The sequence below is a fragment of the Notamacropus eugenii genome, chromosome 6 (genome assembly GCF_028372415.1).
Source record: "Notamacropus eugenii isolate mMacEug1 chromosome 6, mMacEug1.pri_v2, whole genome shotgun sequence".
NCBI lineage: Eukaryota > Metazoa > Chordata > Mammalia > Diprotodontia > Macropodidae > Notamacropus > Notamacropus eugenii.
Window position 1 is genome coordinate 49,997,703 of NC_092877.1, and position 144,179 is coordinate 50,141,881.

The following is a 144,179-nucleotide window of genomic DNA, read 5'->3' on the forward strand; positions in this document are numbered from 1 at the left end:
CCTGTTCTCTTCTGAGCCTCTGCTCACTTCTGTTTTGTTTCATTCACGGATTTTTTTAGAGACATTTCTTAAGGCAAACTGACAGGACATCTCAAGCAAAGGTAACAGTATGAGGCAGAGATACAGAGATGGGGTGCTCGAGGAATAAGTAGTTCAATTTAGCTGGAAAATAGCATACCTGAAGGAGATTAGTGGGACATAAGGCTGGACAGACTGGAGCAGATCATGGAGGAGCTAGCTTATGTGAGTTTGGCCTTTATCCTTTGAGCAGCAATAGAGCCTCTGAGGAATCTGAACAATGATATGGTCTGTGTCTTAGGAAGATTATTTAGATAATGGCCACTATGGAAATGTTTTGCCACTTTTTCTTGGGAGGGTAAATATTAATAAAAAAAACCCTTCAGTCATCTTTGATCTTTTGCTATTCCGTGCCTTCTGTATTTAGTCAGCTCTTCTACATCTGAGAACTCTCTGCTTGTCTCCTATCCTCATTCACATCTGCCCATAACTTACTGTTCCAGGTTTATCTCATTACTTACATCCACATAACCTGTACTCCAGCTAATTGTACTACTCACCACTTACTGAGCATGTGCCTCTATGTTCTTGGTCATATTATTCCTTCCATAGACACTGGTCCAACTCCTCAGTTCTGCAGATGGATAAACTAAGGCCCAGAAAACCTAAGTAACCGAAGCAGCATGATACAGTGGAAAGAGCGCTGGCAACGGAGACAACAGGGGTTCAAATCCCCTTTCTGCTGTTTACTACCTGGGTGACCTTGGGCAAGTAACAGCCCTGTGGGGCTATTTAGATGACTAGATAGTCTTCCAGCCCCAGAGCCCAAAGTCAGATAACACAAGCAGATTTTAGGTCTCATCCATCCTACACAAATATTCCTAGCATCTCCATTCCTTACTATGTGGTACATTACTACTATCATCCTACTTAGGATGCATTCAGTATTACTTTATTCTTCCTCTCCAAGGTCTAGCAAAACTGTATGACTACTCTGCTTCTGAACATTGGTTCTGTTTTTATTTCCTTTTATCTATTTTAAGTTTCATGATAAGGTGACTTAGCTCATCAAATTTTTGCACCTGGCAAACTGGGAATAATTGTATAAACTCAGCCATTTTCTTTGACCATTTTTGTTCTGTTAAAAGTTATAAATATCTAGCTAAGGTGTCAGAAAGATGTGCAAATGTCTTATTTGTAACAAAAGAAAACAAAAAAGTCCACCAGAATATTCTTGTAAATTTAAGGGCAAATCCCAGTCATAAACTTAGCCACAAAAAGGTCTTCACTCTGCTAAAATGAATTGTGACCCTCATGGAAACACCACCTTCAAAAAATCATTTCCTATACACAAACACACATGTACTCCCTTAAACAGAAGGTAAGCTCCTTGAGGATGGGGACCATTTCACATTTCATCTCTGTATTCCTAGTGTCTTAGCAGTACTTGGTCCATCATTTAGTGGAAAACAGAAATTGCCCACACTTTTAGGTTTGGTCCTCAACGGTCTAAGCGGGGGCCTAGCAACACCAACAATGTCTTTAACCACACTAATAATTGCTCTCAATTTTTTTGTTGGGTTCTGTCCTTTTTTGTCATTTTATTAGTGTCATCCAAAAACTGGAACAAAAGATTTGGAGTAATGCAGCCTTCCCTTCAACTGGCTAATAACCTCACTCTAATTTTTTCAACTTGTCCTCAAAGATTCTCCTTACCTATTGACCTGCCCCAGTTCAACAACAACCTTCCTAAGATGTGGCATTTAGAAATTAATGCAAAATAAAAATAAAAATAAATTAACACAACAATACTTCAGCTATAGTCTGACTAGGGGAGTCAAATCACATTTCTAAAATTAAAATTTTTTTTTAACAGTTGTGCAAACCAGGAAACATTTACTACAAAACAACCAAAAGGTTTTTACTAGAAGATTAAAGCAACTAAATCCTAGCAATGAAGTCTAGACAAGGCTCACTAAGAATAAGAAATAATTCAAAAATAATACATCATTTGCACTAATTGGCATTTTACTAAAATTCAAGTTTTGAACAATTTTCATTCATTCAATATGTATATTGAGTACCTATAAATTTCAAGCTACCAACGTACAATAATAAATTTACAGTATCTGTACCCTCCCATCTATAGCATATATTCACCTTTTTAATGAAAAAAAAAGTGAAGGTATAAAGACATACTAGATAGCTCTTTCTATTATTCTGAAAGGCATATGAATTCTGAAAATGAATGCACAAGAAACTCATAGAGAAGCAGAGTAACAAAATTCACATCTATCTGACAACCCAATAAATCTGATACACCATATTCTTTTCCTTTTATTTTTTGCAAGAACATTCCATACAAAAGCAATTAAAACATTAACTGTATTAAGTTTACAATTGAATATTTGAACAGAAAATCTGTACAATGTTATCATTTACAATTTTACATGGCTTATTAATTGGTTGTATTTTTAAAAGGTTTTACCCTACATACTTTGCATTCCTTTAACTCTTCTTCAAATATCACAAGAAGAGCTATCTATCACCGACTATTTACAAGTACCAAACTAAGGACACAGCAATTTTCAAGCTCAGTATTCATATAATTCACCATATCTATGGTGACTTTCCAGTGCTCTGGATAAAATGAAAAGTTTAATACACTTGACACCTTGAAGAGATGCCAAGAATTTAGTATGTAAAAAAAATGAAGTCACATTCAACTCAAAGTATACTGGCAAAACACAAAGAAATGTTGGCCCCTTATTTTAGTTCTATGATAAAACTAGGAGACCAATGTGGCATTTTATACACCTGGAAAAAAAAACATTTGTCAGCCAAGTTAACTTGAAGAGAAACCTATGGAACAATTAAATTGTTTCAATGTCATTTTTCTAGGGTTGTTACAATTTATAATTTAACACTTGCAAACCCAACCAATATACAAAAAATTACGTAAACATAAGAAAAAAAATATCATGAAACAACAAACTATGAATGGGAGGGAAACATCCAGTTATCAATGCACAACATAGTTTGGCCAACATTTCACCAGAATTATTTTCACCTAAACAATGTCCTTTTAGAATAGCATTCATTTCCTCAAAACAGCCTCCAGGTGGCACCCTTAGCTCACAGATGGGAATCCTTTCAGTGGTTCAGTCAAACAAGCCTCCAAGTCAAATTCATCTCCTGCTTGATAATCAACATGTCTAACTTTTGTGGGCGTGCCAGAATACATATCCTACAAAACAAAAATGTGAGTCACACAAAATTAAGAGATGTAGGCAAGCAATTATTATTCCCATGGTAAGTTTTATTCTTTTAAAGAAAGGCTTCTTTGGTGTTTCTAAATTTACTTTGCACATCTTTGCACTTACTTTGCACATCAATACAGACAAGGATATTGGTAGATATATTCACATACTATTAGTCAAGTAATTCAAATGCACAGGAAAAGAAAATCTCACTTAGCTAAAATTTTTTTTTCTCTAACAGACATTTCCCCAAAACTACACCTGAATTTGCTAATCCCTTTGTTAATGGAGGAAGAATATCATATCCTAAAAATCTTAACTTAAATAACTGAGTCATATATAGCACCACTTTGTGTGATCTTATGGTCTCCAGCTTAGCAACTCTATCACTTTAGTATACTGACAGAAAAAATCCAAACATACTCTTAGTTTAGTACAAGCTTCTGGCTTAATATCTTAACAACTAAATCACAGCAATATACATCTTACGGATGCTACTTTCATAATTCAAATATTAGGTTAATTTCCAAAGTAAGACTTTTGAACTGGGTACAAAAGTGCTTTTAAATGGCATTTCTAAATAAACTATAAAAACAAATTAAAACTCTTAGTTTTACTTCATATATTGCAAACTGCCAAAGATGCAAAAGTTGTAACAAGGGACTACAGAAAGATTAATCTGCCATAGGAAGGGCATTAAGTTAGTCTAACTCATCCAGGTGTCAGTCTGGAATTAGGCAAGTAAAGGGACTTCTCTGCAATGTCCCAAAACTTGACGTCACCCTCTATTCTTTCCTCTTTGGTTCCAGTCTGGTGAAAAGGCTGCTCTTCTGGTCAGTGTCAACTTTTTTTCCCATCTCTTTCCTCAAACACTCTCCCTCCCCCCACTACTATCTTGCCTCCTTCTAATCTTCAGATACTCTTTATCTAGGCTCCTTATTTGATGCCTACAAACATGTCATGGCATTCTCCATTCTTCAAATAACAAAAACTCTGCTTGATTCCCCCATCCCCTGCGGTCCTGTACCTCTCATTCTCTTCATGGCCCAACTGCCATAAGGAGCTCTCTAGTCTCACTCAGCACTCCCTCCTCTCACTCTTCAATCCCTTGCAGAAATGGGCTTCCAACTTTACAAGTGAATTTGATCTTTCTGAAATTCACAATAATTTCATTTTGCCAAACTTAAGGGCCTTTTCCTCAGTCCTCATCCTTCTTGACCTCTGCAGTACTGTTCACCATATTCTCTTGGATATTATATTCTCTTCCCTCTCAACTTTCATGACAAGGCTCTTTTCTCTTGGTTCCTCTCCTTTCTGGCCATTCCACCTCAGTCTCCTTTGCTGGACAATTATTCATATTCCTTCCCTAAACCATAGATGTACACCAAGGCTCTGTACTGAGCTCTCTCCAATCCTCTTCTCTACACATGACCTGATTTTTTTGGGGTGGTGGTGGAGGTTAATCATCCATCATTCTATGCAGATGACTCCCAGATCAATGTCTACATATATCCAGCTCCAGCACCTGCTGAGCTCCTGGTCTTTTCCCATGGAATACCTCTTAGACATCCCAAACAAAATTCATTTTACTCCCCCCCCCCCCCCCCCGCCCCAGAAGCTATCCTCCCCCTGCCTATTTATGGTGAAGATATCATCAACTTTCCAGCCACCAAGATTCAAAACCACAAGTCACACGGTCTGGTTCTAGACTTCATCACCTCTTGTCTGAGCTGTAGTAATAGCCTTCCAATTGGTCTCCCTGCCCAGTCTCCATAATCTCCAATCCAGTTTCTAGCCCAAATTCACCACTGGCAAAACTACTACAGCCCAAAGCAAATTAAAACATAACTGGGAAATGTCCTAACAAAATTAAAGATATGAAATGCCTTAACAAAATTAAAACTATATAACACCGATAATGTTAATTTATGGTTTTCTAGGTCAATATATGGGTCACAGGGATCCATTTCTATTTAAGCTTGACACTATTGCTTGAGATAACCACTAACACGCTATTCCTGAAGTACAGACAGGTCTGACTACATCCTCCCCTGTTCAAAAATCACCACTGGCTCTCTACTGCCCTTATTACCAAATATGAACTCCTAAAGTTTGGCATTTTAAAGTTCCTCATAATCTGGTGCCAGCTTGTATTTCCCAGACTTACTACTCATTACTTTCCTTCTACTCATATTTCTGGGACTTTGGTAGCAACTGTCCACCATACCTGGAACATCCTCCCCTCCTTCCCTCTGGCCTTTTAGGAATCATACCTTCTTTCAAAGTTCAAAGTTCAATTCAAAACGTGTTTCAAGAAACATGGGAAGGTTTGTATGAACAGAATCTAAACAAAACCAAAATATATACGACTACAAGATAAATGAAAACATCTACAAGGAATTTAACGCTGACTAACTAAAAATCCAACTATGGTCCCAGAGGATAAATTACGAGAGGATAAACTAAACATTATTGCCCACATCTTGGCAGAGGGACTTGTCACCCCTCTGGCAGAATGCTGCATAAACTGTAAACAGCGGCCACTATCAGGTGTTTTTGTTTTTTTCTTTGTTACATGAATGGGATCAATTCTGACTAAGAAGTGTTTCCAAAAATGAGTAACATAAAAACAAAAATACTCCTTTGTCAAACCTACTTAAAACAGACTTAGCTGTCGTAGCTAAAGTATTCATCAACCTGCAGGCAACCCAACAGTAAACCTCTCCCAATGTGGCTAGTTCTCCAGAGATTGGACAATTCATCACGTGATCCAAATGGGAAACCTTTTCAAGATGGCACAACCTTCCAACATGGAACATCTTTCTAAAGCAGTGACTCTGGAGTCAAAGGACCTTAGGTTTACTTACCATCTCTAGGCCTCAATTTCCTCATCTGTAAAATGAGGTGGGACTGATTAGATGACTTCAAAGGTACCTTCCAGCTCTAGAGCTTTAAGAACCCCCAAGGTCAACTCCATGCCACAAGAAGCAGTATTTCATTGTGAAATAGATTAATAAAAGCTACAAATAAGGGCCAGAGAGGTCATAGGGGGAGCCCTTCTATTCAGCCCTACTGCTAACATAGCTTTGAAGATCTCTTTAAGCAACCCCATGGAAAGCTAGCAATGGAACAGTACAAGCCGTGAAGATGTGCAATGTATAAGTTCTGGGGTAGTTCAATTAGGAAGCTAGGCTATCAGACCCTACACATCTCTTATTATAGGACTAGGTCAGGTCAGAAAAGGTGCAAAAAAGGACAAACCAGGGCTCCATAGAAACAAGCAGCCTTACAATAACCAAGGGGAAAAGAAAAGCCTGAAGTGCCAGTCTCAGTCCTAAGGAGACAATGCTCCAGACACGGAAGGACAACCAGGGAGAAGGTGGAGACTAGAGATGTAGTGCCAAATGTGAGGAACAAAAAGCCTGGGAGAGTAGTTACATTAATGCAGTTGGAAAGTTGAAGTTAGACTGTCGAGGGCTTTAAAAGCCACTTAGCATAGCTGCTTCAGTGACGTTGGAGGAAACAAATAAGTTCTCACAAAAATAACAGACAGAAGGCTCATTTTGGGGAATCCCAAGAGACTCAATTAAAATGTTTTTTTTTACAGGGAAAATGTCACCTATCCCTAACAAACTCTTTTTCCCTTGTAACATAGGAAAAAACATAAGCAAAGACAACTTTGTACTTCACAGTATATGCAACACTCCAACTCTGAATGCCTTGGAGTATATCTCCAGTTAACAGTTACTATACTATGTTGATTTACAGAATTCCAAAAAATTTTCCAAAACGGTTGAATGAATTCACAGTTTGCCTGTCTTCCCCACAGTCCCTCTAACATCAGCTATGTCTTAAAGCTTATGATCTTTACAAATTTTATTGGTTTGTAAAGTGAAACTAACTTGTGGTTCTATTAGTGACTTTTCACAAGAGCTATTCATAGTTCTTTATATTTCTATAATTATTGACGGTTACTTCTTTTGCAAACTGTTTATATCCTCTTACCACTTATCTATCAGATTTTAACCAGCAACTGGAGATAAACTGGATTGAATTCCAGGTTTGGAGGGACTTTTGTAGAATAGAGAGTTCTCCCAAGTATTTTATGTTCTTGGGCTTATCAAACACTGGGATACTGTGTCCAACTGCTTCTCTAAGTTTGGACTTCATTATTACTGTTGACACACACTTTTCTAAAAAAATTTAATATTTTCCCCCCAATTACATATAAAAACTATTTTAGCATCCTTTTTAAAAATTTTGAGTTCCAAATTCTCTCCCCTCTCTAGCCCACATTGAGAAGGCAAGCAATTTGACATAGATCATACATGTGTTGACTTAATCATTATTTTGAATAAAGTAACCCATTGGCAGTTTGACTAAAAGGGAAGTGAGAATAACATTTAGTCCAACAGCATATCTTTTGTAAGAAAAATGAGCCTGAGGAAGTTCAATGACTTGCTAAAGTTCACAATGGTGGTAAAATGGGACTAAAACAAAAGTTTAAGTGTTCTCTTCACTGTCTACACTGCCTCCTCCATCTATAAATCAGTCAGTAGAAGTTGCATTACTTGTATCAGTGAAGGCCACACATGAACTGCCAGGATTTTTGGTAGAACCTTGTTGAGTAGTGCTGGGGAAAGAGGACATCCTATTTCATCCAATACAATCTGCTAGACAAAGTTTCCCATGTTACTCCCCTGCAAACAATGCTAATAGTTGGCTTTAGAGATAAGATTTCTCGCATCGAGGGGCCTTTTCGTTCCCATGTTTTAGAACTCATAACAAAAATGTTTTTAAAATATGATAAACTCTCTAAAATGAATCATAATTTTTAAGATGCAGCAAATTGAAACAGGAAGAAGTTCAAGTCCTAACTCTGAAAACAAATAGTCTGGGGAAAATACTTAACCTCTCTCCTACCTCAGGAAACTCCTCAGGATTTATCTATTAATTCAGGTTGGCAGAGGGAAGGTGGCTATAACACAGCTTTATAAATTGTTTTTATCCTTGAATTGCTGGCATTCATTCAATATAATCAAAGTGAACAGTTTTCTAAACTTTAAGCAAGTGGACCATATTTACTTCACAGACATGTTTGTAGAATGTCTTTGTTCTGTATTACTGAAAATGATTTTTGTAGCACAAGTATTACCTATTCTGGAAACATTTCCTAAAACTTCACTTACAAATGTGTCTAGATCAGTGTTATCTCTTATTTATGACAATCAATTTCTTTATCTGTTTTTAGGCTAAGATTTCTATTTGTTTTGTTCATGTGGTTTACTTCATATTAATTACTTAAATTCCGTTTGATGGCATTTCTGACAATTCCTTTTATTTCCTGCTGTGAATTCTTTTGTTTCATTTTGGTAACTGTATTTTCTTCTCATATGATTAGCTAATGATTTCTCATTTAGTCTTCAAAACTCTAGTTCTTAATTCGATCATTTCTAGTCTTCATTTTCAATTCTACCTATTTGCAGTTCAATACTTTCCACCATTCCTTTACAGATGTGAGGGAAGGGTCCACAGATGTGGATATATTGTCAGATTTTTTTCACTATATCGCTCATTTGTGCCTATGTTTTTTCTTTTTAAATTTTAATTCTTTGTTATAAGTGATGGTTCCCAGGGTGAGGGGGAGAGTTGAAAGGATATAGAGGGAAATTTGGACAATATAAAAAGCAAAATATATCAACAATATTTTTTTAAAAAACATGTTCTTTGGCTTAGTCATTTGGGAAGTTACTCACTTTTCATTTAGATCTGTTGTACAGTTGCTTCAATAGTATTCGACTCTTTGTGATCCCATTTGCATTTTTCTTGGCAGAAATATTTGGTGTGGTTTGCCATTTCCTTCTCTAGTTCATTTTTCAGATGAAGAAACTGAGGCAACTAGGGTTAGATGATTTGCCTGGGATCACACTGTTATAAAGTGTCTAAGGCTGGGTTTGAATTCAGGAAGATGAATCTTCCTGACTAAAAGCCCAGCACTCTAACCGCTGTGCCACCTGCCCCATGATCTACATCATGATTAATATAACTATATAACTATTTTAGCCTAGTTATGCACCGAAAAGGATGTTTAATATGAATAATCAATATTCTCTTTCAAAAGATGCCTTAATCTTTCAAATCAGTTTTTTCCAAGTCTCTACATGTCGAATACTTTTCTTTTTTTTATCATTCCTAAGTTCATCCTGAAAACTGAGAGGAATATTAAAATCTCTTATAATTCTTGTCCTGTTATTATTTGTCTTTTAACAAATAGACTAGTTTTCCCTTTCTGATCTTACATACTATGCATTTGTTACACACATACTTAATATTGTTATTCCTTCATGGTCTACACTGACAGCACAATAGTATATTTTTCTCGACATTTAATGTTTCCTTTTCTGATATAATTTTAGTTTATGCTTATAAAAAATATCTTGATGCAGAGAAAGTTTTGTTCTAGCTCCTCATTTTCATCTGTGACTATTTCAAAGAATGTTTCTTATATACATAAATTGTTGGGGTTTGATTTCTTATTCATTCACGCTTAAGTTTATTAACTGTTATGTTTTTATTTTCCTATTTAATTCTCTTTCCCCCTCTTCTTAAGTCAACACTTAATCCCTGCAACTAAGTTTTGTTTACAATAACTTAAGCCTCTCTTTCAACTCTTCTTCCAAGACTCAGTCCCCACTTTTTTGTCCTATTGTTCCTTGAGTTTACTAAAATTATCCTTTTATTTTTACTGTTTCCAATCACAAAAAATGCCTGCACACTGTACAAATTGTTGGACCCACTGAATCAAAGCTGAACTTTGTATTTGCTAATAACTTGGCATTCATAGTATAGACTCAGTGTTCAGGTCACCTAGTTTAAAACTCTATTTTTCAGATGGGGAAACAGAGACTGAGAGGTTACAAGGCTTTGACAAGTCACTTAAAATAGCCAGCCACAGAACTAAGATTAGAACCAACATCCTCTTTTTATTGTGCCCCATATTCTGTAGTAATACTGCCACAGAATGTAATTTAGACATGTAGTAAAAAGTTATGAAAATGTAGTAAATTTATAGATGTAGTAAAAAACGTTATAGAACACTTAAAAGTATGACTAGCCAGACTGACACGGTTACTCAATTATTCACTGCATTATTTTCCTTTATAATATCTCTTTAACATGTATGTCAAAATTATTATCAGTAAACAAGAGTATTGAGCTTCAAGTTTTACTAATGGATATACTGAAGTCCTTACTTTCCAGTGCCAAGCTCAAACCAAGCATTTTACATTACTGATTAAAATAAGCCAAACTGCCAAGAGCTAAGTAGAAGGAATTAGAAAACTTAAAGGTAGAAAAGAAAAACAACACCTCAGTACTTACAAAGTTATCCTGACAGCTTGTTTGCGATTCAGAACTACTTTCAGCAGATTCAGTCTCCATTTCACTAATGTCTACTGGGGTGCTGTCAAATTACAAAGCAACATACAAATGACATCAATGACTTGCTGAACAGAGCTGAAAGAAATCTGACTCTGGGAAAGTCTCTTGCTGGTTGTTGAGTGTCTCCAGCGAAAAACCCCCTGTCTCTGTAAGATTTCTCCAGCCCAGTATTATTCAAAAGAACTTTGAAAAGTTGCATGCCCTAAGTTTCCTCATTTGCAAAACGAGGATAATGCTTGTACTCCCTAACTTGCAGAGCTGATTCGTAAATCTCAAAGTACATTGTAAATGTGTTGGGGTAGCAGTGATAAAAAGTTTAAAAAGTTTTAAAGGCAGTCCAGTGTTATTTTTCATGCCAATATTTATCTAGAAGATTGTCATTTTCTCACTGGCTGATCAAGTTACAAATAACAGAATTATTGTGCATCATTTAAAAACCTGGACTGGTTGTTTTCTAATGCTTGAAATGAATTTTAGTACATTTAATTTAATACCATTTTAATATAGGGAAGCTTTCACAAGTAACATGCATAGTGGGACAAAAAAATTGAACATTAAAACAGTCCTTTAATGTTAGGTGATATTCCTACTTTGGGAAACATGTTTTAAGGGAAGCATATGTGACATGAGAATACAGGCTTTAGATGTTAATGCAAACATAATGTATTCGGCTCAAGCAGAATCCTTCCTAGTTACATTACAGGGGGGTGAGGGGAGAAAAAATACAACCCATGACTAACTTCACTAGCAAATTCTCTGATTCCACCAAGCTAGTATGTTCTGCCTACTTATTAGAGGCAACTTTTATGTGCAACCCTTAGGTAAGGGTTTGTTGTTGTTACTTTACATTGCTCCCAGGGAGAAGAAAACCTGCTACATGCCCTGTATATTAAGACAATAAGTACTCACTGAATTGTTCTTTTGGGAAGACCTGAAGAGCATATTACGGGTCACAGAACTGCATATACCAATGTTCTACTTACAGAACACATGCTTATATAATATGGAGAAAAAAGTCCTAACTCATACATACATTTCTTGTAAGTTACAGTCTTCCTCAGCTGGAGGATCCCAAAAATGTAAAGCAACCTTCCACAGTTTGATCTGCTGGTCCCATGATCGTCTACTATACTTCTTAAATTTGTTTGGAGTCTTGGGATGAATTCCAGGTTGTCTAAGATGCCTACATTAGGAAGAGCACACCCATTAGTCGAAGGAATTCTACCTATGTTTCCATATGATTCTCGCTACTAATTATGAAATCTAAGATTTTAATGAGACTGAGTTTTCAAAAACGGAGATTTTGCTTAATTTATTAAAAAAGCTGTCATCCGATGTTAATATTTAAAAATTAAGTTGGACATTCTTTGGATTATATTAGGCACCTAAATTCTTTGGCAATCTATTAAAAACAACAAATCCTAATATATCAAATCATAGAATGACATTCCCTATTATCAAAAAACAAAATTACGTTTTTCTAACAGTGAAGCCAGCTGGTTCAACAGGGGCTGGTATACTTCTAAAAACCACAACAAACCAAACAGTTCTAAGCAAAGGTCCTTTTTTGGAGTGAAAACTACTGATCATCATCAGAGGACCACCCCATGACACATGTGCAATACTTCTTTCCTCTATTATTATGAAGATTCCTGTAACAATCTCTAAATCACTATGTACTTACTCGTGGCAATAAACTGTACAAACTGTACTTATATAATAGTTCTCTGAAAGTTTAATATGTTCCAAAGACATAAGCTTTATTTTTTTCTCTTACAAAGAAATATTTAATTGATGGGATAGGAGATGTACATTCAGAAATAAGTGGTATAAATGAATTTTTTTTTAACTAAGTGAAGTTACCTAATGATATTTCACTTAAAGGCCTATCATTCACACAAATGAAAATCTACCTTGGAACTTCTTTAATATATCGATCATAGGCAATGGTATTCTTTCCATAATTTATCTGTTTTTGTCTCCTCATCAGAACATTTTCATCTGTTTCTAGTTCTGCTGGTGCTGCAGATGTCGATTCTTTTGAATCAGAACTAAACAAAATAAAAAGATTATATTTTCAGAGATGTCAAAGGTTATTAAAAAAAAATCTGATTTTATTCAGCAATTACAAATGGTAATCAAAGAGCCATAGAAGAGCCAAATAACTTTGTTTTGAAAATATTTATATTTATATAAATGAACTTCAACATATAAAATTTCAGCTTATCAAGTCACTCCCATTAGGTATCCATCAACTTTCTCAGTTTGTTCCATTCATTCCCACTGACTTTTCCATAACAGAGTTTGTGAATGTGATGTACCTTCTTGGTTAAACTTTCCCTTTGCATAATATTCCTAATGGTCACCCTAGATTTCTTGACAGTAATTCACACTTGATTTTTCATGAGTATCTTTAATAGACATATAAAATTAAAAGTATTAAATGTCACTCACCTTCCAGAAGATGACTTTCTTTCTCTTCCAAATTCATTTATGAGAAGTTTTCTTTTATATCTGTAAAAGAAATCAATATTATACTTACTATTCAAACAATACTAAAAATAATTCAGCCTTTATGAATCTAATTTCATTTCTGGAGCTACAACAGACTTTACAGATAAGGCCCAGAGAGGCTTAATAGCTCAAGTTACAGAACTAAACCAGGTTAGAAATCTAGTTTTCCTGACTTCAAGGCAGGATCACTTTCTTTTATATTAAAGATGCAAAGTGTAATCTAACAAGCAAAACAAAATGTTTCTATTTATACTGCATCTGTCCAATATGGTGAGCTCTTAACACATAAATGAATACATATTAATAACCATAAACAAGTTCTTCTGAGGAGTCTCTACTTACACCTTCATCAATTTAGGAATAGCTTCTGCTAAAAGCATCAAACCTTCTGCATCTCAAAGAACTACCTAACATTCTATGTTCTAGCCAGGAATATTATCAATGCATTACGTTTTCAAGTTAAACTACATACGTAGTTTATAGCCTAGAATAATCTAAAGAAAAAAAAGAATAGCTTAAAGAATGTAGACAATCAAATTACCAAGCAAAGAGCTAAAAGTCAATATAATTAAGTACCTTGCAATTTCTTTATTCACTTTGGTTCTCATTTCATCCTCTTCAACTACACTTCCCCAATCTGTACATCTTGAATGAGGTTTGGGGCCTTCTGGTGTGGTAAAGCTGCAAAAAAAAAAACAAACAACAACAACACACAAAAAAAAACAATGAAAAAAGTAAACTGACAAAGTTCATACATTTAGAGATAACTTCAGTTTACTTTTCAAGACTAATTCAGAAAAATTCAAATTTACAGTTCAGATAAAATGAATTTTGAAATTTTGTAGCAATTTGTGAGTTTACATATAGGTAACTGATGGGTGCGAACAGGATGCAATACATTCTTAACAAAGAACCATGAAAGAGAGGTGGTATAAAGGAGGGTACAAATGCTTTAAAAACATGGGCTGGCAGAAATCCCATTGCTATACATATATCCCAAGGACAAGACAAAAAGTCTCAAAATCACCTAAATTTTGTAGAAGCACTTTTAAGGTACAAAAAACCTAAAAACAAAGGCAAGGAACAGCTAGAGTATTACATGAATGTCATGGAGTAACAGGGTGCTGTAAGAAACGATTATCTTGAATTAAAGCATTTTCTGATCTTTTTCAGTGATAAATTTGGTCATTAATCACAGAATTCAGTTTAGGTATTTTTCCATTGTATAGTATTAGTCACTGTATTATTTTTCTGGTTCTGCTCTCTTCTCTCTACACTGATTCATATAAACACTATTATTTCTCTCTGAAGAATTCAGAGAACTAGCCAAGGTCTTATGCTCTCAATTCCCCACCATTCTCCAACAGATTACCCCCCCCCCATACACTCTCCCAATTTGCAATATATTTCCCTGTTCCTGTCTGTAAAGCCTCTAAATATGTCCAGATGTCTTCCATCCTTAAAAGTCCTTCAATCCCACTTTTACCCCCAAGCTATTAATGTCTTCTTTACTAATCTTTCCAAACTCCTGAAAAAAGCTGCCTAAATTCATTGCCTCCACTTTCTTTCCTCTTATACCTCAAGACTTTGAAATTTGCCTTCCAACCTCCTGACTCAACTGAAACAGCTTTCCAAGTTACCAATGATCTCTTAATGGACAAATCTTGCTATTTCTCAGGCAACATCTTTGCCTACTCATCTGTCACATTTAATGCTGTTGCCTACATTAGGGTTTCTTTTTACATTTTCATAACACCAACCTTCTTTGTGGAAGTGGGAGACTAATGTATATATTGTAAGTTGATATGTTTTGCTGAGTTATTTTTCTTATTCTTTATCAAGAGGGAAGGATCTCTGGAGGTAGAGGAAAAGATATATTTGGAAAATAAAGGGATATAGGTCCAACAATGTTACTACCTTACTCAAAATCCAGAGGCGCCTTATTATCTCCAGGATTCAAATGAGATCCTTTTTAGCATTTAAAGCTCTTCACAATCTGACTTTTTATCTTTCTTGTCCTTTAACATAATACTTCCCTCTACACACTTGTGTACTTGCAGCTATATGTCCCTTCTCTTGGCTTCAAACTATCTCCCTTGCCTGGAAAGCTCTCCCCTCCTACCCCTTTGCCTTGTAAACCTCTGGCTTCCTTTAAAATTCAGCTCCCTTTGCCAAGAGTCTTCCCTGGTTCCCCAAGGTGCTAGTGCCTTCCCCTCTAACATTACCATCCATTCACTCTATATTTATCTTGTGGGTATCAATTATGTTTGTCTCCTTGATTACAATGTAAGCTCTTTGAAGGAAGGGACCAGTTGTTTGTTTTTTCTTTTTATCTTTAGCCCTTACATATTACCAGACACAAAGCAAGATTTAATAAATGCAGAGGTAGGAGACACAGAGGTGTCCTGCAAAGCAATTATTTTCAGACTTTTCCCACCCTGATGTATTGATTGGCTTTGCTGACTTTTTTCCTTTTCCTTTAAAAATACTATTTGTGATATGGAATGGCTCTCTGGTAGGGAGAAGAGGAAGAGATACAGGGGGGTGATGTAAAAACAAAAAAGTCAATAAAATTATATTTTCTTAAAGACAAAATAAAGATCTATGCAAATGAGCTGGGTGTTTGAGACTATTCTGACATTTACTAATTTTTGTTTAGAAGTGTCATCAGTTGGGTTGTGATATTGAGGAGCTTCAATTCTGAATAAACAAATGTAGGCAAAATAAAGGAAGAGGTTAGCCATGAAAAAAGAAGTCTTCTTTAGCATCTTTTATCTTAACCACGAGGCTGATCACTACAAATAAAATGATTTTCAACACCTTTCAAAAAGTTTCCTATAAGGTGATTATCATAGAAACAGGTACCAGTTTTAAATTCGTTAAATTTCCCCTAGAGCTTCTATTTTTTATATGATATATATTCACTTTTTATGTAATTAGGAGGTAACTTTATGTAGAAATAATGTAGAGTTTCCATTTTATAGCATAATATTTCTATTTCAAACTTTAGAAATTTGTAGTTACATTTTACAACACTGTCTAATGAAAGAATATTTCTTATGGGGGAAGGTCTACTTTGATAGTTCTTAGGAATACAGCCCAAAGAAAAATAAAGACTGTCTGCATATTTCAGTGTAAGACTCTGCAACCATGTTTTGTTTTTGGCAATGGAGCACAGTGGACAATGGTGGAGTCAGGAAAATACAAGTCTGAAGCCTGTCCCAAACACAGCTCTGTGACCCTGAGCAGTTAACTTCTGAGCCTCAGTTTCCTCACTTGTTACAATGGAGCTAATAACAGAACCTACTCTATAGTTAGTCAAGTGAGATAATCAAGTACTGTTTTAAAGTAGTTATTACTAATGACTAAAAATATTTTCACTAATTCTGCCTACAAAGAGAAACAATACACAGGTTAAATCAAACAGTAAAAGTATTCAATTTTGCCTTTTAAGGTCTCATTCAAATGAAAAATCATCCTACTCTATTTCAAACACAAGTCACAACTACCAGATTGTTCCATATAAGGATTAAGAAATATTATGGATCAAATTATTTGAAAAGTCACTTAGAAAATCATTTAAGATACTGTTCATTCATTCTTTAAAAAATTAGCCCAATAATTGTTGGTCATATAAAATGTAAAAACAAAACAAAAGGGTAAATTTAATTATTCAGTCCATTTCTACCAATTTACGCAATGCCTAAAAAATGACCCTATCACAACTAGTATGACCCTCTTCTCTACATCAAAAAGAATATAAAAAAAATTTGTTTCTGTTAATAATTTCTCATAGCCCTCTACAATGTCAGTTTATTACAATGTTAACACAATACTGAGTGTTTAACAGTGCCTAATAAATTTTTGTTTGTTGAAAGTGAGTTAGTACAAGTTCAAAGGGCAGCTAGGTGGAAGAAGTGGGTAGAAGGTGAGATCATGGAGTCAGGAGGAACACTCGAGTTCAAATGTGTTCCCAGACCCTTAATTACTTTACTAGTTAGCTAGGTAACCCTGGGCAAGTCACAATCTCAATCTGCCCCAGTTTCCTCATCAGTAAAATGGAGATAACATCTATCTCCCAGGGTAATTCTGAGGATCAAATGAAATGAATTACATTTGCAAAGTATGTTGCAAATCTTAAAGCACAAATAAAAGCTCGCTATTGTTATCAAACTGGCTAACAGCATTCAGTCTCCTCGAAATATTGAGACTCAATCCTGGAGAAACAAATGTTCACATCTTCTAAAAAGCTAACCGAAAGCCAAACCACAGACACAAACATAAATCCCACAGTTTTATCAACTTATCTTATCAATGGTCTCATTGTCTACAGTATGCTCTTAATAGGCAATCCTGGGTTTAGCAATACAAATTAATTAGCCTCAAATATATGAACAAAAAGTTCAATCATTTTAAAACCTGGAGAATTCTGTACCCATTTTCTTAACTGTTAAATTTCCAAATGCTTTTTGTTAAAACTTACATTAGGTAGTAAAATTTTTAATCAACTAAAGCATAACCCACAGATAGCAAGATAATTTTTCACACCTAATTTAAGTGACTAGACATTTTCCTGCAACAATTTGAATTTTAGGGTTTTAAAAAAAATTTGTCCAAAATATATTTTTGGAAATGCTAAAAGGTCCTAATATAGACTAAGCTTATGGAAAGACCTGGACAGAAGCTGCACAGAAAGGGCAGATTGAGATGTGATGCAGTAAGTGCTGCTGTTGGCAGGAACACCCACATCCATGATATTACAGATCCACTGGATACAAAAACACATGACATAATATAGTGTATTACTTCTTTAGGTCAATGATATTTAAGAATGACACGGGCACCAGGGAACATGGATTCTATAATGGGTTCATGTCAGAATGACCCTTGCTGGGTCCAGTCTCACTAGTGTTCCCACAGTGGTAAATTCAACCCAGCCTCTCCAGGTTTCTATGAATTGGGATCATATACTTCTAACCAAGTTTAAATCCTAACTCTCCATATATTTGTCAGAGTATGCAAACATGGATAAAGGTTGAGATGTGTTCAAGTACATCTCCCAAATTAAGCACTACCTTTTCCCCAAGTAGAAAGCAAATACTCTAGGAAATGGAAACCAATAATAAGGTTTGTTTCGAATATGCCAACTAAATAAACCACACAACTTTTTCATAAAATGAAGACCAATTAGTAAAAATAGAAGTATGACGTTTCCCTTCAAATTTTCCCATGGCCTAGATAGATACCTCCTCTTTTCAGCTATCACATTTTGGGTCTCATTTCTCCCAAATGGGATCAAATAATAAATAATTTGATCTGACTACATAATTTTCACAAAACCCTCATGACTGCCAGTCACAACTTGCACAAAGAAAACAGACCCCCATGGCAAAGTATGTTTCTCGCACCTTTCAAGCCTGTTGTCTGAATTTCGACATTCCTTTTCTTCTGCATGTCTAGATTTGGACTCATCTTCAACAAACAGAGATGACTCAACATTTTCTGGTTTTCTGTGCCTTCCATCCAATCGTCTTTTGCGTCCAAGAGACCACCGGGATGGGGATGGAGAAAGTGTGCTAGGAAAGAGAAAAAGTTAGACTTACTAGCTGATCTCTTCTAAATTAGGAGGTGCTCTGGAGATTAGATAAAAGTAAAAGTACTAGCCTAGGAAACAGAAGAACCAGGTTCTAAACTTGGCTCCCTGTGACTTTCGATTAGTCAATTCAGGGCTCTGGGTTTCAGTTTGTTTCCTCATCTAAGATAAAGCATCAATGTAGACTATAGTAGTATCCCTTTCAGCCCTAAAATTTCCATGAGGTTGGGTTTTTGGCCTAATAACTTAATTTGGGGCACACATGGAAGGGCATCCTTTGGATAGAAGCGCACCTCTTGGTTTGCGTGTTCACCCCCCCCCCCCCTTTCAACCTCAGGGCCAACATCCAGTTGGTGAAGCAGCAAGAACGTTCAGCTGCTTCCTCGGGGACATTATTTCTCCCACATTTTTTCATTTGTAAAATGGCAGATTACAAAAACCCTCCCCCCTTTATGGGGGTGGTGCAAATGAGAGCAGCAGACTGGCGCAATGGAAGGCACATTTTCAAGCACACAGGATTCTAATTCCAGCTATGCCAATTAATCCAAATTATTCATTTTAAAAATGACTGAAACGATGTAAAATTGATTTTCAGGAGCACAGGATTCCAATTCCAGTTCTGCCAAATTAATCTGATTTAACAAATTAAAGAAATTCTAATTTGGACCTGGAAAAGTGACTTCGCTAGTAAGAAAGCCCAGGTTCTCTAAATAAAATCCTTTTTTGGGGGAGAAGCGGGTGTATTACAGAGAACACGACACTCCCCGACACTCGTACGCAACACTCAGAGTACCCCTCCCCCCCACATCTCAATGGCTCAGTACCGGCAATTTTGAAACAGGATAAGATGATTTTAAGGAGGTTGGGGTCCCGGGGCCCGCCCCTCCCCCCCTGCGCGCCTCGGTTCCTTCTTCACCAAGGCCGGCCCCGGCGGGCCCCTCGGGAACGTGGGCTACAAAGAGGGCCTCGGGAAGCTCCCACTCAGACATCGATGGCCAAATTCCTCATCCCAAGCTCCCCCCCCCCCCCCCCCAGGCCCTTCCTAACACGCATCCTTCCCGGCGTGAAGGCGTCTTTTCCCGCCACCCGCATCCCGGGGAGCAAGAAGGTGGAGCCGGGGCCGCCGCGCAGGCGCACTAAGGCCCGGGCCCGCCGCTAGCCCAGACTAGACGGCGAAGGCGTCCGCCCGTCGTCGCCCGACTTACCCGCTGTCGCCGCCCCAGCAGCCATGCCCTGGGCTCGTCCCGGCACTGCGAGGACTCGGCTGCCGGCAATCCATGATCAGGTGTGCGGCTGGGTGGGGGACGAGCTCTGGCGAGAGTAGAAGTCCCGTCTGGACGTTCCCTTCCTTAACGTCGAGCAGAGGAGCTGCTCCAAAGCCGCTGCACCGGCGCAGACTGATTTCGCGCGCGAGTGGCGACTTCCTCCAACGGCTTTTTATAAGCCTTCTGCCCCACCCCTCCCCCACCCCCTCCACCGCCTCTCGCGAGCCTGGGACGAACCATCGAAGCGTGGTCAGGAGGAGGCGGGGAGTCTGGAAAAGAGGGCACTAAGTTTCGATCCGGTAAAAAGGACGAGGGAATTTCCAATTAACGTCGGGGCAAAAACGTAATAGGAAAAAGGGCACGCAGATGTATAGGAGGATAAACGAGCCCCCACAGGTGGGTTTGGGAAAGGCGCAAGCAAAATCTCCCCCTAATTCCGAATTAGTTCGACCCAGAAGAAGTCCGGGCGGCAGATCAGCGCGCCGCAGGCTCTCATTGGCTCCTTCTGCGCGGGCTGGGGAGGGGTGTTGGCGGGAAATTCTGAAGCCGAGAGCGAAGATTAAGGCGGGGAGGAGGAGGGGGCGGGGAAATGGGGAAATGAGGGCTCATGCTCATGGCTGATTGGGCCGAATCAATTCCGTCATCTCAGGGCGGGGACGCAGAAAAAGACCGATCTTTGGAAGCTCTGGGCCGGGAGGAGAGATGGAGAGAACCCAATTCACTTCAGCTCCGTTCCATTCCAAGCCCAGTGACCTCCTGACTGTATCCCGCTTAGAGAGGTCCAGATCATAGCTTACAGACCGTCCAGTCCAGTCTCGTTTAACCCATGGAGAAACTCGTGCCGAGAGAGATGACTTGTCCAAGGTCACTCAGTCAATCCAGGTGCCCCGAGCCTTCGGGCCCCTGGCCTAGCTCGGACAGGAAGCACCCCCCCACACACACACATCTTGACCACTAGATCAATCCACAATCAATCAATGACCAATCAACATCTATTAAGTACCTACTGTGTGCCAGACACTGGGATTGGTGCTTCCAGCCCAGGGCAGCGTCCAAGGGTCCAAAACCATTAAAGAAGCCATCACCCCCTGCTGTGATAAGGCGGGGCCCTTTCCTTCCGGCGTGCCGCTGAAACCTTGGCCTCAGCCTTTGAAGGTGAGCGAGCTCTTCGAGGTCGGGCCGGCGTCTGTCTGTGTGTTGCACACAGTAAGCCCTTAATAAGGGCACAATGCCCCCTGGGCGCCGAACGAGCAGCGGCTGCTGCTTGGCCTCCCCGCTCCCTGAGTCAGCAGGGCCACCAGCCGCCCAAAGAGCGGAGGCTTCCTGGAGGGGCCGGAGCTGGGACCCCTCCCCGGCCGGTGGGCCGTGGTGCCCGGTGGTGCCCACCCTCTTGCCCCGAAGCCTCTCCCAGGGACGGCCAGTGCCAGCCCCGTTGGCCGGAGGTGGCCGGGCACGTGCATGGGCCTCGCCTGTGACCGGGGCACGCGAAGCCGGCCGCTCTGCACCGCCCAAGCTGGTGTGAAAGCGGGCCGTGGGGCCAGAGCTGACTTTATACACCCCGGGTCAACAGCCCACTCAGCCTGTCATCTGCCCGTCACTGTGATGGGCACAGAGGACAAGGAGAAGTGCGAGCACCCCCCCAAACCCCCCAGTAACCGCAGTCTTCTAGAACCTCCGAGGATGAGGAAGACAACAGCGCACAGCTGCGCGCGCATGCGCTGCAGGCGCTCTGCCGTGCGCGTGCGCCGCGCCACCACCAGGGGCTTTGGCTGACACTGAGTACTCTCTTGTACAACGATGTTCGCGCTTTCACAAAATCGTCTCAGGTGAATGGTTTTATTTGTCTTTTGTTGAGGTGAGGAGGTGATCGCGGTTTCACCGCACGCACATCTAAAGCACAGATAACTGGACAGTCATTTATTCACCCGCAGACAGGTAGCGCCCGTAACGCACGAAGATGCTGGCCGCCACAGCGTCTCGGCGGGAGGCCTCGTTCCGCGCCAAGCCTCCTCGCGGGCCGCGCTGCTGGGGATTCCGTTGTCAGGCCTTTCAAAGCGGAGCGTTTGTCTTTCCCGCAGCCGCAGTAGGAGCCCACGTTGCCTACCAATCAGCCTGAGTGGCGGCTTTGTCTGACGGAACGGAAAGATCTTTATCCAGCTGGAGCCAAAACCCCAAACAGTCTAAATCTAAATGTTTGTTTCGACATATCGATTAGCCGTGCTCGTTCTGGTGAAGTCAGAGCAAAGGTATCGTGTTTGTTCATGGCGGATGAGATCCTTATGCCTTCACATTCGGAAGTGTCTACATCTTTAAAATAAAATGACCATTGCGCACGTATACCCTGTGTCAGATTGTTTACTGTGTTACAGAAGGGGGAGGAGAGAGGAAAGAACAGGAGAAAATGTGAAACCTCAAAGGGATGCTAAACATTCTCTCTACGTGTAATTGGGAAATATGCAATATTATTTTAAAATTTTAAAAAATGAGAATAGAGTCAAATGGCGAGCAAACATAGCTTTACTTCCTTCTATTTTATGTGTGAGGTATGTAGTTCCTAACATGAGAAACATATCAAAAATGTCATTTTGCCAACTTAATAACCAGAGGTTTCACTTCTTCATAAATTTAGTCACTTAACCATTTTAGATCAGAGTATAAATTTGAGGAAAGACCTTGCATTGATTTAGTTAGAGCGCTAAGTTTTTTCAAAAATTATTCATCAGATATTCAAGTTTCAGGAGACATGAGGAAGCCATATGATTCACCTCCCACCATGGGCAACACCAACATTTTCCCTTTGTAATGAGGGAATACTTTTATATCTAACCATTCTGTAAGCAACCGTTTAAGAGGCAAATGTTTCTTTGCATCTTACAGACAAGGCTTTCGAAAAAGGCTGCTCATCAGAAGTGTCAGATTTTCTCTTCTTTGCATGTGTCCTGGGTATTTAAACTGTCTTTAATCCACTTGAATTGTAGTAGTTCAGCTGCTCCATTGGATTTCCTCTTGTATCCATTAAGGAAGGATATTATTTCACTTTTTAAAAAAATTACAGATGATGAAATATTTAATGGAATTAAACTTAAATGTCATTGTTGACCATTTCAGAGGATTACCCATTCTCGCTCCTAAGTTAATTCAATTTTTAAAAATTGTGAGTTTTCTTTGAAACCAACTTATACTGTTTGCTCAAATGAATGACATTGTGAAATATAACAAATATTATGGTCCTCTTAACTTCCAGGAACCCTGAGGGTCTTCTCCACCCAGTTTGATTTTTTTTTTTTTTATTAAAGAGGTCATCCCTTGAGTAACTACTTAAAGAAGCCTATTCATTGAATGGGTGTATCTCACTCAAAGTGAGAATGTGATAAGACTTAGCCAGAAAGGGCCAGGGTCTCACATTGCATCCTGGGCCATCTCCAGCCATCCTGAGGAATTTCAGGCCACTGCACCCAGATGGCTCAGGAGAAGAAAGTGAGGTTGGTGACCTTGCACAGCCCTCCCTCCCTCAAATCAGTCAACTGCAAGTCATGTCATCACCTTGATGTCATGATCCTCTTTGAGAATGAAGGGCAAACACACAAAAAAACCCCAAGAAGAGCGCTTAACTTTGCCTTGGCTCTCTTCACAAATTCGGACCTCTGTGTCATAGGCTTCTGTGAACAGTGGTAGATCACCCTGCCTGTCAGGTCGATCAGTCAGTCAACAAACATTTATGAAGTGCCTACTATGTGCTTGGTACTGTTCTAAGCAGGCAAACAAACAGGAAAAAAAGTAGACAGTCTCTGCCCTCAAGGAGGGGAAGAAAACACACAAAAGGAAGTTGAAAAGAGTGTAGGGGTGGAAAAGTAAAGGAAAAGAAAAGGGGGGAGAAAATAGGGAAGGAGGGAGCAAGTGATGGAGAAATCCCCTGACTAAAATTTGACTTCATTTGTGTAATATACATATACATATATGTATATATTAGTGTATGATATATATTATAATATATGACATGTGTGCATGTGTGTATCCTTATGTATAGGTATACACCTTTATTGCATTCATTGTTAGTAGGATCAAATTTATTGTGATCGGATTGCTTCGGTTGGTTGTTTCAACTTTGTCTTCATTTTAAAAAAAGATCTATTTTCTGCAGAAGTTGTATTCTCAAATATTTAGTAATGTTCACCTTTGCTTATTGGTTTGTTTCTTTTTGCTGTTATTTAATTTTTACATTCATGTGTTCTTTTTAAAATGAATTAAAAAAAAAACCCAAGCATTTATTTTCTCCCACAACATTCCCCAATCCCCAGCAGAGGGAAAAGAAAAAGAAACCTTTATAACAAATATGCATAAACAAATCCCCAGTTTTGCTGGCCATTGTTTTGTGATACACTGACAGTCTCCTCCTGGGCTTCCCTATGGTCTGGAGGTAAACTCGAGTTCTCTAAGGTTATGATAACCGAGGAGAAGTTCTGGCAGGTTCTTGGGGATGTCTGGTATGCCTAACATCTGGAAGCTAACCTAGCTAAGTTGGGAGGCATTTATCACATTGACTGAATTTTTCTGGCTTCTCCTGAAACTAAGGTGTGAAAGAGCCATGTTCATTTTGATGGAGTGAAGTGAACATCCCATGAATAAAAATCATGGAAGCTTGATGTATTGGGGTGTAATGGCAGGACTGGCCAGTGGGAACCCAGTCTTTCGAGCCTGCATGATGTCAACCAACCTAGAGATTTGGTCAGCCTATTTTTGTAAGTGTGTAATGGAGCTGCCCTTCCCTGCTCTACTTCGTTGCATATGCAAGTATCCTATGGGTCATGTTGGTTTACTGCATGGCGACAGAAAGTCTTTTAAATAGCTGCTGATCTGGAGCTGAAGGTCTGGACTGACAGACCTGATTTCTCTTCCACCGGGGTTTTCAAGTGAAGAGGAACAAAGAATGGTGGATGCCATGGGGTTGTGGGGAGAGATAGCAGTAGTAGGAGATGCCCGCTAGATGTGAATGCATGTGATGCCTCTGTTTCTGTTTCTGTTGTGTTCATCCTTTTCTGATCTTAAATGGATGGATGTCAGAGATGGAAAGCTACAGCCTTGTGATCTTTGAGAAGTCATAAGAGCCACCAGAGTTCTGGCAGAATCCGTGCTGGCCAGAGCAGTCAAGGCTTTAAGGAACCAGCCCTGAGAGCAACCTGTTTGACCTAGAGCAGCAGTGAATGGACTTATTAGTCAATAAACATTTATTTCTTAATCCCCTAGCTGTGTGTCAGGTATTGTGCTAAGCACTGGGAATATCAGAGACAAAAGACAGTCCGTGCCTTGAAGGAGCTTACAATCTAATGGGGGAGACAACCCACAAACAACATGACTAAAACCACTCAACCAGAGGTGATATGGGTTTGCACCAGAGTGGTGACTGTGTCAGAGTAGAGAAGCCCACGCATTCTGGAGATAACTGCAAAGGTGAAATCAGCAGATCCTTAGCAATAACTTGGATATGGAGACTAAGAGTTAATGAAGAATCCAGGATGACTCCTAGGTTGGGGAGCCTGTGGAACTGGGAGAATGGTATTACCCTCTGCTGTAATAGAGAAGGGGAGAAAGGTGTGGGAATAGGGTTTGAGGGAAAGATAATGAGTTCTGTTTTGGACATACTGAATTTCAGGTGGCTACTAGACATCTAGTTTTAGATGTCTGAAAGGAAACTGGAGGTCAACGGAGAGATTGGGGCAGAAAAGGTAGATTTGGAAATCCTTGAGGTGGTAATTAAATCCAGGGGAGCTCATGAGATCACCAAGTGAAGTAGTAAAGAGGGTTCAGGACAGACCTTGAGGGACACCAAGGTTTAGAGGGTGTGATCTGGAGGAGGATCCAGCAAAGGAGAACCAAGAATGAGTGGTCAGAGAGGTAGGAGAAGAAACCAGAGAGAATGGTGTCCCAAAAAACTAGAGAGAAGAGCACATCAAGGAGGAGACAGTGATCAACATTGTCACAAGCAACAGAGAAATCAAGGACCATAAGGACTGAGAAAAAGGTCATTGGATTTCTCAACCAAGATATCACTGGTAAGAGCAGTTTTGGTGGAATGATAAGATTGGAATCTGGATTGTAAGGGGTTAAGAAGACAGTGAGAGGAGAGAAAGTGGAGACACCAGTCTACAAGCACCAAAGAGAGTCACCTCTCAGTTATGTCATATTCCAAGTGAACTTTGTGGACAGACTACTGGTAGTAACTACTTGGGGATTGAACCTACTCTCCCCGAGAGCTGTGGTGGTAAAGGAGAGTGTGCTCTCTGTTTGGAGACTGTTGTACCTTTTTAATAAATAATTGCCTAAAAGCTAACTGATGTTAATTGGCTAACTGATATGGAGGAGATATTTACTGATTTATTGATATTGGAAGTAACACACTGGACAAGGGCATTAGAAATACCACCTCCCAACCCTGGCAGTTACCCCCAGGACTTGGAGGGAAGGTATGACATATTAGCTATGTCAAATAGCTAATTCAAAACTATGGGTTTTCTAAAGATAATAAAAAGAGCAGCCACAGCAGAATAAATAGGCCAGCTTTAATGTGTCTTACATTCCTGGCCTGCAAAGCAGAAGTCCTATCTCCCTTCAGTGCAGGTGGGGAGAGTGAGGCCAGAGTGTACGTTCCACAGGAATATCACGGGTCTAATGGACACAGATGTGTCTAGGACATGATTTGATTCTCCTTCCCTTCTAATAAAAGTGTGTGAGAGGACTATACTTACAAATTCTATCTTCAAGATATATCTACTGACTATTTTAATGCTCTTCTAAATTATACATGTATTGATTTCTTTGAAAAAAAATATTTCTCTTTCTACTTAGCCTAGCTATAGAATGTGGGACTCATCAGATGGCCTAGCCCCTAGCCATGGATTTATATAGAGATAAGGTTTTCTTTCATTTCTGCATCTTCCCCTCACCCAGACAATGGATCTTGCCAGTGATAGATCTTCATAAGTGTCTGCTGAATTGAATTGAATCTTTCTCCCAGAATAGTTTATCTTAGGTAGCCACCAGCAAGAAAGGCCAGAGCATTGGCTTTGTAGGGGAGACAGGACATCTGCTTTGCTGGCCAGGAGTGTAAGACATTATTATGCTGGCTGATTTATTCTACTGTGGCTGCTCTTTTTATTACCTTTAGAAAACCCATGGCTTTGAAATAGATATGTGACCTACTCTGCAATATTGGGATAGATTCGATGGGAAGAGGCATGGTGTCTAGGAAACTTAGTGACTGGGTTGCCTTGGTCAAGTAATTTCCTTTCTTTGAAACTCATCTTTAAAATGGGAAATAACAATACTTGCACTACCTTTTAGGGTTGTTATGTGGAAATAATAATCCATAAACCTAGGGCAACTAGGTAGGTAGCCCAACAGTTAAACATGCTGAGTCTGGAGTCAGGAAGACTGAGTTCAAATCCAACCTCAGACACTTCAATAGTTGGGCGACCCTGGGCAAGTCACTTCACCCTGCTTGCCTCAGTTTCCTCATCTGTCAGAAAAGCTGGAGAAGGAAAGGGCAAACGAGTCCAGTATCTTTGCCAAGAAAGCCCCAAATGAGGACTCAGACACCACTGAACAACACCAGAACCAGAGGTGTTGCTACTGCTAGTACAGCATTAGTGTTTATTATTTGACTTCTTGCTTTGCTGCACTCAGGAACAGAAAGCATCTGAGCATTGCTCATTCCCCCATTCTGTCTTTCCAGATGCCTTTGCACTGCAAGGACGGTATGTAAGCCCTTAGATAGGGAAGACCATAGAACGGAGGCCCGGAAGGAACTTGGCAATGCTCCAGTCTGATCCCATTATGGTGAAGTGGAAAAGAGCACTAAGCAGGGGTCAGAGTTGGATCTGACTCATACCTGAAATGGGTTCGACAATCCCTGTACAGTCAGCCTTGTGGGTTGGTGAATGGAAAGTGCTTTGTAAAAGTCACTATGGAAATGCCCATTATAACCACCTCAGAGACTATGAGCAAAACAATGTTTGCTACATGAGGTTTCCTAAGATCAAAATTTTAAAATGTTGGAAAATTATTTTCCCTACTCCTTGTAAAAATGTAACTTGAGGGAATAGGAAAAAGCAGACTTTTTTCAGTCTGTGATATTTAGAAAAAGTGCAGAGACAGACATAGATAAAATATTTTTGCAATTATTTGTTTATGCAAAGTGATTCCATCCTTAAAAGCACCGAAATTCACTTTTGGTCAAGTTCCTGCTCCTCTGTGTTTTCCCTCCGGTGAAATGAAAGGGTTGGATCAGGATGTCTCCTAGGCCCCCTGCCAGCTCTGATATGCTGTGTTTGTATAGTTTGGACTTCCTTTCCACACTCAACATTCTGTGGTCTGTGACTTTTCATTGCCCATTTCCGATATTCTGTGATTCTGGCTAATTTCCAGCCTCTTGTTAGTTTTGTAACAGACTAGGGATGGGAAGCCATTTGTTTGTCAGGGACTGCGTTGAGTGAGACAGGGCTTTTGACCAGGGGTCCCTCCCTCTCTTCATGCTTGCTTGAAGGAGGGGTATAGTTTTCGCAACATATTGCTGTATCCTCTGTCTTCGTGAAAGAGAACCATTTTTGTTGAACTATTTGCCTGAAATAACAGCCTCAAGTCCTTGCGAGATCCCTTGTTGTTTCAACATGTCACCTTGTTTCTTTTTCCACGTCCTTGTTGAGAGGCAGTGTAATGGAATGGAAAGTTAGGTAGGCTTGGAGCCAGGAAAGTCTTGGGTTCAGATTCTGGCTTTGACCCTCACTCTGGACAAAGTCACTTCACCTGGATGAACCTCAGTTTCCTCATCTTTGAAATGGAAATAATTCTATAAAAAATGAATATCAATCTTGACAGGCAGTGTAAATGGGAGCTGTTTTTATGACTTCTTACACACAAGTCAATATTATTAACAATGTAGCCTGCATCTTTCTGTAACCTTTTGGGTTATTTGAAGTGAGGCTTCTTGAGATCATGGTATGGCATGATTTTAGCCAAATAGAAACACCAAGAAAAGAGTGAGGGTACTGAACTGGCATATATTAATTATTAAAAGAAATAGAGGAAGGTCTCCAGAGTATTGGACAGATCTTCTCTGGGAAGACACGAGTGAGAATTGCTCAGGATGAGGACACCCTGTGGTCTACCCACAGTTTGGAGTAGCCACACCGATGAGATCCTAGATCCCATGAGTGGAGTTGAGCGTTTCTTCAACATATCCCCAGGGCCTGGAACATAGTAGGTGTTTAATAAATGAGTGTTGATCAGTTGCTCTTTCCCATGCCATCCTCACCCTAAGCACAACCAAGTCTTCTCTGCATCTATTTGCTGCTTCTGTTTCCGTCACTGATGGACTATTCTCCATGACTTATTTCTAAAGTCCAAAGTCCGATGTTTACCAGGTCATTTCCATGGAGTGACCCAGATTAAAAAACAAAACTGAGGTCATTATCAGGGGCCAGGTTTTTACCCAAGTCCAGAAAATCAGACAGTGAATAAGACAGTAGAAATTCATAATTCCTGGTGCTTCTTAAATGTCCACAATCCTGAGTAGTACTGCCTTTCCACTAGTCTGCACAAAAGTGGAACGTGATACCCTCCAGAGGTAATAATTCCCTCTTCTTTGTCTCTAAGTGTTCAATAAATGACCACTTGCTAGGGATGTTATAGGGGGAGCTCCAATTTTGGTATAGATTGAACTAAATGGCTTCTGAGGTCACCTCCCAAATCTAGGTAGCTAGATGGTACAGCAGATCAAGCCCTGGAGATCTGGGTTCAAAACGAGGCTCAGATACTCTAGCTATGTGACCCTGGGCAAGTCACCTAACCCTCTACAGCCTCAGTTTCCTCATCTGTAAAATGGGAATAATAATGGCACCTAACTCCCAGGGTTGTTGTGAGGCTGAGATATTTGTAAAGTGCTTAAGCAAACTTTAAAGATTTATGTAAATACTGGCTATTATTATCTGAGACTCTGTGAATCCACTACAGGTTTCTGTCCGCACCCACCACAATGGCCAGACTCTGATCATACCTTCACACCATGATTCTCAGGATCCTTTGCCATACAGTATTCCCAGTGAGAACGAGACCTACTCAATCTGTGATCTGCCGTTGCCACTTTTGTGCCACCAGGTGACCCTCAATAATTCTCCAGGTGTCTGCAAGCCTGGAACCTATTGTAGACATACCATCTGCCTCTTCTAAGCAGTTTGCACCAATCAGTGCCGGGCTTAACCTTCGTCCTGCCCTTTGTATTTTAATGAGGACAGTATTGAAGACGAACACTACATAGGTGGGAGACGGGGTTAAAATGAAATGGTCTGGTACAGCTATTCTCCCCAGTACAGCCTGGAAATACAGCTGACCCTGGGAGGGTTAAGCCAACATATGGCAGGTGGCAGGAATGCTTCATAGCAATGCCTTCCTTTTCTCCACTCCCTGCAGACATGTTGTCAATGACACTGATTCGTTCTGATTAGGGCCCCATTAGTCACACTGGCACATACAGAGAGATTACAAGAGCAGTCTCTCCAAGGGTCACGTTTGTCTACTCCCCCACCTACCCATCTCTAACCAGGAGCCTATAAATAATACTGAAAGTGAGAGCTGTGTGGGATTGGGTGTAAACACACAGGTAACCAAGTTTGGCATCAGGGGCCTGAGTTCAAATCCCAGCTTTTTTGCTTGCCAGCTGGGTGATCCCAGACAAGTCACAGAACCTCTCTCTAGGGATCATGAGTCACATTGAGTTGGCTAGACTAGATGGTCTCTAGGGTCCCCTTGAGTTTCAAGTCCATGATTCCATGACCTGGGTTTGTATCTGGGTTCCGTCACTACTGATATAGCATGGGAGATTTAGAGCTGGGAGAAATCTAGAACTTCATCTAGTCCAAACTTCTTGTTTTACAGATGAGGAAACTGAGGCCCAGTGAGGAAAGTGACTTGTCTGAGGTCACCCAGTCAGTGAGTGACAGAGCTGGAATCTGACTCCAAATCTGAGGTTCTTGATATTACCAAGGCCTCCCTTCTGTGTGATTGCTGACAAATCACTTTTTCCTGAGCCTGTGTGTAAAATGAAGGGGGGTCAGAGGAAGAGATGCAAAAGGTCATTCCTGGTTCTGGAGCCTAGGACCTCATGAGGACAAGAGTACATTTCTTCCTCTTTGTTTCCTATCGAAAAGTTAATCTGAAGTTCATAAACTGCATTTTAAAAATTAATAAGTTTTGATTTTGTGTCTTATGAAATTTAAAACATCAAAGTCTAAATTTAATTAGTCACTTCAGATCCTGGTCAGACCAGGTGGGTCATAAGACCCAAGTTCTCAAACAAAACAAACAAATCTAAACTATTTATCAGATCCTCAGTTTTTTCATATGTAAAAGAAGTTGAACCAGATGACTTAGTCTTACCCTTCCAGGGCTGAGATAAGAGTCTATTTCCTTCTTGATCTATCTATCTACCTACCTATTTATGTCTATCTATTTATCCATCCACCCATTCACCCATCCATCCTCTGCATTAACCCTCAGCCTAGGTCAGTGGGGGGCAGCTAGGTGGTGTGCTGGATAGAGCACCAGTGCAGGAGTCAGGAGGACCTGAATTCAAATCTCTCCTCAGACTCTTGACACTCACTAGCTGTGTGACCTTAGGTAAGTCACTTAACCGCAATTGCCTCATCCTGGGTCATCTCCAGTCATCCTGATGAATATCTGGTCACTGGATTCAGATGGCTCTGGAGGAGAAGTGAGGCTGGTGACCTGCACAGCCCTCCCTCACTCAAATCAAAGTCAAGTACAAGTCATGCCATTATTTCTCTGATGGCATGGTCTTCTTCAGCAATGAAGGATGAACACACAGTTCAGTGGGGAAGAAAGTAAACACATAAAGCCACATGATTCCTACTCTTTATTGGAATGATAGTATTCATACCTCTTATACTAAGGGATCCTCTTTCAATTGCCCAGTGTGGTAAACAGTAGGAAACAGGTCTAACAATCAAATGGATCCAACATGACTAGAAATATTGTACCCCCTGCAAAGAATGGAAGAGTTTTCTTTGTATTTACACAATGAAATTGATTGTTTTTGTCCCAAAGTTGTAGGTTTTTTTAATCTTAGATGATTCTAGTCTTGTCCTTTAAAATACCTTTAAGAAAAAAGATAAAATGAAATACCTTTATGGTATGGATTTTTGTATTGTAGATAATTAAGGTGCTTGCTCTTGTCCCTAACAGTTGTGCTGAGAAGCGACTTTAAACACTGTGGTCAACCCAAAGCACTGAGCTATAGGGCTGGAGTTTGAGGATGATGTGGAGGAAACGGTGGCATTTAAAACTATAGTTATTAAAGCTGTGGAAACTGTATCTTGCTACCGCAGGACTTCGCCCTCTTTTCTGCAACCTATGGTGGATTATCTAGTACAAAACACATGGATGGGAGGGACTACAAGAATGGGAGAGATAGGAAGAAAGAGGCAAGAAGAAGGGGAGGTGCAAGGGTGAAGTGGGACTGAAAGAGATCAAAACCAGAAACCAGAATTAAACTTCTCACTGACATGATACCAATTAGATAAGCACAGGCCCAGAAACCATGCCTTCTCTAAACATGTGTGTGGACAGCTACAGGCCCAAAATGTGCTTGAGGAAGTCCTGGAAAATCGTATGCACTTGTGCAAAAATCATAAAGAATGAACTTTTAAAAACAGCTTCAGTAAAAGAAAGCTCAGGTCCTGTCAGGGACAGCATCTGCCTTGTTACTTAAAAAACAAATAGCCCTTTGCTAGTCTAGTCACACAGAGGATGAGGGGCAAGTGCCCTGGAATCCTTCACTATATATGAAGTGTGGACAGAGAAAGAGGGTGAGGTAGAGGCATCATCTCTTCCATCCAAAGTCTGGAAGTTAGAGCCTCGTGCTGCCTTTCCTCCCTCCCCTTATCTGGGAACAAGGTGAAATAAGCAGCCTCCAGAGAAGGGCTGGTATTTGGAGGGAAAGGACAGGCCTGAGGAGCTTAGAAGGGAAATGCTGAGGCCTGCCAAGTTTCCCAAACAGAAGAAGGTGGAATAGAGTTACCGAGATGGGCCTTTGCCTTAGACACAAAGAGCCTGAGAACAGCTCCCCTACCCAAGGCCACTCGAGTCAACCCCAGGAGCACATCCCTGCTCTAGGAAGGTCAGTGGATGATGCAAATGTCCAGGATGCAAAATTTGGCCCTGCAGGTGGGGCAAGGCACTTGGCTGGAGAGCCAGGTCTCCGGGTGCTGCTGGTCCTGGCGGCTGGCAAACCATTTCCCCATGCACGTCAGACACCACATGGGGCGGCAGTAACACTGCTGGCACTCGCCCTCATCCGACTCCTGGCAGTTCTTCACCAGCTTAATGTTGGCACTTGTCTGCATGCAGCCAATGCAGGGCTCCAGCTCCTTCCAGGGTGTTGGGAAACCGGGAGGGGATGAGGAGAAAAAAAAGCAAAAACTTAACTTCTTTTTTGGCTCTTTTTAGAAGACCTGTATAGTTCAAGGTTTTTTTGTTGTTTTTTTTTTCTAATTTAATGCAAAGCAAGGCAATCCAGTAAACAAGAATGAATTAATTCCCAAGTCTGTGCAGAGCCCGAGGCTCCACCTAAGGGCTCACACAATTCAGGTAAGAACAACTACACTAACTCATTTCCACAGTGTATGAAGGCTTTCCAAGGTTTCGGGCTGGAGGCAGTAAAATGATTGCCATCCTGATTATATGGATGAACAGACGAGCTTAGAAAGGGAAGTTAAGTGGCCCAAGTCCTGGACCTAGTAACTGCCAGCAATGGGATGACCTGGGCCCTTGAGAGTTCACAGCTATCAAATGGTGATACACAATAGTGCATCCATGTGAAGGCACTATTGACAAGGGTCATGAGGAGGAAGGATTTGATTTGGGCTTTAAAGGCCAGGTAAAAATTTACCAAGAAGAGGGGGCATTGTAGAACATGGAAAGGAGCAGAGGTGGGAAAGTTCAGGGGGCTCAGGGCAGAAAGGCAGGCTGGAGAGGTCTGGGGAGAGACACCTGTGAGTGACCAGCAGGGAGATTCAGCTTTAGTTGGCAGCTAACAGGGTACCCCTAAAAATGCTCTCAAGACTGACTGGCCCAGATCTTTACCATCTATTCTGCTGAATGGAAAAGAAAGAAGGAAACGGGGTGAGGAAAGCTGTAATTACAAAAACTCAGTTCCTAGTCAGCTGTGATTCTGCCCCCTTTCCTCTCTGCTCAGCACCTAAGGCAGCCTTTAAGGAACCATTTCTCAATGAGGGCAGTGGGCTGCCTCAAGGGGCTTCCTGCCCACCCAGCCTTTGTGTGGGTGCCTAACAATGCACCAAAGACAAGGCCAACAGCTTTCAGGCTGGTCTCACCCTCCTGGAAAGTCTCCTTGGAAGTCTAGGAACCACGGAATTCAACGGGGATATTCCCAATCAGGCCTTTGCTCGGCTCTGCCTGGTCCTTCCCACCCCACTCTAGGGCTCTCTGAATCGTCCCAGGCCCCCATGGTCCACTCACATCTATGCTGTCCAGTCTGGCCTGTCTTCCCGATGAGAGCCCAAGTTCCCCAAGGCCAAGGGCACTGTCTTGCATTTATCTTTGTGCTCTCCTCCCTTAGCACCATTTACTTCCTAGCTGTAGTAGGAGCTCAATAAATACTCACTGAATTGAATTTAATTAAATCTGTTTTTTCCAACCAATTTATCACTTGGTTCCTTGTATCCACCCTCCCCGACTAAGACAAACATAAGATCACAAAAGGGACCTTATGGTGCAAAAGAAGTAACACATGATCCAGGCTGTCTCAGAGCCAATTAAAGGGGAGGCATATATTATCTCCTGCCGGGCATCGATTTAAACTCAAATGAAACACTCTACTTGCTTTATCCATCTGGACACAAAGATGCACACACATGCAGGCAAGGCTAGATTTTTAAAGCTCATTTTGGTGAATACCAAAGTGACAAAGTTTATAATAAAGAGGGTCAGGAAGCCTGTTAATCTAAAACACTCAACTTAATGCACCGCAATATTTATTAAGCTCCTACTGCATGAAGAGCCCTGTGCTGGCTACAAGGGGAGATGAGACACAGGTGACTGCAGTAGGTGACAGTACCTGGTGAAGGCCCTGAGCAGAGTGGGAACAGTGCAGTGGGAGGCCATGGCATCTGTACTGGAGTCTGTGAAGGGAGAGGTGGAGTGGGGGAGGGGGTTATGCTAGGCAGGGAGTGGGGGGAAGGATGGCAGGGTGAAGCTAGTGTGGTTTTACTCTGGTATACAGAGCTCAAGGTGCAGCATGTGCCACAGTAGGGCTCAGCTGGCTGACTGCAGGGCGTGAAATGTCTCGCCTAAGCTTTCCTCCTGACTTTGGACTGGAGAGGGGAGACACAGGGATAGGGGAAGGGAGGGTCACATAGGCATTACATGTCAGAGGCTCGATTTGAACCCAGAACCTGTGCTTGCTAATTCCATGTTAGAAGGCAGCGACATTTGTCTAGGCTGGGGACAGAGGGCTGATACTAGGGATGGCAGCTCTTAAATCTGGGTGTTTGCTGGTAGGGAGGAGCTGGCTGCACCAGGGAAGTCAAGAGCATGCAATTCCGTGGCTGGACAGTCCACTGCTGGGTTGGAGGGGCTGTGGGGGAGTATGGAGGAATAGGGTGAAAATGCCAACCAGCCTAGGCCCTATGTGGGAAGCCCAAGCTCAGTGGCAATTAGCAGCAAAAAGAAGATGAGAAGGGCCTGATGATGAGGTCTGGAATGAAAGATGGCCACACAGCATGAGACGTGGCCTCAGGCCTTCCTACTATTTACCTATGAGGCTCCACTGTGAGGAAGTTGCTTCCTTTGGATATGGAAGACCTTCGAAGACTGAGCTGAGAGCAGAAGCAAGTCTTTGAACCTCTCTGTGCCTCAGTTTCCTCCTAGATAACAGGGAGATGGGTCCTGATAGCTGCACTTCTAGCTTCACAGAGGTGCTGTGAAACACTGAAGAGATAGGAAGTATCACAGTTTTTCATGAAATGCTGAAGAAAAGAAGTCTTTGGTGACCTGGAAGAGGAAGTTCCCTTCCCTGAGGAGCTGACGGGAGCAATGCCCCTGAGGGCAGCTATGAAGGAGACAAAATACAGCCTCATGCACTGAAGGGGTGCCAAGTCCAGGGAGAGGTTTTTAGGAGGAGATATAGGCATGTTTGCAGGCAGCAGGGAGAAGAGTAAAGCCTAGCCAGGCAGGAATGATTGTGGGCAGTCTGCTGGAGAAGATGGGGGATGGGATCAGGGGACATGGTGAGGGACTGACCTGGAGTAAAGGAAGAGAGTGGGGATCCAGAGGTTCTGCAATGCAGAGATAGGGAGAAGAGAGAGTTCATGGCCAGTAGTATGAGGCGAGTTCCTTAGCTAAGAGGCTAAAAGGCCATAGGAGGCTTGAGGTAGGAAGGGAAGGCTGGGAAGAGCCTCATTGGAGGGTGGGACAGAGGACCCATGAGGAGCGAAAGGACTGTCTTGCTGCTGTGAGGGCCCAGGCGCCATTCTATAATATAAATGTGCAGGAGGTCCAGTACAGTCTGGGAGTATGACTTCCACAGCCATGGAGGGTGTGAGAGACTTTAGAAGAGAAAAGGGTGTGGAAAGCCCTCGGTGAGGTCTGGGACAGAGGGATAGTTAGGGAGGGGGAATGGAGAACAGACACAGTTATAATTAAGATATGAGAATCACTGGAGACCTATCAGGAAAGCGTGAGGGTGTTCTCAAGCTGAGTCAAGTGGGAAAAGTAATTTAGCAACAAGGCTTAGGGAACATAATAAGGTGTGGCTGATGAAATGTATATCTTTTGGCACTCACAGAGAGTATCATGTCATTTCACATCTAATAAATAAAATCGAGGAGTTAAAAAAAAGTGACATATTTATTGCTGTCTCCTAAAAGAGAAGACACTTAAAATAATTTTCCTTCTCTTACTGGCTTTGGAATCATTTGTTCCTGTACGTAGGTGTAACTAAGAGATCCGTACCCTCAGAGGCTCCTGAAGGGTGCAGGGCTTTCAGGAAGCTGACAGGTTTCAGGAGTTCAGAGACCACCCCTCCCTCCCAAATCATCATCTCAGACACTGTCTCTACTTCTCTTAGACAGACTGCAAAAAACGACAGCTTTTCATTTTATTAGCACTTAAAAGTTTACAAAAGTGCCTTCCCCACAACAACTCTGAAAGGGAGGGCAATACAAGGCTTTTATTATTCCCATTTTACAGAGGAGAAAACTGAGAGAGAGAAAAGTAGCCTGGCTACACCCAAACATCTAGGATGTATCTGGGGCAAGGATTCAAACCTGATTCCAATTCCAACACGCTGGTACTATGCTGACTCTCAAGTTTACAAAAATTCTCATTATATTCTGATAAATATAACTGAGTCTGAATCATCTTTAAGTTTAAAGGTGGTTGGGGTGTAGTATAAGAAGTCTGGGACTATTCAAACCACAGAAATACAGATACTACCCACTTATTAAGTGTTTACTGGGTACCATGCACTAAACCTCATGTTTGCCATTAGCTTTCCAAATGTCCCCTACCTAAGGTGAACAATCATCAATGTTTTCTGTTCAAGAGTTCTGCTTTCTCTTCCTGATCCTGCCCCCTTTTATCCCATCGGACAAGTCCCCAAGAGGATCAGGCCTCTTTCATCTTGTTTAAAACACATCCCTGTTCAGCATCTCCAGGGACACTTACTAATATAGCACTAATAAAGCTGCTTCCAGAAGGAGGTACAGTCAGTAGCAAATGGCTTGACTAATCCAGAATCTAGGAAATCCTCTGCTCCATAACCAAAATTGCAATGGAAATAATATTACTTCATTCTTCCATACTGCTTAAATTTTTCCAAATTGTTTTTTTTTTTTTATGGCCACCCTGGGGGATGGGCAGTGCAAGTATTATTATGTCCAGTTCACAGAGGAGAGAGCTGAGGTTAAGAGGGTGAAATTACTTGCCCAGTCACCCAGCTGGTCAGCAATCAGTTGGCGATAAGCAAAGGGGTCAGGCCTGGGGAGAGAGATGTGGGCGTGTTGGGTCTGCAGAGAGTGGAAGGCCACGGAGTGCCTAAGTTGTAGAGGGGGTTGGGGAGAGAGTGTAGACAGAGGAGAAAAGAAGGCTGAGGTCAGAGCCTTGGGAAATCCACCCCTCACATGGGTTGGGAAAGGGGACAGCCTGGCAAGGCACCAAATGGCTTCTGCTCACGCTTACTCTCTGTCTTTGTCTCTCTCCCAAGGACTTTCTGCACAGAAAGTAATTTTTCTCCCTCTATCTACTGACTCCTTCCCTGCTGCCTCCACACAAGCCCAGCTCTCCCCCCATCCTTTAAAAAAAACAAATACAAAATCCTTCACTTGACACTGCCAGGCCTGCAAGCAATGTCCTACATCTCTTCTCTTCATCATAAAATCTTAGAGCAAGTGTTCTACACTGGTTGTTTCTCCATCCTCATCTCCCACTCACCTGGCACCTCCTGGCAGTCTGGCTTCCCATCCTACCCCTTTCTCCAAGGTTACAGTCCTCTCTTCAATGCTGAATCCAATGGCCTTCTTCAATCCTCTCCTTTCTTACTCTCTGTCTGACCCTCCTCCCCCATCCATCATGGGCGCTCTATCCTGCCTGGGATTCTGACTCCCCTGTCTCAGGGTTTTTCTCCCAGCCTCCTCCATGGAATCGTCATCCACTGAGTCCCAGTGGCTGTGTGTGGGTGTGCTCCAGGCCTCAAACCTGCTCCCTCTTCCCTTCTCTCTCTCTCCTCCTTCCCTTGGTGATCCTGTCAGCTCCCAAGCTTTCAATCATCATCCCAATCTCCACAGCCAGCCCTCCTCTGTTTCTTAAGCTCCAATTTACAATATACTCTAACTTAACTTCTATATCACCACCTACCTGCTAGACATCTCCACTTGACATTCCACAAGTATCCCAAACTCAACCTGCCTAAAGCAGAAGCCATTGTCTTTCCCCTGAACCTCCCCTAACTTCCTTCCCCTGTTTCTGTCAAGGTTCCCCATCCTTCCTGTCACTCCATTTCACATCCCTTCCATGTCCTCACTTTTGTCAGCTCTTCCCCTGTCCCCTTCTCTACCCAGTCTGCTGCCTTCCTAATTCTGCCCCTTATTTCTCTCTCCAGGACAAATGAAATCTCATCCAAACTGACCTCTTTCCTTCCAGTCTCCTTCTCTCCAATTCATCTTCCAAACATGTATCAAACTGAAATTCCTATAAACACAAGCCTGAGCATGTCAATCTCCTCAAGAAGTTTTGATGGCTCCCCATTGCTTCTGGGGCAAATGACAAATTCTTCTCTTTGGTGTTTAAAGCCCCTCACATTCTGCTTCCGCCAGCCTTTCCAGATTCCCTTCACATTACTCCTACTGAAGTACTCTCTGATCCAACAGAGCTATCCCAGGTGCTCTTCCCCTCCATTCCCACCCCACCTCAATGCCTTTCAGATGCTGGGCCACCATCCCTCTTTCTGGAATCCCTAACCTCTTTCAAAGCTCATCAGTTACCTCCTACACAAAATCTTTCCTTACAGGAAGCTGGGTAGTGCAGCAGACCTGGAGTCGGAAAGATCTGAGTTCAAATCCAGCCTCATTCAGGTCACTAGCTATGACCTGAGTCACACAAGTTACTTAACCTCTGTCTCCCTCAGTTTCTTCCTCTGTAATATGAGCATCGTAATAACATCTATGGCCCAGGGTTGTGAGGATCAGATGAGATATTTGTAAAGCACTTTGCAAACCTTAAAGCACTAGATCAATACCATTTATTGTTGGTATTATTGCTGTTAACACGTGCTCCCACTCCCACCACTGGTAGTAGTGGACAGAATGCTTGATGCAGTCGCCTATCTTCCCCAAATTTTGCCTCTGACACTTATTAGCGATGTAGCCATGGGCTAATCGCTCCCCTTCTCTGGGCCTCAATTTCCTCATCTTTAAAATGGGGATAGTATCTGTAGCACTCACTTCACAAGATTGTTGAGAGCCTTAAGTGAGACCTAGAAAACTTGGTGAAAACCTTAAGGTGCTACATAGATATCAGTCACTATTATTTTTGCTTGGTGCGTGCTCATCCACATCTACATTATATCCCTCCCATAGTACGTTAGCTCCTTGAGGGCAGAGATTATTCCTTTTTTGTCTCTGTATACCCACTTCTCTTGCCTGGTGTTTTGCGCAGACACTTAGTAAATGCTTATTGAATTGAACTAAATTGAAAGTATGGTGACAAGCCAGCCTAACAAACACCATCAGTGAAAACTTTGCTTCTACTCAGCTTTCTGGCCCGGCCGCTGACAGCCCTACAACTGGAGGGAGGATAGTGCCACCTTAAACACTTATCGGCCTCCTGTCTTATACCCTCACATCTCAGCTGCACGGCCATCTCTCCTGTGCTAACTGTCTGATGTGGGAATTTTTTCAAATCTCTCTACTGTCTATTAAAGAAATTTATGCTCACGCCGGTAGTGGGGCAAGTATCTTTGTCCCCATTTCTCAGATCAACCAATCAAGTATTTATTAATTGCCTACCACACACAGTACTGTGCTAGGTGCTGGAGGTGCAAATAGAGAGAAGGAAACAATCCTTACAATGAGCTTCCACTATAATTCTGGAGACAAGTACATGTGAATATAAACATACACACACAGCTTAACTATACAAGCTCATATATACACAAAGCAGTCAAAGACAAAGTAGTTTGACAGTAAAGGTGCTAGCAGTTGGAGGAGGACCAAGAAAAGGTGATCATGCAGAAGGTGGTACTCAAGTAAGAGAAGGGACTCTATGAAGCAGGGGAGGAGGGAGCACTTTCTGGTTCTAGGAAACGGGGGGGCAGCCAGGGCAAAGGCATGCAGACAGGAAGTGCTGGGCTGTGGAACAACGAACAAAGCTGGTGGTAGAACCCCAGTGGTGCCCAGGGCTCCTGACTGCTACTTCAAGACCGTACTCTACTCAATTTACCTACCTGGTTGCTGGGAATGGAATAAGGTGGGTTGATTTCCACCAAGGATGTAAATGTTTCCAGAAACAAGTCACCCAGGCTCTGGTGGATTACGACATTGGCGGCATTGCGGATGGGTGCATGGAGTTTCTCACGCAGTTCACCATACTCTGTAGAATTCAACCTGAATGAAAGAAGGGGAAAGGAAAATCATTTCTTCATTCTACTTATCTTAGGACTTAGAAACTGAAGGGTTCTTTGAGGTGGTCTAATCCACTGCTCTCATTTTACAGATGAGGAAATCAAGTCCTGGGGAGTTAAGGGATTTGCTGAGAATCAGGATTAAATTCCAGAACCAGAATTTGAATCCAGGTCCTCTGACTCCAAATTCACAGCCCCTCCCACTATAATACTTTGCCTCTGACACAGGTTTAGTGAGGAAATGTCATTTACAATGTTAAACTCTGTATTCTTCTTGACCAAAGATTCTAACCTGACTCGAATTAACCATTTTAAGGACACATCCTACTTTTCCAAAGGGCCACTTAGTTACATGATCTCAATTTAAACTCAGCGCTTAACAAGTATCTCATTTGATCCTTATAATGACTCTGGGAGGTAGGAAATAGTATGATCCTCATTATACAACTGAGAAAACTGAGGCAGACAGTGGTGAAGTGACTTGTAATTATCAGAGGTTGAATTTAAATTCAGGTCTTCCTGATTCCAGGTTCAGTGCTATCTCTACTGCATCACGGCTGACTTCTTGAGACTGTATTAGGCTATCAATCAATAAACATTTATTAAGTAACTATCATGTGCCAGAAGTAGCTAGGTAGCACAGAGGATAGAGTGCTGGGCTTGGCATCAGGAAGACTCATCTTCCTCAGTTCAAATCTGGCCTCAGACACATACTGTGTGACCCTGGGCAAGTAACTTAACCCTGCTTGTCTCAGTTTCCTCATCTGTAAAATAAGATGGAGAAGGAAATGGCAAACTGCTCCAGTATCTGTGCCAAGAAAGTCCTGAAGCCTTGAAGTCAGGAGGCAGATAGGGAGGGAGAACATTCCAGGTATGGGGGACAGCCAGAGGAAATGCCAGAGCCAAGGGATGAGAGTGTTGTCTGAGAAGGAGCCAAGGGGCCAGAATCACTGAATGGAAGAGTAGTGTAAAGAGTAAAAAGACTGATAAGGTGGAAGACAGGCCAGCTTACCCACCCTGGAGTAGTTTTCAAGTCCATGAGGAGGTCCCTTACAATGTAGAGCAGCTCTAACTGGTAGAAAGTTCTTACATACCCTTTCCTCCTTTTCTCTATCCCTGTTCATTCTAGTTTTGCTCTCTGGGGTCAAACTGACCAAAATGAATCCCCTATATGGACAGTGGCCCTTCAGATACTTAAAAATCTTACTATTGTCCTAAGATTGTGTGTGGGGGGTACCTTGTGTTCCAAATTCTACCTTAAAGTGCTATAAGAAGTCTGTTATCACCATCTTGACAGTCTTAGGCCAAGCCACTATCCTGTGCATGATGGTATCATGGAAAAAGCATTGAACTTGGTATTATGGGAGACTTGGGTCCAAACCTGGCCTCTGACTTGCCTAGTTCTATGCCCATGGACAAGGCACTTATCCTCCCTCATCTATAAAACAGACAATACCTGCAATAATTCCTTGCAAGGTTATGATGAAAACATTTCGCAAGTTTCCAAGTGTCTGATGTATGTAATGATGATGATCATTATTATGATGGCATCTGTCAAGGACAGAGGCTGGAACCTTCCTTATTCTGGATCTCTTTATCATCTCAGATGGGAATAAAAATACACTGTTGAGTACTTGTTTTTTTTTCTTTTCCAGGAGAATAATTCATTCTGAGGTGGAAAGAAAATGACAGGAGGTAGCCTGTGGCTTAAATAAAAATGAATTCTTTCTAGATTTGTGAGAAGCCATTGGTTATCAGTCATGCTCTAAATTGGATGGGAGAGAACAAATGGACTGAGGGACACACACTTGGCTTAGAAGGTGAGGATGTGTTTGAGGAAATGAGCTGGTGAGAATTATTCTGATTTCACAAGCAACAGTCTTTAAATCAGACCAAGGGAGAAAAAATGCTCTCTCTGCAGGCCCTGATTGATTTCGCCAGCCCTCGCGGCTTCCCTGAACATCTGCTTTATTAATTCATGGTGCAGCGATAAAGGGAAGGATGTTTATAACCAAGACCTCCAAGAGTGTGTCAGAGATGAGAGCAGCTACAGTGAACTTTTAATCTTCACTCAAGCAAATGAAAATGCATCCAGCATTCTCTAAACACAGTATTTTCAACAGATCAATTTTTTTAAAAAGTATTTTTTAAAGCTTTATTGATTTCGTTTTTCACACGATCATTTCTCAACAAATCCACCAATGTTTCACTGATTCTTCCCATGCAGCAAGTTAAACAAACCTGACCCAGAGCCAACTGCATCTGAGAACACATGCAACTTCCTTTCTCATAGATTTCTACTTCTGCATCAAGAGGAAGTGAAGGTCAGCACAGCACTTTAGCCTAGAGATTGAGGGGCAGAATTGCGAGGGGGAGACAAAAAACCTGTTAACATGGTGCTGAACAACAGGGAAGGCCCTGGAGTGCTCCTCATTCAATACTCCCATTATCTTTTTAATGATGTAGGTGCAGTGATAATAGGTTAGCTGGGTGACCCTGAACAAGTCCCTTCCCACCTCTGTCCTTCAGTTTTTTAATCAACTGACTTGAGTACTGTGGCCTTACTTCTGTTCCCAATTCCCTATATGAACCTCAGCAAGTCTCTTCCCTTCTGGGGGCCTCATTTTCTCCAAATGTTGAAAAGGGAGGTAGGACTTTGTGATTTTTTGGGTCCCTCCCTGCTCTGACGTTCCACATTCTATGTCGTAAAGTCCCTCCCTGCTCTGACATTCCACATTCTATGTCATAAGGTCCCTCTCTGCTCATTCCACATTGTATGTCGTAAGGTCCCTCTTAGCTAGGACATTACAAGGAGGGTACCAACTCTTACAATCCATGTTCTGTTCCCAGGACATGGTGCTCTGGGATTCTAGCTATCTTCACACTTTGCAGGTGGGAACAGGAAGAGCCTCAGAGGCTCACTGAGAAGCCCTACTTAGATGGCAGAGTCCAGAGCCAGTCTTTATTATAGCAACAGATTTCTAGGAATGTGACCAAAACGATGACATCCATAACATTACCTGCTGTGTTAGGGAATTAAAATGAGACTGGCTGTCTTGGTCCCTCGGGGACTGCATATCCAAATGTACATACTAGTCTTGCTAAGCACAGCATCTATTACTGTCACTGAATGCTACAGCACAGCATGCCCATGCTGAGAGGGCAGGGCCCCTGGAGACCATTTAGTCCAAGCTCCTTATTTTATTGAGGAGAAAAGTGAGGCCCCAGGAGAAGACATGCTGTGTGCTCAGAGCCTTATAGTGAGTTATCGGCAAAGTCAGAACCAGAACTCCAGTCTCCTAGGCAGATTTGGTGCCCGTTACTGTTAGTGTTCTGGCAGCCAGAAATCTGGTCAGTGACAGGACAGCTCCCTGGTCCACAAAAGGGGCATGTGCATGGGGAGAGTCATTCAGTGGTAGTAGAACAGCTGGAAAGTGTTGGACAGAGTCCCAGGAGAGCAGGGGCTTTTAACTTTTTTTATGTCCCTGACCCTTGGATGGTCTGGTGAAACCTATGGATACCTTCTCAGAATAATGTAGGGACTGCACTTATAATGGAAGGAAATGCTAAATTTCAGTTAGAAGTAAGCACAAATAAAGATGCATTTCTCCCCATCTAGTTTCTCAGACATCTGAAATCTTTGTGGGTCCTTTGAGGGGATCAACAGACCATGGATGAGGACCCCCTGCCATAAAGCCAAGAGTCTATCCTAGGAAGGTTTATCCCTTTTACTTTGCATTTTATTTTTCTATAGCAAAAGCTCAACAACTTTGCAATGGTTCTCTCTGTATTTAGATACTCCTGTGGGACCAGAGGGATTTAACTGAGCTTCCCGGGAGGGCACTGGGTGGTGAGAAGGCTGGAGACGAGGCTTCTCACTCCGGGATGACCAGAGGAAAGGAGGATGTTGATACTGGAGTTGAGCAAGCTCGTAGCTGAGATGCAGAAGTGAGATGAGCCTTGTTCGACCTGGCCTACAGGGCAGAATGAGAGCCAGATAGAGAGATGGATTTTGACTCAATGTAGGGAAGTACTTTCCTAACAATGAACACTGCCCCAAAGTGGGAGTGCTGCCTTGGAGGGCTCCTCGAAGTGTTGGGGATGGCATAAAGAGGACTCTAGTATAGTTTGGGCTGGATTAGTTCAGGGCCATTAATCTGGGTCTGTGAATTTATGTGTGTGGTTTTTTTTATATTCTGTTAACTATATTTCAACAGGATAGATTCTCTTTAGAATGCTATGGAATTTATTTTATGTATTTAAGCCATGATTCTAAAAAGGGGTCCTTGGTTTTACCAGACTGCCAGAGGGGTCCATGATACCCCAAAGTTAAAGAACTCATGGAGGAGATGATCCCTGTGAATCTCTGATCCTGTTATCTGTCATGTTCAGGGCTCTGTGCCATGGAGCACAGGGGAAGAAAGAGATAATCGAAGATTCCTGCCCTCACAGAGCTCCTAGTCTAGTGGGGCAGATGATACATGAATAAGGAAGTAAAGGAACTGAATGGATTATAATGGATATAGAGCTCAAAGTCCAAATTCAGCCTCAGATACTACCTATCTGTGTCACCTCGGGCAAATCACTCAACCTATTTGCCTCAATTTCCTCAACTGCAGGGGGCGGAGCTAAGATGGCGGAGTAGAAAGACGCAAATACACATAGCTCCGAACCCACAACCCATACAACATCGGTATAAAGTAACTCACAGCGAATTCTGGAGCAGTGAGGCCACAGAACAGTGAAGAGAAGGAGATTTCTGTTCCAGAGGGACCTGCAAACCTCTCGCAAAAGGTCCATCGCGCTGCAGACGCGGAGCCCAGCCCAGCCCAGACCTGCTGCGGCCGCGGCACCAAGAGAAACAGACCCGAGCAGGCTTCAGGGACGGGATCTCCAGCGGCCGCACAAGTCCCTCCACCCACAGGTGACGGGGGTCGGTGAGAGAGTCTCTTTGGCAGGTCGAGAGGGGAGTGGGGTGCCCCCATAACTCGCCCCCCCCCTCCAGAGGTAGAGGCTGGGAGGCGGCTGCAGACTGGGGCTCCCCAAGCGGGCAGGAGCCTGGATCCATTGTTGAAGGTCTGTGCATAAACCCCCTGAGGGAACTGAGCCTGAGAGGCGGCCCTGCCCCAACCTCAGCACCTGAACTTAATCTCACACTGAATAGCAGCCCTGCCCCTGCCAAAAGCCCTAAGGCTGGAAGCAGCATTTGAATCTCAGACCCCAAACGCTGGCTGGGAGGATCAGGAGGCGAGGTGGGTGTGAGGAGAATATTCAGAGGTCAAGTCACTGGCTGGGAAAATGCCCAGAAAAGGGAAAAGAAATAAGACTATAGAAGGTTACTTTCTAGGTGAACAGGCATTTCCTCCCTGCCTTTCTGATGAGGAAGAACAATGCTTACCATCAGGCAAAGACACAGAAGGCAAGGCTTCTGTGTCCCAGCCCACCCAATGGGCTTAGGCCATGGAAGAGCTCAAAAAGAATTTTGAAAATCAAGTTAGAGAGGTGGAGGAAAAGCTGGGAAGAGAAATGAGAGACATGAAGTCAAAGTATGAACAACAAATCAGCACCCTGCTAAAAGAGACCCAAAAAAATGTTGAAGAAAATAACACCTTGAAAAATAGGCTAACTCAATTGGCAAAAGAGGTTCAAGAAGCCAATGAGGAGAAGAATGCTTTCAAAAGCAGAATTAGCCAGATGGAAAAGGAGATTCAAAAGTTCACTGAAGAAAATAGTTCTTTCAGAATTAGAATGGCACAGATGGAGGCTAAGGACTTTGTGAGAAAGCAAGATATCACAATACAAGCCCAAAAGAATGGAAAAATGGAAGATAATGTGAAATATCTCATGGGAAAAACAACTGACCTGGAAAATAGAGCCAGGAGAGACAATTTAAAAATTATGGGACTACCTGAAAGCCATGATCAAAAAAAGAGCCTAGACATCATCTTTCATGAAAGTATCAAGGAAAACTGCCCTGATATTCTAGAACCAGAGGGCAAAATAAATATTCAAGGAATCCACAGAACACCGCCTGAAAGAGATCCAAAAAGAGAAACTCCTAGGAACATTGTGGCCAAGTTCCAGAATTCCCAGGTGAAGGAGAAAATATTGCAAGCAGCTAGAAAGAAACAATTCAAGTATTGTGGAATTACAATCAGGATAACACAAGATCTAGCAGCCTCTACATTAAGGGATCGAAGGGCATGGAATAGGATATTCCAGAAGTCAAAGGAACTAGGACTAAAAGCAAGAATCACCTACCCAGCAAAACTGAGTATAATACTTCAGGGGAAAAATTGGTCTTTCAATGAAATAGAGGATTTTCAAGCATTCTTGATGAAAAGACCAGAGCTGAAAAGAAAATCTGACTTTCAAACACAAGAATGAAGAGAACCATGAAAAGGTGAACAGCAAAGAGAAGTCATAAGGGACTTACTAAAGTTGAACTGTTTACATTCCTACATAGAAAGACAATATTTGTAACTCTTGAAACTTTTCAGTATCTGGGTAGTGGGTGGGATTACACACACACACACATGCACACACGCACACACACATAGAGACAGAGTGCACAGAGTGAATTGAAGAGGATGGGATCATATCTTAAAAAAAAATGAAATCAAGCAGTGAGAGAGAAATATATTGGGAGGAGAAAGGGAGAAATGGAATGGGGCAAATTATCTCTCATAAAAGAGGCAAGCAAAAGACTCATTAGTGGAGGGATAAAGAGGAGAGGTGAGAGAAAAACATGAAGTCTACTCTCATCACATTCCACTAAAGAAAAGAATAAAATGCACACTCATTTTGGTATGAAAACCTATCTTACAATACAGGAAAGTGGGGGATAAGGGGATAAGCAGGGTGGGGGGGATGATAGAAGGGAGGGCATGGGGAGGAGGGTGCAATTTGAGGTCGACACTCATGGGGAGGGATAGGATCAAAAGAGAATAGAAGTAATGGGGGACAGGATAGGATGGAGGGAAATATAGTTAGTCTTATACAACACAACTATTATGGAAGTCATTTGCAAAACTACACAGATTTGGCCTATATTGAATTGCTGGCCTTCCAAAGGGAAGGGGTGGAGAGGGAGGGAGGTAAAGAAGTTGGAACTCAAAGTGTTAGGATCAACCGTCGAGTAATGTTCTTGTCACTAGGAAACAAGAAATATAGGTAAAGGGGTATAGAAAGCTATCTGGCCCTACAGGACAAAAGAGAAGATGGAGACAAGGGCAGAGAGGGATGATAGAAGAGAGAGCAGATTGGTCATAGGGGCAATTAGAATGCTTGGTGTTTGGGGGGGGAGGGGACAAAAGGGGAGAAAATTTGTAACCCAAAATTTTGTGAAAATGAATGTTAAAAGTTAAATAAATAAATTTAATAAAAAAAAAATTTCCTCAACTGCAAAATGGGGATAATAATTGCACTGACCACCAGAGTTGATGTGAGGATCAAACAAGTTAATCCTTGTAAAGTGCTTAGCACAGGACCAGGCACATAGGAGGGACTATCATAGTCAGTGCTGGAGGAATTCAGGGGGTGTCAGGGGATCATTTCTTGGGAGGTGAGCCCTAATGATTCAGGAAGAGAGGAAGAGGGCATTCTACAGGTGGGAGAACAGCAGAAGTGAAGGTGCAAAGGGGTCTGGCTGAGCAGCTCCCTGGGCCTGGAGTGACCACTCAGTACATCCCATCCTTCTGTTTAGCCTCAGCTCAAATGCCATCTGGAGCCTGAAGTCCTCTGAGCTCCTAAAGCTGACGAGATTTTTCCCCTCTTGGAACCTGCAGAGCTCTTAGTTTTTCTCATCTTACACCCCCTCATACCTATCTTTGTTTGTCATAGCTATTTAGCCTCCTAAAGTTCTGGGGTGCTCCCTCTGAGGCCTCATCGTGGCTGTGGGAATGCCAGGTTTTTAATGATCTTGTGAGGCCCTGCCTAATAAGGAGGGTTTGGTGCCTCAGCCCAGCTACAGACTACACACCACATAACTGTCCTTCCATGATCTGACTGGATGAGCTAAGTGCACAAAAGTTCTTCCCCATAATGACCCATGAGGCCTTGCACCACGCCAATAATTCTCGGAATGTGATGGGAGTTTCACACGGTATACCCTGACACTTGAAATGGTATTTTATTGCAGATAAAAGAAAATGAATACAAGACTGTGTAGAATACAAAGTGTGCTAAATACATAATTAATATATGCAAATAAGTGGGTGCAAAATTAATAAAACCTGCCTCTAACATACAAAAATGTGACCACCAGACCTTGAACTCAAAGAACTCAACAAAAAGAGAAAATGTAAACGTGTGGGTCTCCAGATTCTCCCATACCACTGCCAGCTTAAACATGCAGTGTACCCAAGCTCCTCAGGGCAAAGAGTAACATGCCATGAGTAGAAAACTGCACATGACTCTATGAGTCACAAAAGGAGCTACACAGTCTGTGTTGGGAGAGGGGGAAGCCCTAAATTTCTGACCATGGAAGGACCCAAATATCATCTGTGTCTTTGCCTGTACCACCACTTCTCTACTCTGTAACAGTGGAGATCTGCAAATTGTGGCCCAAGGGTCAAACCTGTCTTCTATCCCCCCAGTCCAAGAATGGTCTTTACATTTTTGAATATAATCACTGAGATACACTACTCTTAGCTGGCTGGCCAGTACGAAGACAGGCAGGTGGACCTGACCCTCTGGTCATGGTTTGCTGACACCTCATCCAGTCTATAGCCTTCCTAAGGACCCCAGCATAGAGCCTGCACACAGAGGGAATCACTTTGCAAGAGGACTGTTTGCTCCTCTATCTTCTGGCCTGAGCCCCCTGCCTCTCCAGAGTGTCTATCTCAGCTGGGGATGGCTCAGATATGCCGGCATTTTCAGAATGAGAGGGAGGGAATCAGCCATAGCAGGAAAGCTAGAAAACAGCTGTGGTCAATTAAGGGCTTCAACAAGAACACCAGGAAAAAACTAAGAGCATAAACAGGGCCCTGTGGTCAAGAGATCATCCCTGCAAGGACCAAGTAACCTATACTTCCCTCCTTCCCAGAGCTCCCAGGGAACCCAGGCTGTCTGCATTTCTCATGTGGTTGCTAACTCTCATACACTGCTCCACTGTATGAGATGATAACGATAATAAGAGCTTATTTTCCTGAGTTCACTGAAATTCAGAGAAGTCATAGAGCTAGGAAATACAGAAGTTTAGATCTGAACCCAGGTCTCATGATTCCAAATTCTGGGGTCTTTGCATTGAACCATGGAGCCTCTCATATGGCATGATGGGTGTATGGGTATGTGTGTGTGTGTGTGTGTGTGTGTTTGGTCACCTCTTGGGCTCCAAAAGGCAATGCCAAGAAAGCAAGGTCTGGCAGGTTCTCCTAAGATGGAGAAGCTCTGAGTCCAGGGCAACTCATGGAGGACATGCCTGCTATCTCAGAACTTAGCTAGCTGGGTGCACAGAGAGGCCCATCATCAGAAGGCTGGACAGCATCGTGCCTCAGTCTGTTTACACTGATGTGGAGGATTTGCACTCTGCACACATGGGAAGGAATGCCCACAATGGTGAAACCACAGAGAGGGATGATTTCTAGACAGTTCCATTTGCCTCAGATGACTCTTACTCCGTAGGACAGCTGCCCTAACAGGAGAGGGAGGAACTAGCTACATGACCAAACACAAGTTATTTAATTTCTCTGAACCTCAGTTTTCTCATCTGTAAAATGGGCTTAAAAATGCCAGTTGTAATCTGAAGGCCTTAGAGTGCTTTATAAATAGGGGTGTGTTGGTAAACATTTAACAATTAGCTCTCTGGAAAAGAAAGTATACATGATGTACTTTTAATTTTAATCTGCATTATTAACATTTTCTCCCTCCTTTTTAAAGTCTAGGGGTCTAGAAAATTAACAAAATAACCAAACCCTGATTTGTTGTATCTGCTGAAATGCATTGTGGAAAAAGCAATTAAGTGGCGCAACAGATAGAGCACTGGAACTGTGGGCAAGAAGACCTGAATTCAAATCCAACCTCAGACATTTACTAGCTATATGACCCTGGGCTAGTCATTTAACCTTGTTTGCCTCAGTTTCTCATCTGTAAAATGAGCTGGAGATGGAAACGGCAAACCCCTCCAGTATCTTTGCCAAGAAAACCCCAAAGGAGCTCATGGACAATTGAAAACATGACTCAACAACAACAAAAATGTTATTATTATTATCATTAAAGGCAAGGAAGGTTCTGTAAATGAGTCAGCAGCAGGAAGCTGGCCAGTGGGTGATCAATTATTGGGGCTAAAACAATTCAGGAAGCCCAGTGAGGGAGAAGAGTGCAAAAGGAAGTACAAGGAAGCAGATTCAAGGCCCAGCCCTGAGACAGGGATGGTGTATGCCTGCCTAAGGGCAGGTAATTTAATCATTATGAATCTTAGTCTCCTCCTCCTCCTTATGGGATAAGGCCATCTACACTACTGACCTCCCAGGGTTGTTGTGGAGAAAGCACTTACACCACTAAGGTGTCAGTCAGTTTCTAGTCAACTAGCACTGATTAAGCACCTATGTGCCAGGCACTGTGCCAAGGGTTAGTGTGGAGAAGCTGCAACAATCTACAATGGCACCAGTGTGCACCTTGTGCAGATGAAAACACAAATCATTTGAAGTGCTAAACAATCCCTGTTATTTTAAAAGAAATTTAAAACCAACTTGGGGTTGGTTCCCTCATGAACTAAATTTGCTCATGGTCCTTGGACCGAGCTCAGCCCTACACCCTGATTGATTTCATCTGAAAATGGAGAAGGATTAAGAAAAATGAAAGATTAGATTCATGCTATTTGTCCCCAGAGGCCAGAGCTAAGAGTACAAACCGGATGCTGCAAAGAGCCATGTTTCATTCAGTTCAATGTAAGGATAAACTTCCTAAGAGTCAAGACTGGAAGGAATGAGCCAATCCTCCATCACTGAGGTGCTGAAGCACAGACTGGGTTAGCATTTGTCAGGGATGGAGCCTCTACAATTCTATAAGGAAGAGAATTTGCTTACCTTATGTCAAAGGCTTTGATGAGGGGATTGACACTGGCCACTCGGATGGTGAGAAACTGGACGGGCAGATTGGAGTCTGGTGAGAGTTCGTGCTGGCGTGACTCTGTCACTGTCAGGTGGACGTCCTGCTGCTGAGCCACATAGATGTGATAGGTGGTCACCTTCATCACCCAGGTGTCGGTCACAATCACCCGGGCTCCCGATACCCCTGTGGCAAACTTGTCGATACGTCGGAACTCTGTGTTGATGGAGGAGGCCACTGCTTGCCACCCTGACTGTGGGAGGGCATGGAGCGCCAAAGTCCGGGCTAGTGGGTGACGGTCCCACCTGTTCCGGAACCAGTAGTAAGCAACGGTGCAGGTGATGGTGGGGAAGGAGACTGAAAGTAGAAGGAACAGCTTCCAGCCTTCCGGAGCCTGGTTGAAATAATACAGTTGCTTCTCAGATGCCGCAAAGCACATGCCAACGTAGTACCCTGCAAGGAGCAAACAAAGGTTCTCCTTTTAGGAAACAAGGCACAAAGATGTCCCATAACCTTGCAAGGCCTCTGTATGGAAACCAGCAAATAGGCATTTCCTTTCTCTCTGGCACTACAGGAGGCCCCAATATCTTCAATAATTCAATTCAACAAATAGTTCCTGGATGCCTCCCTGGACTGTGGAAGGAGATCAAAGATTGGAGAAGACGGAGTAGCTGCTTCTCAAGAAGTTCACAGTCTAATGGATGAGAGGACTAGGTACCCAAAGGAGTGTTTCTGAGAGTGTTTTATTACCGTTATTGTGCTTACTAACAGCATTAAGGGTGATGGAAATGATGTTCCTCCACTAAAGACAAAGGATCATAAAGAGTTGGAAAGAATCGCACATGTCATCTAGTCCAACTCCCTCATTTTACAGATGGGGAAACCAAGGCACAGAGAGGTTCTGGAGACTGGCCCAAACTCATACAGTATTAAGAGCAGAGCTGGAACTCAAAGGTCACATGGCTCCAAACCCAGCACTCTTTCAGCCTTTAGGACTTCTCTAAGGTGCTCCTGCATCATGGAAGGCTATGGAGCAGTGTTCAGACTCCAGCAGGTTTAAGATGGGAAGATTGCAAACCCTGGCCAGACCCCGACAGGTTGTCAGCAGGTCACCGAAGGCATTAGCAGGCAACTGCACAAATGTTTAGGTCCCATCAACTCTGAAGATAGTCTCCTAAAACAAAGACCTGTACAGGTGAGAGAAGGGCCCACAGTGACCAAAAACAAAGATCTTGGAAAGACTGAGGCACTGACATGAATAAGCACTAAAATTTATTTTTGTTATGGTCATTCTTAATTTTCAGAGCCCTCTCAATAAGAAGCCCTTCTTCAGGTCCTAGAAAGGTCGAAGTTTATTGATGTGAATGTCCGTGATCACTAGCACCTCTGCTGCATACACAGGGTGGAATGAGCCCTTAACTGGAGTCCCCTGGGTCTGGTCTGAGCTGCTTGGCCTTGGGCAAATGATGTAACTATCTGAACATCAATTTCTTCACCTAAGAAATGAGGACAATCGCTGATGTAAAGGTTACACTCACACTTACACGTCTGCTCTCCTGGCTCACTTTTATTTTTTTTGTTTGGATCTATAATTTCATCAGCACGGAGACCTCCCTCTTGTAGAAACCACCTCCATGGATGCAGCCTGGCAGCAATACGGTGTTGTGGGGAGAGGGCTCTAGACTCAGAGGCAACAAGACCAGGATTCAGATCCCACATCAGACATATGAAGGAGTGAATGAATGAAAAAGCCCGTATTAAGCCCTGACTAGGACCACACTTTGCGCTAAAGGCTGGGCATTCAGATATAAAAGTGAAAAACAGTCTCTGCCTTCAAGAAGCTTACATGCCACTGAGGAAAACAACAAACACTGGCAATCTGCAGCCAAACAAAGTTATAAGGATGAGGATTGGGTCAGATACACTGGCATGCCTCATCCTGAAACAACTGCAGTCAACTGAATCATGGTTTAGGGCCTCAGAACTGGAGGGGAGGGATGGCAACAAGGAAGAATAAGGAAGCCTTGGGGGTGAGAAAAAGGAACTCCATTGGTGGCTGAAAATATGAAGATAAAAATGAAATAGTTCCTCTCTCCAGGAGCTCACATACACAGGTAAATAAATACAAAATGTATTCCTATATGGGAAGAAGCACTAGCAATACAAAGTAATATGGAGGGGGAGAAAGGAGGAGAGGGAAGCACTTCCAGTGCCCCTCTTAGGGAGCAAGGGGAAGGGGGAGCATAAGTTCTGCAAGGTGAACAGACTTTGCAAAGGCATGGAGATGAGAGATAGAATGCTGTATCCAAGGACCAGTTTGACTAGACTGTAGCGTATATGAAGTGTCAAGTTTGGAAAGGTAGTCTAGAGTCAAACTGCAAAGAGTTTTAAATGCCTCAAAAAGGGGGCTGGTGTTTTATCTTAGAGGCATCAGGGAGCCCCTGAAGCTTCTCAAGCAAGGATGTGACATTGCCCTCATCAAGTCTGTAAGACAGAATTACAGGCCTTTGCAATTTCGCTCTTAGACCACCTTTCCAAACTTGATGAGGGCATGGAGAAGAGAGATTACTTGGAGAGTGCAGGGTTACACAGGTGCTGTGACTTTCCTTTCCTGCCTCTCCCCCATGGTGGGTGTCCTCACCAACCCTCTACCCCACAACACATAGCTAGGTATAACTGGCAGCTCCTAAGCCCAGGCTGTTCTGTGATGCCTAGCCACTGGCTTGTTGTGAGAATCAAATGGAATCACATCTGTCCATAAAGTGTTATATAGAAATTCAACTCAATTTTACTACCGTTAATTAAGGATCTACAACAGGGAAGGCCCTGGGATCAGGGAATGGGGATGGAAAGATGCAAAAGAACACAGTCCCTGTCCTAAAGAGACATAACCCAAGAGAGAGGATAGGAATAAGTATGGTACAAAGGAGAATGTGAAATGGCAAAGAAAGAACCAAACAGAAAAGGTGAGGAGGAAGGGACCACTTTCCTCTGCGTAGGGCTGTCAGAGAAGGCATCTGGTGGGAAGTGGCCCCTGAGCGAAGCCAAAGAGTTTTCACACCATGCCTTTATCATTCTCTATCTCTGAACCCTTCTGGATTGTTGACTCTACCCACTCTCTACCCAGTTAAGAGTACTTCTCAAACATCTTTCATCCCCCTTCACCTATCCCCACCAAACCAATCTGAATAACTTTCATTTGTGGGATCTTTTTCCAAGTGTTAATTTTCTTTGTCCCCTCCCCCATTTCTTTTCCCATCTAAGTTATTCTTGATTAAATCACTTCCTTTTTATAGGCTCCACATTTACATGTCCATTCTTTATTCTCCCATTAGTGGAACAGCTTCTAGGAGACAAATGGTGTTCCCCCTCCTCTGTCCCATTCCTCTATTAATTAGGACACTGGCAGACTGTATTCAATCCTTCCTTCTCCTTCTTTTTCTTTAATTGCTATGCTTGTTTTGACGTACATTGTTCTGGAAAGCCTCACTCCTAGAAACAGCTGTTCACGGAGGAGGCAGTAATTGTGCTGTTGGGATCACTTTCTATCCTGAATCATTAACAAACGACCCCCACTTTTCCTTCCCCTTACCACAGCACTTATCCTTTCTAGAGATAGTGAGGATAGCCTTTTCGAACCTGAGCATATTATAACTTTTAGATCCTAGTTTTTTTTAAATATAAATTTTATTTTGACTTCCCCTGACACGTCATATATATATATATATATATATATATATATATATATATATATATATATATATATATATATATATATATATATCATATATTCAATGATATGAACAAGCACTTAAGAAATGAAAATAAGAAATTGAGGGGATGCCCATCAATTAGGGAATGGCTGAACAAGTTGTGGTACATGATTGTGATGGAATACTATTGTGCTCTAAGAAATGACAATCAGAATGATTTCAGAAAAACCTAGGAAGGCTTCCATGAACAGATGCAAAGAGAAGAGAGGAGAACGTTGTAAACAGTAATAGCAATACTGTATGAAGATGAACTGTGAATGCTTTAGCTATTCTGATTAACGATGATCCAAGACAATTCTGAAAGACTTATAATAAAAAATGCTATCCACCCTCAGAGAAAGAACTAGTGGAATCTGAATCTAGATTGAAGCATAATTTTTTCCTTTATTTTTTTGTTTGTTTGTCTTGCAACAAGGCTAACAAGGAAATATGTTTTGCATGATTACACATGTAAAAATGGATATCACATTTCTTGCCTTCATCATGGGTGGGGAAGATGTGCAAGGGAGGGAAATAATTCAGAATGCAAATTTCAAAAAAATCAATGCTAAGAATAATAAATTTTTGGAAAAAAATGAAAATAAGAAAAGGGAGCTTATGCTAAAACAAACAAGAACTTATAGATTATTATACCTGTGGTGCAGTGGACCCTGCACCTAGAATGAAGAGGATCTGAGTTCAAATCCAACCTCAGACATTCACTGACTGTGTGACCCTGGGCAAATCACTTAATCTGTTTTCCTTAATTTCCTTCAATATAAAATGAGAATAATAGCACGTATCTCCCAGGGTTATTGTGCAGATAATATAATATTTGAAAAGCTCTGCAAACCTTAAGGTTATATAAAAGCTACTTATTAATATTGCTGATTCTTAAGACCATCCCCAGAAATCTGCATACTGACTTTATTTTGTTCTGACATGTCAGTCACTTCCAGTAATAAATAACATTCCACAAAAGTACAGTCAGGCCAAGTCATAATACAGTGATTCTGACTGCCTGTCCATATCACTTGTGTTTTACAGCCTTTTGTTTTTTTTAAACAGAAAGGAAGTGTCCTTGAAGTTTGGTAATGTGTAACCAACACTGTCCATTATGTTTGACTTGCATTTTGTTTTGTTGCCTTCATGGCATGTATTTCCTGTCTGCATCCTTTCTTTCCTGCCCGGATTAAGGATAAACTCCTTCAGGGGAGGGGCTTTGTGATAATGTACCACTTTTCATCTCTGTATCTTCTCAGGAGCCTGGCCCAAAACAGGAACGAACATTAGAAAGGCTGGTTGACTGGAAGTGAAGAGCTCACAAAGGCTCTTCATATCTGTGGAATGGTTCATAGGGCTTAATGATTTAGGGCTGGAAGGGCAGCCCCCCTTCCCTTGGCTTCCTTCAAGCCCACCCACCCCATTCTGCAGGGGTCCTTCCCCAGCCTGGGGGCTGGACCCTCTGCACCGTGCAGCACCCCCTTGGGACCCTGGGGTGGGGGTCGTCCCCAATGGACTGAAGCCCCTGGAGGCTTCTGAGCCCGCACCCCCGGCCCTCCCCAGGGGTCTAGACTGCAGGCACCCCGCCCCTTCATGCCGACCCAGGGAGGAGCGGGTTTCCTTGGGTCCCCCACCGGCCTCTCTCCGCGCCGCCCCGGCTTTGCCTGGCCCAGGGCCGTCAATGCGGGGTCCCAGAGTGGGGGTGCGGTGTGACCCCTCCGGGTAGGGGGCGCGACAGACAAGGAGCTGAGTCAAGCCAGACTAGCCTGGTCAGCCGCCCCGCCCCCCGGCGCCCCCGCCCCCACTCACCCAGCGGCAGCAGCGAGTGGACCAGCATGGTGACCGTGGTCCTGCGCAGGTGGTACTGGACGAAGGCCACGTCCTCGATGCCCAGCCAGCTGGACAGCAAGTTCTGCACGGTCAGCCCCGCCGAGTGGAACTCGTTGGGCGTGAAGACGAAGCAGACAGAGAAGACTATGTAGGCCAGGGTGAAGGTCACCTCGGGGCTGTCCATGCTGGTCCCCCGGGCGCCGTCAGGCCGCCCGGTGAGGCAGCCCAGCCCGGCGGGGTCCGACCGGAGCGTCGGTGGAACGAAGACCGACCTGCCCGCGGCGCCCGGCCCCGCCCCCGCCCTGGGCCGCAGGGACTTCCCGTCCCCGGCCTCGGCGGCCGCGGGGGCTGCTGGGAAATGTAGTTTCCAAACCCGTGCCCTCCTCCCGCTCTGTCACAGAAGCGTCCGCTGGAGGTGCAGCTCAGACATCACCGCAGATTTGGCTTGGAACGCCCGAATCCTCTTACTCTGGGCTGGACTCGTTAACCCACGCTTGCGGTGGGGGTTGGTGGTCTGTCTGCAAGCCGCAGTGTTCCCATTAAATGGTTCCAACATCTCTCAGCGTCTTGTACAATTCGAGCGCTCGCCTTCCATTGGGTATCGTCCAGACTGCGACAAAAAAGAGGCGAGGTCTCTTCAGTTCAAGGAGCAGCCCCCCTTCTTCTACAGGGGAGGAAGCGGCGCCCCCAGTATTTAAGGGACGGTCCCAGCGGGGGCAGACCCAGGACTCTGCCCTCCGCAGCAAGCCACCTCACCTTCTTTGCCTACGCCATCCAGTTTTAACGATTAAATACAGATGTACAGTGCCTGTGTGTGTATACGTACACATATAATATACACAAAATATACATATATACACATAATGTTGTATATATGACTACATCCCACAATATAGCTTATTGATTGTTAACAGATGGGAAGCGTCCTTTAACTCTGACAATATAGAACTGCAATTGACCCGTATATTTGCCCAGTTTTGTGGAATACCAATATTGACTTGTTACATTGTTGCAATCATATATTGTTCATTTGGCTCTTCCTTCTGTCACATCATACAATCTACTCGTGGGATAATTTTCATTTCCACTTTATCAGACGTTAAGAGGAAAATTTTCTCTAAGATTACACCTCCTCACTTTCTCCTCTCCTAATCCCTTTCCCCCCTCCCTGTTTTTTGTTCCTTCTCCCTCTTTCCTAACCAATGGATACCTATTTTGGTTCCAGTTCTTGCTACCATAAAAAGTGCCGATGTAATCATTTTGGTGTATGTGGATCTTTTCTTTTTGTCAATGACCTCCTCAGGGTGTGTGTGTTCGTCCTTCGTTGCGGAAGAAGATCACGCCATCAGAGAAATGATGACATGACTTGCACTTGACTTTGTTTTGAGTGAGGGAGGGCTGTGCAGGTCACCAGCCTCACTTCTCCTCCAGAGCCATCTGAATCCAGAGACCAGATATTCATCAGGACGACTGGAGATGACCCAGAATGAGGCAATTAAGGTTAAGTGACTTACCCAAGGTCACACAGCTAGTGAGTGTCAAGTGTCTGAGGTGAAATTTGAACTCAGGTCCTCCTGACTCCTGCACTGGTGCTCTATCCACTCAGGGTATCTGCCTAACAGAGGAATCTTTGTGTCTAAAGGTATGAAAATATTAGTCATTTTATTTGCATAATTTCAAATTGCTTTCCAGAATAGCTGTGCCAATTCAAAGCTCAACCAACAGGGCAGTTCCTATAGTTTGTCATCTTATGTCTATGTGGTATACACACACACACTCACATATAGACTACATAAAAATATATAAAATTATTATATCAATATATTATGTAGCATATTTCTATATTATATAATTATAGTTCTATATTTATATACACATGCACATTAAATATAACACACATGTACATATACACATATGTGTGTACACATAAATACACCCATACATACATATCCAACCTCTTATGTATATTTGTATATATATTTGTGTATACACACATATATTTATTTATAAATTACATGCAAATAAAATATGTAAATACATATACACAATAGAGAGTGAACCAGCTGATTTCCAAACTCCATTCAGGCTCTGACATTTTCTGAGTATATGTACTTAAGAAATCAGCTGTTCTACTCTTTGGTGTTTTACAGAAGATGAAATTGAGGCAGAGAGCAGAAAGGCTGAGATAGGAGGAATTAGAACCCATCCAGGACTCTTTCCGCAGTGCCACACTATTCCTAGATAACTAAAACCCTTTAGGGGTGGGGAACCCGCCCCCTCAAGGCCATATGTGACCCTCTAGCTTCTCAAGTTCAGCCCTTGGACTGAATCCAAACTTCACAAAACAAATCCCTTTAATAAAAGGATTTCTTTTGTAAAACTTGGACTCGGTCAGAAGGCCAACCACAGGACCTAGAGGGCCACATGTGGCCTTGAGGCGGCAGGTTCCCCACCCTTTCCCTAGATAATCAAACTTACAAAGAATTTTTATTCATTCATTCTTTCAACACATTATTGGCCATATGGTTAGGACTACTAGTGTCTTATGTCTTGAATGCTCTTACCCTTCCCCTCTGACTCTTAGAATCCTTCCTTTGCTTCAAAACTCTGCTCAAGTGACAAAGTGCTGTGGTCTCTCCACTCACCCACCCCTGCCTTCTCTCCCCAACCCCCAAAGCATTAACTTGAATTTATTTTGTACCTTCATAATTAAATGCTTGTTAATTGACTGATATGACCAAAGTACTGTATGAGTACTGAGGGTAAAATGGCAGACAAGACAGGGACTTATTATCTGAGGAAATAAAACACAGCTGACTTTGCCATAAGGCAGAATGTGATCAGAGCGGAGGAGGGATCCAGGAACAATGCTGCTCTGAGGAATTTGAGGAGAGAGAGACTGCCTTTGGAAGGAAGTGATACCTGAAGTAAACCTTGGAGGAAGAAAGGAATTTGGAGAGATAAAGATCAGGGGAGTCCATTACAGGAATAGAGGACAATGTGAATAGGGCAGGGTGATTAGAGAGGTCAGAGTAAGACAGACATGGGTCTGCTGCCAAAATTTCTAAGGTACGAGTGGGACGATGCTACTTTTCTGCTCAAAAACATTCTGTAGCTCCCCAGTGCTCATCTCTAGTTTTCAGGGACTCTTTCAGGGGGCTCTATGAGGTTAAAATTGTATTCATAATAATGTCAAGGTGCTTTCACTTCTAACAATAGCTCTTGGGGGAGTTCTCAATAATTTTAAAAAGCATAAAGGAGTCCTGAGACAAAAGTTGAGAACTGCTGACCTTTAGGAGAAGCATTTAAGGCCTCCTACAACCAGGCTCCCGCCCTACTTTTTCAATTTTATTTCATATTATTCCTATTCAGGAACTTCATTTCAGCTAAAATGGGCTATTAACTATGCCACAAACTTGACATTTCATCTTCCACCCCCATGTGTTTGTACACACATTCCTTTTTGCCTGGAATGTTCCCTCTTTCTCATTTTTGCATCTCCAAATCCTTACCTTCCTTCAAGGCCTCAATAGAGGTCACCTGGATTTTCTTATTTACTACTGCCTTCTCTCCTCTCCTCAAACTAACTTGTAAAAAAAAAAATAACTTTACTTGTGTCTATATTGTATCCTCTTAGGATAGTATAAATTCCTTGCAGGCAAAGGCAGTCAGTTATTCAAAAAGTCAACCAGCAAACATTTATTGAGCATCTATGATAGTCATTGGAAAACAGACCAAATTGAGAGTGCTTGCTCTTGATAAATAAATACAAAGTAATTGGGAGAGACACAAACAACTGGGAAAATGAGGAAAGGCCATGTAAAGGATGTGGCACTGAGATTAACTGCCATCTCTATGCAAATGACTCACAGGCTCTCCCTTGAGCTTGTAGTCCCATATCACTAATCCCCCACAGGAAATTTCAAACTGAATGTCCTGCAGATATCTTCAACTCAACATGTCCAAACTAGAACTCGTTATTCCCCTCCACCATCCCCAGGAAAAAAATCAACCAAAAAACCCAACTCCTCCCCTCTCTCAAACTTCCTTATTTCAGTGGAAATTGCATGCACCAACCTCCCAGTCTCCTCAACTCCTTATTGTCCTTAGGGCCAAGGATCTGATGAGGTTTGAGGAGTGCTGGGGACCCTGAAATACCGACACGCCAGGTCCTGCTCAAATGAATTCGACTCAAGACTTCTTTAAATCAAAGAAAACCAAAGTTTATTAAAGATTCACCACCTTAGGTTGACTCTTTAGGAGCCTAAGATTTATAATACTTGTATTCACAAGCAGTCGAGATAGAATCTCAGCTAGGCAGAGTCTGAGCTGGACTGAATCTGAATGCCTTCATGGAGGCGAGATGGAACTTAAATACAGAAAAAGACTGAGGGAAGAATCCAGGTGTCACCAGGTAATCTCAGGTCCCAGGGGTGGTCTAGATAGATTAAACCCAGAGAGGAGTGTCTGGTAATACGATCAAAGGGAGGCATATCAAAAATGCTAAATAGAAGATAGGGAGTATGTGGCCTGGGAGAAATGGAAGGGGAATCCAAGGAGCCATCCCCCAAAAGCCAGACTTCCCAGCAACTCTTCCGATCCAAGGGAAAAAGGTCTTGGGTTGGGCTTGTACCCCATCAGATCCAATCAGTTAACAAATCTTCATAGTTCTGTTTTCACAATAACTCTCACATTGCCACCCCTTCTCTTGACTCACCCAGCCATCACCCTAATTCAGACTCCCTATTTCTCTTTTGAATATGACCAATTCAGAGACACAAAGGAACACTTGTATGAACTGATGTCTACAGTGAAATAAGCAAAAACAAGAAAATGATATATGTGATGACTACAGTCATGTAAACAAAAATGACACTAAAAATTAGTCAAAATCTGATAAACTGTATCACCAATTTTGGTCTGAGGTTCAGGGACTACTAGAATGGAATGTTTCATGATTGGTTGTTGTGCCAATTTGTTTCGCTGAGTTGTTTTTTTTTTTCTTTGGTGACAAAAGAAGTCAACGGTGGTGGGGAAGTGAACTGAGAAATAATGGTGGTGTAGAACAAAAGGAATCAAAAACTGAAAAAAGAGAGGCCAAGTGTTGCTACATGAGCAAGACAGAACAAAAACTGTGGCATGATATTGAATTTTGTAGTCCAGTTTGGCTGAAGTATATGAACAAATGGCCCCAGATGGCTTAGTGGATAGAATTCGAGGCCTGGAGTCAGGAAGACTTCTTGAGTTCAAATTCTGCCTCAAATACTATGTGACCCAAGCAAGTCAATTAACCCTGCTTTTACCTCAGTTTCCTTATCTGTAAAATGAACTAGAAAAGGAAACCACTCCAGTATCTTTGCCAAGAAAACCCGAAATGGGGTCACAAAAAGTCAGATAGGACTGAAATGACTGAACAAAAAGCCTTCTGCGGTCCCTTCCAGCTATAAAGTTCTATGAATTATTTCTTCACTATGCTGACCAAATACATTATCTGAATCGCCCTCTTGTGGTGACTTGTCTGATGGACATATATAGTTTTATCGTCTTCCTCTGTGAAAAGCTACTTCTGCGGGAAAGCAAAAATGATACAGTATTGGAAATCATTAGGATCCTTATTCGGGGGGTCTGTGAACTTGTCTTTTTTTTTTAAATTTTGATTACTGTATTTTAATATAATTGCTTTTCTTTATATGGCTGTTTTATTGTTTTAATTTAAAATTTAAAAAATTAATTTTTAAATTCTAAACTTAATTTTAAATATTTTTTTATTTTTAACTTAAAATTACAAAATTAGAAAAGAAAAAAACTATTGCCATGTACATAGCTGAGCATAAGAGAGGATTCAATATAAGACAAATTTCCATATAAAATACATATATATGTAAGACCATACTATGCTTATTTTCTTCCATCATCTGTTTTTCTGAAGGTGTATAGCATCTTCCTTCCTAAGTCTAAGTCTCTATGTTTTTCTAAATCAATCAGCTCATCATTTCCTACATCACAGCAATATTCCAACCTGTTTACATCCTATCCGAGGGATTGTCTATGAAAGTTTTTTCCTGATTTTCTGCATTCTTGGCTACATAGGTTTTATTTATAGAAGAAAATTTCAACTTAAAATAATTGAAATTATCTTTTTGACACTTCAACAATGCTCTCACCTTACACTTTAAGGTTTGATACTACCAAATCTACTTCCTTTACATCTTTTTCCCCCAGGTTTCCTTAAAGTTTCTGACCTTTTGTTCTTCCAAATGAACTTTGTTATATTTTTTTAACTCAATAATTTTTTTTTAGTAATTTAGTTGGGATGGCACTGAATACGGAGATTAGTTAGGTAAAACTGTCATTCTAAAAATTATATTGGCTTTACTTACCCATGAACAATAAATATTACTTCAATTATTTAGATCTGCATTTATTTCTATAAAAAGCATTTTATATTTATGTTCATATAGTTGTGGTGTCTATTTTGGCAGGAATACACTCAGGTATTTTATATAATCTAGGTATTTTAAATGGTCACTCTAAAACTATTGAATAATATTGCTGACACAGAGTATTTTTCACTTTTGATTAAATCTATTTTAACTTTAACTTTGAGATGATTACTATTCCTGCTTTTTTTACACATTAAATTCTACTCTTGCCTTTTATTTTATCTTTGTGTCTATCTCTCACTTTTATAAAGTTTCCTGAAAGCAACTTATTGCTGAATTCAGATTTTTAATTGTTGTCCTTTCAGTTTTATGGGTAAATTAGTCCCCTTCACATTCTGAGTTACAATTACTTGTTATGCAGCCATGGTTTTAAAGGACAGTGAGCAAAGTGTTCTCTTTGAGTGTAATTTATGGGCTTTATAAAGCCAGGGAATCTGGCTTTATCTGTTTGTATTTGAGAAGAAAGAAAAAGGCAGCATAGCAGATCACAGAGTCCAGGACCAGAAGTCAGGACATTCGTGACCAATCACAATTTGGCTGCTCAGTTGCTTTGTGACCTTAGATAAATCACTTTCCCTTTCTGATCCTCCTGGTAAAGGAGAATTTTGGGAAGTGTCTTTGAAAGTGTCAGGGAAGTGCCAAGACTCCCAGCTGGGGAAAGTGAAATGTGAGTTTTCGTTTTGGGGGGAATGTATCTGTGAATACATTAGTGCTCCCTCCTGTTAGCACAGATTGCCACTAAAGTCAGACATGAAAGAGTGTTGCAAAATAGGTAAAATTACGCCACTCTTCAATCTTTTTTGAAAAGTTATTTTTCATAAAAATGTTTATGTTACTTCGAATGTTTACTGTTGTTTTAATTGAATTAATAAAGATTTTAAGTTTGTTAGTTTTAATTTCAAACGTAAAAAATCTATATTAAATATGCAAACATACAAAAATTAAATACGTAGCGAAGGCTGTGTCCCACTAAAAGAAATCCTTTGGGGTCCTCAACAGTTTTGAAGCTGGTAAAGACCAAAAAGTTTGAAAGCTGCGGCACCCATCAGGAGGCCTACTTCTCTAGTTATCATTATAACGAATATTATTACTCGTACGTTTAAACGATGTAGCTTATACACATTTGCCGCATATTTTCAGCATCTTTTTAATGGCATAGAATCTTTATAGCTTCCCTACATAGCAGGGCCACTTCTCGACTTCATTTCCCAGCCTTTACCGCGCGACCGGAAACGGAACTTTCGTAAGCGCCAATTGGCTCCCAGCACTACCACTTCCTCCGAACGACTGGAAGGTACCCGCGGACAAAGGAGCGCAGGGAAGGAGGCGGGGCTCAGCGGCTACGCACCCGTGGAAGCAACGGAGTCTGCGCGTGTCCTCCTCTGCGCATGAGCTTCCTGATCTGCACTCTGATTGGCTGAAAGAGCTCGACCGTTCCTATTTGAATCTCGGCGGCTCGGGGGAGGAGCTGTCTAAGCATAGTCGCCGCCGTTGCTTGGGGCTCTCAGACTTGCTGCTTCTCTGCGCCCCGGCGCTTCTCCGTCCCTCTCTCGGGAGCCCTTCTCCTTCCTCGTCCGCGCTCGCGACCTGCGGGCCATAGCCTGGCAGGTAGGAACGTCGTGCCTCCCTGGCCCTGCCCTTCTCCGTGCGAGTGGAAGGCTGTCTGAGGCGGCGAGGCCTCTCTGGAGGGCGGGCGAGTCCGGGTCTCTGCGAGCTGCGGGGAGCGGTGGGGGTGGGGAGAGGAGGAAAGGCCCCAGGATCCATCCGGGCCAACCCTGGTGTCGGCGAGACCCGAGTTCAAGTCCTGTTTCTAGCACTAAGGAGCTGGGAGCCCCGGGCACGTGTCTTAACCTCTCGGAGCCGAGGTTTCCCTGTTTTGAGGCTGAATGCACCGGGTCTCAGACACTTACTGGCGGGGTGACCTTGGGCAAGTCACTCCCCCTCCGCTCGCCCTGGTTGTCTTATGTATAAAATAGGAAGGACCACAAATGGCAATTGTAAAGCGCTTGTCTCTGTGCCTGGAACCCAGTAGGTGCTTAGTAAACCCTGATTCCCCGCACCCCCTACCCCCAGTCCATAAAAGGGATAGTAATTGTACCTACTTCTCCCTAGGTTTTTGTGAGGCTCAGTAAAGGACTCGGCAATTCTTAGAGCTCTATATAAACGCCAGTTATTAGTTATTGTTCTTATTCTAGAAAAAATATTGTAGAAAAGATATTCTAAAAAAAATTCTAGAAAAAAATTCTGCGGAGTTAAAATATGAACAGGCCAGGGCTTTTTTTGTTTGTTTGTTTTTCTGGCTCTCCTTCTCTTACTGTTCTAATGCCCTCTGAACTGTTCACAGGTGGATACAATTACTGCCTTTTGTATTTGAATAAAAGTGTTAGGTTGTCAAGTTATTTTGTGTGAACTCCAGGAGAAAGACTTCAGCACAACAGGATGATGGGAATTTCATCCTATTTTCACCTGATTTTGATCTCCTTTACTAGGACTGTTTTGGAAGGCTCTTTTCTGGGAGTGATTAGGGAAGGAGAGTGGGAATACACTCATTTGGAGAGTGATTCCTGATGTTTGTTTCCTTTTCTGTCAACTGACATTTATTAACCACCAGTTTACTATGTGCCAGACACTGGGCTAAGCTCTGGGGATGCTTAGAAAAATAAACAAACAAAAAAACTGTCCTGTGTTCTCCAGGAACTCACAGTATAATGGAAAGAAGTCATACAAACACGATGTAATCAGGATAAGTTGGGAGCAGTCTCAGAGGAAAGACACGAGAATTAAGAAGTGTTGGGAAAGTCTTCTTGCAGAAGGTGGGTGGGTCCTTAACCAAGGTTTAAAGGGAAGCTAGGGAGGGCAGGAGGGTGAAGATGCAGAGAAAGAGCATTCTAGGCATGGGGGCCGTACTGGAAATGCTGGGGAAATGCAGTACTCTGTGCCAGAAGTAGCAGGAAAAAAAATTTTTTTTTTCTTCAGTCAGAACCAGCTTTTACTGGTTCTGTGCTCTATTTTGCCTAGATTTCTGTTAACCTGGTAATAACAATATCTATATCCAAGATGACTTTAGGAACCCAAGCTTCACACTGAGTTGGGGGGCTCAGGATATTTGGGTGTACACTTAACAGAAGATTTGCTTTCATGAGCATGAACTCACATCTTTGAGGGCATAGTGCTGGTTGCCCCAGGGGCGATCTTCCTCACAGGCATGATGTATGTTAAGGTGCTTTGGGAATTAGAAATATTTGGTTTCAGATCCATCCTCTGATACTTCCTAGCTTGTGTGACTGTGGGCAAATCATTTACCTTTTTTCCCGCCTCAGTTTCTCATCTGTAAAATGGGAATAATAGTAGCATCCACATCCAGGGTGTGGGGATCCAATAAGATATTTGTAGAGAGCTTAGCACAGTGCTTGGCATATAGTAGATGCTGTGTAAATGTTACTATTATTATACATGGTTAGTTATTGTTACCTTCTCCTAGGTGGAAGATCGATAGGCACCTGAGATGAGTAAAGATAAGGTAATTTGTGAAGCCAAAGAGCCACTAGCACCTTGGGCTAGCAGGGAAGGCTTCCCAGAGCAGGTAGCACTTGAGCTGATTATTGAAGGAAGGTCAAAATTCTGAGAGGCAGAGTTGAAGGGAGTGCATTCTAGGCATGGGCAATTGGTTTGTTGAGTTTTGTGGATAGTTACTGGTTCAATTTGGTTGGAAATTCAAAAGGGAAATAACATGGGGAAAAAAAGACTGGAAAGTTAAGTTGGAGTCAGATTATAGGGGGCTTTAAATGAAGTAGCATGTGTTTCATACTAGAGGCAGTAGGAAGTCATTAGAAATTTTGAGCAGGAAAGGGACATGATTAGATCTGTCTTAGTAAGATGATTTTTGCATCTGCATAGAGCATGAATTGGAGAGAGAAGAACCTGGAAGCAGGAAGACCAATTAGGAGGTTGGTCCAGGTGAGTGTAATAAAAGCTTCAACTAGAGAGAAAGATTGATGCAAAAGATGTTTTAAAGGTCGAATCAGTAAGTTTTGGATAAAATGATTGATTTTTAAAAATTCAAATAATTCACATCCTGGCTCTGCCACTTAATTTGTGTGACCATGAACAAATTGCTTCCTTTCTTTATAATCTCCAGTGCTTTAAAGTTTGCAGGATATTTTTCTCACAACAATCTTGTTAGCTAAGTAGGGCAAGGATATTATCCTCATTTTACAGAGGAGGAAACTGAGGCTTTGAGAGGTTGTGTTTGTCTGTAAGTATTGATAATATTTAATATCATTTTTGGACTTTAATAAGGGCCAGAGCTTGAAGAAGAGCCTGGACCTAACAGTCTCTTTGTTCTCTGAAGTAAACGCAGAGAATACCTCTTCCTATGTCAACAAGGGCAGATGGGGCTGACTTAGCATACTTTGAGACCCTGAACCTGAGATACTATCTTGAATAGTGGGACTTTTTTTTATTATCTTGTGGACATGTACTATGTTACAACATGTTAATGACAGAGAAAACACAGATGTTCTGAGTTGTAACTTCACTCAACACCTTCTCAAGTCTCTTCTCTTATTGTATTTACAACCTATCCAATTAAGAAATTCCTTTCTTGTGTTATAGTTAATCACTCATCCAGACCATAAATCAGAAGGACACAGACAACTTTGGATTGTCCTAAACCGATTTAAGCCTGGTCATTCTTGTATTAGTCAGTCAAAAGTTTTTCTGGCTCCGTGATCATGTAATAAGCTAGCTTAAAAGTGAATAAACTGTTTGTGTTTAGCTTGTTTGCCTTCTCTTAACCAAACTTTCAGGTGGACCTTTTCCAAGTAAGATCTTTCTCCTACTACTGAAATGACATTCTTTTGACCTTGGCTTATTGGGAGCCCCTGATTTTCTCCAAGACTCCGATCAAAAGTTACCTTCTGTAGGAAGTTTCCTGATCTCTGTGCCCTGCTCCCCTCCATTCTTGGGCCTCCCCCACCCAATTCCTCAGCCTCCAGCTACTAATCCTGCCTTGTCTTCCAAGGTTAATGTATTATCTGCCTTATATACCTAACCTGTACCTGTCCCCTCCTCTGCTAGAATGTAAGATTTTTGAGGACAGGAGCCATTTCATTTTGGGGGTTTTTTGTATCCCTAACACCTATCACAGTGCCTAGCACAGATTACATACTTAAAATACTTGATTGATTTTTGTCATGGTGACACCTTTTCAAGTTTTTTATGGGTCAGTGTAATGTATCTGATTCTGATGTATAATTCAACTACCAGGTCTTGTCTTGCTAAGCATTTGGTAGGAGATCCAATCTTTGTAACCTACGGGATGCTTCATTATGTATTATCTTGTCATCCCCCTACTCATTTAACCCCAGTGGTTCTCTTTTGCCTCTAGGAGCAAATACAGAATGTTGTTTATGACATTCAAAGTCAACCATTCATGCCCCACAGGCTTTTTCTACCTTACTGACGCTCCATCTCAGTGCCCCATTCTTGGAACATTCTTCCTTCTCTGCTCCACCTGCTGCCCTCCCCACCTTCCTCTTAAGTCCTAACTAAAATCCCACTTTTTTAATGAAAGCTTTCCCCAACTCCTCTTACTTCTAATGCCTTCCCATTGTTAATATCTCCTATTCATCCTTTCTATAGCTTGTTTTGTATGTGTTTGTTTGCATGCATGTTGTCTTTTCCATTAGACTGTAAGCTCCTTGAGGGCAGGGGCTATCTTTTGCCTCTTTTTGTATAGTGCTTAACATAGTACCCGGCACATAGTAGATACTTAATAAATATTGGTTGATTGATTGAATTATCTTCTTTGATTACTAAGTCTGGATACCTCTATGGGCAGCAGCTCACACCCAGTGCCTCATTATTTGGGCCCTGATTGCTCAGAATGAAAGCCAGTTGTTTGTGTTTTGGCTAGAAACCCTGAGGGTCTTCCCCTCCAAGATATCTATCTATCTATCAACGTGTGTGTGTGTGTGTGTGTGTGTGTGTGTGTGTGTGTGTATGTATGTATGTATATCTTTTTTTTTTTTTTTTGACTAGGTTAAAGAGGTCATTCTTTGCCTTATTTCTTACTTAGCCTGAATCACTGAATGTGTGCTGCCTTAGTCAAACTGATGCCCGGGAACGATCTGAGCTTAAAATGGCCATGGTTTCCCACTGCAGTGGGGCTGTCTCCATTTGTCCTTATTTGCATCTTGCCATTGGACCCCCCGGATGGTTCTGGACGAGAAAGTGAGGCTGATGATTTTGCACAGCCCTCCCTCATTTAAATCTAATTCACTTGCAAGTCATGGCATCACCTTCCTGATGTCATGGTCCCCTTTGAGAATGAAAGACAAACAACTTATGCTAGATGTGTCTTGCTTGAAGGGAGATCAAAGTATTGTAAGTATTGCCTTAATTCATTGGTTCAATTTCATTTCCGTGTTCAAGCTCAGAGGCTTTAGTTTGTACCTTTCCTTGTTGTACATTAAAAATTTTACACTTATCAGATAGGTGATGTTTTGATTAGAGAAAAGTGGCACAAGCTGACGGGAGCTGTTTACTGTGTATGAAGATATTTTGGTTTGATGCCCTTTTAAATTTGAAGCTTTACTTAAATAGGAGAGAAGATAATGGATTTAAGACTAGGCAGGATTGTAATGGACTTAAACTGTCTTCCTGAACAATGCCACACTTATCAGTTGCTGGTGTTGCATGGTTGATGGTGTGTTGTAAGTGAGAACCATTTTCCACATAGATATCAAATACCCTAGCAATGTCCCTACATTGGGATCTGTTTTACGTATCTTTAGCATGTGTGGAACTGAACGACTGCCACAGAGGTAATCGGTGTAAATGCCCTTTGGCTTAACTGCTTTAATGAGGACCATTTTTTTGCTCCTCATCCAGTATGTTGTTTTCTTGTTGAGTGTTTAAACTTTCTGTGTAAATCAATGATTCAGACTATGAATGCTTGGCATGAGGTGATTAAACACAGAACTGACTTCTAATTTGCCCCAACTTGCTATTTCATTGTGTTGGAATTCTTGCAACCATGTAGAGAGCCAGAAATTTTCTGTGTACAGTACTCTTAAGGTGTACTCTCTTAATGTTTTTTTGTCTTTCAAGTCTCTAGTAAAATTTTTGATTAATGTTTGTTTTGTTCTTTGTGCTACCTTTTAACTTTTGCTTTCAATTTTTCATTTTGTTTTTCAGATTCCCTCCTACAACTTGTTTTTTTCCTTTGTGCAATATGGTATCTAGGTTGTCTATAGTAGTGCTTCTTAAACTGGGTCAAGATAGCATATGGAGTCTTGAAAAATTTGGCAACAGTAAAAGATTTTGGCAACAGTAAAAGATTTTGGCAACGACCAAATTTTAATTAAAAATCAACTTCATAATGAATCTGAGGTGTTTGTATTGTTTTGAACACACAACGTGCACTGTGCATGCCTTCCCACGCTGCTGAAACATGAAAAGAGGTCATGGGTGGAAAAAGTTTAAGAAGCCTTGGTCTGTGGTCTGTTACTACTAGACAGTGATATAATGTTCCAGTGCCTTTTTAATAACTCTCAATTTCCTTCTGCCACAGTATTTTTTAACTTTATTTTATGCTTCTACTTAGGAGTACTCATGATTAGTTACACCTGCAGTTCTTACTGAGGCTACATATATACTTTTTTAAAAATTATTTTATTTGTTTTCAGTGTTCTACAATCACTTTCCTATATCAGTGACTTCAGGTTCTTTAATTTTACCCTCTGCAAATTTTACTAACTCCTAGATTTTATCTTAGTTTGTATGATCTAGGCTTAAGGATGAAGTTATTTATTATGAGTGCTTCATACTTGTTCATAATAATGTTGTTCTGTGAGTTAGCTGAGCGTCATCATAGACATTTTCGTATTAGTTATGTCATGAAGGAAAATGTAGGCTAACCCCCTTCCCTCCCCAAGAAAAATAAAATTTAAATATAAAAAGTATGCTTTGATTTTCATTCAGACTCCATATGCTCTTTCTCTGGACATTGATAGCCTTTTTCATCGTAAGTCCTCCCGAGGTGTCTTAGATTTTTGTGTTTCTGAGAATGGCTAAGCCATTCAGAGTTGATCATTGTACAATATTGCTGTTATTGTGTTCTCTTGGTTCTGCTCACTTCGCTGTGCATCAGTACGTGCAAGTCTTTTCAGGTTTTTCTGAAATGATCCAGCTCTTCATTTCTTATAGCACAATCATATTCTCTCGCAATCATACATTATGACTTTTCAGCCATTCCCCGACTGATGGCCACTTAACAAATACTTGTTGACCACTGAACCCCACGTGCTTAGGAAGCAAATGAAATAATCCTACTGGGAAAGACCTTACTTTCTAACAGTGATGGCAAGAAATGTATACATATGGTCAGATTAAATATAAAGAGAATAGAAGTAGGAAAGTACAGGGATCAGGAAAAGCTTCAAGTAGAAGGGGGTGTTTGAGTTGCATCTTGAAGAAAGTGAAGTATTTTGTGAGGAAGGAGGAGTGTCTTGAGATATTGACATATAGGAGATGGAGTGCAGTGGGTGAGGAAAGTTAACTGCGCTGGAATGTAGAATTTGGAAAGGGGAATAATTTATAATGTGCCTGTGAAGGTAGATTGGGGCCAGGTGGTAAAGAGCTTTCAAAGCCAAACTGGTGTTTGTATTTTATAATGGATTCAATAGAGAACCAGCCAGGGGAGTTTAAGTAGTGGAGTGATGGAGGTCTAATATATAGTTGTAGAACTTCTCCTCTTCTCTTTGAAAATTGGGTCACTTGATTACTGAGAACTAGAAAACGGAGTATGACTCTTACATTCCAAAGCAGTTTTGCTGAGTCCTTCTAAGAAGCTTTGTCCTCTTGGTAGAGGTTATATTTGAAGTCTGAAGGCAAGATAGGTAGTGCAGTTGGGTAGGTAACTTTGTCATTTAAATAAAAGCCCATGGTTAGTTCATCGAGTCTGAGTGATGTGAAGGCAGATTTGAGTAAATTTTACAGTTCTACCTTTCTTGTCAATAAAGGCCAAAGGCATTAATTACTGAACTGAGAAACTGTATCTCCCATGCCTACGCAGAATATCATGCTCTGAATCATGTTAGCAGTCAGATTTGTATGGTTAAACTGGCTCTTTCTATTCCTGTTGAGATTATCTGAAAGACCAGCTGTTTCTGTGACTATTCCTTGCATTGTTATATGAATGGTTTGCTTTTCCAGAATGAGTCTGCAGATCTTAAATGACGAAAATGTTTGTGGTGATATAACTGCAGAAACTTGTGACTTCCTGTTTTCACCCCCGGAGCTGACAGGAAGATCATCAATTTTTCGTACATCTCAGAAAGAAAATGTGCCACCAAAAAATATAGCAAAACCTATGAAAGTAAGTGTGTGCTGTTTTTGTGTTTAAAAACATTATCTTCCATCCTCTTTTTTGGGGGCCTACTTTTTTCTAATGAGAGAAACAGGAATGGTGCTAACATTATTGTAGAAGGCCTTGAATTATTTAAGAGTAAACTCTTTCTCTCTCCCTTTCCTTTCTATATAAACAGGTAACATTTCAAACTCCTTTGCGGGATCCACAGACAAATAGAATTTTGAGCCCGAGCATGACAGGTAAAATTGAGAACTCTTTTACTCTGGATGATTGTACAGATGATTTAAAGAATTCTCACCCTCCTGCATCAAGATATGAAAAGTAAGTTTTGCACAAGCCATTGTGATCTAATTTCAACTTCTTTTGGCTAGATATAGGAGTAATAGAGATGAGGTGACAGCTTTTTCTTGATTGCAACACCATATCTTGATCAAATATTGATTGGTATACTATGACCTATCACAATTGACTTAGTTCCAAAGCTCATAACATGGAAATTTATTTGCTAGTAGAAAGCAATCAGGAATCCTATGTTTGGGTGGAGTGAAGGGAGCCTTCAGCTGTTCTCCACAAATTATATTCCTGCATTGTTCTACTAACAATTCTGTAGTCTCATTTTACAGTTATATCTCTGTTCTCAAGCTGTTTCCTGTTTCAGTTTCATGTTCCCACTTCTTTCTCTTTTTTTTTTTTCCCCTACCTTGCTTCTGCCCCTGGCATACACACACTAATATACTCTTCTCCAAACGTTTGCTATCTTGCTGATAATCTGAGTCTGTTTTAATTGTTTTAGTTTTAGGGAAGCTTCAAAGGTGAACAGGATGTAGAAATTTGGGCTTAATGAGAGAGAAAATTATATGTAGAACTAGTTGAATGTCTGGCTCCAAAGTATATCTGTAAATGATGTCAGTGCCAAGCATCTGGCACACCTGTCTGTCACAGGTGACATTACCTATAAATGTTATTTCTGAGTAGCATTGTATTGTAGGTTAAATCTCTATGCCAAGTGGAGATTTGGACAGGTATATTTAGTATACTTATAAATAATTTCTTTCAAATGAATTAAAAATTAATCTTGAAGCTTTTTTTTTTTTTTTTTTACAATTTTTTAAAAATTTCTGAAAGAAATCAGCAGGTAGCCAAGGAAGTTGATAGGAAAACTATGATTGAAGATCTTCAAAAACAAGAAACAAATCCTGCCTCTTATCCAGATGATCTACTGCCAGTGAAAAGCAGTGGCTGCTACAGTATTGACTTGGATGGTCTGGAGGATCTCGATCCATTTGTAAATTTGTCCCAGATTCCGAGGTCTTTTGAAAGTTCATTAAAGTCTCCAGTAGTAACTGACTCTGAAATTGTTTTAGAAGAATTTAACTGTTACTCATTGGATGATACCTTTCCACCGATTTCTGAAGGCTTTAAAGGCTCCCCAGGAATAAAATCTTCTAGAAGCCCTGAAAAAATCTCAGAGAGAAGTTATGATAATGTAAGATCTGCTTCACTGACTGACAAAAGTACTAATGAAATAAATAGAGAATCAGTTTTAAAGGATGAGTCTGATGGCAGTGTGGTAACCCAGAATCTTATTATGAATGAAGTGGTATCCAGTAAGGAAGAAGAGAAGTTATCTTTGGACTCTGGACAGCCTGAAGAACCAGTTTCTAATACAGCACATGATATCCAGTCTGCGGGTGTATCAACACATTTGCTAGCTTGTAACTCTGACTTTCTCAACAATGATGAAAAAAAGATGAGTGATTCTGAATCACCAAACCTTGCCGTTGTAGAAGAGAAGCCTGTGCAAGTGGTTGGGTCTTTGAAAGACCAGCCTATAAAACTGGAATTTGACTTTTCTGATACCATTACTGTCAGACCACCACCAAGTAAACTAAGGAAGGGCCCTGTCATTAAACCCTTTTCCAAGAAACCTTCTGCATCCCAGGAGAAAGTAACAAAAAACTTGGCAAAGGAAAGCAAATGTCAGGATAAAGAAAATATGGACCCTCTTCCAAAGGGATCTTATAATTTAGATTGGGACAAGCTTAATGATCCAAACTTTAACCCATTTGGAAAAAAATCTAAGCCTTCCATTTCTGATCAGCAGAAATCTAGTAATGAAACCACTCAGCTTCAGGAGGATCACATCGCTCAGAAGGACTGTCCTTCCAGTGGGGAGCAGACTAGTGGGACTGTTATTGATGACATACCTAGAAATCAGTAAGTAAAGTTCCTTAATGGGTAGGCTTTCTAGTTTATCATTAGAATCTTGGGATTTCTAGAAGAATTTCACATTATTACTAAAATGTTGTTTGTAGTTTATAAAATTCATTTGCTATGTTAATCAAATTCTGAACTTATCTCTAGAAATAGCAAACTTCATTTCCTTTCCAGAAAAGTTCGAGCTAAATTTATTATTGAGAGAGTAAAAACTGACTATTGAGGGAGGAAAAAGGCTTGCCATGTGAGCTGACTTTGGCATTTTAATTATTCTGCTTTGGAGATTACAGCTATTGGAATCTAATGGCATTTGTAAATAAATATGATTCTTTAATATGAATTTTTGTAGAAGACTTACTCAACTTCTGATTAGTAATCTATTATGAATAAATGTGGGGCCTACTATATTTCTATCATAGTTGATATTTAAGAGTGTGGTTAGAATTGTTATACTGCTTTTTTTTTTTTTTTGCCACAGTAAGTTCATTTTCTGTGGTCTAATTAAAAATACTCATTTAGTAAGTCTAGTATGAGAAGTGACATCAAAATTATTTTACCGATAGATCTATAACTTTAATAGTCTCTCTCCAGCTGGCTCTCCCTTTGTCCTTGAGTAGCCAACCTAGATTGATACAAGTATAACCAAACTTTTATTAGTATGTTCTAGGCTAACATGGTAAATTTCAAATCTCTATTGACTATTCTTCTTATATTGTCTTCAGGCAGGTTACTACGCCTGTTGCCTCTGCTGAATCTGTGCTTCTAGTAGGAACAGAAACTTTGGTAGCAGGGGATCAGGTATGGCGTACTTCATTATAACAAGGTAGAGAGACCACAAAGGGTTCTCCACACTGTGTTCTTCATTGAGAATATTAGGTTATTATCTGGTCTAGGGGATCTTTTCATTGCTGTTGACAGGTAAAGGCAGATGCTCTCCAGTACCTGTCACTATATAGTGTAACTGTAGAGATACTTTGTGTGTTTATTATATGTAACGGGATCTTTGTTTAGATAATAGCATTCTATTTTATACAAATGCATACTTGTGTGTGTGTATACGTATATGTATGTATACACACATAGGAGTGTATATAAGCAGTGTTCATACTGTGCTTCTGTTGCCTCCCATGCTCCCTCCACACCCTCTTAGATAATGGTAGAATGTTCAGGATCATTGTTTGATCATCAAGAAATTTCTTCCTGTTTTTTTTAAATCAATTGAAAAACTTTTTTTCTCTATCCTATCATTTTTTTCGAAATGAGAACTCTTAAAATGTGTGAACAGATACCAAAAGTTGACAGAAGTCACTCTTCTGTGAATCCTGTTTGTGGATTAGTGGATGTTGTATATTCTATATTTTATTTTTATTTAATACAGTTTGTACTTATCCTGTTGTCTCAGTGTAAACCAGCAGGCTGTTATCATAATTGCAAATTAACCACAGTCTAAAGAAAGATGTTTGCCTCTAAGCTTATGCCAGTATTTTAAAAATGACTTTAGCAGTTATCCAGCAAGTTGAGTTCCACCTATGTCTCTTCTCTGTTTAGGCAGCATGAACCTTTACTTAAATCTTGGGAAGCTCTAAACAAAAAATGCCAATTGTTGCCTTCCTTCCTGATTAGTATTCCACATTTTATTTTTGATTATTTTTCCCCCCTATCTGTGACTTAAAAATCTCATGTCCTCCATGGTATTCTCTTTAGAACTAATTTAAGCCAGAATTAGCAAGCATTTTAAGTACTTTCTTCTAGGAACTTTACTAGGAGATGAAGATTCAAAGTTAAAAATGAACTATTGCATGACCTCAAAGAATTGATCACATTGTCTTTGGGGCATGGGCGGGGGGAACAGGGATAGGAACCAAGCGTGAGTGCGTATGTATGTGCGCGTAAAATAGATACAAAATCCCTTTTTGTAGGGAAGCGCTGGTAAACCAGTAGGGACCAGGAAAGGCCTCAAATAGGTGCTTGAATGAAAAGTTAACTAAAACTAGGTGTGCTTTTGTTTGGTCCTGAGGGGCAGTGTGCCCAAGATATGGATGGGAGATGACATCTGGGGTGTGAGAGGACTTTGAAATAGGCCAGCTCATCTGGACCATGGAATCCACTGTTAAATTAATTACAAGAATTGTTTCCCCTTCCAGTTTTATTTGTATATCAGGAGGAAGTTTTGAGGAGCCATGCCTGAAGGGAAAGAATGTGAATCCTTTATATGGTAGCCTCCCAGGTGTTTGGTTGGGAGAGGGAAGAGCATTTTCTCAGACCCATTAGCACACGTGATCTGTGTAACCCTTTGCCTGTTGATAACTAGAATCATTTCTGTTCTTTGTATTTGTATCTTCAGTACCTGGACTGTAGTAGCCCTTTGGTAAATGCTTGTTGAGGGATTGACCTTGCATACTGTTCCTATGGAGTAAACATTGTGGAAGACCTTCAATTAATGTTTAAGTTGCTGTTTTCAGTTTTTAGAGAGAGAACTCATGATCATCACATGCTATTTGGTTCTGCAGGACCAAGATTTAACTTTGAAACTATTTTTAGGAGAAAAGAGAAAGTTCTTCAGACACTTCAGTTGACACAAGCAGTCAAATTAGTCCAACATTAACCACTGGCTGTGAACTCCCCCAGAAGGATGACTTGTGTGCAGATGTCAAGATAGGGACTGCTACATCTGAAGAGGACTTCAGATCTCCTTCACAAGGTAAACCGCATTCTAGGAAATATCTCATTTACCTTAAAAATTACTTAATCTTAAATGTTACCTAAGAGTGCTTGCTTTCCAACTTGTCACTTTCAATCCAACAACATTTGTTAAGCACTTACCTGTGCCAGGCACTGGGAAAACCAGCTCTCTGCCTAGAAGGGATTCAGCGTGCACAAAGATACGTTAGTGCTAGGTACAGAAAGGGAGAAGAAGGAACATTAAGGAGGACAAATCAGGAGGATTTGAGGGTTGTCAGAAGGAAAGGGTTGAAGAGGGAATATATCCTCCAGGTGGTGGAGGAGAGCTTGGGCAAATGTGCACAGATGGGAGATGGAAAATGCATGGCAAAGAGTATAGTGTGGCTGGAAAGGTGAGCTAGAGCTAGGTGATGGGCATATACCGAGCAGTGCAGTGTCTTGAGTTAAGGTTAAAAGTTTGATGCTTTTTTTATTCATAGTTCTAAGTGGTTTTCCAGAATAATTGGACCAATTCATGACTCCACTGCGAATTGGTGTGCCTCTATCTATTCCATTGTTTTCTGGACGGGACGGATTCATTCTTATCTTTTTATCCTTAGTGCTGGGCAATTAATTGGTGCTTGCTTGATTTTTAAGGTGATAGGATTAAAATTCAAATTTCTAGGGATTGAAGAGGAGATGGTGAAGTAGGGGGCTCCTCCCATAATGTTTCTTAGGAATTTGACTGAAAAGTACGACAAAGACATTTTGCTTGCTGGGGGAGCAAAGTTCAGATACAGTTTTTTTTTTTTTTTAAATTAAGGATGATGGAGACTTGAGTACTTTGTGAGTAGTAGGGAATGATCCTCTAGATAGGGAGAAGCAGGGCCAGCACTTGAAGAAGGCTGGAGGAGACAGAAGTAAGGATACAACCAGGGAGCTGACCTTGGCAGTGAGAAAGGCCCACCTCTTCATCAGAGACCAGAGCAAAGGAGGCAAGGAGGAGTGAAGGTGGAGAAGTGAGGAGGGGACTCAGTGGCTGGGCTTGAAGACAAAGAATTGGCAGGGTGAAACAGGAGGAAAGGCTCAGTGATTGATTAGAGATGAGAGTTCAAGTACAGCATTTCATAGATTTTGTCTTTGGACTCAGACTGTACCATTTACTCTGACCAGAGTGGGATTTATTAATAACCACATCGTGGAAGGATAATGATGCCAGCAATGTTAGTACCATTTGGTAGACCTGTATGTATGTAGTAACCAGATTTTTCCCCACAATTTATTTGGGGAAAATAATTACTGTAAAATAATGAATATAACATATACTTTTAAACCCTTTTCCCAAGCATGTACCCTATGTATTGTATATTATTTATCCTTTACTGTCTGTTTTTACTGCCTTTTTTTTTTTTTAAGCCAATAAATACCTTTTAGACGATGGAAGACAAAATGCTAATTGAGTCTGTGTTCAGGGTTTTCAAAGACTGAATAAGAAGGCAAGATATTAGATGGAGATCTGTTTAAGTCTCTCTGAACACATCTACAAAATATAAGGGCTGCCTAGATTGGAATTATTTTTTTTATCTTTTATTGTGTTGTGCAAGATCATATATTTTTAAAAATTGAATTATTTTATTTGTTTTCAGTGTTCAACAATCACTTCGATATATCTTAGATTTTTTTCTACTCCTTCCCCCTTATTTCTCCTCCCTCCGCACTCCCTTCTTGAGATGGTGTACAATCTTATATAGGTTCTACACATACGTTCCTATTAGACTCATGTTGCATAGAAGAATTAAAATGGATGGGGGAAACCATAAAACAAAACATAACGTAATACAAAAAAATGGTCTTTTTTTCTGTGATCCAGTTCCATAGTTCTTTCTCTTTATGTGGAAGGCATTTTGCCTTGAGTCCAATGGAAATTTTTTAAGTCCATGCATTTCAGTGAAATACTAAGTCTACCAGAAAAATTCCTCACTCACTGTGGTTGTTATTGTGAACAAAGTTCTCCTGGTTCTGCTCCTTTCACTTAGCATCGGATCATATAAGTCTTTCCAGGCCTCTCTGAAGTCTTCCTGTTCATCATTTCTTATTAGAAATGTATTCCATTACATTTATATACCATAATTTATTCAGCCATTCCCCAGTTGATGGGCATTCCCCTGGTTTCCAGTGTTTGGCCATCACAAAGAGTGCTGCTATAAATATTTTTGTACATGTGGGACCCTTTCCCATTTTTATGATCTCTTGGGGATACAGTCCTAGAAGAGATATATCTGGGTCAAAGAGTATGCAAATTTTTGTAGCCCTTTGGGCATAGTACCACATTGCTTTCCAGAATGGTTGGATCAACTCACAGCTCCACCAACAATGAATTAGTGTTCCAACTCTCCCACATCTTCTCCAACATTTATCATCTTTCTGTTTTGTCATGTTAGCCAATCTGATAGATATGATGTGGTGTCTCAGAGTTGTTTTGATTGCATCTCTCTAATCAATAGTGATTTAGAGCATTTTTTCTTATGATTATAGATAGCTTTGATTTCTTCCTCTGAAAACTGTCTATTCATAGCCTTTGGCCATTTATCAATTGGGGAATGAATTGTAGTCTTGTAAATTTGACTCAGTTCTCTATATATTTTAGAAATGAGGGCTTTATCACTGATACTAGTTAGCAAAAATTCTTTCCCACTTTTCTGCTTCCCTCCTAATCTTGGTTGCATTAGGTTTGGTGGTGCAAAAACTTCAGTTTAATGTAATCAAAATTATCCATTTTGCACTTTGTCAGATAATTATTTTCTAGAGCTAGAAAAAATAATATCAGAATTAATTTGGAAGAACAAAAGGTCCAGAATATCAAGGGAGCTAATGAAAAGAAATGCTAGGGAAGATGGCCTAACCCTACCAGATTTCAAATTGTATTATAAAGCAGCAATCATCAGAACCACTTGGTACTGGCTAAGAAGCAGAAGAGTAGACCAGTGGAATAGATTAGATACTCAAGACACAGTAGTTAATGAATATAGCAATCTACTGTTTGATAAACCCAAGGATCCCAGCTTCTGGGATAAGAACTCACTGTTTGACAAAAATTACTAGGAAAACTGGATAACAGTGTGGCGAAAACTGGGCATAGACCAATGCCTGACACTGTACACAAGAATAAAGTCCAAATGGATACATGATCTAGGTATAAAGATTGATACTGTAAGCAGATTATGGGAGCAAGGATTAGTGTATTTGTCAGATTTATGGAGAATAGAGAAATTTATGACCCAACAAGAAATAGAGAACATTATGAAGTGCAAAATGGATAATTTTGGTTACATTAAATTGGAAAGTTTGTGCACAGACTAGATTGGAATTATAATTTTTTTCTTTTTATGAAGAGTAGTCTGATTAAATGTTTTCGGTATCTACTGCTACTCTTAATATGAATTTAAAGACCTCTAATACTTAATCTTAAATTTCCTTTGACATAAGCTTTACAGAAAAATATTTGCACATATGAGTAAACAAGAAGACTAAATGTCAGCATGATGGAGTAGAGAGCGTGCTGCGTGTGAATCCTGTTCTGACTGTGTGACCTTGGGCCACATTTAATCTCTGGGTCACAGTTGGACTAAATGACATCTCACACTCCCTCCTGTTCTAAATCTATGATCCTCTATTCAGTTTTGCAGTTGCTAACATATTTTAGTTATGTCAGCCATCTTTTGCACATTAGGATTAATTATTTCAGTCTCTTAGGTTTCATTTACTAATGCAGTTTCTAAAGACCTTTGCTTAAGGATTTGAGTTGGGAGAATTTAATAGATAACATATATGCCTAGCGTAATAGGCACTTTTTTGTAAGTTTTCTTTTTAGCTGAAAATTAAATTTTAGGATGTATCTGGAATTTATTTGATGTGAATATTGGTAGAGGTTGGGGCAAAGGGTAATCCTCTAATGTCATTTGAAATACTTTATTGGTGAATTTTTTTTCTTCAGTTTTAGGTACGGGTATAGAAATTGACTATTTGGAACAATTTGGAACTTCTTCAGTAAGTATAAAATATATTACTAAAAAAATTTGAAATCTGATATAATTTAGACATGTTATTTGATGTAGGGGTATTTCTATTTCTGATTACAAATGCTAAGCCAAAATCATCTTTGAGGTGATTGTATTTTGTGCAGCAGTTTAACTAATTTGGGGGATCTTTTCTTTTTTCTCTTTAGTTTAAGGAATCTGCCTTGAGAAAACAGTCTTTATATCTCAAATTTGACCCACTTCTGAAAGAAAGCCCTGATAAACTGGCTCCTGTAACTACTGAAATAACAAACAGGTGAGATGATTGTCTTCTTTTGGTGTAATTGAGTTTATTTCAACAAACTCATGCTTTCTGTGGCCCAGGTATTATACTACCTATTGGGGACCAGAGCCACAACTAGAAAATTTTTCTCCACTTGGGGGACACAGTTGGTGCTGTAGTGTGATGCAAAAGGTAGAGTGAGTCCAGGTGCCTGCACCTGGGCTGCAGGAGAGGGATGACCTTCCTCCCCAGCCCTGAGAAGCTTCCAGCTAATTAGAGTTCAGTTAGAGCTAGGAAGGTGAGAATCATCAACTTGACTAGAAAATTTAAATATCCCTCAAGCATCTCCTGATCGGTTTTGGTATGGGGTGTGGTCCGTGATCTTGGCAGGCGTTTGAGATTGGAGAGGCTCCCCTCCCCCCAGGACTCTCTCCACCTCTAGGGGTTTTGTTTTCTTTGAACCAGGGCAAGCAATTCTTGAAGCCCTACTAAGTCAGAGTTGCAGGCTACGTTGTTGGAAGGAGGACCTGCCCAGATAGCAACACTGGTTTATTTGAGAATGTGAAATAGTGCCATGTTTGTGAGTAGTGGGGCCCTAATTAGAAGTGAATTAAACTTAAAAAAGCATATTCCTTTTTTCTAAAGCCTTTTGGACATAAGCAAGCAAACTCAGGAAAACCAACATGGTACAAAACTTGATGAATTTGACTTCCTAGGAACGCTTAATTTTCCTGTAAGTAATTGCTTATTCTTTAAAAAAAATTTATTAGACTTGAATTCTACTACTAGTTAACTGTTAATTTGTTCTTTTTTGGTGGGGGGGCAGGGGGGAGAGAGTTGGAGGAAGGAGGAATATCTCCTGGGTCTCTTTCCTCTTATTTTGAGGCATCTGGACTAGATCTTTCAACATGTGCAGTTAATATTTTTAAAGGAAGAAAAAACCACTATATTCTGGTTGAAGGTTAGTGTTTTGCTTGGTGACTTTTAGTGGTGATTACTGAAAACCAGTAAGAAATGTTTGAATTAGGGACATCAGGAAAGCCAGATTGATTCAGGAATACTCTTCAAAAATAGCCTCTTAGTATGTAATACCATTCTCTGTCACCATTATGAAGCATTGGTAAAAATTAAAAATCTTTCCTTTAGAATGCTTTTGTACAGTCTTGTGTGGCATTTTGGTGTCACGGAACACTGAAAATGTGACCCAGAATATTAGGTTTGGCTTCCAGGTCTGCTTCTTAATAAGTCTGACCTTGGGCGAGTCACTACACACATTCTCCTTGCATGTTAAATGAGAAAGTTTGACTGGTTCTTTAAGGTCCCTTCTAGATCCCAATCCTGGATTCCTTATCTGGAAGAGCTGTCTGTCTAGAGCCTGCATTAGAGGCCCATCGTCTCCTTCCTGTTGAGTTTCTCTTCAGGGGAGGTGTTTTGGGATTCAGGCCATCACTTCTTTTATTCCTTGTATTAGGTAAGAGTAGAGACCTATAAAGGATTATGACTCTTTCTGATCCTATTCTTCTTAGCACTGTTACTGGAGTTTGCAGGGATAAGGAAAATGGTTGAAATCTGGCTTTTTTTTTTTTTTTAAGTAATTGATGAAAATTTAGTGTCTTGGAGATCAGATGGAAAAAGAAATGATATGTTAAAATTAGGTTTGGGGTTTTGGTTGATAAAGAATGGCAGATTTCCTTTACTAGGTGAGTAAATGAGAGCTCCCTTTAACACCAGCTCTTCTTTGTTTTGTGGCTTAAGGTACTAAGTTTTGCTTTGACCTCCATAGTTGGAAGACTTTTTCCTCCTGTGAAGAAATGTGTCTTTTCATTCTGAAGCACAAATTTCAGGCCAAAGCAAGTGGATTTGAACTTTCAAGTGACAATTGAGGAAAACTTTACACCCTGACAACTGATACCTGATAGATGAGAAATGAGTGTCCTGTGTGCTTTTTTCTATTCACTTAGCTCCTTTGTTTTCTCGTTTGCAGCCCTGGCAGTTTGTTACACACCATTATTTTTCCGCAGGAAACAGGACCTCCTCCTTTTGATGCACTGGAATGTTTACATGTTCCTGTGACAGCCACAGACTTACCTGTTTCAGTAGATGAAATTATAGATGTGTTGAAGTATAGCCAGAAGGACATGGATGTGGCTGTGCAAAAAGGCAGACAAGAAGTAAGATGGACCTTTAAGATTCTAGTACTTTCCAGTTGCATAAAATAGTTTTAACTCTAGCTCACTTTTGGTTGTATGACTAAGGAGTTGATAACAAACATATTGGAGTCTATGGATTGTTTACTTATTAGTTTCATGTTTTTTACTCAGTGTACTGTTTCTTCTTCTAGTTACCTTTTCGTAAGTTGAATGAATGTCTTTTTCTATTCTGGGGGTGAAGGCATTTTTAAGAATCACATTTTGAAATATATTTGAAATATATTTATTTGAAGGTGAGTGGGAGGGTGGAATTGGGTGAAGAACTTGATTATGAGATCTCAAATACTCAGGACAAGGAAAGTACTAAAAAAAGTCTCATAGCCTTAGACCTATTTTATACTTTATAGACAAGTCAGATAAATAAAATACCCATTTTAATATGATATTGGTCAAAATGACTTGTTTTTCTAACTCAGAATTACTTGGTTTTATCAGTGCCTCTGAATGGAATGAATCAAAAAGCATTTAAAATTCCAAAAAACTTTTTAACTTTTTTTTTTTCTAAGTTTGAGTTCTGAAGAAAAAGCATTTAATCTCCCTTTAGATTTGCTTTTCTCTGTTCTCTCAAATGTCATGGTCAAAAGGATGAAATAATCAATTCTTTTCTTCTACCTAACTTCATTCACCAATCACTACTATAAAGATTCCAGCTTAGTTTAAATTATTTTTATTCAAACATCTGTGAACTTTAGAAAAGCTGACACAGTACAGAACAGTGAAAGGATTATTATACCACACCTCCTGATTAATTGTCCCTTAAAGTTTCATTTGAATGTATCTAAAGAAATGAACATCAACTCTTGTCCACAAACGTTTATAATGCTCTTACTATATACCTTCAGGGTGTATCAGGCCCATAACCTGTAAGATATCCTTGACTCTTCCTTGTCCTCTTAGCCAATGAGCTACAACATGGTAGCTTCATTGCATCTTCCACAGTTACTGTTATTATTATTATTGCCAGCCTAACTAATGAGAATGTCTTCCTTCCTTTTTCTGCTGTAAGAATCACCTTGTTCAGAAATCTTCAGTTCCCTCCAGAGCAGACGTCCGACTCCTTCTGGCTGTGTCATTCTCTACAATGGCAGTCAGCCCATTGCTTTTACATCTACTTTCTATAACTCTTCATTGGAAAACATACCTTTTTGATTTAAGTTACTTCTAGGAAAAGCTTCCTGCCCTCTTCCATACTGAGCTGTTCTTTATAACAAAGGAAGCCGATCAGAACAGTCCAGTGCAGTCTAGGTAACACTTTGTCCTGGTGTCACCTTGCCTCTTTGCCTTGAGGAGAGAGAAGTGTTGCATTTGTTATTTGTCCTCTGAAACCAAAACTGTTTTCCATTTGCTCAGAGTTCATTTATTTGATCAACTCTCTCATTTAATTTTATTTAATTGATCAAGTAAGAGTTTTTCAGTTGGTCAGAGTTTGTTTACATTGTTGTAGTCTTGTGTATATTATTTTTCTTTAATTGAAGTACTCTACCTATAGTAAGGCAAATACTACATAGTTCATTGGAATCTTAAATTTGTAATTTGTACGTATACATAGGTTGAAGAAAAACAAATGAAAATTCAAGAATTGGAAGACAAATATGAAAAATACCATGCAGAATATGTAGCAATGGGGTATGTATCTATTAAGATAATTATGTAATCATATAATGTATACATTAAGATAATTATGTATCTATTAAGATGCTGTACTTTTAAACCCCCTTAAAGTGTTCTCTTATGGTCTCTCATCCGTTCCTTCCTTTTCATAATCCTATAGGAAAATTGTGGAAGAATATGAAAGGATAATAACTCAGCTGATGGGTAAGTCAGACTTTGAAATCATGGGATTTAGAGTTTGATAGAACCTGAGCTTTGTCCAGCCTTCTCATGCATAAAAGAAAGAGCCTGAGACCCAGAGAAGCCTAGGAGCACGCAGGGATATTCTAGAGAATGTGTATCAAGCCACTACAGGGTTTTCCTGATGCAGTACAGGAATAAAACCCACTAAGACTTTAAACACGTCCACCAGGAAATTAACATTTTCTTTGATATTAGTAATGTATATGTAAATGTGGCAGTATGGTCTAATGGATAGAGACTGTGAAGTCAGAAGGACCTGGGTTTAGCTGCTTTTCCTGCCAGGATACTGGGTGTGGGAGCTCAGGCAAGTCCATTAACCTCAGGGCCGCTGGGCACATAAGAAGGTGCTGATATTCCTTGATAAAGGGATCCCTATGCCAGGAACTCACTCCCTAAAGCAATCACTCACTGACCAAAAAACAAAAACAAAAAAGCCAATGAGCTCTATAACCTTTCCAGAGTGCAGACCTCATCTGCTCCTCTTTCCCCTAGAAGACTGGGCTTTCTCCATCATGAGTCTATCCTGCCTCCAAACTCCGAGCCTAGCTTCTTCATTAAACTATATCTATTGTCAGAGTCCTTTAAATTTCCTTCTCTTGGGCAAATTTTCTACCTGGGGCAAAACTCTTAACTGTGATTTTGGCTCTGAAATGCTGACACACTCAGATGGTTTCTTTTTCCCCTACTTGATAATATTTTATTTTTTCCAATTACATGTAAAAATAATTTTCACCGTTCACTTTTATAAGATTTTGAGTTCCAAAATTTTTTTTCCCTCTCTCCCCTCCTTCCTCCCCAAGATGACATACAATGTGATATAGGCTATACATGTATCATTCTGTTAGACATATTTCCACATTAGTCATATTGTGAAAGAGAAAACAGTGTGCTTTGATCTTCCTTGATCTCCATAGTTCTTCTCTGGATGTGGATAGCATTTTCCATCCTAAGTATTTTGGAATTGTCTTATTTCATTGCATTGCTGAGAAGCGCTATGTCTGTCACACAGTTGGCTGTTACTGTGTAAAGTGTTCTTGGTTCTGCCCATTCACCCAGCATCAGTTCATGTAAGTCTGCAGGTTTTTCTTGATGTCTGCCTACTCATCATTTCTTATGGAGCAGTAGTATTCCATTATATTCATCTCCACAGCTTGTTCAGCCATTTCTCAATTGATGAGCCTTCCCTCCATTTTGAGTTCTTTGCCACCACAAATAAGAACTACTGTAAATATTTTTGTACATGTAGGTTCTTTTTCATTTTTTATGATCTCTTTGGGATACAGAAATAAACGTATGCACGGTCTTTTATAGCCCTTTGGGCACAATTCCAAAATTACTCACAACTCCACCAACAATGCATTAGTATTCCAGTTTTCCCCACATCTTCTCCAACATTTATCATTTCCTTTTTTCTCATGTTAACCAGTTTTATATGTGTGAAGTGGTACCTCAGAATTGTTTTGGTTTGCATTTCTCTAATTGGTTGTGATTTGGAGCATTTTTTATATGACTATAGATAGTTTTAATTTCATCCTTTGAAAACTATTCTTATCTTTTGACCATTTTTCATTTGGGGAATGGCTAATTTGTATTCTTATAAATTTGACTCAATTTTCTGTCCATTTTATAGTTGAGGCTTTTATCAGAGACTCTGGCTGTAAAAATTGTTTCCCAGCTTTCTGCTTCCCTTCTAATCTTGGTTACAGGTTGTTTCTATTTTTGAGTCACTGGCATCTAGACCTAGGGAACAGAATGGGTATAGATAGGATGTTAGGGTTTGTAAAGAGCAGAAAATTCTCCATTTTCCCAGAAGAATAGTGTGAGTGATCTTGATCATTAGAAATAGGAGATTGATTTTGCTCAAGAGATAGAAAGGACCCAGGGTAGATGAAGACAAAGAATTACATGCTCTGTATATGTAAGTTCTTTTTCAGTAGCACAGAGTTTGAGTGTTATATTCTGGTCACGTGGGCTTCATGAGAAAATTCCTTATAACCTGACATCATCACTCTTAGACTTCCATCAGTCCATAAGCTAAGCAGTATGAGTGCTGCTGGGGGATGGGGGGCAGTAGAGATATAAGGCCTTTGGTCATTCATTGAGAGCGTACAATAGAAAACTGGAATTACACTTTAAAAATAGAGGCAGCTCTGGTTTAGTGGGTGGCACTGAATAGTTAGAAGTAGATTAGAAATCTGGTTCTACAGATGATTGTGTGACCTTGGACAAATCATCCCACAAATGTGGGCCTTGGTTACTACTACCCTTTTGTAAAAGGAGGCAGTTGGACCCAGTGATTGCCAAGGTTCCCTCTAGCTCCAAGTCCTATGTTCTTATGAAAATTAAGTTTAGTTACATTTGCTCTATGATATTTATCATCTGGGCTGCTAAGTGTCAAGAGTTCCTAAGCACTTTACAGATGTTTTACTTAGAAGGATTAATACTCTGTTAATCCCATTCACCACAAGGAAAAATCAAGTTAATTGTTTTGCTTGACTGTTGTTTGGACCTTGAGGGAAAGAGCAGAAAAATCTTAAAGGTTTTATATTTTTGAGCCCAACCTCTGTATGTTCATTGTCATCACCTAATTATTTTTTCTACTCCAGGCTTTTGAAGAAAGAGATTAGGAAGTTTGCCTCTAAAACCCAAAGCCTGCCATAAAACAGCTCTCTTCCACCTTCCATGCTTTTCATAAAGGCCACTTATTTATTTGTTCTGGGGAAAGTGAATTGTGCATTCTCTTGCTGTGGATGAGGGCTTGAGCCTGTAAAGAAAAAAAACTATTCATTGAACAAAAAAAGCCTACTTTTTGTTTTGTTTTCTCTAGAGAGTTGTTTCTCCTAGCTCTGTGAAACTAGAGGTTAGGGAAACTGAGTGAGTCTACCTCACCATATTCCTCTTTTAGGATGTTCCCGGAGTCTTTATCTGTTGTTTTAGAGTCAGCTGTCCTCCAACACCTTCCTCCTGTTCTGTTGGCCTTGGTTCTTTTATATAGCTGAGAAACCTTGCCTATACTTATTTTAGTTAAACATATCTGTAGAGATTTATTTTTACTCCTTGATAGTCTGAACATAAATCCTTTATGGGAAGATTTGGGAAAGAATAGTACGGAGTGAGATGGGGTTGTGTTTTATACCAATTGCTAGACCACCCATATTGATGAGAGCCCATTTCCATCGAAGATCAAATCTTAATTAAGAACATGTCTTCTTTTTATAATATTGCTCCTAGAGAACTAACTGCTTCTGCAATTTCCACAAAAAGTGTTAAGTGGTGAACCTGTATTTGGCCTTAATGAAAGAGTATCAGCAGTGCTTGTCCTCGAGGGTAGCATCAGGGAATTGTTTTCAAAAACAAACTTGAATCAGCATTTTAGGTGGCACTTCATTTGTGCCCGTTATGGTTTGAAAAAAAGAGTATGTTCCTTAAATTCAGTGTTAACTAAAAGTATACATTTCATTTTTTTCATTGTTCTTAATCATTTATCATTTAGGGAATTTGGGTTTTCTCTTCTGTTGCTTGAAAGGATCCTCACTCGTAGATTTTTGTTAGATTTTTCCATGTATCTTTGAAGTGAATTCTTTTATTTTTTGAATAGGGAATGTAATTTTAAGATCCAATTTTTTTCTTTTAAGAATATGTATTTTGTCCAATTATGATTGTTTTTCTCTAATTTTGCGAAACATAATGTTACTTTGCTATTTCTTAATGTGAATTTTTTTCATAATGTTTGAAGAATTTTTTAAAAATTCTGTAGTTTTTATGATTACGTGCCTTGGTGAAAGAAGGTTAGTGCTTCTATTCCTGGAGTCCTTTGCAGCGTGTCTGTAGATTGTTACCCTATCTACTGTAGGCTCTCTTTAGGTTTTCAGCTGTTCTCTGGTTCTCTCTAGGTCAGTGTTTTCTGGGCTGTCGGTAATCAGTCTGCTTGTGTTCCTAAATTTGCACAATCATTTGTTGCTTTTAAGAACTGTTGTTACTTGGGGTGATTCTTTAATTTTATTTTTTGTGTATCTGTGGTTGGTTTTGTTGAGGGGTCATGTGTAATTTCCTTAGATGTTTAGATCTTAAATATAATTGAGCAATTTACCTGGTTATTTCTTTGTTTTTTTTTTTTAACCCCTTTGGGTCTTTTCATTCATCGAATCATGTCTTTGGAGGTCATTGATTCCAACCCCCTCATTTTACAGATAAGGAATTTGAGGCCCAGAGAGGTCATGACTACCCTAGGGTCACATGGCTACTAATTGTATGAGGTCATACTCAAACCCAGATTTTCCTGAATCCAAGTCTAGTGGTCTCTTCATTATACCATGATGTCTCAATTATTTTCACATATTTATGATCTTTTTAATTTTTATTTTTTTAACTTCTGTACTATTAATGTTTCAACTTGGATTTTAAAAAAAAATGAGTTCTTTATTGAGTTGTTTTATTTGATTTCCTACTCATTTGTTTTTGTTCAGGCATAGATATAATAAAAGTACCCAAAGTGTGCTGGATTTGCTTGACCAGGTGTGGAGCTTTGGCTTAAGAGGTAGAAGAAGGTGTCTGTCACATTATCTCTGTGGTCTGGTTCAGAAGGGAAGGAAAAGACAAATTCCCTCTGCTTTTCAGAGATCAGAGAAAGCAAGCAGTTTTGAGGATAGAAGGGGAAGAAGGATTTCTCAACCCTTAGCACATACTTTCTCTTTGGTAGGGGGACTGGGTTACAGTTAGACCTCCCCTGTTGCCCCCTCTCCCCCCCCCCCCCCCTCCAGGGGTCAGGTGTGAGGAGTTCTGGTGTCCCCAGCCACTGGTGGTGGGCTGTTTTAGGTCGAGGAACTACAGAACTCCCTGAGGCTTGATCAGCACAGGGTGGATGAGGATAAGGAGTGAACCCCTTTATTCACATCTGGTGGCTTTTGCGGGGCAGCAGGCAGTCTCCCAGATGGAGTCATGCTATCCCATTTGGTGGGATGACTCTCAGACCCAGCACTGGGTTGGGAAGTCATGGTCTCTGTTTATGGCACTTTTTTTCACATTCTTTTGACTTCTTAATTGTGACTGTTAAACTTCTCTGGGAGGTGGTGGTGATTATTCTTTTTATCAGGCCTATTTTTCAGCCGGAAGCCTGTTTGAACATCTTATAAGTGGATACAAGATTGCTTTCGCTTCTTTCTTTTCTTTTTCTTTTTGTGGTCCATAAACCTTTTAAATTTTGCATTTTTTTTTTATTCCAGACTTCATTTTTTTTCAACATTTTTCATCATTCACTACCATGTCCATCAAGTCACAGAGTATCAAGGTACATGTTGACTTGGTTTGGAGGGTCTTGTGAAATTCTCTGGACCTGGAGTCAGGAAAACTGGCCCCAGACACTTAGCAGCTGGGCAACCCTGGGCAAGTCACTTAATTTCTGTTTGCCTCCATTTCTTCACCTGTAGAATGAGGATAATAATAGCAACCTACCTCCCAAGGTTGTGTAGATCAAATGAGATAATGTTTGCAAAGTACTTAGCACATAGGTGATATATAAATGTTAGCTATTATTGTTCTTTGTAGAATCTCTGTACTTGACTTAATTGAAGAGAGGTTATTGCATGATAGGTAATGTATTCTGCTTGTGCTTGTCACAAGGCATGCCACAAGGCACATGACAAGAACCCTCTCAGTGATGTTTCTTGTTGCTTTTGGGCGTATGATGAAATCAACTCCTTCATTCTCTTCTGAAGGAAATTCTAAGTCATCCTTCCATTTAGTTAGCCACGATTTCGTTGTCTTCTGGTTTGATTAGCAAGAAAGTTAATATGACTCAGTTTTTCCAGTAGCTTATAAACTTGTTGGATAAAGAGCTCAGACTTAAAGTATCAGTAATTAAGTATTTATGGATGGTCTAAAGCACCCAGAAAGTGGGACTGCTTTAAGAATTAAACAGCATTTTGTGTTTTGCTTTGTTTTGTGGGTAGCCATGACCAAAGAAGCATCACCTGGTGGCCAACGTGCTTGTTGTGAGTGCCACCATATGGAGCTGGACTGTTCTCAGCCAGGGCAGCCTATTGCTTGGACTGTGTGTTTGGAGGTCTGGTGCCTTGGCAGAGTCTTTCAGAGCTTGTATTCCGATGTATTTTCTATTAGTTTTAATGTGATAAGCATTTCAGCTTATTAACTTCTCAGATTTATGATGAAATTTATTCACAGTGGACTGTTCAGTGACATAACGTATTTATGTTCAATGTTTGCATTCCCTAGAGGATGCTCAGAAGCAGAAGGCTGCTGCAGCCGCTGAAATCCAGACGATTTTGTCAGAAAAACAGCAAATCGCAGCAGACCTGAATTCCGTGGAAAAGTCTTTCTCTGACCTCTTCAAACGACTAGAAAAACAGAAGGAGGTTTTAGAAGGATATCGAAAGGTGTGGCTAACCTAGAATACAGTAAATAGAGAATTTTATGCTTCCCAGTTATCAGAAAGCTAGTAATAGATTCTGCCATTATTGATCCTTTATTTAAAATGGGACACCCCCCCCCCCCAGGCTTGAGCTCTGGGCTAGCCCAATCCTGAAGTGGATTGGTGAGATTAGCAGAAACTTCTGTCTAAAGCACTGATCAGTGACCCTAGGGCAGCCTCTTCCTTTGGTAAAGACATGCTGCCTTTCACAGTGTAGGTGTTCCATTACCTGATTTAAGGAAAAACATTGTTTTGCATATTGTTTACATTTATAAGTCACTCATTAGTAGAAAGCTTATCTCCTGCACCCAGCCCTGCTCTGGTGGGAAATAGAGAAGGCATGTGAGCTGGGAAGGACCCTGGCCATCTCCTGCCATCCCCTGGAGTTGCATAGAAGGGAAGTCACTTGCTGAAGAACTCAGGCAGTTCTGGGAGGCTGGCAGCTCCTCCGGAAGACCAAGCTGGTGGTGGGACAAAGCCTTTTCTTTTTGTCTTTGATGACTTCTCTGTGTTTTTCCCTTGATAGGTTGAGGCCAAAAACCTGTAACCCCTGAAGTCACCCCCCAGCCCCCTGTTTTGAGATGAGTGCTCGCTCCCCAGTCAGTGCCTTTAGCCAGATGGTCTTTGCTCTGTATAAACTGCCTCATGAACTTTTTGTTTCTTCTAGAATGAAGAAACATTGAAGAAATGTGTGGAAGATTATCTAGTGAGAATTGAAAAGGAAGAGCAGAGGTACCAAGCCCTGAAAGCTCATGCAGAGGAGAAGTTACACCTGTATGTGCTGGATCGCTGGGAATTGGGGGGGAGGCTTGTGGCAGACAGCCTGTGATCCTTAGGTCCCTTGCACAATTAAACTTTTCTTTATATTCGATAGAGCAAATGAAGAAATTGCCCAGGTTCGCAGCAAAGCAAAAGCTGAGATTCTGGCGTTACAAGCAAATTTACGAAAGGAACAAATGAGAGTCCAATCGCTAGAGAAAACTCTGGAACAAAAAGTAAGCTTACTCTCTGAAGTCACCTGCCCTTTGAGAATCAGATGTTTGTGTCAAGTTGCTGACTTAGAAAGCTGAGAATCAAGCTGGATGAAGTAGCTTCATCAGGGCTGACTGGGTGTGTGAGAGGTGTGCAGGATTGAGGGGGGTAGGGAAGACTGTTTGACTTTTGTCTTTGTGTCTTGAACAGGGCTTGCCACATAGTAAGCACCCAATAAATCCTTGTTGGAGAGTGGGATTGGGCAGAGTTTGGGAGATGGCCTAGACGGGGATCTTGAGGTCTTTGGTCCAGTTCAGCAAGCTTTTGTGAAACATCTACTATGTTTGGTCTACTGTGCTAAGTGTTTGGGATCTAGAAGCCAAAAAGAAAAACATTTCTTGCCTTGAAGGACAATTAGCCCTTTGCCTGTGCTGACAGTACTCCTTTTCAGACTAGTAGGAATAATTTTTTTCTGGTTAGATTAGGGGTAGGAAAAGAGATGGACCATGGAAATTGACCCAAGTGTCATGAACTGAAGATGATGTTGGGGAAGGGGGGAGAGTCCTTGAGCATTTCAAGGGCTGTCTTGGAGCAGAGAGTTGGGGTTGTTTAGTCTCCCCTGTGTTGGGGAGAGCTAATACAAGGGCATTTGCAGACAGATTTTAGGCTTAATGTACCACACAAAAAGAGAACAGACTGTCCATCCTTGGGCATAGATGAGAGAAGACTGGCTGGCTATGTTGAGGCTTGCTGGTTGTGAGAAAAGCATAGGTTTGTGCAGATGGAAGGGTCTGATATTATTAGGGTAGACTCTGTCTTTCAGATTTAATTTCATTCTTTGATGAGATTTAGTTTGGAGAACATGAGCTTCCATTTCTTACAAATGATTTGTTCCCAGTTTCCGTGTGTATATTTCCTGTCTTACTTGAAGTCGTAGTTTTGAAGAATTTGTGGCTGAAATCTTTTTTTGATATTTTATGACATAGATGACTAGTACTCAGGCGTGAGGACTGTTATGTTATGTTATGACTATATCCAGATTGTAAGTACTTAGTACGTACTGCTGTAATTTAAATTTTCTTTTCTTCCTTTGTAGACTAAAGAAAATGATGAATTAACGAAAATCTGTGATGACTTGATTTCAAAGATGGAAAAGATCTGACCTAGGAATTTGGGATTGTTCCCTTCTTTGTCCACTCTCCTTGTTTCAATGTTGTCAGTTATGTAAATATCGTCATCACGTGCACCTTCTTAACCTCTGTTTTTCCATGTTGCAAATATACTAACCTGTATTTTTTTTAATTTAGTAAATTGAGGTGTTTTAAAAAAATGTGCTTGAATAAAGATTAATAATCCTTCAAGCTGTCTTTTTTTTTTTTTTTTTTGAAAATTTGAAATGAAGTTTTTCTAACTTCATCTAGTAGTCTACAGAACTAAATCATATGTTTGTAATCTTTCCAAGTAACTTTTGAACTGGTTACCTGGTTGAACTAAGAACAGATTTCACTCAGATCTTTTGAGAATAGTCCCAGCAGGGACATCTAGTGGGTAATGAGAAGAATTGTAATAACTTCTCATTCTTTTTACAAATTTTAGAATCAATTACTTTAAAAATTGTTTAAAATGTTTATCTTTTGTTTTAAAATCACTGTCACTTCCGAATGTACTCATTTTCTTCCCCCTACCTCACAAACTGCTTCTTGTTCAAAACATTTTTTTTTGAAAAGAAAGGGATTGGGAAAGATCCTTATTAGTAATACAATTTCTTTTTTTTTCAGCTCCTCTCTAGAGCCAACTTTTGATTCTTAACTAGTCTTCTTGCCTGTGGTGCGAAGCCTCCTCACCCCCGAGCTATCTTACGTACCACTGTGAGATTAACCTTCTTCAAGTAGGACTAATCTTTCTCTCCTGCTCACTTCCAATGGTCTTCTGTTCTCTGCAGGAATGAGGTATAGGTTCTTTACATGGTATTGAAGCATCTGTAATCTGACTCCACTATATCTTTCCAGCTCTCTTACTCCCCTTGATCTGCGTGTGTCCTAACCAGTCTGTACTACTGTGTTCCTTGAACGTGTTCTTTCTTTTTCTAGCTTTAGTTTAAGCAAACTATTCTTTGTTTCATGTTATAGTTGTCTGCCCTTCCCCCTTTCTGTATTTCTGCAACTTATTCCAGAATGCCCTCCTTATATAAAGAGAAATGAGATCTTTTCAGGAAGGGCAGGTAGTGACTGAAAGGAAATTAGTGCTGGACCAGGCCCCGTGGACCAGCTGAATTCCTACCATACCACACTACCTACTTCATTAATTAATTTTTGGGGGGGAGAGGAGGGAATGAGACCTGTTAGAAGATCCTTCAGAAAAAAATCAGAGTTGGAGAAGGGGGATATGTAGATGAAATCTGTAAAAGAAATGGTAAATCTATAAGGAAGAGAATGAATTAAATGAGCATCCTTAAAAAAGGAATTGAATTAGAGTGCTTGAATTAGAGCAGTTGCATTGGGCAGGGAGGATTCCAAAATCTTAGCTGGAAGGAGGTTTTTATTTTAAGTAATAAAAATAAAATTTACAAATAAAGGACTGGGGAAGCAGTCAAGTTTGCTGGAGATAGAGATTAGATTAGGGTAGGCAAAACAAAACAGGAAGAGCAATGGGCTGGTTTAAAAGAAAAAAGAAAATAAATTTAGTAGAAAGCAAAATTATAATCCTGAATGTGCCTGGAGAGTGAAAAAGAATAGGAGAATTTATAAGAAGTTTGCTGCATCCAAGGAACATTAGAACACAGAGTGAAAAGTAAGGAATCAAAACAAAATTGTTGAAAGTATAATGTCTGATAAGGTGACAAAAGTTGATAATGTCAGTGGATAAATGATGAAACTGCCTATTTAGACTCCACAGAGAGTGAAACAAACTCAGTAATTGAGAAAATTCAGTATTCAGAACTTGTCACCCTCTCTGTTGAAAGAGCAATATGTTTGGTCGTCTGTTCTCTGAAGCTAGTATTAATCATTGAAATTAAACTGAGTTGATCTGACTTAATGTTTTGTTATTCCAGTTGTCATGGTTCTGCTTTTCTTCGCTGTCTACCATTCATGGGGGGTGAGGGGAAGGGGCAGCTGGCTGGATGGCACAATGAATCCAGTGCCAGACCTGGAGTCCAGAGTTCAAATCAGACGCTGAGCAAGTCACTTAACCCTGTTTGCCTCAGTTTTCCTCATCTGTAAAATGAGCTGGAGAAGGAAATGGCAAACCACTCCAGTATCTCTGCCAGGAAAACCCCACACGCGGTCACATTGAAACACCTGAACAACCACAAAGTCAGTACTCCACCAGGATCCTTATATATGGTTTAGTGCAGTGGCCTCCATTTTTGAGTTTGACACCAATTCATGGACTCCTAAGAGTGGGACTTGGATAGGCTTGAAGGAAGGATTCTGTGAATTTAGGACGGGGCAAGGCTCGGGAATGTTTTCAGTCCCCTCTAACTTATATATTGAGCATTTCCTTCAATTATGAATGTGGGCAACAAACCCAGGTAACCTTAGGCTTCTCCAGCATGCCAAAGAAGTTCATGATGCAGAAGCCCCGGTGCAAGTCAAACCCTATCTCTATAGACAGTGACAACGAGGCACAGAGAGGTCAACTTGCCAAAGTAACTCGGACTATATTAGCAGATGTGTGTCTCCAGTGCGGGTTCACTCTCTCAATTCAGTGTTTGGGTATTTAGTAATAGTTGATACGTGAATAAAGATAGATCCCACTTCCTACCACAATGCCATAATTCCTACATCAAGCCCTATAGGAAAAGACTTCCAAGAGAGAATATGTTGATTAGAGATAGAGGGTTATCTGCTTCCAGTAACTGAAGGAAACACGCGTTGAAAGATTATACATATACATATACGTGTATATATGTATGTATGTGTGTGGAGGGAGATTACAGATTTCAGAAGGACAGACAAGTCAGCAGTTTGATCCGTGTGAGAAAGGATTTTAAAGAATTCCCAGAGCCCAGGTATAGAAAACAGCCGGGTTGAATGCAAGATCCTCAAAACCAAGGGACTCTTGTTTCTACCTTTGTAACCTGGCAATCTAGCCCACAGTATCTTGTATAAAGTAGGTGCTAAATAAATGCTTAATTTGGAAGCAGGTTTCTGAAGTGTAGACAGTTCTGTGAGTGACAGCGGACATTTGAGTTCCTAAAGAGACCTAGGCCCTCCAGGCCTGCTATTGAGTTGTAAGTTGCCCTGGATACGCAGATTTCCTTACTTGTCTCTACGGGGTTTCTGTAAGTTTGTGCCTCCTCTTTCTGATGGACACTTTTGGGAGAGTGTGACAGGTTTATAGGTAGACTGACTGCTATGTTATGGTTATTATAGCTTTTGCCTTTTGGTTTAGTAAATGTTTCATGATTAAGCGTTAGTGGTATATAGGAGTGGCCAGCCACTGGCAGCTGGCCATGGGCTAATTAGCAGTATCATCACTGGCTAATGTTTAAATGGGAATCACCCAACTGGAGGCTTAGGCACTATAGTTGTAATAGACAGTTTGCTGGCCCACTGCACCCCATTCCCTGCCACCAAAACCTAGGATCCAGAGAGAAGTATAGCAGCCCAGCTGCCCTTCTGAGCACCGTGTTAGCTGAGGGGCAGATGTAGTGAACGAGCCAGCCCCAGCCTAAGAAAGTGGAATCTGCAGAGCTGGATGTCGATGTCATGTCCAGGGTACTCCCTGAGTGGGTGTAAGTTACAACCCATTCATGGCTTCTACATGATTCCTGTATATGTTTCATCATTCTTCTCTAGAAGGTCTTAGCAACACACCAGGGTTTGTTCTCTAGAATTTTAAAAACATTTCCTGGGTTCCAAGGTAGAACTTGTCTTCTTGTTCTTAGCATATGACAGTTCACCAAATTCTCCGTGACATCCCTTAATCTGCTTACTGTACGCAGGTAATCACTGTACATAAGCAATGCAGAAAATAAGTTTGGATCAGCATCTTGCACCATGTATCACAAAGAGCTCCTAATGGACCCTCAACCTATATAGAAAACACGACATGCCCTCAATGACTAAAGAATGAAAGGAGTTATCTTTCACAACTCTGACTAGGGAGATGTGGGTGGGAGGTCTGGAAGAAGAGATCACCAAGGGGTTATTGCAATGGTTCTGGTGAGAGCTGATGAACTAGGATGGGGGAGGGACTGGTGGTGATAGAGAGTGTGCTCAATTTGGAGCCAGAAGACCTGGGTTCAAATCCCAGCAGTGCCACTTGCTCTCCATACTATCCATTCTCGAACAAAAAATAAGCTAGATTGTAGAAGATAAAATAAGTAAGTAGAAAAACCCCTTCCGGTACCTTAGCCCCCTGAGGGGCAGGTGTATCAACCTGGCGACACGTTCTACCCACCCCCTCCATACACACAGACACACCAACACACACACACGTATTATAAATATGTGCAACATATGTATATACACACATATATACACATATAAATGCATATTTGTACATATACACACAGCCCCTTATATATGTGTAAATGTGTGAATGTACATATATACATCCTCTGTGTGTATATATGTATGTGCATCTGTGTACTTATATATGTCCTGTGTTAAAATATAAGGTCTTTGAGAGCAGGCATGATTTCATTCTTTGTATTTATATCTCCAGTGCCTGGCATAGTACTTGGCATTGTTTAATAAATGTGGTTAATCAATAATACTTGCTTGTTTTTTTGTTGGTGGCTTGTAACTCTGCCTTTATTTTAGTTTACTGCACCTGGAGATTCGGGATGTGAGATGGATCTTTCTCCATGTGTTTGGACTGCCCCCTTGGTTGATTAAGGGTTGTCCCAATATTTCTTTCAAATAGTCCCTAAAAGAAGTAGGCAGCCACTTTGAGGGGAAAGCCTCATTGTCTGAGTCTGGCCACCAGATGTCACTGTTGCCTAACTTTTAAAGGCCACGTGCAGGGAGTTTGAGCTAACCAGAGCATAAGCGAGTGAAATGTAGCCAGGCTTGTGAGTGCTGGTTTCCAATCGGCTACGGGTAGTGAGAAACAGGGTCATTGAAGCAGCTGCAGGGGAGGACCAGAAGACCTCCCAGTCCTAGCTGTCTGACTTGGAATCCATTGCTCCCTCCCTCTCTGAGCCTCCATTTCTTAAGCTGTAAACTAGGGAATAACACCCTATGTGTCTTCCTCTCAGCGCAGTTGGGAGGCAAGCACTTTGAAAAGTTTAAAGTCTACAGAAATGTGAATTATTATCCATGCACAGCCTTAACTTGCAGTTTGCTTTTTCACGGAATCACAGACTAATTCTGGAAGGGAATTTAGAGACCATCTAGTCCAATGAATGGTCTGCCATAGGAGTCTCCACCCAACGGCAAATTCACAATCCAGACTATAGACCTTCATGCTCTTGGTTTTCCCATGTGTTTATTGCTAGCCTTCATTTTAAAGAGGGCTCAGAGAGGTGAACGAACCTATCCAAAGTCACATGGATAGCAAATAGTATTGCTGGGATTTGAACTCAGGTCTTCTGTATCCACATGCATCACATGCTTCATATCCACCAGTCCTACCACCACCCTAGCTCATATTCTCATCAGCTTTCACAGTTACTGATCCCTGTCTCCAATCTTTCTGCCTACCATCCATTCTGCAGATAGATGGAGCAGCAGAGAGAGTGCTTGAGAGCACTCTGAAAGACCTGAGTTCAAATCTGCCCTTGGATACTAGCTTTGTGATCTTGGGCAAGTCACTTAATTCATCTCAGTTTCCTCACTTGTAAAATGGGGATAAGAACAGCACTTAACCTTCCAGGATTGTTGTGAGGTTCAAATGAGATACTAATTGTAAAGCACTTTGCACTGTCAGATAAATCTTCATAAAACAGAAGTCAAGCACATAATTGCCTTGCTCAGAGGCCTTCAAAGAAACCCATTGCTCCCAGGACTTACCTCATTTTCCTCTTTTATAAACTGAGGAAGTCGGATTAGTAGGTGATCTTTTAAAGTCTTCCTTTCTAGCATTTTGCCTTCCCTTCAAGTTTATCTTTTCTTGAGATTTGGTGTTGATCTGATCTTTGTCCTATCAACTTGGGAACATACAGCTTACTCAGAAACCATTTTTATTCTATAATTATGCAATTCTGCTCAATTGAGGTAATAGCAGTTTCTTTCTTTCTGACATCATTTGCTACATTCAGTACTTTCCAATTGTCCTTAAAGAAAGTTCTCATAACATACAACCTTGAGGATTTTGTGTAATCTATAGTACTTTGGTCTCTAGTTTCTGGGTTCTGAGCTATATAGTCCTACGTATTGTATTCTATACTAGTATTAATAAATCACATGTTAAATTTAATTTGGATGGTCTCTTCAAGTCCTTCATGAAATTTTTGTCTCCTTGCCCTCAGCTACACGTGTTGGCATGTGAGCTGAAATCATCTTCATCGTGGTCTTTTGGTTCACGTTCATTATAAACACTTCGTGGTAAGACCATCAAGTACCCCCTGAAATGTTGCCATTGGATGCACAATAAAACTAACTCTGCCAACTCCTTGGTTTGCTCCTCCAAGGAGAATCTGTGAGTTGTCCTTCCGTTTAACTACAATTTTCCTATATCTTCTGGTTTCATTTATAGTAAGACTCTCAGTATTAATATGATTCAGTTTTTCCAGTGGCGTGTTGACTTGTTGCTTATTGGGAAAAGGATTTCACATTTAGAGTAATAACGAAAATTGAATTCATATTTACAGACAATTTAAAAATGTGTGATTCTTAGCACACCATGTTCTTTTTCGTGTCCCTCAGTGGTTGTCACCGCAGAAATAAAGACCACACAGGACAGAGGGCCCATCTGAACTCCCAATAGAGCATTGGCACTATCCAACTTTGTATTCACGCTGATTTCTCTCCCTGACTGGGAGCTCCCTGCAGGCAGGCCTCATTTGTCTCCATTTTTTTCTCAGTGCTCCGCATATCGGCAAATGTGTGAATTATATACCATCATTATAATAATCATTGTTCATATCAATACAGCCCAGCAGGGAATGAGAGAGAGAGAGAGAGAGGCTCAGCTGCTTCTCTCAGGGAGGGCACAATCTAGGGGCAAGTAGAACAGGGTGTTAAATTCCTTTGTAGAAAATATTGACTCTGAAAAGCAAATAGTGGGATGATTGAGGGACTTTCTTAAGAAGGTTTCATTAGGGAGGTGGGGACTTGAGCTGGGTGACTATCTAGCAAGGTCACTTAACCTTTCTGGGCCTGTTTCTTTCTCTGTAAAATGAATGTAATAATTTTACCTGCATCACAGGTTGTTTTGGGGAGCAAGTGAGATATTATTCCTCATTTCCCCTACTGAGCATTCACAAATAAGAGACTGTTAGTCTCCAGGTTCTAGATGTAACCAATGAGGGACTGGGTTTTGAGTGTTGTGGCTAATCTTAAAAGCCCCCACCAGTGTGGTTCCCACTAACAATTCATACTTATTAGCTTTTCAGGGAAGGGATTTACTAAGATAGCATAGCAGGAGTAGTTTAAAACCCATTTGTCCTAAAATTCTAGGGGCACACTGTCACACAAATATGCACAGGTACATACGTAAAGACAAAGGTAATGAGGTACACTTATAGAAAACATGTAACAACTTCTGGTTACTAGAAGTTCTTTTCTCCCTTTATACCTCCTTAGGTAGGTCTCTCCTCTGTCTTCTCAGAGTCCAAAGCTCTATTTCTCAAGGGGAGAAAGCTCCCTGAAGCTTTTTTTCTTTGAGTGACCATTGTTCCTGCCTGGATAGGTGGCCCAGTCTGATTCCCTGCCTGCTACTCACTTAAATCCAATTTACTTGCAAGTCATGGCATCACCTTCCTTCGAGAATGATGGGCAAACAGTAACGACTGAGTTTCATTGGCAAAGGGAGTTTCTTCATGCAGGATTCAGTATCCGGATAAAATCACAGGGCTAGTCCCTGTCCTCTGTCCTATGTTACAGAGGAGGAAATCGGGGCTTAGAGAGGGGAAGTCAAGCAGGTAGCAAGTGTCAGATCTCAGATTAGAACCCAGGATTTCCAACTCCAAGTTCATTGTGAATTCATGTGCTAGCTGTGCAGGCTTGAGGAAGTTCTTTCACCTCTCTGGTCCTAAGTTCCTTCTTCTGTACAAAAAAGGGATTGATTTTGATGGTTTCTCAAGGCTTTTCTCCCTCTGCCTCTCTTGGGCTCCATGAGTCTGTGATCAGGGATCAAGATCTCTCTCCACTGGGCACTGTGCTCCGTGGAGTGATTTAAAGCCCATTATAACACAGGCACTTTCTCCTGCTCTTGAAAAGTCACTGTTAATTTAAAGAAAGTCAGGCCATTTTCCACCCCTGAAGAGTTTACCCAAATGCTTTTCCCACAGAGACCTGCTTTTCTATGTCTTTTTACCAGTTCACCTTCTCTCCAATTGCAGCCTAACCAGCCTGTAAATAAACTCACCCCCGGAGGTTCCTGAGAGGCCACTGAAGGAGACCTGCAGGTCTGGCAGCCTGGGCTGCAGTTGGGGGATCTGGGTTCCTGACCCGGCATTGAAGTTTACCAACTGTGTAATCTTGAACATGTTTATTTCCCTCTCTGGATCTCAGTTTCCCCAAGTGCAACCTCTCCTCCCAACCAAGGTGTTTGTGAGACTGAAATTAGAAAGTGTTTGTGAAAGAACTATTATTAGTCATTCCCATATAAGTATGAATTAGACTGCTGGCTCCTTTCTCCTTCCCACCCCCACCCTTTCTCTTATGCGACACTTGTGGTCTATGAACACAGTACCCAGCACATTGTAGGTGCTTAGTGAAGGATGCTCAGCACAAAGCAGGTGCTTAGTGAAGGATGCTTAGCACATAGTAGGCGCTTGGTAAATGGTGCTCAGTCAAATTGGCTTGCTTGATGTTCCTTGTGTCTGTTATTTCATCTCCTGCTACAATGCCTTGTCTTAGTCTGCCTCCCACCTTTGGAATACGTTCCTTCCTCACCAACCATTTTAGAATTTCTTACTCCCTGCAAAGCTCAGTCCACATACCACCTTTTAGGGGAGACCTTTTCCGATCCCCCCTTTCTACTTGTGTTCTCTTATCTTTCAAAGAATCACATACATTCTTATCTATTTATGTGTGGAGTTCTCCCCACCAAATATTAGCTCTTACCCTGTTTTGCAGTTTGTATTTGCATCTCCAGTTTCCATGTGGTAGACTCTTGACAAAACGCTTACTGGATCAGTCTGAATGAGAGAGTGGGATTAAATGATCTCTAACACTCTTTCTGGCTCTGACATGAGATGAGTCTGTATCTCAGTGTGGTAGGGTTTTCTGCAGGATCTGCAGTCAGAAGACCTGAGTTCAAATCCCAACTCTCCCACAACTATGTGACAGTCTTGTTGGACAAATCACTTCCTCTCTCAGGACTACATTTTCTGGATTTCTAAGATGAGGGGACTAGAGCATCTTTAAAGTTCCTTCCAGTTCTGACATCTTGTGTTCTAAGGTCTCTCTCAGTCAATCAGTCACCTTATTAAGCACCTACTATGTGCCACACACTGTACTAAGCTCTGGTTATACAAAGAAAGACAAGATAGACTTGTCAAGGAGCTCACAACCTAATGAGAAATGACTGCACAAACGATGTCCTACAACGCTGATGTCCTACGTTCTAATATCCCTCTTAGCTCCAACATTCTGTCTTTTATATCCTAAAGTCCCTTTCATCTCTGACATCTTATATTCTAAGATCCCTCCCAGCTCTGATGTACTATTTTCATGTTCTAAGATTTCTCTCAATCCGACGTTCCCTGTCCTATGTTCTAAGGTCTCTCCTGGTTGTGACGTTCTATGTTCTATGTTCTAAAGTCCCTTTCACCTCTCACATCTCAGGTGCTGAGGCTCAGTTCTGACATGTTACCTCTTACGTTTTAAGGTTCTTCTCAGCTATGACATTCAATCTTCTACATTCTGAGGCCCTCCCAGTTCTGATATTCTACAACTTGCTTTTTATATCTGGACAATTTTTTATATCTGGACAATTCTATCCTCCCTCCCTCCCAAACTCCCCACAACACACACACACACGCGCACACACACACACAAACATACACACATAGACACACACACCCTTTTTTTCCCCAGCTGAATGTCAGGGGCTGGGCCTGTAGTGGGAGAGAGAGGGAGGCTACTTGATTTGAACAACATCACATAGCAAATGTTCCTAATGGTTCCCAAAGCAGCGTCTCCTCAGAACTCTTCCCCATCCAACCCTTTCTTCCGGGGAACGCTACAGCTCCTTCTAATTGTGAGTCTCTCTCTTGGGCCAATGGGACCGACACAGCTTTGCTCTGTTTGGTTTCCCCCCTCCAATCCCAGAGCAAGTGTCCACTTCTGCACAAAGGCCCCACACACCCCGGCCTCTGTGTGTAAGAGAAAGGAGGTTTTGGAACTCAGGGGTCCGTTTCAAAACAAAGTGAGGGAGCTGTCTCCGGCCCCTCCTCCCCAAGTAAACTCTGCTTTCTGAATTCAATCCATCCATTTTCCTCTGGCTCCCAGGACAGCCTCTCCCTTATACTCAGGAGGGAAGCCCGAGCCAAAAGGGCAAAGAAGGAGGGATTCCAACCTCAGTGAGGGAGCAGATGACAAACACTCCCACTGGAGAAAAACAGGAGGAAAAGTTCTTTTCCATCCTTCAGACTGAGCTAAAAAATCATTCTCATGCTCCTCCATCATCCTTATCTCCCCATAACTATAGAGATCTCATCAGGGCGAATCTCCTCATTTTATAGACAGAGAAACTGAGGCCCAGAGAAAAGACTTGTCTTTCTTTGCCTGAGGAAGAAGCCTTTGACTGACCCTCATCTACTCCACATTCCCTTTGGCTTATAATTTTTTGCCAAGTCCTATTGATTTTACCTCCCACCATATCTTTTAGCCACCCTGACCCCTCTGTTATACCACCTTCATTATCATCCATCTAGACTTTTCTAATGGGAAGCTATGTGGCACAGTGGATAGACTGCTGGATTCGGAATCAAGAAGACTCATCTTTAAGAATTCAAATCCAGTCTCAGACACTTACTAGCTGTGTGACTCTGGACAAGACACTTTAACCTTGTTTGCCTCAGTTTCCTCATCTGTAAAATGAGCTGGAAAAGGAAATGACAAACCACTCCAGTATCTTTGCCAAGAAAACCCCAAACAGTGTCACAGAGTGTCAGTCATAACAGAAAAGTGACTCAACAAGGAAAATGAAAGAACATTATTGCTAGATAACCTGGGTTCGAATCTAGCCTTTGATGTTGTGCTTGTGTGACCTCCTTGTGTAGGTCCCTTAACCCTCCCTTCCCAGACCTCAGTTTCCTCATCTCTAAAAGGAAGGGGTCAATCTAGATGACCTTTGAGGTGCCCCTCAGCTCTAGGGATATGATATGAAGTAATAGAGTCTGGATTTGAACGTGAGTCTTTGGATTCCAAATGTGCTGTCTGTTTGAACTTAACCATGCTGACTACATGCATGTAGTAAAAGGAGATGTCTAAGCTCCTGTAAAATGAGGAAATGTCTAAGATTCTGTAAAATGAGGAGATGTCTAAGATTCCTCCTAGCCCTAAATAATACTAGCTAACATTTGCACAATGCTGTGAAGTTTGTAAAGCATCATATCTGTATCATCTCATTTGATTCCCAAATCCCATGAAGTCCAACCTCTCTAACCCTACCTCACCCCATTCTCCCCTTTGCCCAGGCTGTGTTTCGATCAGATTGTGCCACTCTGCTCCCTTTCCTCATTCTGCCCTTTCCTTATGTCCTGAAATGGATTTCTCCCTCCCCGTTAGCCCTATCTCCATCTGTTGAAGCTCCACCCCCTTTCTTCAAGGCATAACTCAGGTATCACCTCCTCCATGAAGTCTTCCCTGATCCCTCCCCTAGCTAGCACTGACCTTTCTTTCCACAAATCTCTTCTGGTCCTTTGTTTGGACTTCTATGCATTTATCTCTGTCTCTCTTGGATCAAAGTTATTTGTGTTAATCTCTTTCCTCCCTGTCCCTTGCCCTACCCTCCATTAGTTTATACAAACCCCCTGAAGGCAGGATTTGTGCTGTACCTCTCTTTTCCTTCACCACTCGATACGGGAACCTGCACACAGTAGACACTTAATACTGTCTATTGAAATGAATCGAATAGAAATACACAGAGTGGAAGTTAGCTTTAAAAGAGTCCTTAGGAATTTCTAGAGAGACCCAGAGATTCTAGGAAGGGATCACAGAAGGAGAACATCTTATAATACAGTGTATTTCACAGAGGAGGTGCTCTGTAGCAGATAGGTGACTCAGCAGACAAGAGCTCTAGAGTCAGGAGACACTTAATAGCTGTGTGACCCTGGGCAAATTGTTTAACCTCATCTGCCTCAGTTTCCTCAACTCTAAAATGGGGATAGTAATAGCACCTACCTCCCAGGGTTATTGTGAGATAATATTTGTAAAGTGCTTAGCATAGTCTGTTAAGCACACAGTAGGTATTTAATAAGTGCTTGTTTCTTTCCTTCTGTAATAACTATTTGTTGAATAAAAGCACCATCCAATCTAACTATCTAATTTTTCTGATGAGGATAACAATAACTACTCCAAATATTTATAAAGTGCTTTTCGGTTTATAAAACATGCATGTGTGTTATCACTTGAATTCAAAAGACCTGTGATGGGGACACTGAGAGTAAGAGAGAAAAGGGATGCCCATATTCCCCCAAGGAGTCAGGTTTCTTCCTTGTTTTAGGATTCTTCCCAGCTCACAAACTGCCTCAGGCTTACTCTTCCTCAACTGAAAACAATAGCCCAAAGGTGGTTCAATCAGGCCAGATGATGGCACAAATTCCCTTGTTTCTCTTAATGTAACCATACATCAGATTATCCATTTGGGCTGATGTATTGTGTGTAATGACCATAATTAGTTTGCAGTCAACTAAAACTGCAAAGGTGGTGAGCTTGACTTTGCTTCCTGGCGAGAAATCTTGAATGTGTCATTAAAGGGATGGCTTATCAGGATTTGGAAAGGGAAGTGGTGGTCACCAAGAGCCAGCATGTGTTTATCCAAAACTTTCCTTATTCATTCATTGTCTACCTATTCTATCTATTCATCCTTCCTTCCTTCCCCTCCTTTTCTCTCTCTCCCTCACTTCTCCCATCTATCTATCTCTATCTATCCCTCTCTCTCCATCCATCCATCTATATCTCCATCTATCCATTCATCTATCTTATCTATCTATCTATCTATCTATCTATCTATCTATCTATCTATCCATCCATTTCTCTCTATCCATCCATCCATCCATCCATCCATCTATCCATCCATCTATCTCTATCTCTCCATCTAATTATCCTCATCTCTCTGTCTCTACCTATCCATCCATTCATCTCTCTCTCTGTCTATCCACTCATCCATCCATCCATCTCTCTCTCTCCATCTATCTAATTATCCATTCATCTCTCTATCTCTATCTACCTATCTATCTGTCTATCTGTCTATCCATCTATCCATCTATCTCTCTATCTATCTAATTTTTCAATTCCTTTTTTGTTAGACTTTCCAGGCTAGTATTACCTGACTGGAAAGCCATTTTTATTGTTGTGTTGCTTTTCAGTCACGTCTGGCTCTTCCTGACCCCATTTGGACTTTTCTTGGCAAAGATTCTGTAGCAGTTTGCCCTTTCCTCCTCCAGCTCATTTTACAGATGAGGAAACTGAGGCAAACAAAGTTAAGGGACTTGCCCAGGGTCACACAGTTATTAAATATATGAGACTGGATTTGAACTCATAAAGATGAGTCTTCCTGATTCCAAATCCAGTGTTCTATCCACTGGTCTACCTAGCTGCCCATAGCCACAGTTTATTAGCCTCCCATGATATCCTTGTGGGTAAGATGAAGTGATGTGGGCTAGATAATTGTACAATTATATTAATAGATAGACACAGGATTGGTTGAATGCCTGGAACCTAGTTTTACCACACAGTACTCCATTACTGGGCTTTTGCACTGAATTTCTCACAAGTTTGGAATGTTCTCCCTCCTCACCTCTGCCTCTTAGAAACCCTGGCTTCCAAAAAAAAAAAAGAAACCCTGGCTTCCTCCGAAATTTGGTTCAAATGCTATCTTCTGCAGGACACCTTTCCCATATCCTACACTTCCCTTTGCTACCAGAGTCTTTCCCTCTAGGGTTAAGTTAGATCTAATGTATAGGCACCTATTTATTACAACATTGTCTCCTCCATCAAAATATCTGTTTGAAGATAGAGACTGTTTTTGACTTCCTTTGTATACCCCCAGAATTTAGCACAGTGCTTGGCATGTAGCAAGCATTCAAAAATGCTTGTTGACTGACTCATCTAAAGTGTGGTCAGTGCTAGATCAATGTTACCTTGCATAGAAGTCTTTTATGGAGTCTTCCCTCATCCTTGTGTGATTCAACATTCTTCACAATGGCAGTTAAAGGCATCACAGATGATGCAAAGCTGGGAGGGATAGCGAAGGAGTTGAGCAAACTGAGGCACAGTGCACACGCACATGTATGTACACGTGCATGTTTGTGTGCAAGAGATTTACCAATGGCCACCCATCCAGCAGACTAGCCAGAGGCAGAGCTGGGACTCATTAGGGTTCAGAGCCCTGAGACTTCCCAGAATGCCTGTATTTGAGCAGGCAGACACATTGTTTGCAAGACAGACCCCAGGAGTTTCTCATTATTCTTTCCTGTGAATTTGAAAAATTAGATTATGGTATGTTGCATCACAGGTTAGGGGCAAAGCAGACAAGGTCCCTTGGCCAGTGACAATCTGGGCATAACTGTGTCTTTCCCTCATATCCTGGCTTCAGGCCCAACTCTTCCCACTTCTTCCTCCTTCCCAGACTTGTTCCCAGTCAAGTGTCCTTGATCTATCCCCCACCATGATGATGATTGTAGTATTCCAAGTAGACATAGTTTAGCCTGAATCCCATGGTTCCCTTTATTCCTGGACATGGCCTGCCTACTTCAGACAGAGTCTTCTTTGGGGAGCACAGGACTCCAGATTAGGAGGCAAGACTCAGGCTTAATGTCCCTCCTGTAACAGGAAAGGACCTTAGGGCTTATCCAGTCCAGTAGAACAGGAGGTCCTTCTGTCCCATCCCTGAAAAGTGGTCATGAAGACCTCCAGAGCAGGGAAGCTTCTCCTGATGCAGCCATCTAATTCTACATTTCAACAGCCTCAATCGTTAGGAAATTCTTCCTGACATAGAGTTGAAATCTGCTCCCTTGTAACTTCTCTTGGAACTGAGGAGAAAAAATGGGAATCCATTATCCATATGATAGTGGTCCCAGAGCAGCAATTGGACCATCTGCTCCTGAATGCCTGGGATCACATTCTGAGTCTCACTTTCTTCATCTGTAAAATGGGGATAACAAAGTTTGTCCTCCTTATCTTCCAGGACTTGTGTGAAAACAGTGAGAAATATGAGTTGTTTATTATTCTACTGCTTTATTCCTGTCTCCTTGACCTGTCATTGAATGGAAAAATTGTGGAATGTCAGAGGTGGAAAGTGTTGTAATCAAAAGTTCACACTTCTATACTTTACAGTTTAATAATCATGGTTTATTTATATGGTACTTAAAGCTTTGCAAAGTGATTTATAGATGTTAATTCATTAGATGTGAGGTAGCGGCTATTATTATTATCTAGGTCCAATATGGCCCCAGACAAAGGATGTCTAGGTCCTCTATCTTGGAGGCTCAGTATCTAGAAGGCTGACTGCCAATCTTGCCAGACATTGACACTCAACATGGCAGCTGGACTCTTGCCTTTTTCCCTGGGACCAAGTCCCATTTTGTACCCCAGTCATTGTACTTGAGTTCCTGGCTTGTGGTGTATTGGAAACACAATTGGTCTTGGAGGAAGGAGGCTTGGGATCACAGTTGGGTTCTGACTCTTCCTAGTTGTATGGGCCTAGGCCAGAGGTTCTTAACTTGGGGGGATGCCTGTGGATAGATTTCAGGAGGAGGGGAGGTCTATGGATTTAGGTAAGAAAAGAAGTATTTCTACTAACCTCTAAATGAAATTTAGAATTTCCTTCAATTGTGAATTAAAAAAAGTTATTCAGAGATCTCTTCTGACTCTGAAAGTTTATGTAAGGAACTTGTTAACTCTAACATACTGGGTTTTGTTTCTGTAATTTGAGGTGCTCAAGGGGTCCATAAGCTCCACTGGACTGTCGGAGGTGGTTGTGACACTCAAAAAGTGAAGAATTCCTGTGGTCTGTGCAAAACCCTGCACCTCGGAGTCTTTGTTTCCTCTTCTGTGAAATGGGGTTAATCATGCTGCAATCAGGGTCTCACAGGGTTCCTGTGAGAATCGAATGAGACAAAACCTATACAATGCCCTGAAAGCTTTAAGAAGCTATGGAACGATGAGTTGTATCACCTGTCTTGGTTGTCTGCCTGGTATGCCAGTGATTTCAGGCTTTCCCAGTAGAGTATAGAAGAAAGATGCTGTTCTTGGAGATCTGGGTTTAAATCTTGACTTTGACACTTTCTTCTCTAAAAACCAGTCAGTCAATGAATATTTCTTTTTAAAATTTTAATTAAAAAATTTTAATGGTATCTTACTTTTTCCAATTACATGTAAAAATGATTTTTGACATTCATTTCCATAAAATTTTGGGTTTCCAATTTTCTCCCTCCCTCCCTGCCCTCCTCCCTTCCTAAGATAAACAATTTGTTATAGGTTATATAGGTACAATCATGTAAAACCTATTTTCTTCTTTTTTTGTGTGTGCTAGTAGCTGTGGATACAAATATAAAGAATGAAACAATTCCTACTCTCAAAGAACTTGTATGTATCGATATAAGCATAGATAGGAATACAACAGCTATGGGGCACAGTAGATAGAGCACTGGACCTGAAGTCAGGAAGACTTGAGTTCAAATTCAGCCTCAGACACTTACTAGTTGGGCAAGTCATTTAACCCTGTTTGCCTCAGTTTCCTCATCTGTAAAATGAGCTGAAGAAGGAAATGTCAAAACCACTTCAGTATCTTTGCCTAGAAAACCCTAAATGGAGTCACAAAGAATCAGAGACTGCTGAAATGACCAAACAACAGGGATGTGAATCAGACTTGTGATTTCATTGACACAGGGAATTCTCAAATGAGATAACTCCCTCTACCAAGGCAGGTCAAGATCTTCTCTGAAATGTATGATCTCAGAAGTAGCGTTAGGCATTGATAGTTTAAACAATTTGGCCAGAATCCCGGTCAATAAGTGCTAGAGGTAGTGCTGGAGCTCGGGTCTTCCTAGCTTGGAAACCAGATGCTTATCCTTAGATGTGAGGTAGTGTGTTTTTATATAATTATATAGTTTAGTATATATATCTTAATATATATGTTATATTTATATACCTCAATTTAACTTCCCCCCTTCCCAAAAGCTATCCTTTATAAAAAAGAATTTAAAAAAAGAGAGAAAAATCCTTCAGTCAAACTAACCAATCATAGGAAAAGTCTGCCATGAGGCCCAGTCTTTTCCATCCATTGTCCCCTATTTTTATAAAGATCGGAAGAGATGCCTCCTCATGTCTTTGGGGTCAAGCTTGACCCGTCATTGTCATTTCTCAGCATTCACTCTTTCCATCACTGTGGTTTTGCCTATATCTTTTGTCTGTCTCTGACCCTTCTTAGCTGTATGGCCTTGGGAAGGTAAGTCACTTCCCCACTCCAAGGTGTAGTTTCCTCATTTGTAAAATGGGAGGAAGGGAGGGAAAGGAACAACCATTTATTATGTATCTTTGATATGACAGGCACCATGATAAATGCTTTTTACAAATATTTTCTCATTGGAATCTCACACAACTTGAGAGATGGGTGCTATTACTACCACCATTTTACACTTGAGGAAACTAAGGCAGACTGATGTTAAGTGATATACCCAGGGTTATACAGCTAGCAAGTGAGGATGGATTTGAACTCAGGTCTTCCTGATTCCATGCTAAGTTCCTAGTTGTCTCATAAAATGAATGCCTGGCCCTCCCTCCTTCACTGGGTCTTAGGAGGATAGGGCTTTTTAAGCTCGAAAGCATTAGAGAAATGTGAATTCTCACAATCCTAGGTGATGACAAACTTCCTCCGGCTGTTGCCTGCTGCTGGATTCTGCCCTTCCCAGGAGGGAAGACCCATTCGTTGCCTGACTTCTCCTATATTTGCCTATTGTCCTTGGCTCCAGCTCCCTAATGCTAGTCAGTTGATTAACAGCATTTATTAAGCACCTACTAAGTGCTGGTGCTTTCAAGGAAGGCAAAAGGCAGTCCCTGCCCTCAAGGGGCATCTGGTCTAATGCTGCCCATCTACTTGCATAAATTTCTTGTTCTTGCCTCTGGCTCCTCCAACTGGTCTAGATCATTCATTTAATAATCAAGAAGCATTTATTAAGCACCTACAATGTGCATATTTCTACAATAGGTCTTGGAAATTTAAAAGCAAAATTAAAGAGTCCTTATAGGAGACAACATGTACATAGATAATACAGCACAAAAAAAGCGCAAAATGAATACAAAGTCATTTCTACTGGAACGGGAAGGGGACGCTAACGACTATGGGGATCAGGGACGGTCTCTTTCTTGTAGGAGCTGGCCCCTGGGAAACTGACTAGGAATGTCAAGGGGCAGAGGTGAGGAGTAAGAGAGTGCATTTCAGGCAGGAAAGACCACTAGGCACTATGGTACAGCCGGGCACCCTCTGAGGGCCCTTTAGCTTGGAGATGCCCCTGACTCATATTAGAAGCAGAGACTAATGGAGACCATCAGCCTTCTCACTTTAGATATATGGAAAAAGGGGCCCAGAGTGTAGGGGTGACCAGCCCCAAATCACACTGTAAGTAATTAGAAGCTAGGTCCCCGGCATTGCCTTGATTGTCAAAATAACATATGAACGTGTTTATATGTATAGGAGATATATGCTGTCTTGTTCTTTAACTGCCCATGTAATAAACACATTAGTGGCCCTCAATACTATCCTGTCCTGGACTTTTTTCCCCCCTTAACATTTGTGAGTTCCAGTTCCTTCAGTTTAGAACCCTAAGGGCAGGCCCTCTGGTCTGTCCCTCCTCTGTCTCCCCCAGACTGGGAGCTCTCTGAGGGCAGTCTTCTGGTCTGTTCAAGCAGAGCAGCTCACACATATTGGCTTGGTAGGAACATAAAACTAAAATGCTGGCAATGACTTTACATGTTCTCCAATCCAACCTTTTCCTTTGAGAAAGGAGGAAATAGGGAGGGAGGTCAAGAGATACCAAGTGGCTCGCTATGCCAAGCTTCCAACTTTGGGCAGAGCCAGGCCTCAAACAACCTTATTGTCTGGATAAGTCAATGTTCCCACAATCCTAAAAAGGACTTCAGAGACAATCTAGTCCATCCTACCGTTGAATTTGAACAACATGTCAACTTTCAGCAGTTTTGTTGCAGATCTCCTCCAGGGTTTGTTCTGGGTAATTAGCCCTGTGAGAGACTAGAGGGTCCAGAATGTCTTCAGAGCCTTGTACACAGAAGGTGCTTAATAGATGTTATTTGAATATGAACTTGGAGATGAAAGGGTGCTTTAGAGCAATTAACCTTTTGTGTGATGGACCCCTCTGGAAGTCTGGTGAAACCTATGAACCCTCCTCTTAATCACAGTTTAAATGGGTAAAATAAAATTCCTGGGATTACAAAGGAAACCAAAGGTTAGTGAATATAAAGACGTCATTCTTTTTTTTCCTCCATACAGGTTTACAGACCCTTTGAAATCTCTCCATCCACCCATGGATCCCAGGTTAAGAACTCCTGCTTTACAGCTTCTGGAAGAGGCTCCAAAGTCCCAGCAGGCATCTCCCCACCCCCTACCCCCTTGGCTCTTGGCTGCTGGCCCCAGGATGGCAGGCTTCCTAACCCCCCCAGATGGCTGGAGATGTGATCCATGTGGGGGCTTGCTGGCTCTGTTTGTCAGCCATCAGTTAATTAGCACCATCTGTCCCTGGTTCAGTATGACTGAACTGGGTTCGGGAACCTGCAGGCCCAGGCCCCCTTATTCCCATGAGCTCAGAGTTCACACGACCATCGGAGCCTGGTTCTGTTTATAAAATCTCCCAGGCCGGTGACACTGGACTTTGGTGTATACTCCTCCCCCAGAGCCACGGGCACGGGCCGGGATTCTGGCCAGGCGATTGTGATTCGGCAGCACCGTGGGACCGGACAGCCGATTGTTCCATCCGGGAGAGCTGGAGCAGGAACAATGAGGCCTTTGAGTGGGGAAGCAAACTGGGCCCCCACCCCAGAGCCAGCTTGGCACAGCCCAGCCTGGCCAGGCCCAGCTTGCTCAGGGGGGCGGAGATGGGTCCATGGCAGAGCAAAGGGACTGGATGTAGCTCAAGTTCTGAGCAGGCCATGGGGTGGGTGCCAGGCCAAGGGGAGGCAAGGAACCCTCTGGGAAACAAGTGGGTGGGCTAGACTCGACTGTGGACTTCTACTAAGTACATTTTGCCAGGAGTGTTAATGTACCTTGGGGGTAGGGGTAGGGGAGTGAAGGAAGAGATACTGAAGATAGGGACAGAGTTTGTCTCCAACTGCCATACATGCCAGGTTAGCATGACCCAGGCATAAGGCCAGGAGCAGTTGGTCTTTGTGAATGCCCCCTTTCCCTTCCCATCTTCCCACAAGGCCTAGCTTCTCTGTCCTGAAAGTGCTGCTTATCTGGGAGCTTGGGTTCCTATCGGAGAAGTTTTTGTACAGAAGGCATGGAAATAGAACTGCCTGGGACTCAGTTTCCTAATTTGTCAAATGGGGATGATAGACTCTCAGAACTGGATAGGCCCTCAGCTCCTCATTCTCCTGGCCCCTTGTATCTAACCAGTCACTATATCTTTGATTCTACCTCCCAAACATTTCTTGCATCCATTCCCTGCTTACTACTTATCCAGCCACCACCATCATTTAGGGAGTCACCACTTCTTGGCTAGACTGTTTTGATAGCCTCCTAATTGGGCTCCTTGCCTCCAGTTTCTCCCATCTCCTCCATGTGGTTTCCAAAGTGATTTTTCTAAAGTTTAGAACTGGTCATATCATAGCCCTTATGGGTAAGATCCAATGACTCCCTGTGGTCTCTAGGATCAAATTAACCCCCTCTGTTTAATATTGAAGGCCCTTCACAACCAGACCCCAAACCTAACTTTCCAGCTAGATTATACATATCCTCCCTTCTTGCACTCTAGCCACACTGACTCTCCACGATACTCCCACTCAAAGTGGCTTGTTTACCTTCTGAGGTACCTTTTACCCTCCTGTACCCCTCTGCCTGTGGGCTCATGGTCTTGTAAAACACAGTGAGGGCATAGGGGATAAGGGAGATGTGATTGGTCCTCGTGGGTCCTAGTGGGTGAGCCCACCCCTTTGCTAGAGTCAGCTCAATCCTGGGCAATGGGAGAGCAATGATGTTCCACATTTGGAGGGAGTTTCAAAGATGGAGGAGGAGGATGGGAGGGAGATGGAGGTAGTAGCAAGTTTGTAGCCAGAAGAACTCAACAGGGACTGGCAGAAGGCTTTCATCTGAATAGTGTCTCTGAGCTTACCTGTGGCTCCTCACTCCTAACTGCCAGCTTGTGATGAGGTTACTTTCTGTCAGATGCTGCTCACATAGGAAGTTACTTTTCTAATCTGGCTAGGTCCTGATGAATGCAAATTATGAGTGCCCTAAAGTGGTCACATGCATTCAGATTTGCACTGTTTGAGCAAGTTAAAATCATATACAATATAGTAATTGGTTCTAGCCCAATGGAAATATGCAGTGTAAATTTAAGTAATATTTTAGGGGATGCATTATTTTCACTAATTGGGACTTAGCTGTAACTTTGGAAAGGACCCATGGAGTCACTGGTATGGACTCTCCTCCGTTGAGACCCAGATTCTAACCCCTTCAGGCAGACCAGATGCTTTCATGATCATCTGGAGGTCCCCTCACTCCCAATGAGCTGAGCTCTGGAGACCCTAGGGGGCCCTCCATGCCAAGATGATCGAGGCCTCAGAGCTTGGCTGAAGATATTGAGAATAGTTAGCTTGTGAAGGAAATCTTTAGTTTGGGGGGGTTCATTTTGCCCTTTCACAAGAAGACACACTACTGTTGTGTGTGTCTGACCCTGGGTCACGGGCTCTCCAGGGACTGGCCAGCTCTGGGAATCAACAACGTTGCCCTGGGCACTTGGATATTTGTTCGGCTGGAGGCTTTGCTGGCTGATGCCCTCCAACGGGGTTAGATTTTTGCCAAGGAACGGCATGTTTCGTTTTGTTTTGTTTTGAGTTTTTCCTTTTTTTTTTTTTTTTACTCATTCAAAGAAACTGAGCTTGATTGTGACAAAAGGCTCTAACTCAGGGCCAACTGGAAAGAGAAACCAAGGGAAATAGGAATGTTCTGCCTGTCCATCACCTTCTTTCTGTCCCTTTTTGTCTCATAATTTTTTTTCTGCTTTTCCCTCATTCCTAGGGTCAGGATTCCTAGGATCCTCCAGCAAAGGGGATCATTCTGAAGCCTATATCACAACTTAATCTAGGCCCAGAGAGTCCCAGGTTTCATGTCATGACCAAAGTGAGGGCTCAGTCTGGGTCCAGGGTTGGAGTTCAATCTAGGACAAAAGTCATTCCTTAGGCCATGACCCAGGTCAGGGCTCAGTCTGGGTCATTCATCACTTAGATCATGACCAAGATCAAGGCTCAGTCTGGAGTCAAGTTCATCCATCGTTTAGGTTATGACCAAGGTCAAGACTCAGTCTAGAGCCAGAGTCAGGTCTAAGCTTAAGATAAAGGTCAGGATTTAGTCTATATCCAGAGTCTGGGATCAGATCAGGGCAGGAGTCAAGACTCGATTCATAGCCTAGTCAAGGCTTAGTATGGGGGCAGGATTAGGGCTTTATTTATGATCAAAGACATGAATGGGTCAGTGTGGTATAGTGGATAGATTATCAGCCTTGGAGTCAGAAAGACCTGAATTCAAATCTTGCCTCAGATGCTATTTGTGTAACCCTAGGACAAATCACTTAACTTCTCAGTCCCAATTTCCTCATCTGCAAAATGGGTACAATAACATCGACCTAAAGAGGAGTTGTCCTGGACTCCTTACTATCTCTCAGCTCCCCTAAATCCCCATATCTAATCTGTTGCTAGGGACTGCTGACTTTACTTTTATATCATCTCTCAAATAGGTCCCCTTCTCTCCTCTGACACCGCCATTGCTGTAGGGCCAATCCTCATCACCTGACATCCTGATTACTGCACTAGCCTGCTGGTGGGTCTCCCTGCCTCAAGTCCCTCTTCACTCCAATCTATTCTCCATTCAGTCACTAAAATGATTCTCCTAAAGTGTGCGTCTGACCATGTCACTCCTCGACTCCATAAACACTAATAGCTTCCTCTTGACTCTAGGAGCAAATACAAAATGCTCTGTTTGACATTCAAAGCCTTTTGTGATCTAGCCCCTTCCTACCTTTCCAGTCTTCTTACTCCCCAACACATACTCTTTGATCCAGTGACACTGGTTTCCTGATGGTTTCATGAACTGGCTCTGGGCATTTTCTCTGCTGTCCCCCATGCTTGGAATGCTCTCTTTCCTCTGCTCCTACTACTGACCTCTCTGGCTTCCTTTAAATCCCAGATAAAGTGACACCTTCTGTAGGAAGCCTTCCTCAACCCCTCTTAATTCTAGTGCCTTCCCTCTGTTCAGGTACAGCTTGGAGATATTGGAAGTTTGGTTCCAGACCACCAAAATAAAGCGACTATTACAATAAAACAAGTCATACACATTTTCTGGTTTCCCAGTATGTATCAAAGTTATGTTTACACTATACTATAATCTATTAAATGCACAATTGTATTATGTCTAGAAAAACAATGTACACAACTTAATCAAAAAGTACTTTATTGCTAAAAAATACTAACAAGAATTTGAGCCTTAAGTGAGTTGTAATCTTTTTTTAAATTTTAAATTACTTTGTTTTCAGTTTTCTACAATCACTTCCATATACCTTAGATTTTTCTCCCTCTTTCCCCCTCCTTTCTCCCTCCCTCCCCACTTCCTCCACTAGAAGATGTTACACATACACTCCTATTAAATACATTTTCACCTTAGTCATGTTGCACAGAAGAATTAAAATGAATGGGAGAAACCATAGAACAAACCAAAACATAATACAAAAGAAAATACTCTGCTTCATTCTGTGATCCAGTTCCATAGTTCTTTCTCTGGATGTGAAAGATGTTTTGCCTCAAGGGTCCATTGGGAATTTTTAAATTCCTTGCATTGCAATAAAGTACCAAGTCCACTAGAAAAATTCCTCACTCACTGTGGTTGCTGCTGTGTACAAAGTTCTCCTGGTTCTGCTCCTTTCACTCAGCATCAGTTCATATAAATCCTTCCAGGCCTCTCTAAGGTCTTCTTGTTCATCATTTCTTATAGCACAGTAGTATTCCATTATATTCATATACCGTAATTGATTCAGTCATTCCCCAATTGATGGGCATTCCCTTGATTTCCAGTTTTGGGCCACCACAAAAAGAGCTGCTATAAATTTTTTTTGTACATGTGGGACATTTCCCATTTCTATGATCTCTTTGGGATACAGTCCCAGAAGATATATAGCTGGGTCAAAGGGTATGCAAATTTTAGTAGCCCTTTGGGCATAGTTCCAAATTGCTCTCCAGAATGTTTGGATCAACTCACAGCTCCACCAACAATGAATTAGTGTTCCAACTCTCTCACATCTCCAACATTTATCATCTTCCTGTTTTGTCATGTTAGCCAATCTGATAGGTGTGATGTGGTACCTAAGAATTGTTTTGATTGCATCTCTCTAATCAATAATGATTTAGAGCATTTTTTCATATGACTATAGATAGTTTTAATTTTTTCCTCTGAAAACTGCCTGTTTATATCCTTTGACCATTTATCAATTGAGGAATGACTTGTATTCTTGTAAATTTGATTCAGTTCTCTATATATTTTAGAAATGAGGTCTTCATCACTGATACTAGTTGCAAAAATTCTTTCTCAGTTTTCTGCTTCCCTCTTAATCTTGGTTGCATTGGGTTTGTTTGTGCAAAAATTTTTCAGTTTAACGTAACCAAAATTATCCATTTTGCACTTTATAATGTTCTCTGTCTCTTGTTTAGTCAAAAATTTCTCCATTCTCCATAAATCTGACAAATACACTGTTCCTTGCTCCCCTAATTTGTTTATACTATCAATCTTTATACCTAGATCATGTACCCATTTGGATGTTATTCTTGTGTATGGTGTCAGGAATTGGTCTACGCCAAGTTTCTGCCACATTGTCATCCAGTTTTCCTAGCAATTTTTGTCAAACAGTGAGTTCTTATCCCAGCAGCTGGGATCGTTGGGTTTATCAAACAGTAGATTGCTGTATTCATTGACTTCTGTGTCTTGAGTACCTAACATATTCCACTGGTCTACTCCTCTGTTTCTTAGCCAGTATCAAGTGGTTTTGATAATTGCTGCTTTACAACACAATTTGAGATCTGGTAGAGCTAGGCCACCTTCCCTAGCATTTCTTTTCATTAGTTCCCTTGATATTCTGGACCTTTTGTTCTTCCAAATGAGTTTTGATATTATTTTTTGTAGCTCTAGAAAATAATTATCTGGTAGTTTGATTGATATGGCACTGAATAAGTAAATTAATTTAGGTAGAATTGTCATTTTTATTATATTAAGCTCGGCTTACCCACAAGCAACTGATGCTTTTTCCACTTATTTAGATCTGACTTTATTTGCATGAAAAGTGTTTTGTAATTGTGTTCATATGGTCCCTGGGTTTGTTTTGGCAGGTAGACTCCCAGATATTTTATAGTGTCTACCATAACTGTAAATGGGATTTCTCTTTCTATCTCTTGCTGTTGGGCTTTGTTAGTAATATATAGAAATGCAGATGATTTATGTGGGTTTATTTTGTAATCTGCAACTTTGCCAGAGTTGTTTATTATTTCAAGTAGTTTTGTACTTAATTCTCTGGGATTCTCTAAGTATATCATCATATCATCTGCAAAGAGTGATAGCTTAGTTTCTTCTTTGCCTATTCTTATTCCTTCCATTTCTTTTTCTTCTCTTATTGCTAAAGCTAACATTTCTAGTACCATATTGAATGACAGTGGTGATAATGGACATCCTTGTTTCACCCCTGATCTTATTAGAAATGCAACTAGCTTATCTCCATTGCATATAATGCTTGCTGATGGTTTCTGTTAGTTTTGTTGTTGATATGATCAGCAATGCTGACAGGTTTCCTATCATTGAAACAGCCCTGCATTCCTGGTATGAATCCTACTCGATCATAATGTATTATTCTTGTGATAAGTTGCTGTATTCTTTTTGCTAACATCTTATTTAAAATTTTTGCATCATATTTATTAGGGAAATTGGTCTATAAGAGTTGTAATCATTTTGCTGGTGGAGGGTCAATGCCTACTGATTGATCAGTGTGGTGACTTAGCTTTTGGCCCATCTTAGCTTTCAATATGTCTCCCTCACTAAGAGTACATTTTCAGCTTTTGGTTTGAAGTGAGAGACATGGGACTCTTCCTTTTACTTGGACACCTTTAGAGTGTTGTAGGGTTATTAATTGGTGTAATCTCAATATTGTTGTGTTTTAGAATAGAGAGATCCAAGGAGAGGGAGACAGAGCAGAATGGCCAGAACACACATAACAGTTATTGATTAAATTTGTCATCTTATATAGGAGAAGTTTGTGGTACCCCAAAACAATTACAATAGTAACACCAAACATCATTGATCACACACCACTGTAATAGATATAATAATAATAATGATGACAAAGTTTTAAATATTGCAAGTATTATCAAAAAGTGACCACAACCCTAACCCTAAATGTCAGCACATGCTGCTGGAAAAATGGCTCATCACAGGGTTGCCACAAACCTTCAATTTGTAAAAAGCATAATATCTGTGAAATGTAATAAAGTGAAGTGAAATAAAATGAAATATGCCTGCATATGGCTTGCTTTGTATATGTTTATTTGCATGTTTTCTTCCCCGTAGAGTGTAAGCTCCTTGAGGGCAGGGAACTATCTTTTTCCTCTTTTTTATATTTCCAGTGCTTAGTATAAAGTAGGTACTTAATAAATGATTATTGATTGAGCTATTCCTCCCTGGATAGCACAATGTATAGTGTGCAGGATCTGGAGTCAGAAAGACCTGAGTTCAAATCCAGCCTCAAATACTTATTAGCTTTGGAATCTTAGGCAAACCACTTACCTTCTCTGCCTTAGTTTCCTTATCTATAAAATGAGGATAATAATAGCACCTACCTCTCAGGATTGTTGTGAGGATAAACTTAGAAATTTGTAATTTACTTTACAAACCTAAAAGTAGTGTATAAATGCTAACTATTATTATTTACACATATAATGTATTTTGTAAATCTTAAAAAATGTTAACTTATCATTGTCACTTAATCTTTCTCTGTTTTTTTTCATCTTTAAGATGATTTATAAATAACAGCATGAACTTCAAAAAGTTGTTGTGAAGATCAAATCAAATAATATTAGTAAAGTATTTTGTTATGTCAATGTTAACAGTTATTGTGACAGGGGCCAATGATCAGCCTGGGCCAGATGTAAGTGTTTAGTCTTGACCAGGTCAAGTCCTGCTCAAGGTTTATTCTGTAATGGTAGTCAGGGCTCAGCCTAAGGAAGAGAAAGCATCCATATGTAACTGTTCCTTCCTGATACCGGATAAACCACCTCAACCTTGTTAGTTCATGTTCCAGCAAGGCCTTCTTCATGGATGGGGCTGTGATAGAGATGCTTCCTGCTGCAGGGATAGAGAAGCCAAGAACAGAAATAGATGTTTATAGATCATGGATTGCTATGGTAAATGAAAGCTTCTTTCCACATCTGAATGTGCACTTTGGCCTTGTTGGCACTGGGGGCTGGGCACTCTTCCACTGGGGTATTTTCTCCCTTTCCTAACCCAGTCCCTGACCCTGGCACCATCTTTCTTACTCCTGATCATACATTTCTCCAGCGGTGTAGACAGTTTACAGTGTCTTGAGGTTGTTCTTCCCCTACTCCCAGGTGACCCTCTCCCTGTTGCGCCTTCTTTTCCCAGGTGAAAATATTGTTATTTATGACTGGATAGTGCCCTGGATCAAGAAGCAAGAGCTTTATTTTCTATAGCCTAAAGTTTCTGTATTATAGATTTAGAACTGGAAGAGATCTTAGAAACCACTGAATCCTAAGCCCTCCTTTTACAAGGAAGGAAACCACAGTCCTGAGACTTGCCCTGGGTCACCCAGATGGTATCTGAGGAAGGATTCAAACCCAGGTCATTCTGATCCCAACTCTGTTTTCTATCTGTTTGACTGGGTTGCATTGTTACAATTCTGTGGCATATATGGTACCAATTTGATTATTCTTCCCCACCTCTTTTTTGACAGATGAAAAAGTTATTTAACTTGCAAGGGACTACATATTGAATTGATGATAGAGAAATAAAAAACTCTCTAAATCTCAGTTTACTCATCAGGTGAGTATCTCTGTTACGAACTCACAGTTTGACTCTGAGTCAATTCACATTTCTGGACCTCAGTTTTCTCCTCTCTAAAATGGGGAGAGGGTTGGATTAGGTGCTATTTAAGTCCCCTGTGAGCATTGATGACCTGGGACACCAAGGGCAGATGTTCATATGTTGGGGTATTTTTTTTCTTTTTTAACATACAGATTTTATTTTTTCAAATTTTTTGGATTTCCCCCCTAAATTCATTACTATATTTGTTTTCAGTTTTCAACAATCACTCCTGGAGTTTTCTTAAAGTGGGATCTACCTGTACTGAGGTCCTTGAAGTTGTTGCATTGCCCCCAGGTCCTGTATGGAGCCCTGAAACTCCATAGCTACTCCTAATCCTGGGCAGAAATGCTCCCCAAAGAGCAAACAATAACATATTCCAGCTTTCTAGCCTCCATTCAGTGGGACCACTTGAAATGCCTTTGATTTTCCCACTCCGATAGCTTGAAACAGAAAACATTTCCCAGGAAGTGAAGGGCACTCCCCCCACCCCCATCTGCATCCCCATGCCCTTCTCCTGGAAGACTTCATTCTAAAGAAAAGGAGTGTTTGACGTGGTCAGGTCTGTTTCAATGTGTGTATATTCCGAGGCATCCAAGCATCGACCCAGTGAGAGAGGCACTTCTTCCTCCCCCCCCCCCCCCAACTCTGGTCTTTGGACACGGGAAGGTGTTCATTCCAGAGCACTTGGTAGGGAGCCCTTCAGCTGTCACTGAGACTTGTACATTTAGTTCTTAGAGAAAATAGACTTTCAAAGCACCGCCTTTGGTCTGCACTTCAACAATGACCTTCCTAAATGTTTGTCTAATGGTGCAGAGTGGGTATGTACCTTTTGGAATCACTTTTTACCTCATTTGACCTTCACAGTTCTGTACAGAAGGCAGGGCAAGTGTCAGACCTGAAAGCGTCTTTGGAACATAGAATATAGACCTTGAAGGGATCTTGGGCATAGACTGTCAGAGCTGGGAGTGGGGGTGGGGGGGTGTGTGTGTTACTTTAGAACACAGAGTGTAGGAAGTGGGAGAGACCCTTTGAAAAGAAGTTAATATATCAGAGCTGGTAGGGCATTTAGAACATAGAATGTTAGACTAACTTTAGGATGTAGAATGTCAGAACTAGAAGGGGATCTTAGAACATAATACACAGAATATCAGATCATGGATGCCCTTAGACCTGGGAGGAACTTTTTTTTCTTTAATCACAGCAAATAAACACTTTTTTTAATCACAAAAAATAATATGTCAGAGAAGTAGGACCCTTAGCATTTTTGCTAATAGAACATAGATTATCCTAGTTGGAAAGACTTTTAGAACAGAATGTCAGAAGGAGAGAGATCTTAGAACACAGAACAGAGAATGTCATAGCTTGGAAGAATGTTGATAAAGACATGCATCAGATACTCTGTGGAAAGCTTCTACTTGTTGAGTTGCTAATTATGGAAATGGTTATGGACTTCAAGAACACGGATCAGGTATGGGACGGGTCATTTATTCCCACACAGAAAAGGAAATACCAAACAATAATGAGTCAAAGTGTGATTAGAAGAGAATCCAGTAACTTATCACTACTTGTACAATCAGCTGAGAGACAGGAGGAAGACAGACAGTCTGAGGGAAACAGAAGGAACAGACCTTTTTATGTCTGTGAATTATCATCATCATCATAATATATTATTAATATAATAATGAATGATCAGAAGGTTGTTGAACAGAGTAGTCTTATCCAAGACTATGGTAAGATTTTAAAATATGCAAGAGAGACTTCTTTGCGGGGAACTTTTAAGAATTTGTTTTGTTCTACTGAGTTGAATGTATTTTTTATAGTTTATGATAAACATCACATTTTCCGTATGACTGCAAATCATGTGACTGTAAAGATTTAGTCTTCTCTATAAATTGTTGAAGTGTTCTTGTCCCTACTTATATGATTAAATGAAATGGCATATAACATTTTTATAGATTTCAATGTGTATGTACATATTTTAAAATTATGTATAGTATACTTACATATATATCTGCATCAATGATACCTTTGCTGAAGGGTATTACCATGTATGTGGAATCAGTCTTGCAACATAAAGGTTAGAAACTAGTTATATGGACTGGTGGTTATTGATATTCTCTCTTTTATCACTTTTTTGGGGAAAATACCATCATCATCATTGAACTTTTGGTATCTCTTCCTCCCTGAGATATCTTGTAAAATGATTTCTTGCTGTTTTCAAGATTGTGGTGCTGGCAATTTGGATCTTCTCTATGTGTATTTGTGTTGGGTCCAGCTGTTTTTCTGGTTTTTCTTTCTGCTTATTTTTATATCCACTGACTCTGATGTTGGTGTCAAAATCTGGTAGTTCTATTCTCGTTGATGATTAATCAATCAGTAGGCTGTTGTTGTCATTTGTCCTTTGCTTTTGAAGTAGACCAGTGACAACATTGGGTGATGTCTTGATTTGTACATGAATTGGATTTGTGAGGCAGAGTTGAACAAAGTTGTCAATCTCACTTTCTCTTAAAGAGTCTTTGAAGTCCAGTGGCAAGACAAAAGTCAAGAGGACTGGTGATGGCCCACCATGTAGTGGATGACTTTGGCATCTTTGATATTTAACTAATCTCAAAGTGCTCCACAGAACTTGCTTCAGCTGCCTTCATGGCCATTGGAACAAATTGTTCTCATCTGCCCATTCCACCAGGGAAAGTCTTTCCATGCTTGGGGAAGATACTCCCCAACTTACCAATGAGCTTATGCCCTCTCAGCTACCCTCAAGGCTGGTTTAGTCCATCTGCTAAGACAGTTTACTGCAGTGTAGCTGCTGTGAAAACTATAGCTTCTTGGAGCCACAAGTGAGAGTTGACACTAAAGGTGGTTGACTAGCTCTGAAAAAGACCTGGGAGCCTTCATACCAGAGGTGCTAGGCTTCCTGAACACCCCATACACCAAGTGACCACTGTGAACCAGGCACTGAGGATATAAGTTCAAAGAAAGAAACAATCCATACTCACAATGAGTTTATATTCTAATGGAGGAGACAATAAGTACATGGAAAATATATGCAGCATAAATACCAATATGCACAAAGTAGTTTAGTATAAGGTAGATTGGGAGGGAGGGAATGAGTAGTTGAGGAGATCAGAAAAGACTTCATGGAAGTGCTTGATCAGCACTGTAAAGAAAGAGGGGAATGCCATGAGGCAGAGGTAAGGAGGGTCTGTATTCCAGGTCTAGAGGTTCAAGTCAGTTCAGGAACATGGAGATTGGGGTTGGAGTCTTTGTTATATAAGGAAGACAGAGAGAAGCCTAGCTTGACTAGATTACAGTATGCAAACTGGGGAGTAATGTCTAATGAGTCTGGAAGGTAAGTTGGGCCAAGTTGTGGAGGGTTTTTAAAGGCCAAATAGAGAAGGTTATATTTTGTCTTCGAAGCAATAGGAGTCTATTGGAATTGGTTAGGTAGGGGAGTCATATGGTCATATTTTCCCTTAAGGAAAGTTACTTTGGCAGCAATGTGTATCATGGAGCGATGAAAGACTGAAGGCAGGGAGAACAATTAGGATGCTGTTACAATGATCTAGGTGAAAGGTGATGAGAGCCTGGGCCAAGGTGGTGGCTATGGGAATGGCTCAAGAGATACTGGAGAGGTAAAAATGGTAAGGTTTGCCGATTGGCTGTTTATGTGAAATAAAGAATCCAGGGGGACGTAGAGATTATGAGCCTGGAAGACAGGAAGGATAGAAAAGGGAAGTTTGGAATAGGGTTTGGTTTTATAGTTTATGTGTTGAGTTTTAGATGACTGGGGGGTCAGTCTGGGTGTGTAGGACACACAGTGTGAAATGTCCAACAAGCAATATTGATGTTTACTGAAACGCAGAAGAGAGATGGGCTAGATGCATAGATCTAGAAGCCAATGACACAGAAATAATAGTTAAACCCATGGGATCTGATGAAGGGAGACAGACAGGGACAGAGACACAGAGAGAGAGAGAAAGGCAGAAGGAGAGGGAGAAGGAGAGGGAGGGAGGGAGAGAGAATACTGAGGGAGAAAAGACCCTAGGACAGAGGGAACACCTAAAATTAAGAGGTGTGATATGGATCATGAGCCAGTCAAGTAGACAGAAAAAGGACATAAGAGACAGGTAGGAGGCAAATCAGGGGAGAGTAGTGTTGTGAAATCCAAGAAAGAAGGAAGTATCCAGGAGGAGAGGGTGGTCAGGAGTGTCCAATGCAGCAGGTGGGTCAAGAAGGACGTTTCTCAGACGTGGCAGTTAAGAGAGCACTGGGAACGTTGGAGAGAGCAGTTTCAGTTGGGTGATGTGATCAGATAGCAGACAGCAAAGGTTCAAGGAGTGAGTGATAGAGAAAACGTGACTATAGAAACATGGAAAGATCTGTTCTATTTTCTGTTTGCTGTCCTCATCTCAGTTTCCTTCCTGAATGCTTTTGGGGTGGTGTGACTCAGATGGCTCTATCATCATGTAACAATAAGCATATTTTCACCTCCGCCATTCTTCATGGAAACCATGGTATTTGACAAATATGGTTGTATTCTTAACTGGTGTTGCCCTTGGTCATCGTGTGACTCTCCTTGGCAAAGATATCAAGGGTTTGCTGGTTATAGCAATTTCTCCTCTTCTGCCTCCTCATCGTGACAACTACTTTATGTCTGTCAAACTTTTTCCAGGAAATAATAATAACTGAGTTCAATAGTTTTTTCATTTCTCATTTGGCATAGCTATTTGTTTGAATGGATCAGGTTGTAACTATTACCATTATGTATAATGTGTCTTCTCTTCATTCTTTCATCCAATTTGATATTGAGTTTAACTTTTGCTTTAAGTGGTCAGTGGTCTTATTGCTTAGAGACGGCCAGCTCTGGTCTGACTACTACAAAAGTAAATAGCCTTTTTCTTGACTACTAATTTCATTTTTATTATTTTTAAGCACCATGTATAGCATCTCCTGATTCTCTTTTGGAAGAAGGTATTTGTCATGTTTATACAAAAGACAAAGGGCAGCTGGGTGGTGAGATAGATAGAACACCGGGTCTAAAGTCAAGAAGACTCATCTTCTTGAGTTCAAATGTGGCCTCAGACATTTACTAGTTGTGTGACCCTAGGCAAGTCCCTTTGCCCTATTTGTCTCATCTGTAAAATGAGCTAGAGGAGACAGAAAACCACTCTAGTATTTTTGCCAAGAAAACCCCAAATAGGGTCAGGAAGAATCAGATGTGGCTGAAAAATGCCTGAACAGCAACAATGCAAAAGGCTTCTGAGTAGTCTGTAAAACTTTGGCCTCTTTCATTTCTAAGACACAAATCCTATTTTTCAACATATTTTTCATCCTCCTCCTCTATGCCCATTTTCTTGTTGATGTCAAGCCTATGAGGACTTGATTTGGATCTTACTCAGTTTTTCCTAGAGTATCTCTACCTCTTTGTCCTCTACAGCAGATGTTGGTCCATTATCTTCACAGTGGTAAAGCATCATCTTTTGCCAATCATGAACACTACAATAATAAATGACCAAGTGTCCCATGAAATCATGTGCTTTGTTGTCTCTATGCACACAATGAAAACAACTCTGCCAACTTCTTTATTTTTCTTTCCTAGAAAAGAAGCTGTGAGTCATCTTTCTTTTCCCGTTGGTCTTCTGGTTTCATTTATTACAAAACTATCAATATTGATGTGGTTTAGTTCTTCCAATAGTATGTCAACTTGGTCATCGGACAAAGATGCTAGACTAGGAGTCCCTGCAGCTAAGTTCAATATTTATAAACTGTCTGAAACTGCATGGCTCTTCATACCCCGTGCTACTCTTTTTCTGAAACTCTACCTGTATCACAGCAGAAGCAAAAGGGAGCTGCAATAAGATCCAGGGACATTTTGTGATTTTCTTTTTTTCCTAGGTTGCCACAACTAAAGAATCTTTCACTTGGTCACCAGTTTAATGGTGATAATACTCTTGGTATTCAGGTAGACTGGTCTTTGGACACTGGCCAGTCTCTTTCTGGGATAGTACTCAGAGGTTTTTCAGTAATGGCAGATCATGCCAGAGCTTCTGGTTCATTGGCATGGCTTTCAAGAACCTAGCATCGCCTCTGGGCCATGATGAAGCATAAGAATAGGGGCTGGGTTTTGTTAAGTTCTGGAGACCATAACCTCTCTGTTTCTCTCTCCAGATAACTATAATAGACTATATAGCTTCTTTTTAACGTCACTTTATTTTATTTTGTATCACCATTGTTTCCAAATATATATCCCTCCTTTTCCCCTCTTCAGAGATACAGCCCTTATAACAAAGAATTAATTAGTTATAATGAATAATAATTAACTATGTATGTATATGTGGAGAGAGAGAGAGAGAGAGAGAGAGAGACAAACAGACCCACACAGAGACAGAGAGACAGACATGCACACAGAAAGAGAGAGAGAGAGAGAGAGAGAGAGAGAGAGAGAGAGAGAGAGAGAGAGAGAGAGAGAGAGAGAGAGAACCATGTAAACCATACAACAGCCAGCTGTGATGGTATATTCAATGTTCTACACTCTTTAGCTCCTACCTTTGGAAAGAAAGAGTAAGGAACATTTTCTCATCTCTTCCTCAGGGATAAGTTGAACCTTTATGACTCCCCAATCTTCACAGGATCATTGAATTTTGAAAATCAAATGGGACCTCCGCAGCTCTCTTGTCCACTCCAAAAATCCATGCACTACAGGAATCCTCACTCTAACATGCCCAACAGGTGGTGGTCCAGTCTCTGCTGAAGACCTCCAAGTTCACATTGATTTATTGTTGTCTCTGGCTTTTTCCATTCACATTTTGATGGTCATTCTGTATGTCATTCTTCTGGTTCTACTCATTTCAATGTCAGTATTTGAACAGCTTTTTCTAAACTACCCCACTCACCTCCACTGAAAGAAAAGTGGCAGAGATACAGTGGGGCAAGAACTCAGATTTATAAGTTCTCTTATATATTGCCTGTGCCTCCAGGTTTGATTGTTTCCTCTCCACCAAATCTCCTCTGTCTTTGTGGACATCAATGTAGATGATCGATACTATTACATGCCAAATGCATCTGAGGGCTACCAACATAGTACCATGTGGACTAGCGGGAAGGGTGGGGGGAATCACTTTTCAGGATGTGTTCCGTTAACCCATCTGGAGATTAGAGGCAGTGGTGGTCCAGTGGAAAGTGACTGCACGACACTTTTCATTCTTCTCTTGAAGATTTTGAATTCTGGTTCTTTCCTCTTGATAGACATACACACTATATTATAATAATAATAATGATAATTTATTATTATTATGGTTATTCATGACCCCAAGTATTGGGAATTGAATTTTATCTCCTCTTCTAGAAGTTTACTTTCTAAAAAGGAATTTGAGAGAGGGCAGAGGAGTGAGTCCATAAGAACGAAGCTTCAATGGCAGAATTTCAGACCAGGGTAGAGAGGTGGTAGAGCCTCACTGGGCTGGGAGCCAGGAGCCTTGAGTTCTCTGCCCAGCTCTTCCACTGACTAGCTGTATGACCTTGGGTCAGTCCCTTTCCCTTTCTAGGCCTTAGTTTTTCCCTCTGTAAGATGAGGCATCCAATGGCTCAGTATTTTGGGTATCTCATGTGTCACTAAGTAGGCATTGGTATTTCTTCGCATGATTGTGGTCAGAGTTGACTCTGGCTAACAGCTTCTCCTGAGGAGCCCCAGAGGGTCACTGAGCTGTGTGGGGTGTGGGGTAATCACAACAGGACACCAGATGCATAATTTTGTCCTGTCTGAATCTTGGGCGCCGTGACTAGTGTTCTTACCACCTAGATTGGTCTTCTCATCTCATCCAGCTGAGCTTTGAGACAAAAAATGGAGCTCTCTTAGCCTAGTGAGAAGGGAGAGGCAGGAGAAAGTCAGGAAGGAGTCACTGGGAAATGGAGAGACTCCAAAGCTAATTATTAGGTCATGGGGAAGGTTTTTATTGATTGTGTTAAATTTTTAAAAAATATCATAGAGGTCCTGGGAGTGATGGCTCATGCCTGTAATCCTTGATGGACTTAATGGGGCACTAATATGGTGAATCCCCAGGCACAGGGCATCACCAGGCTGCCTATTGAGTGGTGAAAGGGCCTAGATCAGAAATGGACCAGGTCATAACTTCCCTGCTGAAGATATTGGATCTTTGAGTAAGGGTGCTGCAATTCCAGCCTAGGTGAGATAGGAAGACCCAGTCTCAAAAGCAAATAAAAGTAAAAGTGAAAAACAAGATAGATAAATAAGCAAGCAAATCAATCAAACAGTAAATGAATGAATAAAGAGAGGCAATATTATGCAGTGGACGGAACCCTGGATTTAAAATTCCAACTTTACTACCTGCTAGTTATTGGACAAGACCCTGGGTGAATTACTTGCGTGTCTCTGGACCTTGGTTTTCCCATATGTAAAATAAAGGGGTTGGACTAGATGAGTTCTAAGATCCCGGTCAGCTCTAAATTTTGTGCCAATTAATCAATCAGCAAGTATTCATTAAGCACCTACCGTACGGCAGCACCGTGTTAGGCATCGACGATACAAGTCCGAAGAATGAAATGGTCTCCACTCAGAAGGTTGGAAGTCAGTCTGGAAGAGTGAAAAGTCTGGGGTATAAAACATCGGAAAAGAAATACATAGACTTCATTTATTTTTGTAAAGTGTTTATTCTCTGCAGCGTGTTGTTGTGTACCATACGATGTCGGACATCATTTACTAACAAGGGGCTTCCAATTCTATGCTTTAATGAGTAAAAAAGCAAAATTTTAAATAATTACACGGTTTCTATGTGAATGGAGTTAGTCAAAGGGGTCCTTCTAGTTTTCCCTTTCCCTTTCCTTCTCCTCTTCCTCTTTTCCTTTTCTATTTTTTCTCTTTTTCTCCCCTTCGTCCTCTTCTTTCTCTTTCTCTTTCTCCCTCTAACACATTTATTGAGCCCCTCCTGTGTGCAAGATGCCCTGTGCCAGGCAATAGGGGGATACAAAAATAAATCAGAAAAAGACCCTGCCCTCAAGTTGCTCAAAAAATAAAATGAGGCACAAATTGCAGCACAAAATAGAACAGAACAAGTATATCAGAGAAGTTTAATCAAAGAACTGTATGGAGCCCAAGAAGAGAAAACTCATTTACTGTTGGCAAGAATGGGAGAGGGGAGAAAGAGTCAAAGAATACATGGTGGGCCATGGAAGGGAATGAAAGAATTGATCTGGGCCTTGAAGAAGTGGTAGGATTTTGGCAAGTGGAGGCATCTTTGTGAATTAAAAACTCCTTTTCTTTCACTGATAAATTGTGCTGGGCAATTACAGAAAGGTCAGGAGGCTCCCCCTTTGTCTTGGTGCAGGGGTGAAGGTCTCCATTTTCAGCCCCACCTTAGAAAGCTGCGTGTTCTGGGTTCTTAGGCCCCTGAGGCCTTCAAGCTACTGGGGCCGTCTGTCTGTGACTCTCTGGCCTGGATGAAGGTTAATTTGGAAGTCAGGCTCAAATACTGCCTTGTTGCTTCATGGGATCATTTCCTCCTCTTTCAAGAGAACGATGGGACAGTTGAGTTGGACTGAGCAGCCAACAGGCTTGGCCTCTAGCCAAGGCAACGGGGACACCAGCCTTGGGGAGTGAATGACAAGGGTAGCTCCTTCTGTCCCTTCCAGGCCTCTCTTCAGGGACAAAGGGGCCTTATGTAGGCTGAATGAATGTTTACCCTGGAGTGAGAGTTAATTTAGTAAAGCATGGTGTGTGTGTGTGTGTGTGTGTGTGTGTGTGTGTGTGTGTGTGTGTGTGTGTATGTGCGTGTATGGGGGTGGGGGGAATGGGACAGAGAAACAGGTCTTTGGCATTGACCTCTTTCACAGTGTAAATATAACCCTGCAGGTCAAAACCACCCCCTGTATTGACTTAGCTCTACTCTGGTTATTTATTGAATACTTACAAAATGAAATCATCGAGAAAGGAAGAGGCCTTCCCAGAAGAGTCTTGCCCAACCAGCACAGGATGAGGGTATGAAAATCATCCTCTACTCTCCAACCCAGGGACAATGGCTTCCCATCCCTAGTTAAACTGCTGTGTCCAATTCAGTGAGCTAAAAGGGATTTACATGGTACCCACTGCCTTTGGGGACAGAGAACCTGATTTCAGATCCTGCCTCTGTTCCGTATTACCTGTATGACCTTAGATAAGTCAGCCTCCCTAGGCTTCAATTTTCTTATCTGTCTACTAAAGGAGTCAGATCAGATGGCTTTTGAACTCCCTTCTGGTTCTAGAACTATGACCTTGAACTCTTGTTTGCCATTTCCTTCTTCAGCTCATTTTACAGATGAGGGAACTGAGGCAAAAAGGGTTAAGTGACTTGCCCAGGGTCACACAGCTAGTGAGAATCTCAGGCTGGATTTTGAACTTAGGAAGATAAGACTTCCTGACTCCAGGCTTGGTTCTTTCAGGATAAAACTTGCTCTGCTTGGCTCCAGAGAGCACTTGCAGAGAGGTTATCTGAGAGATAGATTTAGGATGGATATAAAAGACAAACAAGCAAACAACAAACAAAAAAATCCTTCCTAACATTTAGAGTGAGTCCATCCAGACTCAAAGTAAAATAGTCTGCTTCATGAGAGAGTGAGTCTCCCATCACTGCAGGTCCTTCAGGCAGAGCTGTCCGATCAGTTATTGGGGATTCTTGTTCTCCAGCCTCTAACCCATGCGCCTTTGCACGGATGTCCCCTACCCATTTCCAGATCCATATACTGTCTTCCCTATTAGAATATAAACTCCTTGAGGGCTCATCTCCCTGAGTTCAAATCTGGCCTCAGGCACTTACTAGTTGTGTGACCTTAGGCAAGTCACTTAACCTGTTTGCTTCAGTTTCCTCATCTGTAAAATGAGTTGGAGAAGGAAATGGCAAACCATTCTGGTATATTTGCCAAGAAGACCCCAAATGTGGCCACGAAGAATCATTTACGACTGAAATGACTCCGATGCCTGTAATGCTCTTCCTTCTTACCTCCCTCTCCTGGATTCCTTAACTCTTCAAGGTTCAGCTCAAGTGCTATCTTCTAAAGGGTTAGGATGACCTGAGTTCAAACCTGGCCTCAGATACTGGCTGTATGGACCTGGGCAAGTCACTTAACCTCTGCCTGCCTCAGTTTCCTCAACAGCAAAATGGTAATAATAGCAGCTTCTACCTCACAGGGTTGTTGGGAGTATCAAATGAGTTAATACTTGGAAATTATTCATTTAAATTAAATAAATACTTGTAAAGCACTTTGCAAACCTTAAAGTTTTATATGAATGCTCGCTTTAATTGTTTATCCTAACAGGTGCCAAAATGCCCACGGAAAAGCTAGTTTTAGTGGGATGATGGGATCATAGATTTAGAATATTAGAGCTGGAAAGGTCCTTGGAAATTGTCTAGTCCAACCCTCTCATTTTACAACTGGGAAAAGTGCCAGTGAGGGGAAGGCACCTGTCCAAGGTAACTCAGCAAGTCAATGACAGGGTCACAAAGAGAATCTAAGTTGTTTAACACCCAGAACAGACCCCAGCTCTTCCTGCTTCTGGAGCTCACTAGAAACCTGTCCACAGGTGGCGGTCTGGTGTGGTAGAAAGAACAGTAAGGTAGGAAACCTGGGTCATAGCTCCTTCTCTAGTAAAAACTCATTGAGAAGATACCTCTCTGAGCCTTCATTTCATTATTTGTGAAACAAAGAGAGTAAAGTCTGCCTCACAGGCTTGTAGTGAGGATCAGATAGAATAACAAATGTGAAAGAGACTTTGTATTATAAATGCAAGGAATGGTGGATGTGCTTGTTCATGGATTCACCATTAACTCCTCTCCCTTATATAGTACTCCATCTCATTTCAAACACTTTTTGAGAGTGAAGTGTCTAATCTAAATAAATCAGTCAGAGCTTCCCAGAGTACACATATGCCCCCTTGCCCATCCCTAGGTTTGGTTTCATTGTAGGGCATGTGGAATTTGAAACTAGGCTCTGCCCTCAGGGAACTCACAATCTGACTGAGGGCAAAGAGGAAGAACAGACCTGGGCCCTGCCCTCAGAGAGCTTCAAGTCTAGGGAAGACAAAGCTCATACCTGTGGAACAGGAAGAGAAGAATTAGGGGTTAAGTTGTATTACACTGACTAGAATGATATTCATGGGAATATCAGAGTAGGAGGGACTATTTTCCAAAGACCTGGAAAGAGTGGCCCTAGATCTGGGACCCTTGGTCCATGGGAAAGACATGAAAAGGGGAGAGAAATTCATTGCAGATGGGGGAAACAGTGTAAACAAAGCTGGGGAGATGGGCATGAATTTGCCGGGTTCTGGGTCATCGAGGAGGGCAGCCAGACTGCAGCACAGATGTGTCAGGCAGGTCCAGTTAGCCTGGATTGCAGTGAAACCGAGAAGAAACATCTTAAGATAAAAGTTGTATTCCTACTGCCTAGTGGGGGTTTCTGGTTTTGGGGCTTACACTAAACTTACTTCACTATACTTTAGTAATAATAAAGGCCTCTGGTGGTATGGTGAATAGAGCACTGGATCTGGAGTTAGAAAGACCTACGTTCAAATCTGGCCTGAGATACTTACTATCTGTGTAACCTCTTCTAGCCTCAGTTTCCTCATCTGTAAAATAGGGATAATAATAAAACTCACCCCCAGGGTTGTTGTGTGGATCAAATGAGATAACACACATAAAGCATATATTAAAGTAGAATATAGATGCCAGTTATTGCTAATAACTATAATTAATAATAATTGTAAATATCAACTCTATCCTTTTTATGAACATATATCTTTACTGATATTAGGAATTAGTTAAATTATTAATAATTATTCATACCAATAGCTAGCATTCAAAGTTTACAAATTCTTTGCTTGTGTTATTTAATCAGTGTGGATTTTCTTTCCATTGAGCGCAGATTGGGGAGTTATGGTCAACAAAATGGCAGCTCGATCTCCTTCCCACTTAGCAGTGTTCTTCTTTGGACAGTACACACAGTCTGTCACTAAGCCTTCACTTGAACTCTTCTCATGTGGCTCAAATTGCTAGCAATTTCCCTCTGCTGGCATGGAATACCTCTGAATCAAGGGGGAGCATGAGAGGAGGGCTTTGCCCAATCAACAGCCTCTCTGGGCAGCAACAGACCTTCTAAGGTTGTTACAAGCCCTCCTGGTGAGCTTTCATGTTCTTTTACGGAGGCCTAGGGAGGCAGCTTTATACCCTATGACTGACCTTGTTGTCTACAAGGCATGGTAAACATGGTGATATTGTACTTCAACTGATGCAGGGCATGTGACTTCCTTGTCCTGTTGGTTCTCAGGAATATCTAGGTCTGTATTTAGAAAGAAAAAAAAGCTTAGGAAACCATGATTTTAATTTACATTTTTTATAAGAACATTTATTAACTTAACCAAGGCTGGATGAACCCATTGGGAGGCTGTGGAAAAGTCTCAGGATGATAATAATGATAATGGTTGTGATTTCTGCAGTGCTTTATGGTTCACAAAGCATTTTGTTTATTACAGCCTTGGGGGGTAGATTGGACAAGAAACTGAGGACTGGAGCAAGCAAATGATTTGCCCAATGTCACAAAGTGAGTGGGTGCATGTCAGGGATTAGGTTTAGGATTCTGGTGACCAAGTCAAGAGCTTTTGAAAGGCACAATGTCAAAAAAAATTGAGGTGTCAGACTCCAGCCTAACAAAAATGTTTTGAAAAGCTTTGACCAAAGAGAGACTCTTGGTAGTTGAAAATTCAGGACCCAAACCTTGTATGGATTTAAGTCTGATCAGTCATATATGAAGAGGAAGGAATTCAGCTGGTAGAAAGGGTATATGGTTTAAGTAAAAAAAAAATTAAAAAGTCATTTTATATCTGCCTTACTGGACTAATAAATAATTGTACATGAAGAGTGCTTAAAGCTGAATGATGGGGTTTTCTAATCCCCTCACAAGTTTTTAATGGAAATGACTTTCTTTTAAAAATTATTGATATATTTTGTTTTTATATCACATTCACTTCCAAATTTATCTCACCCTGTTTCTCTTTCCAGACAACTATCTTTTATAACAAAAACAGAAAACCAAGTAACACATCAACTGAATTTGATAGGAAATGTGATATCCTAACCCATGGTCCCCAACCCCACGAAGAAGGGAGGGCCAAACATCTTGGTCATTATAATGATGTAATTCTGTTACTGTTGTTGTCTGGTTCCATTTACATGAATGCTTCCTGGCCCCTGCTTCTTTGTGTGTTGTCTGCTCCATTAGAATGTGAGGTCTCTGAGGGCACCTTGCATGTGTACTCTATTCTCAGCCTGTAGCATAGTGCTTGGTATACTGCAAGTGCTTAATAAATTTTTTTTTCATTCATCCACCCATCCATCCATCCATCCATCCATCCATCCATCCATTCATTCATGCAGGCAGTTTTTGATATCTCTGGATGGCTTCCCTCAGCACCCTCCCAATTCACACAGTACATAACATGACAGGTTGAATGCCTAGCTTCTCTTTGGGGGTGGTCAATCCTTGAAAAGGCATTTTGAAGATCTGTTGACTGCAGACATCCATAGGGAAGATGCTCATGGACCTCATGCGCACCCTTGCCCAGGGCATTCCTGGTGCCCAGCCTCATTGCTGCCTGGTCCCCCTGCCCTGAAGAGACACTGGGGATGAAGGGGCAGGGGTAGGGATGGAACATGTGCTCTTGGGTCTCCCCTGACTCAGTTGCTTCAGGACTGAGGCAGGCACCCTGAGCTTCAAGAACTAATTGGGTTAAGCCCAATTCTTCCTGTCCTCTCATCCTCTCCCCACCCCATCCCATTCCAGGTTTTCGGAATGAAATGTACCTCCCAAGAGGAAGGCATTTACAACCTCCCACTCAGAGGTCCCCTTCCCTCTACTCCTGACCCTCATCCCAAAGAGTGGATGAATCGTCCTCCTCTGCCCACACCCTGCCATTTTTCAGCTCTCTTCCGTATGTTGTCTTCCTCCGTTAGAATATAAGCTCCTTTAGGGCAAGACTATATATACACACACACACACATATACACACATATGTATATATATACATCACACACATATTTATATCTACATATATAATACATATGTGCATATGATATATATAATTATATATACATATATATATATGTATATACATATATTCACTTGTATCTATATCCCCAGCAATACCTGGCACATAGTAAGTGCTTAACAAATGCTTGTCCTTTCCTTCCTTCTGAGCACAAAGCCCTAGTGCCAAGCACAGGGGCCAGTACATAGCAGGTATTTAATAAACATTTTTTTGACTGAAGGTATGAGTGATAATAAGACATTTGCATATCTCTTTCCAGGCACAACGCAGCTTCAAAACAATACCTTATGTATGTGTAGAACCTAAATAGGATTGTACACAGTGGGGAGGGAGGGGGGAAGGTGTGGAAGAGAGGGGGAAAAAATCTAAGATATAAGGAAGTGATTGTAAAACCCTGAAAACAAATAAAATACTTTCATTAAAAAACACCTTATAGAATTCATCACTGAAATATTTATTAAGAACCTGCTGTGTTCAGAGAGCTGCTGGGCACTAATCCTCACAAGTGTGGATGTTATAATTCCCATTTTAGAGAGGAAGAGACTGGGGCTTGTCCAGCATTTTGTGGTTAATAAGTGTCCCCTTCTTTCCCCTATGAAAAGTTCTACTCCCCGTCTTTTCACGTTTCAAGTAAGGAAAAAAGGGAAGAGAAAAATATTCTTTGTTCACTTCTAACCTTTCAGGTCCTAAGGTTCTCCTCCTTCACTGCTATTCATTTCAGTCCCTGCAAGGTCTATCTCATTCACTGCTTTTGGGTGCTTACATTTACTGTTAATGGCAGTCAGGTGGTACAGTGGATAGAGTGCCTTGGAAGATTCATCTTCCTGAGTTCAAATCTTATTCAGACACTTACTAGCTGTGTGTGACCCTGGACAAGTCACTTAACCCTGTTGGCCTCAGTTTCCTCATTTGTGAAATGGGCTGGAGAAGGAAATGGCAAGCCACTCCAGTATCTCTGCCAAGAAAACCCCAAATGGGGTCACAAAGAGTCGGACATGACTGAAACAACTGAGGAACAATAAAAAACACCTGAACAAGTCTTCTCTCTGTTGATTATTCCTTTTTTATCCTACATACAGCTTTTGGTACATAATTGCTTGCATGTTGTCTTCCTCATTAGACTGTGATGTCCTTGAGGGTGGAGTAAGTTTCTTGCCATTTGTTTTGTAAAGTTTGGATTCATTCAAAGAGCTGCACTTGAGGACCTATAGGAACACATGTGGCCTCAAGGCTGAAGGTTCCCCACCCTGTGTCCTGATCCTTAGCACAGGGCTTGGTACGTTGTTGAAGTTCAGTCATTTTGTCGTGTCTGACTTTTCGTGACCCCCTTTGGGGTTTTCTTGGCAGACATATTGGAGTGGTTTATTATTTCCTCCAGCTCATTTTACAGATGAAGAAACTGAGACAAACAGGGTTAAATGATTTGCCCAGGATCACACAGCTAGGAAGTATCTGAGGCCAGATTTGAACTCATAAAGAGGAGTCTTCCTGACTCCAGGACCCTGAGCTACCTAGCTTCCCCAAAGTGGAGGATCCAGGCATCCATCCCCTCCCTCTGCCTGGTAATCGAGTGCCCTAATCCCTTAACGTTGCCTGGCATATAACAGGCACTTAATAAATGCTTACTGACTGCCTGCATTTTAAAAAATGTTTCAGGAGTCCTCTCTTTTTTGGCATCAGTACTGCCAAACCCTTTTGCTCCCTCCTAATCCCTTTCCCCCACTTAAAAAAACCTTTGTAAACTGTACCCCACCCCCAAAATAGTAAAGCACAATGAATCTACGCAGTGGCCAAAAATGTCTATTTTTATCTCTGTCAAGAGCTGAGTAATATGCTCCATTATTTGACTGGTCACTTCACTGACCCACGTTCTTATGTCTTTCAAAATAGTTTTGTTACATTATTATCTTTGAATAAATGATGATGGTTTCGTTCAGTTCACACTTCCCAGGATTCTCTGAAATCGTCTCTTTCATCATTTCTTACTGGGCAATAGTTCTCCATTCCTCTCACATACCATGGTTTGTTTAGTCATTCCTCAGTTGCAAGCGACTCCCCTAGGTTTGACTTCTTTTCATTTCCTTTTAATCCCTCCTTCCGTATCAGGCGTCTCTGGTCGTTCTTTAGAACCCGACTGGTGAAGGGATGGGCTTGCTTGCCTACACTGGTCTTGGCTTTGCTAGGAGCCCCTTTTCCAATGGGTTGCCCTCTGGGCTGCTTGCTGGCTGACTTTTTTATGCAATTCTAGGGGGGAAGAAGTCATTTACTAAAGTTTATCATCAGAATTTTGATAATTAGTCTGATGCAAATTTCAGGTTTTTGCTAGAGTTGGTGTGGGGGAACTGTCTATCAGAGGTCCTTAAACTCCTCATTTTACAGATAAGGAAGTTGAAATAAAGAGAGGTTTAATGTCTTGTCTAAAGTCACACTAGTAGGTAAGAAAAGGTGGAGTCAGGATTTAAACCCAAGCCCCTAGACCTGGAATTAGTACTCTTTCTACTACTCCATGGTGTAAAGGAGAGATGGTTTTTGGTCTTTTTGCAGAGACCAAACTCTTTCACCAACAGATAATCCTCAACTCTTCGATGACTTAATGGTGGGATTTCAGCAATGGTGGCAGACTACTGCGGAAAATATTTTGGGCGGCTAGGGCATGAGGTCGAGGGTAGAGAACCCTGGATTGAGAATCAGGAGAATTTACAGAAATCTTAGAGTAGGGAGGGACCTCAGATAACAATTAGACTAACTCATAGCTCTCCAGGATTGCCTCTATAGCATTCCTTGCACTTGGCCACTCAGCTCTCATTTGAACATATCTTTCTACTTTGGGACAGACAGCTCTAAGTGCTAGGAAGGTTTTCCTTATGTAGAGCCCAAGTCTGTGTCTCTGTAACTTTGCTCCTAGTTCTCTTGTCTGGGGCCAAGCAGAACAATATAATACTTTTTGTATGTCATAGCCCTTCAATTACATACACATCAATGGCGCAAATCTCACCTTTTGCAGGAGTCCTTTCCCAGTCCCTTTCCCCTCCCCCACTCCACTCCATCCCAGTGCCTTCCTTCTGAGATTACAGTTATCTCTTCCACATCTTAGAAACATGGTGTCCCTTTGATCTGGAAAATCTATGTAAAATATTTTTGGCCCTCCTTTGGTTAAAGAGAAGTCTGAATTATTATATAAAAAGATAAAATATTTTGATACTATACAATATGATACATATATTTTATGCGTTTTTGATTTTCTAAACCTTTCTGAGTGGCTTTTACATATTGTCTGCAACTTCAACAAACCTCCCCCCAAATTCTCATTTAATTTCTTATGCCAATCCATGATATATTGAAATCATGATGGGGAAAGTTGAGATGTAGAAGGGATAACTGTACTTTCTGTTTCCAAAGCATACATCTTGTATGTACATAGTTATCGTCTCTCCCTAGTAGAATGTGAACTGATTGAGGGCAGGGAGCTAGTTTTTGCTTTTATGTGTATCTCCAGCACTTAGCATAGATTGTGGACTGACTGAATGAAGGTAGATGGAGATTAAAGTCTGGACATCAAGAGAGAAGCTAGATAAATAGAACTTAGAATCATCAGCATAGAGATGATTATTGAATCTCTGGGAGGTGATGAATCATCATGTGAACCAGTATTGAGAGAAGAAAAGAGGACCCAGGACAGAACCCTGGGGGACACCCACCCTTAGTGGGACCTCGATGGAGATCCACTAAAGAAGACTGAGGAGAGGTCAGGGAGGCAGGAGGAGAACCAGAAGAGAGGGGTGTCGTGAAAATCTTCTAGGGAGAAAAGAATATCAAAGAGGAGGTGGTCAATAGTGTCAAACGTTGCAGAGAGGTGAAGAAGGATGAGGACCGAGAAGAGGCCGGCAGCTTTGGCAATTAACCTTTTACCTGTGAAGTTGGTATTTTGAATCCAAATAAAGGGTTCATTTTATTATATCACATTTATTATATTATTGTGTATTATTGTATTTCTATTTAATAATATATTATGATATATATTATTACATTATGTTACAGTTATCTCTATTAAACTTCATCTTATTGACTTGTGCCTTACAGAGACAAAGATGAATGAAACATCTCTATTTTCATCAACAACCGTTTATTAAATGCCTACTGTATGCGAGGCACTGTGCTAAGCACCGTAGAAGCAGAGACAAAGGTAGAGACTGTTTCACTTTTGTCTAAGTCCTAGTGGGTTCTTAGAAATGTGTAATTGAAGATATTTGGATTTGGAATGAAAGGACTTGAGTTTAAATCCTGACTTTGTTATCTATGATCAGTAGGACTTTGGGCAAATAAGTCCCTTCCTCTCCTTGGGTCTCAGTTTTCTCTGTGTAAAATGGAGGAGTGAAGTTTGATGTTCTCTATGGTCCTGGACAACTGCCAAGGTAAGTTGGTAAAAAAGAAAGAATACTAGACTATGAATCAGGAGACCTGTATTTATTTTTCAGTGACTCACTGTGTGAATTTGGACAATTTTCTTCTCTCTGGTCCTAGCTTTCTCATCTAGAACATCAGAGATTGGACTAAATGATTTCGAAAGCCCTGAAAGAACAGACTGAATGTTGGAAATGTCAAAAAAGACCCAAACCAAATCTAATGATTTGAACTTTGCCAGACACTGTGCTAAGATCCGGGAGTACAAGAAAGGCAAAACTATGGTCCCTGCCGCCAAGGAGCTCACATGTTAATGAGACAACATGAAAAAAAGTGTACATACAAGTGATATGTTGCAGGGTAGACAGGGTAACCTCAAAGGGAAGGCAGCAGAAAGTGGGGAGCCTCCCAAAAGGCCTCCTCTCTTATTGTGGGTAAGTCACTTGAGCCTCATTTTTCTCATCTACAAAAATGCTCTAAATCTATGACTTAGCTCATATTCCAGGATGCTAAGTCATCTCAAAAAGGTGGTGACAAAGAGAGAAGGAGGCAGTAGCTGTTTATAGACACTCATTAATGAGGACATCCAGTCTCCCCATTAAATTTTACTCAAGAGATTTTTCCAGCTTTTATTGGAGACAATGAAGAGGTGAAGAGTT

The 144,179-nt window shown here is 41.2% G+C and overlaps 3 protein-coding genes and 1 long non-coding RNA gene across 5 annotated transcripts; 2 read left to right on the top strand and 2 right to left on the bottom strand.

Annotated features, from left to right (window-relative positions):
• Positions 1-2,330: 2,330 nt before the first annotated feature.
• On the bottom strand, positions 2,331-20,261 carry SLBP (stem-loop histone mRNA binding protein). The gene is made up of 8 exons (XM_072619987.1): positions 20,031-20,261; positions 18,641-18,808; positions 13,809-13,913; positions 13,173-13,232; positions 12,632-12,769; positions 11,752-11,901; positions 10,659-10,740; positions 2,331-3,265 (listed from the first exon to the last, which is right to left on the bottom strand). The coding sequence occupies exons 1-8, from the start codon at positions 20,102-20,104 to the stop codon at positions 3,149-3,151; spliced, it is 894 nt and encodes a 297-aa protein (XP_072476088.1). The 5' UTR covers positions 20,105-20,261; the 3' UTR covers positions 2,331-3,148.
• Positions 20,262-21,801: 1,540 nt separating this feature from the next.
• Positions 21,802-22,427, top strand: LOC140511020 (uncharacterized). Its single transcript, XR_011969412.1, has 2 exons — positions 21,802-21,916; positions 22,022-22,427. It is a non-coding gene; the product is annotated as an uncharacterized lncRNA (long non-coding RNA).
• A 9,573-nt stretch (positions 22,428-32,000) lies between these two features.
• On the bottom strand, positions 32,001-58,298 carry TMEM129 (transmembrane protein 129, E3 ubiquitin ligase). The gene is made up of 4 exons (XM_072619986.1): positions 57,909-58,298; positions 52,323-52,797; positions 41,119-41,278; positions 32,001-33,526 (listed from the first exon to the last, which is right to left on the bottom strand). Exons 1-4 carry the CDS (start codon positions 58,111-58,113, stop codon positions 33,278-33,280), a joined length of 1,089 nt encoding a protein of 362 aa, XP_072476087.1. The 5' UTR covers positions 58,114-58,298; the 3' UTR covers positions 32,001-33,277.
• A 7,435-nt stretch (positions 58,299-65,733) lies between these two features.
• TACC3 (transforming acidic coiled-coil containing protein 3) lies at positions 65,734-95,749 on the top strand. 2 transcript variants are annotated; one of them, XM_072619989.1, is made up of 17 exons: positions 65,843-65,980; positions 68,270-68,329; positions 73,592-73,754; positions 73,924-74,069; positions 74,874-75,965; positions 76,688-76,763; positions 78,507-78,666; positions 82,621-82,673; positions 82,852-82,958; positions 83,571-83,658; positions 84,947-85,096; positions 86,685-86,761; positions 86,907-86,950; positions 93,221-93,381; positions 94,084-94,190; positions 94,291-94,411; positions 95,485-95,749. In XM_072619989.1, exons 3-17 carry the CDS (start codon positions 73,593-73,595, stop codon positions 95,548-95,550), a joined length of 2,610 nt encoding a protein of 869 aa, XP_072476090.1. In that variant the 5' UTR covers positions 65,843-65,980; positions 68,270-68,329; position 73,592; the 3' UTR covers positions 95,551-95,749. The 2 variants fall into 2 exon arrangements, with proteins under 2 accessions (XP_072476089.1, XP_072476090.1); XM_072619988.1 differs by lacking the exon at positions 68,270-68,329 and having other exon boundaries at positions 65,734-65,980.
• The last annotated feature ends 48,430 nt before the right edge of the window (positions 95,750-144,179 follow it).

Coding starts and splice junctions, on each gene's coding strand:
- SLBP (XM_072619987.1), bottom strand. CDS start 20,104: ATGGATTGCCGGCAGCCGAGTCCTCGCAGTGCCGGGACGAGCCCAGGG. Junction 13,233..13,808: donor GTGAATAAAGAAATTGCAAG/GTACTTAATTAT, acceptor TTTCTTTTACAG/ATATAAAAGAAAACTTCTCA. Junction 11,902..12,631: donor TATATTAAAGAAGTTCCAAG/GTAGATTTTCAT, acceptor TTCCTAATGTAG/GCATCTTAGACAACCTGGAA.
- TMEM129 (XM_072619986.1), bottom strand. CDS start 58,113: ATGGACAGCCCCGAGGTGACCTTCACCCTGGCCTACATAGTCTTCTCT. Junction 52,798..57,908: donor CCACTCGCTGCTGCCGCTGG/GTGAGTGGGGGC, acceptor TGCTCCTTGCAG/GGTACTACGTTGGCATGTGC. Junction 33,527..41,118: donor ATTCCATTCCCAGCAACCAG/GTAGGTAAATTG, acceptor ACACCCTGGAAG/GAGCTGGAGCCCTGCATTGG.
- TACC3 (XM_072619988.1), top strand. CDS start 73,593: ATGAGTCTGCAGATCTTAAATGACGAAAATGTTTGTGGTGATATAACT. Junction 76,764..78,506: donor CTTTGGTAGCAGGGGATCAG/GTATGGCGTACT, acceptor AACTATTTTTAG/GAGAAAAGAGAAAGTTCTTC. Junction 85,097..86,684: donor TGCAAAAAGGCAGACAAGAA/GTAAGATGGACC, acceptor ACGTATACATAG/GTTGAAGAAAAACAAATGAA.